Below are 117,581 nucleotides of genomic sequence, written 5' to 3' on the forward strand. Positions count from 1 at the left end.
TACGCTGTTAGAATCACACAGAAGTTTATAAAATACACAACTTTTTTTTCTCACAACTAACACTACAGTCGTGGCCAAAAGTTTTGAGAATTACATAAATATTGGAAATTGGAAAAGTTGCTGCTTAAGTTTTTATAATAGCAGTTTGCATATACTCCAGAATGTTATGAAGAGTGATCAGATGAATTGCATAGTCCTTCTTTGCCATGAAAATTAACTTAATCCCAAAAAAACCTTTCCACTGCATTTCATTGCTGTCATTAAAGGACCTGCGGAGATCATTTCAGTAATCGTCTTGTTAACTTAGGTGAGAATGTTGACCAGCACAAGGCTGGAGATCATTACGTCAGGCTGATTGGGTTAGAATGGCAGACTTGACATGTTAAAAGGAGGGTGATGCTTGAAATCATTGTTCTTCCATTGTTAACCATGGTGACCTGCAAAGTGCAGCCATCATTGCGTTGCATAAAAATGGCTTCACAGGCAAGGATATTGTGGCTACTAAGATTGCACCTAAATCAACAATTTATAGGATCATCAAGAACTTCAAGGAAAGAGGTTAAATTCTTGTAAAGAAGGCTTCAGGGCATCCAAGAAAGTCCAGCAAGCGCCAGGATGGTCTCCTAAAGAGGATTCAGCTGCGGGATCGGAGTGCCACCAGTGCAGAGCTTGCTCAGGAATGGCAGCAGGCAGGTGTGAGCGCATCTGCACGCACAGTGAGGCCAAGACTTCTGGAAGATGGCCTGGTGTCAAGAAGGGCAGCAAAGAAGCCACTTCTCTCCAAAAAAAACATCAGGGACAGATTGATCTTCTCCAGAAAGTATAGTGAATGGACTGCTGAGGACTGGGGCAAAGTCATATTCTCCGATGAAGCCCCTTTCCGATTGTTTGGGGCATCTGGAAAAAGGCTTGTCCGGAGAAGAAAAGGTGAGCGCTACCATCAGTCCTGTGTCATGCCAACAGTAAAGCATCCTGACACCATTCATGTGTGGGGTTGCTTCTCATCCAAGGGAATGGGCTCACTCACAATTCTGCCCAAAAACACAGCCATGAATAAAGAATGGTATCAAAACACCCTCCAACAGCAACTTCTTCCAACAATCCAACAACAGTTTGGTGAAGAACAATGCATTTTCCACCATGATGGAGCACCGTGCCATAAGGCAAAAGTGATAACTAAGTGGCTCGGGGACCAGAATGTTGAAATTTTGGGTCCATGGCCTGGAAACTCCCCAGATCTTAATGCCATTGAGAACTTGTGGTCAATCCTCAAGAGGCAGGTGGACAAACAAAACCCACTAATTCTGACAAACTCCAAGAAGTGATTATGAAAGAATGGGTTGCTATCAGTCAGGATTTGGCCCAGAAGTTGATTGAGAGCATGCCCAGTCGAATTGCAGAGGTCCTTAAAAAGAAGGGCCAATGCTGACTCTTTGCATAAATGTCATGTAATTGTCGATAAAAACCTTTGAAACGTATGAAGTGCTTGTAATTATATTTCAGTACATCACAGAAACAACTGAAACAAAGATCTAAAAGCAGTTTAGCAGCAACTTTTTGAAAACTAATATTTATGTAATTCTCAAAACTTTTGGCCACGACTGTACACAGCATCTTGTAATCCACAAAGGCATCTCTCTATGGTTTTGTTGGAGTAATCCTGTGTCTGCATCTCTCTAGCCTTTCCTCTTCTCTTACTACATGTGCAGTTCAGTGGGTGGATGTAAAGAGGCAATAATATAGAAATAGCCGTTGGTCTTGTTCTGCAGTGGCGATCTTTCCTTGCACTATATGATGTTTCAATAAGAGCTGTTTTTGAACTAATGAGAAAGTTTTAAGTTCTGAAACTTACAGGATGTTTTTATAGTTCATTGGGTTGTGATATATCAAAAGACCAAATGTAAATTAGGTGATAACTTTCATCTTAAGTTCAGCTAAAAATTCCAATGTTTCTCACATATTAAAAAGTATGTAAGCACTATATATAACTATTATGTAAATTTTTATAACTTTGCAATGAAAGCATCATAAAATAAGTAAAAAATCCAACACACAGTTATACAACAGGTTCCTCCCCTGATGTCAAGTCTACTGTGTTCATCTAAAAAGTGTCATATTCATCAGATATTTCCATATAAGTTGAGGTCTGCTGTGTTGGTGTAATCATCATCGTAACTGGGTTCCTTAATGGAGAAGAGAGATACAGAAATCAGATTTAATAGGAAATAACATATTACAGTTAAGAGTAATGAGATTAAATGTATGACCAACAAGAAACCAAGCAGTAAAACAACAGATATTTACAATACTAAAAAGATTAGTAATAGTTATGATAAAGTATGTACTCACAGAATATGATTTGGCCTCACTGCGGTGAATCATGTGAAAAGGAATTTGTAAAAAAAATTAATAAATACATTGATCACAGCAGTTGGCTTGTTTAAAAAAATAAAATGAAAATAAAATGTTGATAAAAATCAATTTAAACAAAATACTGGACTGTTGTAGTAAAGAGAATATTTGAGTACTGAGTACAAATACGAGTCATTCAATGCCATGATTCTTTCCAATCAGTAAGATATGCTTCATACCTCTTTGGTGATGGCATTCGAGTTTTGGAGAAAGGCTTGTTTCCTGACACTGTACATACGTTGTTTGCCCTGTTAAGATTCAGAAACCTCTGTCATACTCCAGTAAAACTTGACAAAAAATACTTGGGTATACTGAAGTATATCCATAACAGAAAAAGAAGGATGTTTATAAATATAAATATGTGTGTTATATGTTTATATACTCATACATTTCCTTTATATACCATTTCATCAGTTCATGTTTTTTTTTTTTTTTTTTTTTGGGGGGGGGGGGGGGGGGGGTGGGTTGTGGCCTAGTGGTTAAAGTGTTTGACTCCTAACCCTAGGGTTGTGGGTTTGAGTCTTTGGCCAGCAATACCATGATTGAGGTGCCCTTGAGCAAGGCACCGAACCCCAAACTGCTCCCCGAGCACCGCAGCATAAATGGCCGCCTACTGCTCCGGGTGTGTGTTCACGGTTTGTGTGTGTTCACTGCTGTGTTTGTGCACTTTGGATGAATTAAATGCAGAGCATTCTTCTCTGAGAAGCGAACCCATTACATTGGCATTGCTAGGGCCATGCTTTACTGTTTTACACTACACTACAATTTTTATTAACAAATAATACTATGATAAATCAAATCTGGTAAATAATTCTTGAAGAATGTATATAATTTACAAATAGTCATCTATAATAAACATGGAGAAACTTACTTGTTGTCAAAATTCCTGTCAATTTGATGCCCTTGAGCTCTCCTTGAAAATAAAGGAAAAAAAATAAATATTAGTCTTTATGATAAGCAAAATATATATTTCAATGACAACTGATTTCAGTTATATACTGTATATATATATATATATATATGTATATATATATATATATATATATATATATATATATATAGGTATGGAAACATTGTGATGCATAGCAAAAAAATAAGATGATGGCCTTAAAAGTTTGATATAAGACAGTATGTGGGTACCTTGAAAATCGACTCCAAATAGACCTCCTAAATCAAAAAGAGGAACAGAAAAATGCAAATGAAGAAAAAAATATGCATTTTTATATTTTATCTAGTCATATCATCATTTACAGATTAATGTTTGACAGCTACCACGCACAGCTACAATAATAGACATCGAAACGTGTTAATTTAACAGCTTGTGAAACAGTAGTGAAACATTTCTATCTCTATTTAAAAACTAATGCTGTATTCTGTGCTGTATATAGACTTCTTTAGAACAGCACTGGGGAGACTTTTTCAATAACTAAAAATACTGTAAGCAACACGGGTAACCGTTTAGAACAGGGAACACATTCACTATTTATTACTACTTTCTCTAAATAAATTCCTAATTTGCTGCTTATTAATAGTTAGTAAGGTAGTTGTTAAGTTTAGGTATTGGGTAGGATTAGGGATGTATAATAAGGCCATGTTGAATAAGGCATAAATATGTGCTTCATAAGGACTAATAAATGGCTAATATTCTAGTTATATGCATGCTTATAAGCAACTAGTTAAGAGACCCTAAAATAAAGTGTCACTGCAACAGCTTTTAACTGTTTGTATGTCAAATTTAATGATAAAACAATCTTTTGCACACAAGACACAAAAAATTACAAACATAAACACTATGTTCATAATAAAATTACATTTACTAGAAATAGATTAATTCAGTTGGAGTAATTAAAAAAATTATCTTTGATCTTTCAAGCTGTTTGATGCCACTCAGCAGGGGTTGCACTGCATTGGTCAATGAGAAGTTTAATAAAAAGCTCATCCATTAAAAGAAAAAAGTATCTTACACAGCTCTGAGGTGTGAATAAAGGCCTCCTGTAGTGAATCGATGAGTTTTTGTAAAAAAAAAAAAAAATAACACATATTCAAAATGAAATAATCACTTGAATTTAGTTTGCGCTCACAGTTGTAAATGAAGCAGTTCCTCGTGAATGACGTATGAGGTCAGCTTTGCACAGAAGTGATGCACACAGAAACTCAGCGGAGAGATCAAAACAAAACAATGGTTACTAATTAGAAGCTCAAAATGAGGATTTGTAAAGAGGAATGTTGGAGCATGACTATATAAGCTAAGAGGAGATTGGTTTTCCTTTGCTAAAGTAAGGAAACTTTGCTTCTTTTGCTCCTGTTAACCAATGTTGGTTTTCACGGGACTCACCTGCGCATGCACAGCGCTGACCTCATCCGCCATTCCCTCAGAACTGCTTCAATTTTACAACAGTGAGGGCAAGCTAGATTAACGTGATTATTATGTTTTGAATAGGGATATTTTTTTTCCAGAAGTACATCAATTCGCTACAGGAGGCCCTTGTCCTTGTTCAGCCCCCCACCCTCCCGGAGCCGTGTTAGACACTTTGGTTTTTAATGGATGTGCTTTCTATTAAACTTTCCATGGACCAATGCAGTGCAACACCCTGAGTGGCATCAAACTGCTTGAAATATCTAAGACAATTATTTTAAATTACTCTGACTGGATTCGCATGAAAGAAGAAAGTCATATACACCTAGGATGACTTCAAGGCATTTTTTTTTTTCATTTTTGGGTGAACTAGCCCTTTAAGTTTTAAGTGCTATTACTTTTGAAAATTACAACATGTCAACTTTAAAAGCAAATAATTGTAATAATATTTGATCAATATTATATTACACATTACATTATCACTCACTCTCTCTAAAGCCACCTGTCATCAGAACAACTCAAAAGTTGTATACACAAATTTGCGGCATCTGAAATTTCTGAACAGATTAATCTCAAATAATTAGTGTGTCCTACACATTCAACTCCTGCTAATAATTTTCAACATAACACATAACTATGTCTTTGTATAAAACAACCATAACTAAAACTCAAAACATGCCATAGATTCAGTATTTTTGATCTTTTGATTTTGAATTTTGAGAGGATCTGTTATAACCTGTTTTTTTTGTAGAAGAACACATTAGACGCTGTTGTGTACTTGCCTCTGCTCTCTGCCACCAGGACCACTGCTGCCGTCACCTGAACGAAACCTGGTGACCACATAGAAGAATGACAAGATCATTCATAACTGATGGAGGCTACTCAATGCAATGCAGTTTAAAAACAATCATATATATACTGATTACCTGCGAGACAGTCTTGATAGTCGACTCCACACTCTAAAAAACATTTAAGACATAGTAAAACAATAATGATGATTTTTACTTTGTCACATTGTAAACGTACAGTGTCTTATTGTCATGTTTTATTGTTGTGTTTTAACTATTCTAATTAGGAACTGTATTATTAGATATTGAAAACAGATCTGTGTGCTTTTATCAGCAGGAAGCATCTTTAAACAATGTACTTCCCCTCTCCACCCCGTTCAAAATAGCACACCACCATAGAACGTAGTTTAATATCTGTCTTTATCTATTTTTATAACAGAAAAATAATATACTAATACATTTTGCTCTATTGTTACGGGTATTAATAAATCAATGAATTCGATATTTCTTTCCTTTGTATCTTCTATTAATTTTCTATAAAAAAAAATATTTAGTTGTGATGATATATACATTTCCTGGTGTATCAAAGTTCACCGACATTGACTCAAAAAAGCCTCATTTTAAAAGAATTTTAAAGTCAGACTGAGGAACAATAATGTTCCGAGGTAAAACCGCTGGTAATGCTCACCCATTGTCATTTCTGGATTCGAGATCTGCAATGCGCTTCCTGGGAATGATTTAAGACATAAAAATAAATAAAAAAACTAATTAATAAATAAAATCACTGAAACATACAAGAATGTCATAATTCATTCTCAAATCCTCACACAAAAGTGCAGTCTTTTAACAGACATGATTCATTTGTACATTGTTTTTATTCACAGTGTAAAACATGTTTAAGAATGTGTTTTTTTTATATACATAAACTGATATTTATGCTATTTATAAGTTAGTTCCAGACTCACTTGTATCTCTTGACAATGAGGAAACACAGTAATCCAACCAAAAGAGCAGCTCCAAGACCAGAGATGGTTGGAATAAGGATGTGACTGAGAGTTGCTTGTTCTGGTAAAAAGAAATAATGATAATAAAAATAATAATAATAAACTAGAAATAATTTTCTACTAGTATAAACATTATTTACACAGTACAGTTTTTGTTATACCTTTCACAAAGATACGGTGAGTCTCTGTCATTTCTCCCTCGACATTCCCGTGGTGTTTGACTGTGCATGCGACAGCGCTGTGATCGTCCTGTTTTTGAGGGGTGAAGGTCAGTACAGACTGTGTTTCCCAGTTTCCATGACCAATGTTCTTGTAGCTCATGATGACTTTTCCAGTGTGGTTCCAGGTGAGAGTGGGCTGGTGGGACGGACAGGTGTGCCGGACAGAGCATGTGAAGACTGCAGGTTCACCCTCCTGCACAGACTGCTCGGCCTGCAGCTCTGGTTTTGATGCTTGCTCTGTAAATGCATTTGGAATGATTCACATTTTGGGCTGTTTTCTTATTTTGTACCATGTTTAGTTGTAGTCACAGGTTGAGAGCTCAAAAGATCACTTACTTACCGATCATTTTAATCGACACACAGTTTTCCACAAAGGAGTACTTGTCTTTTTCAGATGTTTCTAATTCCACTCTGAAACAATAAGGCCCGTTGTCATGGTTTTTGACCTCATCAATCTCCAAGGAGCAGTTGAAACCACCCAGTGAACCAATCAGTTTTGTACGACCCTTGAAACTGTCTTTAACTCTCGTAGAGTCTTTGTGAAAAATAATATCATTCCAGTTGTCCTTCTTGTGCCATATAGCTCTAATACGATCAGAGGGCTGTTCTTGAACGGGGTATTTGAATGAACAGGGCAACACGACACAAGATGAGACCAGAGCCTTCATTTCAGACTCTACAGTTACCTTCCAGACATCAGCAAACACGCCAGCGCAAAAAACTGCAAAATAGTAAGTATAAAATGAATGAAAAATTCTGATTTCTAATAGTTCACCCCCCCAAAAAATTACCTTTTTTCTTTTGATTTACTAATCAACACAACACTTTCTTCATTCAGTACAACAGTAAATATCTTTTTAGTTGAACCCAGTGGTACTTAGTGATTCATAAAATGCAAGTCCAGAGTTACCTTCACTTTGTGTGTCTTATGAAGCAAACAATCAGTTTGTGAAAGAAACAGAACAATATTTTGATTTCTTTTTAAAAAATGTAATATGCAAAACGTACTGTACAGTACATAATGAGCGTGAGCCTGTGGGACTGTTTGCCTGAGGCTGGATTAAGTTCAGTTTCTCATACAAACTGATCCTTTTGCCTCATAAGACCTCAATAAATTGCCAGGAGTTAAGGGGATTCATTTAGTGTTCTTGTATCTGCCTTTTTTTTATTCTAAAGTGATGGTAGCCATGGACTTGCACAATAAATCCTCTTTACTGTTCCACTGAAAAATGTAATATTGAATGGCCTGAGGGTTAATGAGAGTAATTTAACAGTAAATTTCCATTTCTGGGTGAAAAATTCCTTTAATAAACTAAAAAAAAAAGTAAAGGAGATAACATTTTTGTATTGAAATAATAAGAAATAGAAAAAAAATATTTCTAATAACATTCTCAAGTTGTTTAAATAATTTGGAAAGAAAGCTTTAACATACTGTGAAGCCAGTAGAGAAAGATTCCTGCCCGCACATCCATGATGGACTGGACTCTAGAAACTGAAGATGAAAAAAACAATATTGATTTATTTGCACTTACAATCATTTTTGTCTAGGGCACTGGAGAGACAGTAACCATACTGTCAGATAATTATATAGAGTTTATATACTTTAACCTGAGAGTTAAACAGGGATGCTATAGTGAACTAAAACTAATAATAAATAATAGTAATACATAATATACACTTATGAACTATATATAATTATATACATATATTATATATCATATCCTTCCATCCCCTCTGTGGGACGCCAACATTTACTTCACTATATTACAATTAAATCTAATCTAATCTTGACAAACTATATATCGTTGGAAAAGGTCTAAGACTCCCAAATATATATTTTACCAATGTTTTTTGTAAAAAATTATGTAGGAAAAGTAATCGATTAATTTATGACAAGAGTGCACCCTCAAAAATTTACATCATAACAGGAGTTTTGACCTTTGTTTAAAAAAAAGACTCCTTTGCTGCCTTTTTCTCTATCACATTTTAGAAATCATCAGAAATTATATATCAACTGAAAACTTAAAATCTCTAAATTCATCCTTTAAAACTCATTTTAAAATCAGACATTGCATTACTATGTAAATTGGTACATCAATATCATGTTACAAAATGTTTTCATTCATGAATTATAAAAATTTAAGTTTGAATCGTGCATTACGAAGTCTATGTTCAAAAATGTGAGTGACAGTTAAGGGGTTTTAACTTATTTCAGTTAGTTGCTATTTTGCCACTAAACTAAAATGATATTAAAAAAAACTCATAAAACTTCATTAAAACTATGTATTCATAAATTACTATTATCACTGTAACTTTAAAATTATGGAAAATATTTTTTTATTATTATCATTATTTTAAACAAATTCAAAATATGAATAAAAACTACAATAGTGTCTCAATGATACATACAAAAAAAAAAAAAAAAATGACCGGGTTCCCTGGAGATAAAAATTGGAATTGAAGAATTATAATTTATTGATCGTAATGATGCAAGTGGAATCAGTAGATAATAAAATATTTTGACCAGTGATATTTTTGATATGAGAATAACAATAATAGTAATCAGTGATTACTTGAAGTGAATCCAGAGAATACCAATGAGATCTAATAAGTCAGACAGTCTATACAAGTCTAACACCATTCAAGAGTCAAGTTAAAGATAGATATGGGCCTCGCTTGGAGAGCAAGTCTGATTTTGTATTTTTTATTTGTTTTATATCATTATTTTTTTAGTTCTCTAGAAATATGTATGTGAGCAAACAATACTTTTCAAAGAAAAAGCAAGAATGATAAATATGCATCTTATATGAATTACACTACATTATAATTTATTGGTAACACTTTCTGTGAATGTGAAGAGATGCATTAGTAAATGTGTCAATTAACATTAACAAAACATTACTGAATCTTGAAAAGTGGAGTTGATCATTGTTAGTTCATTGTTAGTTCATGTTAACTAATGCATTAACTAGCATTATACTATATCCTTACAATTAGGAAAATTTCAATTTATTTTAGCATGATAATAATTAATACATAAAGTATTAAAAAGAAAGAAAGCCTACCTTACCTGTTAGATTGTGACTATTGTGCCTTGACTGACTGAATGACTGACTGAACTTTAACGCAAACCAGAGATATAAACTGCCTGAAAAAACAACAGGAAGTACGTTTAATACCACAGACCTCTGAGAATTAAGACCCTTATTTCATTTCTCGTATTTGAGGATGCTGTGCTGAAGAGCATCAGAGCTTATAAGTTCAGATAAGAGTCAAGTTATAAGAGTCAATGAATGTGTACTTGACTTGACAAACTTTGAAATGAAGAGAATATGAGAAAAAAATGAAAGAAACAATGTAAATGGAGAACAAGAAGACTGAGTTTGTTAGGTCCCTTGAAGCTGCACACATACAGGCTTGCTATTGAAAACTCAAATTGCATTCTTCATTACCGAGATTTGGTTGTGAAAGAGATCTTTAATTAAGGAATAATTAAACCAAAAATGAAATGTATGTCATAATTTACTCACCCTTATGTCAATCCAACCTTGCCTGACCAGCTGGTTTTACCTGGTTTTTCACAGTTTTTTTTTTTAACCCTCTGGGGACGGATTGGGCGGTACCGCCCAAAATGGCATACTTTTACAAATGTGTAGTTATCAAAACTATTAATGCTAGAGAGATGCGGGTTTTTTTTGCTGTCTTCCTCAGATTCCACTGAAAACACGCTTCCCTTATTGCGCAATACCACTGCGTAAACAGGCCAATGAAAACTATTATGTTAGGCAGATTCAACACGCAACAACCAATGTAAAAACCGCTGGGAGGAATATTTTTCTAACCCAATCAGAGGAAGGTTACCATGATTTATTCTAGCCATTCAGAGGACTCTGTAGCTCTGCTGTAGCCTTGTAAAAGCTGGGCTGGACTATAGTAAAACGACCTCCAGCCAGGTGTAATCAATAACCGATCGGAGAATCAGCATGAGGTGGAGAAAGCAGAAAGCGATCGGAGTGTTACAGAGAACGATCGGAGTATTAGCGAGCACAAAGAGATAAATTCGAGAGAGATATAGCATTATTACAGAATTGTTTTATCAAAATTGCAAGCAGTAAAAGATTTAGGGCAGAACAAGCTCTGGAACAATTACTGGAAAGTGACGAGGGGAAATCTGGAGCAGACAGCTTTTACACAGATGACGAAGTATTTTACCAGGATGGGGAAGATCCATTTGAGGACTGGTATGTAACTTCAAATAACCTCTTTATCATTATAATTTATTATATCATACATCTTGAGTATGTATATGTTTTGGATTTTTAGTCAGATAGCGATTGAGGCATGAAATATTTGTTTTAGTGTACCATACTACTCTTTCCCTGTAAACTCAGTTCAAGAGTGGTGTGCAATTTGTTTCAATAGACTGACTTACTCAACTAAGTAAACTGCTCAGGTCAAGAGAGGTGAAATGTGTTTTTAGTGTACAGTGGAGTTTCATAGGGTTACATGAGTTTATAGGAGTTATTTTTTCTACATTGAATTTTGACACAAAAAAAGCTTCCAATTTGATTGTGTATTTGCTCTGATGCAGGATGCAGACTGGACAACTCGCCGCACACCCCTACCCATTGTCCCTTGGACCCAGCAAACCCTGCACACAAGCCTGCAGATGTCAGAAAGTACTGTGAGCACTGCAAGGCAAGCAAAGTGTACAACAAGACCTCCTGGCCTTGCTTTGCTCACTGGCATGCCTAGGACTGTTTGTAAAAAAAAAAGTTAATTATTTAATTGTTCTTTACACATTTGATTAAACAATAACACATTTCTGTCAAGCAAAGAGTTTGAATTTTTTTTTTTTTTTTTTCAAAAACTGTTCTATATTGTGTTTTTCAGTAATAAATGACAAAAAAAATCTCATTTTCGTTTTTGAAATTCTTTAGTTTATTGTACAATTTTTCACTCATACTTCCTTTATAAACATATTGCATGCATGCTTATGGTAGCTTAGGGTCTTCTGAATCCATCGATACCAAATACATGGTGGTCCATCATCATTACATATGGTTTATAAGCCGAAATGTAAAAATAGAGAAAACGGACCAAAAAGGGCTTAGTCCCCTAAATGGCAGGTTTTGATAGTTTTTTTGGGCTTTAAGTGCTTTTAGCTTTTTTAATAAATCAGCTGGGTTGTTTTATTTTTATTATAAATTAGCAGTTTTTTTTTGCTGTTTTTTTGATTAATCAAGGTTTTTGATTTTGTTGTTGTATATATATAATATATATATATATATATATATAATTATTATTATTGTTATTTTGCTTAACTGGTTTTACCTGTTTTTTGTTTTTGTTTTTTTGTTATCTTTTAAAACTACTAAATTAAAATTTAACTATTTCAAACTGAAAACTTCAAACTTTAAGCTCTTACAACGAGGCTACAGTACTTCAAACTTTCTGGCTAGGCTTTTTCAGAGCCAACTTCAAAGTTTGTCTACAAATTTTTTTATCTAGTTGGAAAACTATTGAAAACATTGGTCAAGTTTAATGCAGAAAACACACAAATATATTTACTGGCAAGTCCTAGCAAAGCAAACATAGTAAGCAATGACCGTAGGAATATGTGTGCTTGTCATTTTTGTCGCAAAGGTAGTGCTTATTTGAGCATAAGCTCTAGCAAACTGGTAGAATCACAACTGTAAACACGAATGTTGTCAAAGATACTAGAAGATACAAGATGCTAGAAAAGGTAGTCTCACACTTACAGCCTATTCCTTCTTAGAGAAAAATGGTATCTGTGAGGATTTTCAGTCAGGATTTAGACCGTATCAGAGACTGCTCTGCTTAGAGTTACAAATTACCTGCACTTATCATCTGATCGTGGTTGTATCTCTCTATTAGTGCTATTGAATATTAGGGCTGTATTCAACACTATTGACCACAACATTCCTTTGCATAGACTAGAAAACATTGTTTGTATTAATGGAAGTGCATTAGCATGGTTTAAATCATACTTACATGACCACCATCAGTTCGTAGCAGGGAATGAAGAGGTATCATATCGATCACAAGTGCAGTATTGAGTAACTCAAGGCTCAGTAATAGGGACGTTACTCTTCATGCTTTACATGTTACCCATGGGAGATATCATCAGGAAACAATGTGTTAGATTACACTGTTATGCTGATGATACTCAGCTCTATATTTCTTTGCAGCCTGGCGAAACATACCAATTTGAAAAACTAATTGAAAGCATAGTCGATATACAAAACTGGATGACAAGTAATTTTCTTACTGCTAAATTCTGAAAAAAAAACAGAGGTGTTAATTATAGGACCTAAAAACTCTATAACCTAGAACACTGTCTAAGACTTGATGGTTGCTCTGTCAATTCTTCGTCATCAGTTAGGAACCTAGGTGTGCTATTTCATAGCAATCTTTCCTTAGAAAGCCACATTTATAGCATTTGTAAAACTGCATTTTTCCATCTCAAAAATATATCTAAATTATGGCCTATGCTCTCATTGTCAAATGCAGAATTGTTAATCCATGTGTTTATGACCTCAAAGTTAGATTATTGTAATGCTTTATTGGGTGGTTGTTCTGCAAGCTTAGTAAACACTACAGCTAGTCCAAAATGCAGCAGCAAGAGTTCTTACTAGAACCAGGAAGTATGACCATATTAACCCAGTTCTGTCAATACTGCACTGGCTCCCAATCCAACATCATATAAATTTATAAATCTTGCTTATTACTTATAAAGCCCTTAATGGTTTAGCACCTCAGTATTTGAATGAACTCTTGTTACATTATAACCCTCCACTTCCGCAGCATTCTCAAAACTCAGAAAATTTGATAATACCTACAACATCAAAATCAACTGCGGGCGACAGATACCTATTCCTATTTAGCGCCTAAACTCTGGAATAACCTACCTAACATTGTTCGGGAGGCAGACACACTCTTGCAGTTTAAATCTCTTTAATCTGGTGTACACATAACACACTAATATGCTTCTAATATCCAAATCCAGTAAAGAATTTTAGGCTGCATTAATTAGGAAAACCGGAACCAGGAACACTTCCCATAACACTCGATGTACTTGCTACATCATTAGAAGAATGGCATCTACGCTAATATGAGTCTGTTTCTCTCTTATTCCTAGGTCACCGTAGCCACCAGATCCAGTCTGTACATATATCCAGACCAGATGGTGGATCAGCACCTAGAGAGGACCTCTACAGCCCTGAAAGACAGCGAAGACCAGGACAACTAGATGAGCCCCAGATAAAGATACCCTGTAAAGACCTTGTCTAAGATTACCACCAGGAAAAGACCACAGGAAACAGATGATTCTTCTGCTAATCTGACTTTCCTGCAGTCTGGAATTGAACTGCTGGTTTCGTCCGGTCAGAGGAGAACTGGTCCCCCAACTTAGCCTGGTTTCTCCCAAGGTTTTTTCTCCATTCTGTCACCGATGGAGTTTTGGTTCCTTGCCGCTGTCGCCTCTGGCTTGCTTAGTTAGGGTCACTTCATTTACTGCGATATTGTTGACTTGATTGCAAATGATTGCACAGATACTATTGAAACTGAACTAAGATGATGACATCACTGAATTCAATGATAAACTGCCTTTAACTATCATTTTGCATAATTGACACATTGTTTTCCTAATTAATGTTGTTCAGTTGCTTTGGCAATCTTTTTTTGTTTAAAGCGCTACTCTACTTAAATAAAGGTGACTTGACAAAGATAACATTTATATATTTTTTTCTAGGGACTGGGCATTTTGATATGTGAAAATGAAGATGTAATATACATTCATCAGTAACATTTGTTTTAGGAGTTGTTTTAAAAGTTTCCACACAGCTCCTTCTGTAGTTCAAAAGCTTTCAGAAATAAGACCTAAACAAATCTGAATGAGCAGCTGTAATAATAATCAAGAATGCTCCCTTTATTGTGATGGTTTATCTATTGATGTCAGTGTACATGGGAATAAAAAAGCGAAACTTAAAGTGAATTTATAGAACATTTCTGTGTCATTTTGAATGTATAAAGGATACTTAAAATGACAAATATATATATAAAATTTTAATTTAAATTAAATTTAAATTAAAATTACATGTATGCATTTAGCAGACGCTTTTATCCAAAGCAATTTACAGTGCATTCAGGCTATCAATTTTTTTTTTACATATCATGTGTTCCCGGGGAATCGAACCCCCAACCAACATTTTACCAATTGAGCTACAGTGTATATATATATATATATATATATATATATATATACAGTACAGACCAAAAGTTTGGACACACCTTCTCATTCAAAGAGTTTTCTTTATTTTCATGACTATGAAAATTGTAGAGTCACACTGAAGGCATCAAGGGCTATTTGACCAAGAAGGAGAGTGATGGGGTGCTGCGCCAGATGACCTGGCCTCCACAGTCACCGGACCTGAACCCAATCGAGATGGTTTAGGGGTGAGCTGGACCGCAGACAGAAGGCAAAAGGGCCAACAAGTGCTAAGCATCTCTCGGGGAACTCCTTCAAGACTGTTGGAAGACCATTTCAGGTGACTACCTCTTGAAGCTCATCAAGAGAATGCCAAGAGTGTGCAAAGCAGTAATCAAAGCTAAAGGTGGCTACTTTGAAGAACCTAGAATAGGCCTATGACATATTTTCAGTTGTTTCACACTTTTTTGTTATGTATATAATTCCACATGTGTTAATTCATAGTTTTGAGGCCTTCAGTGTGAATCTACAATTTTCATAGTCATGAAAATAAAGAAAACTCTTTGAATGAGAAGCTGTGTCTAAACTTTTGGTCTGTACTATATAGATATATAAATGTATGTATGTTTGTGTAAAAATTTTAATATTGTTTAGCAAAAGCAAACATGTACCATAGAGATCATTCATCATTGTAATATAAATTTGTAATGTAATATAAATTTCAGAAAATTTCACTCAAATTTTTTTATCAATCCTGAGAAATTCCTGTTTGTCTTAAAAATGGAACTTCCTCTTTTTCATTGTGCAGTAGCCATGAATCTGATGAACTGCTTTTCTACACACTATGTCTGTCACTATGCTAAAACATTTCACTTGTGCAGTTTCTTCATTAGGACGACAAGGTGACACACCATCCAGGTGCAAAAGAGGTTTTTATTTTTTTTCTATCACATTCAACCATGGTGTTATGCTAGCTATCACTGTTCTGCCTCTGGATCTATAGTTCAATCAGCGTCAAGTCATGTTTTGTGGAGTACCACCCATTTTTGTGTGATTTCACTCTGACCAAGACACACACAGTGAACAACAGCAGGAATGTTTCTAAGATAAATTAAATATACTGTAGAAAAATTTAAAAGAAACTAACTGATCAGGCAAGATTAATATGAAAGTTAGTCATGTTCTGGTGTTCATAATAAGACAGCACAATAAAAAGTGAAGTCTGAACAGGATATAGTTGCAGCTGGGGAAATTATATTCAACATATGATTTTAAAATCTACTTTCATTCAAATTCATGCAAAACCCTGGAAGTTCCATACCAGGGTGGTGATTTACAGTGCATAGGTTAGCCATTACTGACATTTACTTCAGAAAATTTAATTAAGATTAAATTGAGGACTGACCCTTCAAGTATTTTTGCTCTTTGATTTATTTTTCAAGATGGTTATTCTTCAGATACAACATAAAGATATCTATCCAGCTGTAACTGTCCAGCTGGATAGATATCTATATGTTGTATCTGAAGAATAACCATCTTGAAAAATAAATAAGTAAAACATCTTAAATGTATCTTAAATTCTCAAAAATTTGCATTAGATAGCAAATGATGCAATAAATGATGCAATAACTTTTCTCAGAACTAACTTCTCTTTCCTTCACTATCCAGCTGGACAGTTACAGCTGCTAAATCATGCAGTTCTGTATCAATGGGCTTCTTGACACATTATCTATTGGTGTATGATGTGAATGTCCTCAGGATCAGATCGGAAAAGTTCATAAACTTTCATTTTATAAAAATACTGGCCATTTGTTTGTAGACGTAATCCATCCATGTACAGTATACCAGTATCTAACTTTTAATTTGATTAAGGAGACATATTAACCTCATTACTTAAAGCGTTATGATTATGTGTAGCCTATGGTGTAGGTTCAGTTTTCTTAAATGAACACCATTTCTAAATTTAGCATCTCTGTTTTTGCTAACATTATAAGTTCAAAAGGCCTAAGTAGACATAGTTAAAGTTTTTGTGCCAAACGAAAGAACCACAAGACCACTAAACAGTTCTATTTAATTTTTGCAATATATTTTTTATATTTATTGTACAATATATGCAAAGCTAAGTTTAATGGGATATATAAACTTCCTCTATATATTTAATTCATTTATTGTATTAATATAGAATTAATCTAACCCTTCAGGGTACTTTTATGTTGAACGTGTACAGACAGTCTTTCAGAAGCCTTTGAAATAGAAAGTGCACAAATGATCACAAGTGTCACATTCAGCAATATACAAGAGGAAGGAAGCTCTCAAATATTCATAGCATCAGTCATCTTCTGATGAACCGCACTGTTTGAGGATACAACATTAAGTGACAATATTTCACATTTTATCAGTGTCTACAAATCCCTTAATAAGCAACTTATGCATTGCACTTGTTGCACTGTGCTCTATAAACAGTGAGAAATTAAACAAAAATGAAAACAATGGGATTCTGAAACAATACTCAATGCTTATTAGAAATTGTAGTACAGTAGCAACTGAATTGCCATAAATGTCTGTTTTTCTCTGGCTCAGGGGTTAGTTGCTGTAAATGAAACAAGATATTGGTTATTTTTGCATGATCGCTGCTTTAAGTTGTAAATCAAGTTGTACATTTTAGTGAATTACATACAATAAAAACATCGAAATATTAGCAAACATCTATTGTGTTTGCTACTATTCGAAACAACTATTCATAAGAAACAGTTTAGTTTATTAAAAACACTCTTGATCTAAGGTTATCTGAGCAAGAAATAGTTCATCTAGTTCACCTCAGTTGAGGTTAGTAGACACCATGAAATTGCTGAATAAGACCATCTCTGAAAACTCAGATGCAATCACATCAGCCAGTCAATGTTTAGACAGAGGTTGTTAAATCAGTGTCAGTTCAAATTAATGTTACTACAGTATCAATGGTTGTGAGGATAATGCTTCATCACTGACCAATTGATGAAAACGATCAGAAGATCCATTGTGCTCTGTAATACTATTCTTCATTTAATTTTCACAATTCTACCAAAGAGCAGAAACATCTTATCTAACACAAAGCTGTTCAAATCACTCACTGAGTGCTGATACAGGAAGTAAAGAATAAACAGAGGTAGCCTACTCAACACTATATAAATCCAAAACCGACTGCAAACCAAAAGAGACATCAATTCAAAATAAAATCAGGTAAAGTCACTTTTACTTTTTTACTTTTGAATGTATGTATGTTCATGTTTTATAATCACTGTGCAAGAATGAATTTAAATTAACTTTTTAATCCTTTTATTGTGTTCCTTCTCTCTCTCTCAGAACATTACATTTCACAATATATCATGGGCAATGGAAAATCAAGGCCTCTGATGACCCAGGACTCAAGAAAAAATATTAGAAGGAGAAATAAAAAGCTCACTAAGCATGACCCAGATGATGAAGTTCGTTTTGCAGATGCCCTGCGGAAAAACAAACGGACGTCCACGAAAGACAATAGTTTGGTTAAATTAAATTTTCCAAGAAGCAATCGCATCCGTTACTGCCATCTATCATCAGCACGGTCCAACCAGGAACAATTTTCAAAGCAGAGCTGGGAAATGTGCAACCTTGCCTTTGTAGATGAGAAAAATCCACAAAGCTGACAGACCTCGTTCAGTTCACAGTGAATATACTGACGCCTAATGGAAATGTCAGGACCTCGTGGAAACTTAAAAGATTTAGATGGCTATGTGATTTGGAAATATTTTTGGAAATATTCAGAAACGTGTGTTCCCTTTAAACATTTAAATAATTTCTGAGCAGTTTCTGTTTGTCTTTAAAACAGACTTTTCCCTTTGTTATTGACAGCTGAAGCAATAAATTCAGATTAATTGAATTTCTGCAAACCATGTTCAAACCAGCATTAAAAATATGTTGTATCTGAAAAATAACCATCTTGGAAAATAAATAAATAAAAAATCTTAAATGTATCTTAAATTCTCAAAGATGAATTACTGTATGCATTAGATATCAAACAATGCAATAAATGATGCAATAACTTTTCTCAGAACTAACTTCTCTTTCCTGAGGCCAAAGTAATTTTGGTGGAGGTGCAATATTTTGTATATTTTTTTTATTATTATTATAAAATTAATTTGTTTGATATCTCTAATACATACCAAATACCAAATTCAGTCTATTGTTGCAAATACATTTTATGGCCATTGGATAATGCACATCTTAAGAACAAAGGAACATTAAATACCGTCACATGACAAGATATCATTTTTAGTCCACATCCTGTTAAAATGAAGACAAAGGTTAAGTTCAGGCCCACACAGTGGTTAAACTAACAACACTAGTGATGCATATTGAAGAAAGAAAAAAACCTTCAGATTTAACTTCTGTGTTCTCTGAGATACATACCGTTTTAGCCTCAGAATAGGCTACACATCTTGTGTTTGTTCAATGGTGTTTTAATCAATCTCTTTCATCTACATATACACCAAGCAACAAACCAAAACACTTTAGCAACCCCATAGCATGTAGTAAAAACCATTAGGTACACCTAAGCAAACAAATAGCAAAATCTTGGCACCTACTATATGCACACACAATGCCTCATGATTCTGGTAGCAATTACTTTAAATGGAATCCATTGATTGATTGATTGAGCAAATTTATTAATCTACATTTAGCAAATGCATTCACTCAAAAAAAAATATATAATAAAAAATTCTTATATAGAATTTACATAACATATTTTATATATATATATGGCTTACACATACGCACGCACACACACACACACGCACACACACACACCACACACACATTTCAGGACACTTTTATGCTGAATGTGTACAGTCAGTTTTTTAATAGGAACTGAGACCAGAGAAATCCATGCATGTGTCAGAATACAGGGGATACACTTTAAATAAAATATGTTTAAAAGTTACATTTGCATAGAGGCAGGGCTCTACACATATTTTTAAGGAGCTCTTGCATGCATTTACACTGCATTTACACTCAGTCTTGATGTGCACAAGTCATGGTAATAAAAATGTCTGGGGCTTCAGCCGCCTTAGCCCACCTCTAGCACCACCCTGGAAGTGACCAGACTATCACAAGCATCACGTTCAGCCAGATATAGGGAGAAAGAAGCTCTAGGATATTTAGCACATCAGTCTTCTTTTAATGATCTCAGGCACCATTAGAGGACACAACATTAAGTAAGTTACTCATTTATTTATTTTTCTACACAGTGACTGTAAATCCCTTATTAAATAGCTACTTTATTGCAAATGTTGCACTGCACATGCTCGGTAAACAGTGAGAAATGAAACTATGCTCTGTCATTCCAAAACATTACTAAGTGATTACTGGGAACTGAATCGCCATAATAATGACAACATTTATTCCCAGGCGCTGAACTTTGATGCAGAGATGCTTTTCTGGAGCTGTTTACTGTCACTCTTTCTCTGGCTCAGAGGTTAGTAAAATCTTAACTACATAAAATGGTTATGCATGACAGTTTTATGTTGTAAGTAATGTTTAGTCTTTTTATGTAGTGAATTTTACAGTGTCTTGGAAAATAATTAGGGAAAAGAAAATTCATTTAAAAAAGTTTTATTATGATGTTATATCACTGGTATGACATTGAAATTTGTAATATATAAAATAATAATTTAGTGACCAATTATGAAAAAAAAAGAAATAATAAAAATATTTAATATTCATTCTGCTTTTAGTGTCACAGACCGCTGCGGAATGGAGTGCTGAAATGCCAGAATCAGTGGTGGGTTTGTCTGGATCATGCGTGGTGATTCCCTGTACTTTCAGCTACCCCGCAGATGGAAAAACATACACAGAATTTACAGGGGTTTGGTACAAAGGATATTATGAATTAACAGTATACCATACAGACACCTCAAAAATCAGTGCCGCATTTCAAGGTCGCACTAGTCTCACTGGTGATTTGCGTCAAAATGACTGTTCTTTAAAAATCAGCTCTCTGAGCAGCAGTGACGCTGGATCATTCATGTTCCGGATTGAGATTAAAGATCTGGACAAGTACACCTATGGCAAGAATATAACATCTGTAACAGTTAACGGTAAGAGAAATTGTTTGCCAGAATGTTTTCTTTCAATTAGAACAGGTTTTGCATTTCTTTTTTGGAACTTAGTTTGTGCATCTGCAGTTTTTACATTCATGGATTTGGCAGATGTTGTTATCCAAAGAAACTTACATTGCTTTCAATGCTATCCTTTTTATGTATTTGTTTTATTTTCATTTTTTTTTCAGTTTATGCATTGCCTACAAATCAAACCCACAACCTAGCTAATGCTAGTGCCATGCTCTACTGTAAGAACTACAGGAAGGAAAAATTAGGTCTATGATTAGTCAGTTCAAAAAAGGAATATAAAACCTGTGCTTACTTTAAGAAAAAAATTTGATAAGATTAAATGGTAATGGTAAATGGTAATAATATACTGTAGCATAATGTGTCATTTATAAATAATTTGTTTAGAGGCCCGTCATAACATTAACTAGAATTTTTTGGAAGAACAAAGTCCTCTCCGGATCAAAATGACTGGATCACAACATGAGGGTTAATCACAATGATTTGTTGTGTAATATCCAAATTAATATTTCAATGAATGTGTCAGGTATGAGAACTGGTGGAAAAACTGTTGCATCAACAATTTGTGTGTCTTCACCAGAGACAACAGAGATCCCTATCTCTGTGGAAGAGGAAGTGACATCAGTGAAACCAGTTACTGCCACCTGTGCCGTGTATCATTCCTGTCCCTCGAACCTGCCCCGTGTCACCTGGAACCACAACGGCACACACTCGAGTCGATCACAGCCACAAATTCCAGGGCAGTTGAGGCTTACATTTTACACCCTGACCTTCACCCCTTCTAGAGAAGACCATAATAAAGATCTCAGCTGCTCTGCGGCGTTTAAAGGGAAGACTGTGACAAACTACACAACACTCAATGTTAAATGTAAGTCGACTATGTGAGTTAAAGACAAATAAATTATCAGATGCTTACTTGTATCTTTTGATATATTAATATCAATGCTTTTAAATGATCCTGTGACCAAGTTATGCAAAGCCTGCATAGGCCTCCTGGTTAAAAACCACAGTCTTATGAAATGAAATAAATGTTTGGCACAGGGTAATCCTGATGAGACCATTGTTGAAGTAATAAATAGCATTTTATCAACATTTTGTCTCAATCAGATCCTCCATATGATGTAAAAGTGGTTTCTAAACCCTCAGTGAAGGAGAATGACTCTGTTGAACTGACCTGCTCCAGTGACAGCAACCCTCTTCCAAACAGCTACCAGTGGTTCAGCTCAAATGGGATTTTGTTGGGAAACGAACATACTCACAGACTGGAGAGAGTATCACGACATGCTGAGGCCATTTCCTGTACAGTCATTAACACAGTGGGAAAAAACAGTTCTGGTCCACAGAAAATTAATGTGCTGTGTAAGTAGAGAGAGAGAGAGAGAGAGAGAGAGAGAGAGAGAGAGAGTGTGTGTATGTGTGTGTGTTTGGCAATTTATTGATTTGAGAAAATATTTTTTACATGGAAGAAGATACAAGTCAGATTTAAAGAAATATTTCAGACTCAGCTGATTAGTTAAGTCAAAGTTCAACTTGATTTAATCTGTAAATCTGTTTTAGTGGTCTGCGTTCCCACTGGACCCACAAGTGCACAGGAAGTGGTAGAAAGAACTGAAAAATAGAAGTTACTCAAATATGTGACCCTGGACCACAACACTGGGGTAAACTTAAGTCTCTAGGGTATATTTGTAGCAATAGCAATAGAAAAAAAACAAATAAATAAATAAATAAATTGTATGGGTCAAAATTATCGATTTTTGTTTTATGCTAAAAATCAAAAGAATATTAAGTAAAGATCATGTTCCATGAAGATATTTTGTAAATTTCCTACCGTAAATATATTCTAACTTAATTTTTGATAAGTAATATGCATTGCTAAGAACTTCATTTGGACAACTTTAAAGGTGATTTTCTCAGTATTTTGATTTTCTTGTACCCCAGATTTTCAATCTCGGTTAAATAGTGTCATGTGTAATGAAAGCTTATTTAGTCAGATTTCAGATGCTGTATAAATCTCAATTTCGAAAAATTTCCATCTAAGACTGGTTTTGTGTCCAGGGTCACATTTTATGTTTTTAATGTATGTAATGTTGTCAGTGATTTGTCTACTGTGCAACAAAATAAACAGTTGACATACGCAGTTATGGATATTTTCAATGTTTTTCGATTGAACATAGCAGCATGGAAAAAGCCTGCTGCAACAAAGTGAGGTGAATGTTGAAATTGTGAGTGGGAGCTGGACCAAAAGTAAAAAAAAAAAAAAAAAAATTCTTCCAATTTTTTTACTTTATTTACTGCTTTTAAGTCTTTCGAAAAATGTTTAAAGTCAACCTGGAATATTACTTTAAGGTGTGTTCATTGCAGCATTTGAATCAGTAAAAGGCTGCTACATTTGTAAAATAAATAAATAAATACAAGTTCTTCATTGGCATTTATGGGCACAAACAACTAATACATACTAACTTAAATGGCTTTTAGTAAAAACACATATTAAATGGACTGAATGTTTGACATTTTATCAAACTTTTATGCCAATCAGATCCTCCATATAATGTAAACGTGGTCACTAAACCTTCAGTGAAGGAGAATGACTCTGTTGAACTGACCTGCTCTAGTAACAGCAACCCTCCTGCGAACAGCTACCAGTGGTTCAGCTCAAATGGAACAACATTAGCAAAGAGCCCCTTTTACAAACTGGAGAGAGTATCCCGACATACTGAGGCCATTTCCTGTACCGCCATTAACACAGAGGGAAAAAACAGTTCTGGTTTACAGAAACTTAATATACTGTGTAAGTATAAGTGAAAGGCCTCGGTTTAACCATTTAGATTGGCACTGTTAGTGAAAGAAGATCATCATGATTTATGATAGCTAATACTCTATCTATCTATCTAGATCCTCCTGAGATTAAAGGTGAATCTTCTTGCCAGACTAAGATTTTGACTGTCTGTGACTGTATTGTGGACTCCAACCCCCCCAGTGAACTCAAGTGGTTTGGTCCAGATTCCTTGGAAACCTTCTCCAGCACCAGCATTAAACAAACTGAGTCTTTTACCATATTCACCCTCCAGGGTTGGCTGGGTTTCCCTGAGACTGTCCAGTGCTTTGCCAATAACACTTTGGGAAATTCTTACATAACTTTAGAAGCTCCTCAAAATGGTGAGAATTCACATTCAGTCTTTTTTTAAAACACTTTATCATTGTTTTATTGCAAAATTATTCATTTTAAATATGTGTTTGTTTCGCAGGCATAATGATACACATTTCTGTTGCATCTGTTGCAGTTGTTTTAGTCTGCATTTTAGTGTATGTTGTGAGAAAACGCTGGCAACGATCTCGCTCTTTCGGTCACTCTCTCATAAGCTACACATCATAGTTTTACTCAAAAAAGTAAGTTACCTGATTGCCTTAAAATGTAGAGTTCATTGAAACTAAAAATGTGAGTTATTACAACGAGTGATTTTGTTGATATTTTGTTCTAAGAATTAAAGATATTTTTTTAACAATGTTATTTTGTATTGTATCAATTTAAGCAAAGATATTAAAGTAATTAACAAAATGTTTAAATTCACTCATCTTAAATTAAACATATTATAATATTAAATTGAGTGATTTTAATTTGTAAATCAACGTAATCCCTTTGATTGCTTGAATAAATTGATGCAATATGTAATCCCAAATTATATGAACCAACGATTTTAACTTGTGCACCAGCTACATATAGTTTCTTGTAACAATTAACTATAAGAAGTTTACACGGTTGCCTTAAAACTATGAGTTAAACTTGGCTCTTGTGTGCGAGATGTGGCTTCAACACTGGCTGACAAAAACATTAAAATGCAATGACACTTAACGTTATATCGCCATCACATCTCGTGCGCCACTTATAAGGCTTCCTCCTTAACGCACACCTAAAATTCAAAAGCAACGTTTTTGCATTCAAAAGTGGAGTTTTATTTTAAATTGGATGAATATTCAAAATTTGATTATTTATTTTTTTTGGACACCCCTAACCTGTACTGTGTTTTGGGTAGTCAAATTTAATGATGTAAAGAAGACCCATCAGGATGCCAAATGCTTTCAGGACATTATAGATATCGGTAAGGACAAGATGCTCTTCCAAAATGATAGCAATGTCAATGGCTTCTTTTGGAATCACTTCCCATTGCTCTTCCTCAGTCACAATCAAGATGCCCATGTCAATCCCCTTCACTAAGCCTCCAATTTCATGAGAGAGCTGAAAAAACTACAACAAAAAAAGAAATTATTTACATACAATTATAACAATTTAATCAGTATAGAATACTACTGTACATTAATTCAACTACAGTAATAGATTCTGCTAAAATATTTAATAATAAAAACAACAACATGCAGCAATAAAGAAGAACAGTAAAAAAAAAACTAATAAAAAAACACAAACTGCAACAAGTACTGTGTCACGTTTATGAACTTGTTTCCTTATTTGGTCCTCTTCCTTTTCTTGTTTTAGTTAATTGATTGATCCTCACCTGTCTCCTGTTTCCTCAGTGCCTTATGTGTGTATAAATACCCGTTCTGTTCAGTTCCTCCTGGTCTGTGATTGTTGAATGTTGATATCGTTGTTGATGTATCGTTGTTGAATGTATGCTAAATGTAATCTTGTTAATATAGTCTGTACCCCCTTTGTCATTAGTAAACTTCCTTATTTATTCCAGATCCTCTTCTCTCCCTTTGTTTTACGTTTAGCACTACCTCATCTGTAACAGAATCACGGACCCACAATAGTGTAGTTTATTTAGCGGCGTTTTTTCTTTCATTTATTTTTTGCTTTTTTTTTCTCCTCTCCCGGAATGGCCATCCCAGCAGTCTGTCTCCTATGCCTGGAGCAACTGGACCGTTCGCTGGAGGACCACACCAGGGACTTTTTAGATCTGGCGTGCCTTACTAACTTCCCCGACCAACACAGCTCTGAATTTTCTGTGTCCCTGCTGGTTCCGCCCAGCTCTGAATTTCCTGTGTCTCCGCTGGTTCCGCCCAGCTCTGGATTTTCTGTGTCCCCGCTGGTTCCGCCCAGCTCTGGATTTTCTGTGTCCCCGCTGGTTCCGCCCAGCTCTGAATTTTCTGTGTCTCCTGTACTCCCTCCCAGCCTCTCTCTCCCACCTCCTACTAGACCTGCCAGTTCCCCTGCTCCACTTCCGCTGGTTCCATCGAGCCCTGATTCTCCTGTGTTTCCTCCCTCCTTTCCTCTCTCTCCTCCTACTAGACCAGCCCATTCATCGACCTCATCTCCGCTGGTGCCAGTCAGTCCCGCAGCTCACCCTCAGTCCGCGCCATCTGGGCGCGATGGTTCGCCGCTGGACTGCCAGTCTCCAGCTCCGCCTTGGCGTGTTAAGGCCCTGTCTCCGCCTCCAGCCTCCGAGCCCTGGACTCCTCCTCGGTCCTTCGACCCAGCGGCTCCGCCTTGGCTCTTAGCTCCCTCGTCTCCACCGTGGCCTGTCATCCCACCTGCTCCACCGGGCTCCCTCGTCCCTCCGGCTCCACCTTGGTCAGTCGTCGACCATCCGCTGCCTCGGGACTCCACTCCTCTGGTTCCACCTTGTCACTCCATCCCTCCGGCTCTGTCAGGCTCCTCCTTCCCTCTGGTTCCATCGTCATCCTCAGTCACTCCGGCTCCACAGCGGCCTTTGGTCGCCAGAGCATTCTGCTCCACCTAGGCCCTCCGGATCCTCGACGTCACCCTGGCTCTGCGGCTGTGCTGCTCCATCTTGGGCTCCTCACCCACCGGTGCAGTCTCCGCCTGTCGGCCCCCTGGTGTCGTCGGCTCCTTCACCATGGCTCCTCCCGCCATCGACTCAACCATGGATCTCTGTCCTGGCTGGTCTCTGGTGGACCATCTGGCTCCTCCTGCTCCGGGGTCCTCCCTGGCTCCTCCCTCCATCCACTCCGCCCTGGTCCCTACCTCCATACTCCCTCGTCACCTGCTCCTGGCCTGCTCCTCGCCCGCCTCCAGAACCCTGGTATTCCTCTTGCGGTGCGAGGACGCACCGTTCCGGGATGGGGCGAACTGTCACATTATGAACTTGTTTCCTTATTTGGTCCTCTTCCTTTTCTTGTTTTAGTTAATTGATTGATCCTCACCTGTCTCCTGTTCCCTCATTACCTTCTGTGTGTATAAATACCCGTTCTGTTCAGTTCCTCCTGGTCCGTGATTGTTGAATTTTGATATCGTTGTTAATGTATCGTTGTTGAATGCATGTTAAATGTAATCTTGTTAATATAGTCTGTACCCCCCTTGTCATCAGTAAACTCCTTATTTGTTCCAGATCCTCTTCTCTCCCTTTGTTTTACGTTTAGCACTACCTCATCTGTAACATACTGTTACTTCACGAATGTAATGGTGCTTTAACACTAGCACTTTTGGTGTGCACCAGATTCGGTTGATGTCAGAGTTTGGTTCATTTGGATTTTGTGAATTGATGTCACATGGACTATTTTAACTATATCTTTACTACCTTTATGGGCCTTGAAGTAGAGGTACTTCACAGGTCCAAAAATTTGTGCCTGAACCCGAAAGAGACCCGTAATGTACTACACCGAACCGACCCGGACCCGTCTGTTATTTCAATAGCTGGAACTGGAACCATGTAGATCCGAGAAATGCCTACCCGGACCCGACCCGTCTATTATTTGAAAGCTGGAACCGAACCCGCCGGGAAGACACCGACCCGACTGGACCCGACTGTCACATACTGTACCTTAAATTGCTATTACAAGTCAACTTTTTTGCTTACCTAATTTAAGGCGCCATAGTCTCTCTTCCTTGTACCTGACTGCCTGTGATGCATTACAATCCTCCGACAAGAAAGTTATCCATGTTATTCTTCTCGTTATTCCAAGTCCAAGCTGAATCCACTCATTATTTCAGCTTCAAAAGTCCACTTGATGTCACGGTGACGGATGACAAATGCAACTGTGCACATTCTGACTAGAGTTAACTCTCATAATAACTTTGACTGTTTGCCCTTTTGAACTATAATAACGATTGCTCGTTCAGTTCCATGGCCGCTCTGTCTATCATCTCTGTGCTCTCTACTCTGCGTCGAGTCTGAATCTGACCACTAAAACTTTAAGATTAAACGGTTCATTTATATTATTAGGAAAATGGGAGAAAATGTAAAGCGCGGTTTGGCAGTCATTGTGTCTCTCACTGGTTGCCATAGAAACATGACATGCGCTTGAGACTGCACATGCGTGCTAGCTTGATCAACCTAAAATATGCTTTTAATGCAATTTGAGTGTCATATAAAACATTCCCGTGACAGTTCACCTCAGAACACAAGCAGTGTCTAAACACGGCCGAGTGTTCTCCGAGTCCGATGACTCCGATCGCACGGGTATTACACACAATGTTAAACAGACTAAGCTAGACTGGGACCCGAAGTAATAGATTCAGACCCGACCCAGACCCGGTTGATCATTTAAAATATAGACCCGTACGGGTCCCGGGTGTTGGGTCTCAGGTGCAATGTGAAGACCTCTACCTTGAAGATGTCATGGGTTTGGAACAACATGAGGACGAGTAACTGAACTATCAGTTTAACTGTGAAATAACTTTTAAACATGAATCATTAAAATGATTTTTAATGAATCACCAAGTACCACAATTTCAGGCAAAAAAAATCACTTACACTTTGCAAATTTTTATTTTAGGGTGGACTATCCTTTTCACACTATTTTGGTTTTATTTAAGTATTGTGAATGTAATGTGTATCATGACATACAGTAAGTCCTATGTACTATATTGAATACTAATGTGTTACAACCACAGATAACCAAGATTTCTTCTTCTGTTACCAGGACCACATCACTGCAGATTGATGGTACTCACTTTGGTCACCCACTACTATAATGCCAGCGGTCATGTCCTTGATGAATTCCTCTTCAGAACCTGTGTGCTTTGATCAAAACAACGGGAAGCGTTAAAATATGCCTTACAGTATTAACGGTCATCTTAAATAAATGTGCACTTATAAAGTAAATAAATTCAATTACAATTTGTCCAAGCTCTACAATGTTACAGCCATTCCCATTATGCCTGCATAGCACTTTGATGGAAACAACCGCAAAAGAACTTGCTGAGGTACATCCAAAAGTATTCTGTGCTGATCTTCTGTCGATCCAGAATATCAATAAAATGGAAAATACAGAAACATGTTAAAACAACACTATAACTAAAAATAAATAAATCTTGATAGAAAAACCCAAATGTCATTGCAAGTTTACATAACAATTACCAAAACCATATTTTACAACCCAGAAAAGGCTTTTAAAGGGCACAACACAGGAAATTAGAAAAAACAGCTAATTTCACACATTGTGACAAACCTTATTGCAGCGCTGTTTATACAAGATATATGTCATCATTGCTATTCAGACCTTTGATTTGATAACTGACCGTATATTCACGCAGCGTTGTGATGGGTTCCAGTGAGGCACTTCAATAACCTGGATATACTTCAATATACCTGGAACCTTTCACACATCAGCTAGCTGTTAAAACTGATAACAACACACTGGAGACTGCATGTGCCTTAACACTTACAATTAAAAGAAAATATTTCACCAATAAAATGTACAATGTTTAAGATGTCTGTAACAGACTATGCTTTTTTTTTAAGCAGTGTGATGTGAGACCATTCTCATCTCACAACGCCTTGGAAAATAAAGCAGCCAATGCTAACATGTGAAGAAAAGAACACGTGTCATGCAATAATAGATTAAACATCAAAGAGTAAATTAAATGTTTGTTGACTTTAGATTTAATGCACTGAAATTGTTCAAATTGTAAATATGACTTTAATTACTTAAAATCTCTCAGGGTCTGAGGACTAAAATTTACATGAATATATGGAGAACAAACAAGTTTTACATTAAATGAATTGTTTACCCGAAAATGGAAATTTCTTGAACATTTACTCCCCCTCAGATGAAAAGCTGTGTGTTCACAAGATTTTTTTTTTTTTTTTTGTAAGAATGTCATTTTTGGGTGGACTATTCCTTTAATGTAAATTCATGTTATGTGGTTTTGGTTAGCTTAGGTGTGGAGGAAAATAAAACACAATATTAAACCAACACCCCCTTGCATGTAATCTGCATCACACTTGTTAAAGACTTGCTATTAGGTTCAATTATATGCAATCTTCTATGCAATAATTCAATGTAATCCAATATTACAAGGCAGTTTCGAGTGTTTCCTGGGGACTCAATTCTGAACCAGAATGTCATGTAATTCCAAATTAACATTTCTGTTTCTAAATAAATTAACAGTTTCATTTTCTATTCTTTTTTGTATATATTTCCATTTTAAAAAACAGCTTAACTAGCACAATCACACAGTATAATGGTCTTTAAATGTCAATTTTTACCTAAAGCTCTATACTTACTAAAATCTATTAAAGTATTTTGTCTGTGCATTTATTGTTGCTTAACTCAAGATTGTGACTCAAGTGCCTGCAAGATTCTAAAAAACATATCTTTTCTCCAGAAATTAAAGTGAAAGTTAATTTTACATTGTCTCCAGTCAACTGAGGTAAATTCAGTTTCATGGTGAAGTTCTGTGACTAAATCAGCACTTCCATAATATAAGAAGCACATAAAGCATGAGTCATAAATTCCTGAGCCTTCCTTGTAATTACTAAAACTAACAAAAGTAAAAAAACAAAAAACAACAAAACAAAAAAAACACTCATGGCACATATCTATGCAAACTAAAAATAAAATAAAATTCTACAAGATTGCATTATTCAAACTATCAACACATTTACATTTTCAGAAAGTATACTCTCAGAAAAACAGTCACTGGGGAAGTATCTTTTCATAAGCTATATGTACTTTTAAAGTACATTTAGGGGTTTTAGTATAGTATACTATACCTTTTAGTATAGTAACTTAGGGTACTGCCCAAGTGAAGGCTTTTTTCTGAGATTGTATGATAAAAAAGAAAAGAAAAAACCTTTGCAATCAATTAGCCACGAAAAATATATATTTACTGTGTGTATATATATATATATATATATATTCCCTTTTCTTCTTCTTAAACAGGAGATTGCTGGCTCTAATTTTGTGCATTGTGTATTTCTTGGTTCCCCTGGGGAAATCAGGAAATGGCCTTATATTAACTTGGGTGTTCTGATTGGTATATTTAAATTCTCTGCAAATATGGTGCACTGTAAATGACTCTTGACTTTTTTTACTCGAGGGCATATACTCAGGTAACACAGAACGCAGTATGCAGTATGGGATTGGCTGATGAACGTTCAGATGCAAAACAGGAAACCGTCAAAGACATTAAAAGTCTGCCTTGGTCATTTGGTGCTTCATCAGTGTATTGTTAGAGGAAGGGTTTTAGTGTTACTTGAGTATACTGTATGCACTAGAGGAAAATGTCAAAATAGTATTTAACAGTGTACAATATATGCAGAGCATTTAAATATTAAATAGATATTAAATCATAAATAAACTGAATTAAAAGAATAAAAAAACTCTAAATACATTTTAGTTAAAATGCTAAATCTTGGTATGTATTTGATCATGGTATAAGGCATCATGCCCATTCAAACTGAGCGGACACTATGAAAAGCCAAAAGGGCCAAAAACAGGTGAATTTTAACAAGTCAACAACACGTTAAATATGTGTATTTCACACGTTTAAATAAATGTTTTTGCGTGTGAAAAATCAGCTTAACATTTTAAATACACATGAAATATGCGTTAAAAACCGTGCAGGTTTAAGATACATACCTTTGTTGTCAAAATCTGTCATTGGAAAACAAAATTAGCTTTTATTGGAGAATCTGACTAGTACACAGGCACCTTACCTTCTTCAATGTCAGCCACGCTGCACTGATGCACTGCTTTATTCAATCCAAACTGTAAATATACCTAGAAAGTGTATTCTTGTGGCACGGCTGACACAGAAGAGCGTATTCTGCCTGTGTACAGCTTAGATTCTCCAAAATGGCTCTACGCTGGTGTGGAGTGTTTTATGGCAAAATTTTCACTTTGGGGTGGACTATTCCTTTAAATATTTAAATATGGTATTTAAGACTTTATATAAAAATTTCAGGAATAAAATGAGAGCTTGTACTTAGGTCAGGACAGGAATAAGAACTTGATTTGGCTTTCCTGACAACAGACGTATTCTACTGTACTAAAGTCCTAGGCTACCCTGAAAACTGGTATTAAAACAATTTATCTGTGAAATGATGAGGTAATTTGTTAACGCACGTCATAACATTTCAGTTTTAAAAATTATCATAAAAATAATAAGTAGCTCTGTTTAAAAAAAAATAACATATATAGTTCATACATTATCTGTAGGTAATCTGGATTGTTATTGAGAAGCCTATTGAATACTTTATAACAGCTAGAATTAAATTTATGGATCCTTTTATGACCGTTTATATGCTGGTTTAGCAATGGGACAGATTGGTATTTTTTTTTAAGTATTAAAATGCTAGGAAAGAAGACTAATTGTACTGCTGAACTGCTGAATGACCTATACCAAGAAGGTAACTGAACAAACTAAGGGTTACAGGAATAGTTTTGATTTGACAAAACCAAACCAATGCAATCAGGCTTTGTTGATGCCAAGAAGCAGCTCATGAACTTTCTCTGTCAACTTTGACCTTTGAAAGCTATAAACCAAACCCCTGAAACAACTCTGTGTTATTGGCAGCAGATCAAGAGAAAATATAATTCAAACCCCTGCAACAGCTCAGTGTTGGCTTTGTTTCAAACCTAAACAGAAGTTTACTCAAATGAGAGTGCTATTTATGCTCACTCATTTTTTTTCAGTTCCCCACTTACTTTTCCTTCCACAAGCACTGACAGATCAAAGACTTTGACTGAGCCAGGCCAGTTGAGATCCAAGCTTGTGATCGTACATTCATACAAATCATCTGCATGATGAACTGTACATTAGGTCAGTGTGTTAACATATTAATTACTAATTTAAATCAGAATGCATGTCACTGAAAGCTGACATGTACAACAGACCTACACGACAACAGACCTTCTACACACAAAACCAGCCTCATGTTGTTTTAGAGCTGTGAATGATTGCAAAGTAAAGTACAGTACAGTATGTGCAGTACACTCCTGAACAAAATCTTAAGACCATGGGATGCATCGCAAGTTTTACACATTTTGCACTAGTGGATCATAACCGGGTTGTAAGTGCTGCTTCAAAATGCCAAAAGAAAAACAGGATCAAGAGACAAAAACTAGAGAGTAGGCAATTTATTGAAAACTGCATTTAAAGTCAAACAGGCTGTTCATCAGCTGATCAAAAATTTAAGACCATAGCCCAAAAATAAACTCACAATAGAACTAAAAGTGTCAAAAAAGGACTCAGTAGTGAGTACCCCCACCGTTCTTGTTGATCACTTCAAACACTCATTTCGGCATGCTTGATGCGACTGTTTCCAGGAGGCTGGTGGGAACGTTGCTCCATGTGGTGAAGATGGCTTCACAAAGGGCATCCACGGTCTGGAACTGATGTCCGTTTTTGTAAACTTCCCTTGCCATCCATCCCCAAATGTTCTCAATGGGATTTAGATCAGGGGAACACGCAGGATGGTCCAAAAGAGCAACGTTATTCTCCTGGAAGAAGTCCTTCGTCAGGCAGGCATTGTGAATTGCAGCGTTGTCCTGTTGAAAGACCCAGTCATTACCACACAGACGGGGCCCCTCGGTCAAGAGGGATGCCCGCTGCAACAGATCCACATAGCCAGTCGCCATTTGACGCCCCTGCACAACCTGAAGCTCCATTTTCCCATTGAAGGAAAAAGCACCCCAGATCATGATGGAGCCTCCTCCACTGTGCCACGTAGAAAACATCTCAGGTGGGATCTCCTTGTCATGCCAGTAACGTTGGAAGCCATCAGGACCATCCAGGTTACATTTTTTCTCGTCAGAGAATAAAACTTTCTTCCACCTTTCAATGTCCCATGTTTGGTGCTCCCTTGCAAATTCCAAACGGGCAAGTTTGTGTCGTGGGAGGAGACGTGGCCTTTGAAGACGTTTTTTGTTCTTGAAGCCCTTCTCTAGCAGATGACGTCTTATGGTTATTGGGCTGCAGTCAGCATCAGTAAGGGCCTTAATTTGGGTCGAGGATCGACCTGTGTCTTCACGGACAACCCGTCGGATCCTGCGGCTCAGTGCAGGTGAAATCTTTTTGGGTCTACCACTTGACTTTTTTGTCCCATAACTCTCAGGATTTTTTAAGAAATGTAAAATGACTGTCTTACTGCGTCCAACCTCGGCAGCGATGGCGCGTTGTGTGAGACCTTGCTTGTGCAGCTCAACAATCCTGCCACGTTCAAAAAGAGAAAGCCTTTTTGTCTTTGCCATCAGGAGATCTTGACAGTATGACTGCTTGAAAAACAATGACATGAAAATATTTTTGTGCAGATTTGACCTTTTTATGGCTATGTTCTTAAACTTTTGATCAGGTGATGAACAGCCTGTTTGACTTTAAATGCAGTTTTCAATAAATTGCCTACTCTCTATTTTTTATCTCTTGCTTCTGTTTCTTCTTTTGGCATTTTGAAGCAGCACCTACAACCCGGTTATGATCCACTAGTGCGAAATGTGTAAAATTTGCAAGCATCCCCTGGTCTTAAGATTTTTTTCTTAAGAGTGTATTGTTCTTATGACTTTATAGGGCAGGGGTGTCAAACTCAGTTCCTGGATGGCCACTGTCCTGAAGAGCTTGATAAGCTGGATCAGGTGTGTTGGAGCTGGTCCAAATTTGTATTTTAAAGGGATCATATGATGTGATTTAAATTTGTATCTTCTCTTTGGAGTGTTCTTGGTGCATAAAGAAGATCTGTAAAACTGCAAAGAGTCTCAAATGCAAAGAGATATTCTTTATAAAAGTTAAGACGTCCACACCCTCCTAAAATGCCTTGTTTAATCACACCCCTACATGTCTATGTCACTGTGTGGGAAGATTTGCATAACACCAAACAAATTTTCTCACAAAGAAGGCATAACTTTTATTCTTGCTGTAGTATTGTTGTTGCGGCTGCCACCATGTTGCGGAGATGCTGCGTGTTTTCATTGTGAAAGCAAAACTTCTTTTATTGGCCTTCCAAAAGAGGTAGATATCCGCTTTGTCATGCCTAGAGCTGATCTGTGCTAGCTGCTGAGGAAATACATCAACTTTGCACTGTGGATCGCCGAATCGGCTTTCACCATGGACGAAGCGGAGTCCAGCCTGGGGTAGTCACATTTTGTTGCCGCAAGCCTGCGGGCCGTGCCGTACTATAGCCCGCCGGCCATTCCTCACTTGAGCCTGCAGTGTGTGACGCTGTGTGACAAATTTTAAGGAGGACTGTTTCCTGACCCTGCAGAGTAGCCTACAATGGGTCTGTGCTTGAAGACTGTTTTATAAAGTGGGGCAGTTCCAACTTTGCAAGGACAGTCTGGCACTTCTGACTCACAGACTGTAAGTAAATTTTATATTTTTAAATCATTTTTAAATGATTCAAACGGGAATTTTTAGCAGTGTAGGGTAGCACTTGTTTGTTGTTTCTTCAATCACATACTGTATGCAGACATGGTTTTATATTTTCATGGCGCGATATGCAATGCAACATGTAAAAACACAGTATAGGTCATTATAATCAGTAATTATGTCCCCACTGGATGTAACAAATGCCTCTTAACATTTTTTGTCACACGCTTGAGGTATTCGCACAATCAAAACACACTGGATAGCTGGCCAATCAGTGTATACATCGCTTTTCAGAAAGATGAGCTTTGTAAAAATCAGTGCACTTCAGAGAGTCAGGGCATACAGGAGCAACAATAGTTTACAATATGTGGAAAATAATGTGTTATTTTAAACTTAAACCACATAAAAACATTGTATTACACACAATACACAACATAATGTTCTTTTTAGCAACATCATATGGCCCCCTTTAACTATATAACCATTTTTGCTTACCTACACTGTAACTGATTTCTCCACGAAAATGTTAATGCTTTGATGTTAACTTTAATGCATAACACTAATGTTAGGCATACGGACGTGTCAAGGAATACAGACGTACAGACACATGGCATACAGACATGTCAAGGAATTTGGCTACAGTTGTCGTATTCCTCTTGTTCAGCCACTCCTCAACCACAGACGAGGTGTTAACCTCAGAGGTGTCTTACCTGGTCTAAGGAGAAGAAGAACTGGACTGTTGCCCAGTGGCCCAAAGTCCTCTTTTCAGATGAGAGCAAGTTTTGTATTTCATTTGCAAAGCATCGTCTGTGATGATTTGGGGTACAATGCCATCTGCTGGTGTTGGTCCATTGTGCTTTTTGAACTGCACCGGTTTAGCAAGAAATTTTAGAGCATTTCATGCTTTGTTCTGCTGACCAGCTTTTTTAAGATGCTGATTTCATTTTCCAGCAGGATTTGGCTCCTGTCCACACTGCCAAAAGAACCAAAAGTTGTCTCGCTGAATTGAGGCAGTAATTAAAGCCAAAGGAGACCCAACCAAGTACTGAGTACATTTACAGTAAATGAACATACTTTCCAGAAGGCCAACAATTGAACTGAAATGTATTAGATTCACATTAAAAGACAAAGTCATATATATATATATATATATATATATATATATATATATATATATATATATATATATATTTACTTGATACCCATATCTGGTAGGCCTACTTATGTGTGTGTATATAGTATATATTATTATTATTATTATTATTATTATTATTATCATTTTGCATAGTTAATAGATTTCACTAATAATTGATTACTTAATATCCTGGGCATATTTGCAAAATACTTTAAGGAAATAAAGTCAGCTCTTTTTTCCTTTACTGTAGAAAGAAATCACATTTAGCCTACTGTTAACCATCACTATTTCCAAATACATCAAAAGCAGAAGATACTTACGAGAGAACATTCTTATATAACACCCTGCAAAAGCAAAATCTCCCTAAACTAACCTTTTGTCACATTTCCACTTCAAATTGTCATACTAGTAGGAAAATAAATGGGAGCCATCTAGTGACCAATTGCAAAAAAACAAAAACAAAAAAAAAAAAAACTTCTAATCCATTTAAAAAACGCCTATTCATTATTTGAATCCTTTTTCAATCATTAATAAAGAACAATACAGGAAAAAGCACAAAAAAATATTAAAATATATATTTTTGTAATCAAATTATAATGAAGGTAATATTTTTAATAAAGATTTTTATAATAATGAAAGCATTACTTTTATTAAAAATAACCTCAACCTCTTCATGTAACCTAATGAGACATGAGACAAATTAAATTCTCAAATTAAACGTAAAAAAAAAAAAAAAAAAAAAAAAAAAAAAATTCTAAAGGTTGTTTACATAATTTTAGGTAGTTCTTATCATGTTTGTACTGTATGTTCAAGGGTGCTTTTTTCTAATATGTTTCTTTTAATCAGTTATTTGATGTTATAAAAACGGGGTGTGATGTCATGATTGTGATCTTGCAATTGGGTCTGCAGAAGTTTGACACTTGCGGCTCCACCTCACAATCACTACTGCGCGGACTCTGGCTACAAATATGTGATTAGCCATATTGAGACCCTGTCCCAAATTGCACACTTCATGTGTAATTGCGGTCTTGAGGACATAATGGTCGCTGTTTGTGTGTATCTGTAAAGTCTATGAGACCGTAGGGTGTCCCCTTCCTCATTTTAGCTTTTCGCATTCATTTAATTCATTTTCGCAGCCAACTTCTACCTTCAAGTCAAAGTGGCATTATGTCATGAAAGGTGGTGTTGGAGCAGTGGATAAGACACATGCCTTTGGTGTGAGAGACCCGGGTTCGAATCCACTGTGAGACACCAATGTGTCCCTGAGCAAGACACTTAACCCCTAGTTGCTCCAGAGGCGTGCGACCTCTGACATATATAGCAATTGTAAGTCGCTTTGGATAAAAGCGTCAGCTAAATGTAAATGTAAATGAAAGTGTGGACTCAGAGGAAGACTGCAAGGGATTAGGGTGCAATTTGGGACAGGGCCTGAGAATGTTTTGGCTTCAGTTTTATAGTGGAAGAAATATATTGCACTTGCGCCCATCTGTTCTGAAAATGAGGTTCGTTCAGGTGAATTGTTGGCAAGCTGCTAGGCAACTGAAAATTATTGTGCCATTAACCAACTAAAAAGGGCAAGGGCAAAAGGCTTTTAAAGGGAGATGAGACTCTTATTGGATTATTGCACATTACGCTCATCCAATTAGCAGCCACACTCAGGAAATTAAGAAAAAAGAAAGAGCGAGAGAGCAGGGGCTGGTAACACAGGACATTTCTTTATATAACTCAAATTGTATTAATCTAATCTAATCTAATTTATATGTGATTAGAGATTTTATACACAATTAAAGGAATAGTTACCCTTAAGTAAGAAAAATGAAAAATCTCTCATCATGTCATCATTTACTCAGCCTCATGCTGTTCCAAAGTTGTATGACTTTCATTCTTCTGTGAAACACAAAAGAATATATTAATAGATATTTTTGAGACAATGGCTGCATTTGGCAAAACGAAATAACATTATCCATAACATCCAGGTAAATTGATAGAATGGTGCTCTGGCTGTTGTTAAAGAACTGACTTAAAGAAGGAAATGCAAAAAAAAAAAAATTAATAATAATAATAACATCATAAACAACATCTCACGAATAAGACCACATTTAGTATAGCTTTACTGTTTCATGTAAAACAGGCATATCATCACATCATTGATCTGCCTGCATTAACATGCAAAGAAGGTTTTTTTTAAGCATTAACCTTGGCCAACACACAAAATTTGCATGGAAAATAATAAAAAATAAACTGATTGAAGTCTTGCAGGTGAGATTTTCACCGTTTCTAAATATGTACGGCACAGGAAGTGAGACGGTAACAGATGTGTGAAAGTCTGTTTCTGACACGTGAACAGATTCATATTCTAATATTAACAACAAAACTGTAGGAAGCCCCTGATTAGCAGCTCAGAGGTAAGTCACACGAGACCAAGCAAAATGATTTAGCATTTATTTCAAACGTTTTCAGTGATCTTACCCACCCAAAATGGCAAAACTGGACTGACAATACTTTTATGTATATCATTTTGCAAAATATTATGTTTTCATGTTCATTAGCTTATCTGGGGATTCTTCACATTCTTCACATTAAATTAACACTCTTTAACATTCTTCACATTAAATTATCTGTTTTGTTGCTTGCATTGAGTGTAACTTGTAACTTGTCATGAATAAGGACAGACAAGTTTTCAGATAAGTGTGTATTAAATGACATTGTATCTAATAAGGCATTTGATTCTCATTTGATTCGTTGCTCATGTAAAAGATCACTGTTTTTAACATTTCAATTTCATATTTGCTGCTGTCTTTGCTATTTACTCAGGTAACACATTTACTCTCATTTTCAGCCTTGTGTTTCTATTTTTTATTATTTTTAATAATTAAATTTATTTTAAATTTATTAATTTAATTATTAATAATTTTCTTATTCAGCTAAAGACCACTAGTTAAAAATAAATACATGAGGCCAAAATCCATACATTTACCCCTATATTTCTCAAAAATATTCTCTGATGATATTTTATAATGTTTCAGTGATGTTTTCGATATTTTTGAAATAAAAATGCTATTCTGATGGGTATAATTTTGTAGCATTAATACATTTTATTTATTTATTTATTTTTATGTCCATTTCCATCTGTTATATGTTAAGCATCATGATATTGTCTGAATTTACAAAAAAAAATTCACTGAAACTATTATGCTGAAAATTTACTTTCTAATAAAAAAAATCTCAGTAGTTTCAGTAGTGGTTTCACATCTTTGGAGGCCAGTAATTGCCAAGCAGTCTAAATTATTTTTAAAGACAAAACAAGTCAAATTATAAACAATTTGCATTTGTTTCCATATGTGCATTCAAAGTGAAAATGTGTCATGTGTCAGCATTCATGCAGTGAACAATGTTGTGTACCAGTTGTGACAAAATGTGCAGTTTCATTATCATTATTAATATGAGCTTGCATGATTGCTGAAACTTTGCTTGAGAAGATTAAATAACTTAAAATATCTTTTGAAAGTTTCCTCATCAGTAGAATAAATTTTTGTTCTTTGTCACAGGAAAGGCTCACACTCAAAACTGGGTAAAGCAGGGGCCAGGTGAAGTGTACAGCACACCCGGTGAAAACATCACCAGACACTGCCAGACTCATGGAGACTTTCAGGAGGCCAAATGTTTAGTACACTGGTACATCAAGAACAGATGTGGGACATACACAGACACAGCATTGGCGATCAGTTGTGAGATGTTGATATGTACTATTATATTATAAATATTATTATTATCATTATAATACTTGTTATCAACCTAATCCAACACTGTGTGGGTACAATTTATAATTGATAAGTTTTGGTTAAACAAAATGAAAGTGATACAAGTGTGTTTAATTTAATGCATATTGGAATAGTTTACTCAAAAAGGAAAATTAGCTGAAGATTTACTCACACTCTTGCCATCCCCAGTTTGTTTCTTCAATTTATCATTACATCACTTGTGATCCAGTGGATCCTCTACAGTGAATGGGTGCCATCAGAATGAGAGTCCAAACAGCTCTACATAGTTCTAAATAAACATGTAGGTGGATTTTGATGTGAGAGGACAACAGAGGATGGTCTACTATGGTCTTTGTCCCTGGAGAAAGCATTATTATTAATTATGTACTATTTTGTCCTTAAGTGATGCTTTAAAGTTGAAACAGTTTGATAATAAATTAGTTTTTCACAAAAACCCAACTTAAACCTTTTGCTGAAGTCTTTAGGCTAAAGAGTGAAAGTGCAAAAGCCACTCACCACATGGGGGAGCTGCTGACCTTTATGGCCACAGCTGTTGCATCTCCAGGGCCTTGAGAGATAAGCTTTGAGAGAGAGAGAGAGAGAGAGAGAGAGAGAGAGAGAGAGAGAGAGAGAGAGAGAGAAAGAGAGAGAGAGAGAGAGAGAGAGAGAGAGAGGTTTAAGTCATATGACAAGGGAGGAGCGGTGTGCTAACTATCAAAACATTTTCTCGTTCGACTAAAATGAGCTTTCGAAAACATTAGCGAGAACTTTTTACCTGACGCTTTTATCGCCTCACGACAACTTCAATGCCTGAGAGAGAGAGAGTCTTTAAAGTATTTGACAACATGATTGAATCTTGTGATGAATCACATGTAGAAGGGAAAGGTCAAAACCATCTGGACAGTGATGAACCCTCTGGGAAGTTGAAGGGAATACAGTGCAGCGTCCGTCGGTCCGTCGCACCTGTGACCTCACCTGAGTCCGCCTGCGCGAGCATGTCGCTTCCAGGCGTGATGGACGCAGAGGGGCGAGTGGACGAATCCAGGCTCAGGATGCATATTTTTAAAAACGGTAATACCCACAGAGCCGGTATCATGACATAATCTGGTCAAGCCATTAGAAATGAATGACTATTAAACACGACCACCAGCCTCATGATTTGATAGTAGTATTGCATCTAATATAACACGTATATTTGAATCACAATGTATACATTCTGGAGAAAAAATATATATATATGTATATATATAAATTATGTATAAATGTATACATTTAAAAAAAAAAAAAAACCTAGTATATCCAGTAGAATCTTGATTTTTTTTTAATGCCTGTAGGGTTGATTATTTCAACTTATGAAGATATGATTTCCTTTTTTATTTTTATTTTTTGGCAAATTTTGTTAAATGGCTTAAATTGACAAATTACATATGTTTTAATGAAAATGTAAAAATGCAGAAGGGCTTGTGTGAGTGTTATGTTATGAGGTAGAGAATAATAATAATTAAAAAAATTGATACAATACAATAACTAGGTCAAAATAAAAACAACAGATGTCCATGAAAGTCTTTACTATTGTAAAAAAACAAATGTGTGCATTTTCTGATACTGTTATCTCTAGCAATCAATTTCAATAGCATATTATTGTATTCAAAGGGAAGCAATTAACATATATAACAGCTGGATGACTGGCTTGCTCAAAGGTCCTCCTCTTGTCAAGTGACAGTCAAGTGATTTGCTTTCCTACACTCAGATGAAGAATGGCTTTTTTAGTGGGGATCTCGCGAGACCAGCCGGAACGTGACGATGTCCTCGCAAAACAATTTGCAGTTTACATTAGAGCTGCACAATTAATAGTGCAAAGATTGCAATCTCAATTCAAACACACGCAATCTTATTCTTGAAAGACAAAGATTCCACTGTCTATTACGACTATTTCACATCGTGAGTGTCAGTGGAGGGTAAGAAGCAAGTTTTGTCGCCAGCCTTGAACTAAATTGAGACACTTACTCCCTCATTTTTTTATTTTTATTTATTTTTTTACATCTTGTTCAAATTTATATATATTTGTTAAAGACTTAAGCAATTAACAATTCGTTTCCTAATCTTTTCTTTTCTTCATAATTGTCAGATAATCGTGATTTCCACTTATATAGATATATAGCCTAATAGATGTTTAATTTCACAAAGCACAAGTTGATTTTAAAATGCTCCTACATTTTTTGCATTTTGTTTATCAGTAGAATAAAGTAATTTTTCTCTATATATTTCATCATTGAGGATTTCTTAAAAAAAAAAAAAATCTTGTCTCGTTCTCATGAATCCAGTCTCATGTCTCGTCTCGTGGGATAAGTGTCTCTCGTCATACCCCTACTTTTTAGTAATCATGAGAGCTATAGAATCTGCTGTGTAGAATGATATGATTGCTGCTAACAGGATTAGTCATACAGATGTGACAACAGACAGTATGGTTGCTAGCTGAATTCAGTGCTTTTTTTTGGGTCAAACAAGTCTACAGTACAGTAGGCCTAAAATGTACGATAAAGAAACAAACTCATCTATGGGTGACCTCAGGCAGTTGATGAGTTTGTTTCTTTATCGGTACAAAAAAATTAGCATTACATCACTTGCTCACTAATTTATCCTCTAATGGGTGCCGTCAGAATGAGAGTCCAAACATCAGTGCTTGATCTTTGTATGTTTCTCTCCTGATTCAGACAAGATGACATTTTTACTAGACATTTCAGATAGAGGGCTTGTATTTTAGCTGGAAGCAATGATTTGAAGATAAAAACATCTTAATGATGGATTTGTTTCTTAAAAACATGAATATTTTCACTTCATGTGACGTTAATTGATGGACAGGAGTCGTGTGGGTTACTTGTGATGATCCTGACGGCACCCATTCACTGCTTTCACTGGATTCATTTACGAGCTAGTGATATAATGCTAAATTTCTCCAAGTCTGTTCTGATGAAGAAACAAACTTGTCTACATCTTGGATGGGTTGAGCTTAAGTCAATTTAAATTTCCGTGTTTTTTTTAATTTTATTTATGAATATAATTTCAATGGAAAAAATGTGGCTATTTCAATTAATCGTGTTTAATCGGCTTATTTTATTTTGAGTAAGTGATGTGATTTTTCTTGATGGCCTTGTAGTAATCTATTCAGTAAAGTAAGATCTGCACCTATTAGCATTCATTAGAACCAGTCACATTTTAAGCTTAATATTCACACTCTAATCTTACTACACAAGCAAGTTGCACAAGAGTGTGATGCAAATGTGACCACATCAGCAATTTTTTTACGCATACAACATGATTAAAAGTCGGACCAGCTTTTCAGCAGACCTTCAGAAAACGTGCTTCAGTATATCTTCTGCTGTGTGTGTGAAGGCCTCTCATTTACAAAACACATTCCTCTTATTCGATGGCATTAGAATTTGCAGTGAACATATTACATAAACAGCTCTGTAAGAAGGATAAAGCTGATCTAGAAGGGGATTAGAAGTTATTTTGCTCTGTGTGGACCCTCAAACTCTCTCTTGGCCGACTGTTCCAGCTCATTGTGAAATGCTGAATTGCTAATGCGATGCGGATGCTGAAGTTAACCGTGTAACCCATTTCTTTAAAGTGATGCAATTAAAAGTTGGTATCTTAAAAGTGCTGATGCACTGTTTGTTTAGTCAGTACTTTTGTTTGAACTGTGTATTCGTTTAATACTAATCTATTGGCTTTCCAATCAGTTGCATTTAAGAACACTGACAATATCAGCTGACATTCCTTTTTAAGCAAGTTATCAGTTTGCAACTTTAAATGGATATGCAAAAAAATAATAATTAAAATATATAGACTTACTTTCAGCATTATTAATATTTTGATTACCGGTAAGCTTTTGTAGTTGTTATTTTTATTTTAGTTACGATTTCACTTTAATAGAAAAATGGCATTTTCAATTTTATTTTATTATGAATATTTTTCTCTCTTTGTGTTATACATATACATAAACTTCTATAGTAGTGAAAACTACATCAAATATAATTGCGTTTGCATTTGCTCAAATAGCAAAAGGAAAAACATCCACAATAGTGTTTCTCTGTCTTATGTTGGTCAGAAATGAGAACGATGTCAAACTTACAGTCACTCCCACCTATTAGAAACATTAGTGCAGCAGCGTTAACCAGTTTTCTGTAAGCTATAAAGTTTAGTTATAAAATAAAAAACTAGATTTATGATGTTTATTATAACTGTAACATGTCATCACTGTCATTTTGAAACACTGCGCATTTCCCAAGACATAGTTCACAGTATATCATCTTCTGCTGAAGTTGATTTGTGTCCTGTTTGTGTGATTCAGGTGGCATGTCGCCTGATGAACGTGGTCTGGTTTGGCGTTTTCTGTTTGGCATGTACCCCTGCAGCTCTACGGCTCTGGAGCGCCCCCTGCTGCTGGAGCAGATGGCGGTGCGCTATCAGGTCATGAAGAGGAAGTGGCAACAGCTGCTTCCTGGAGCCGTTCATCTGCGTCTTAATGGCACTGATGGTAAATTATATTTTCGAGCAGAACAAACACTTATAATATGTAACGGTTTGCCTTTATCAACTCAATATAATTCAATGTTGATAATGAAAACTTCTGGTATATACATAACTGACATAACTGATGTTGAACTAATAATAAATAAAAATCCTTTGTTCTCGCTATTTCTTCCTGTTTTTCCATTTTTTTTCCCCGTTTTTTTTTTTTCAGCTGAACTGCTGACAGCAGTGAAGTATTTTGAGCAGAGGCAGGACAGAGAGCAGAATAAACAGCAGTTTGAGTCTGAAGAGGCTGGAGAGAAGATGTCCTTCTTGCAACTGCAGGCTCAGGTAGAAGTCCCTGCTTAAAATGATAGTTCAGCCAAAAATGCAAATTCTGTAATTATTTACTCCCCCTCGTGTTGTTCCAAACGTGTATGAGTGTATGACTTTCTGCCTTCTGTGGAACACCAAAGAAGATATATTGAAGAATGTTGGTAACCAAACAGTTTTGTTTTCAATCGACTTCCATAGTATGAACCAAAAAAAAAAATACTATAAAAGTCAATGAGGACCAAAACTGTTTGGCAGAATATCTTGTTATGTGTTCCACAGAAGAAAGAAATACATACAGTTATGAAATCACATGACGTTGGTTAGAGGAACTAAAAAATAAAAGGACTTTTGATTACTTTGTATTTTTTTACAAAGAGTTATTACAAAGAGAAAAATTCACAGTAAGACAAAGAAAGTGTAATAAGAAGCTGGATCCATGTTGATTTCATGCTGACTTTAATTTGCAGGTGTTATTTAAACGGGTAACCTTTGACCTGGAAGAGCTTCAGGAGGCCGTACGCATCATTGACAAAGATGTTCCCCGAACAGACAGAGATCTTCCATACTACCGGTGAGAACTTGTTTCATTTGTGCAGTTTAATAAAGAAAATCCAAGTCATGGAAATAGTGGAAAAGCACTTATGGTCACAATCCTTTTAGAACTTCTAAAAAAATCTATTTTTTAAAGTTGTATATTGACAAATGGTAAATGGCAAGAGTATAAAAATATAATTTGTTGGTTCTTATTGTTAACATATTGTTATGAATTTCTATCAGGCTCATTATCCACCCTGCAGTCCTCATTTATGACGGTTTAATTTATTTCCTTTTAGGAAAGATTTCCTTGTTCCTTGTTCAGATTTCCGTGTTTAATTATTAATCTCTATGGCTACATAAATCATTTCTATAGTTATCTACAACCCATTTTGTTTTTCTTTCAAATTTTCTTTTGTTAAAAAGCTGAGATCCTCAGTATTCTTCATTTCTGCTGAAGAAAGTAGACAGTCAATATTGGTTCTCATGTTTGTTTATACAAACCACAGAGTTGCCTCATTTTTTGCATCAGTAATGTGAGTTGCCAGCTCAAAGTAAACATGTCATTGCCACACCAATTTATCAGACAACCTTGGAGCTCGACGTAAATAACACGCAGGAGTCTGTCTCATCATTTTACTGTGGTTAAACAGTAACTCGATTTGAGTACGGTCAGCTCGGCTCGCTTTGAAAATATACTTCAGTGGCCAAATACATAGAGACTCCACAGAAAGAGCAGAAAAGTATAATTACATAAACTGCAATTATAGGCATGCAGAATAATTATTCATAAAAGATAAAGACATTTAAAATTATAAATGATGTTGTAGAAGGAATATGGTATTTTTTTAAAAACAAAAAACAAATGATAATTATATAAACTAATATAACATTAGCCTGTTTTGCTGCAGCAACATCAAACACAAACTTTCTACATACCAGTCATCTTTTTCTTGATAACAATAGACCACATTTTTAAATACCAGCAGACATAAAATGATAAAGGACTAGATTAATTTAATTTAGTATGAGTGTTTTGACAGAGTAAAAGCAGATTTGATTCAATCATACAGTGCATACATTTATGATTGTATCAAAGTTGTTTTTACTTTGTTAAAATGCTTCTAATAAATGAAATCAGTCCTTTGAAGAATAAAGTATTGCCTGTAGAAAGACTTTCTAATCACTTGTTTCCTCACAGGAATGAAGGTTTGGGTAACCTGCTTGTCTTGAGAGATATTCTAATCACATATGCTGCTTTTCACCCAGGTATGTGGTTGTAAATACACTTTTTGGTCAGTATTTTATTTTATTTTTTTAAGAAATGTATATTTTAATTGAGCAAAGAGACATTTTACAATTAACAATAAAGATAAATGCTGTTATTGATTATTATGATATTGTTATTGTAAACATTATAGATAATAATAATAAGAAATGTTTCTTGAGCAGCATATTAGAATGATTTCTGAAGGATCAAATGACGCTGAAGACTAAAGTAATGGCTGCTGAAAATTATGCTTTAGCATCCCAAGAATAAATTAAAATTTACAATACATTAAAATAGAAAAATATATTTTTTTAATATTTTTTTCATAATATTGCTGTTTACTGTATTTTTTTAGCAAATAAATGCAGACATATTATGAAATCTTGCTGACCCCTAACTTTTTAACTGTAGTGTTTATTTGAACTCTTTTATTTTAAAGTTTATGATCTGATTTTTGGGCGACATCTAGTGGTTAAACTGTGAAGCATTGTCTTTGTAAATACTCGGGCCTAAAATGAAAGTTTTGTCATTAATCACTTACCCCATTTCGTTCCAAACCCATAAAAGCTTTATTCGCCTTCAGAATACAATTTAATATATTTTGGATGAAAACCGGGAGGATTGTGGCTGTCTCATAGACTGCCAAGTAAAATACACTGTCAAATTTTCATTTTGGTGTGGAGTAACCTTTTAATCATCAGTTTGTTTCTCTGGTCTCTGCAGAAGTAAGTTACGCTCAGGGTATGAATGATCTGTGCAGTCGTTTTCTGGAGGTGCTGGACTCAGAAGTGGACACTTACTGGAGCTTCTCCCACTACATGGAGAAATTTTCCAAAGACTTCTGTGCTGATGGACTGTATCGCAAAATGGGTGAGTTTCCTTTGTGTTGCCAAACCATTTAGATCTGTTATTAGCAGTAATAATTGTACAATTTCTAACTGGATCTATTAGTAACGATGGCCCAATGCTGTGTCTGTTGTGGCGTTTATCAGAGTTGGAAGCTGCTTTACTAAAAGAGCTTGATCCTCAACTATACTCCCATCTGGTCACAGACAACATGGAAAAAATCACTTTTTGTCACAGGTGGGTTTGATTTTTCTTTTTCTTTTCTCTTCTCTTTCTGTCACTTCATAAGTCTTTCTCTTGTCTTCCATTCAGGTGGCTTTTGTTGGGTTTCCAGCGCGAGTTTGAGCACAGCGATGCTCTGCGTCTGTTTGAGATTTTCAGCTGTGATCATCTGGAGCTCATCTCACAGCAGGTGGATCGGGCTCGATATCAGGAGAGACTGGCACGCAAATACAGCCTGGGTAAAAGTTTTTTCAAATAGCTTTTTAAGAAACCTGAATGTTTATTGTCTTTCAAACACTGTTTATCAAGCCTAAATGGTGAAACATAAAGACTAATATATTTCAAATGATTTTGATTTATGACTGTGATCTCCAGAGGATGAACCTGTGAAGGAGCTCCAAGCCGTTAACAGAGATTTCACCTTTGAACTCTTCATGTGTGCCACCATCTTGCTGGAGAACCGAGAAGCTTTACTCAGCTGCAGGAACGATGCTCAGCTCATACAGTTTACCAGCAGGTGTGTGTGTGTGTGTGTGTGTGTGTGTGTGTGTGTGTGTGTGTGTGTGTGTGTGTGTGTGTGTGTGTGTGGTGGAGAGTAGTTAGTAGATTAGGATGGTTCATTGTAATGTACACTGCATTGATCTCTACAAGCATGGTTATTATTGTTAACTAAAACTTGAACCATAATCATTTCAGTACTTGAAATAAACATGGACTGAAATAAAATATTGAAAATTATTGCTGGTTGCTAAGGCAATATTTCTTATTTTGTTTAGTTTAGGTTATCTAAATTAAATGCTAAAACTTAAAAACGGTTTGGGGCTACTATATAATACACTGTTTTCATTCATGGAGCACAATCATCTAATCATGCTGTCCATGGTCAGTCTGCAGGGCAAGCTGGACCTGAACAGCACCCTGAAAAAAACTGAGGAACATTTTTACAACTACTGCAAACACTCAGCCTGGGACTATCTGAGAGGCCACTGTCACTTGCGCAAGAGCAAAGAGGACCACTTTTTATATCAACTCCGTAACCTTTTCTCCTGAGACCAAAAGGCCTTATATGGAATTTTCCAGAAAACAGTTTTGTTGACAGAAACTCCTGAAAAAAAATGTGATGTTATGTCCCACTGGGACTATCATTTTATTCTAAAGAATGATGCTATTTTTAACCAGGGTTTTGTGGGAACCAGATGGACTTCTTCCATACAGTCCCTACAGTATTTGATCTTAATTTCTAAGGCTTTTATTATGGTGCCAGAATTTATGTGAGAACAGTTCAAAATACTAATTTATTCACTCTAAGATCATCACATAAGTATTTTATATCACTTTTACCCTGATCATGCTTGAACAGATATTTAATAGTACTGAAGACTTGATTAAAGGAATATTTCACCCAAAAATGGAAACTTGCTGAAAATGTACTCACCCTCAGGCCATCTGAGTTTTAGATGAGTTTGTTTCTTCATCAGAACAGATGTGGAGGAGTATAGCATCACATCACTTGTTCAGCATTGGATGCTCTGCAGTGAATGGGTGCCGTGAGAATGAGAGTACAAACAGCTGATAAAAACATCACAATAATCCACAAGTAATCCACACTACATGTAAAGTGAAAAAAATACCTGTTTATAATAAACAAAGCCGTCATTGATGCATTTTAACTTTAAATCATTAGTAAGTGATACTAAATTTCTTAAAATCTGTTCCCACAAAGAAACAAACATTGTGGATGGCCTGAGGATGGGTACATTTTCAGCAAATATTTATCATTAGGTGAACTATTCCTTTAAGCCTACTGACTGCGGAGATGCATTGCATGTTAAGGTGCAGCATGTAATGTCAAAATTCACTTCATTTAAACAGGATTTTTACAGCTGTGCAAAACAGAAAGAAGAAATCCCTATTGGTGATCTAAGCAAGATCTGACTTGAGTATAATCAAGTCTCAGAAACATCCTGTGTCTGCATATTAATCACATTAGAGCACAATATAATAGAAACATAGTCTCAGTTCTGAGAAGCTCTAGAAGACCCTCAGTGGTGTTGTCTTACTAATTGAACCGCGCTCAAGTATGTACTGATCACTAATAGTACTCCGAGACCACACTGCATTATTTATTATGTAAGAGGCATATGAGTATGGAATATTGCACATTTGGCTATTATTTGTCAGAAACTGACATGATTAGTGAGGGAATGCTGTTGAAGTTGTTTTCTAGGAATATGAAATCACTTACAAACACGCTTTGGGGAATGGGTACTGTAATTTTAATGCTGTTCACTGAAATTTTGCACATGTTCATTGTGTTTTAATTAATGTAGCAATAATGAAAATGATCTGTGTGTGTGTTTGTGTGTGTGTGTGTGTGTGTGTGTGTGTGTGTGTGTGTGTGTGTGTGTGTGTGTGTGTGTGTTGTGTGTGTGTGTGTGTGTTTTGTGAAATAAAGTATGGTGATTTGAATAGGTATATACGACTTTTTTTTATTTATTTTTTTATCTAAAATACTTTTACTGTTGAAGCTGATCATCATCTATGATTCATGGCTCTTTCCTCTAATTACATTAAAAAAAATCTAGTATTAGCCATGCAACCACATAATATATTCATTTATTCATAATTAGTTTTTTCCTATAAATTCTGACACACAGTGACCGACATCCTATGGGCCTTTCCATAAGCATGATGGGAAGACAAGTAGATAGTCTCATTCCATTTCTCATTTTTTTAATCCTTCATTTGATTTGCTTCGCAAAGTTAGGTAGGAGTGAAACATTCTGTTCTCTTTGTATACCAACCTGGTTGATTTAGCATTTCACAATATTTGATTACAAGATAATATAAGACAATGTTCGATCTTTATAATGAATTACAATAATGAATTAAGAATTAAGTAAGCAGTGTGCAGTGACAGAGCACAGTTGTTACTCACAGTCATGGCATGGAGCCAAGCAGGCAATCTACTGCTTTCTAAAGCAGCTGACCGCTCAGAGTGGCATGATTGCAGAACAAACGTGGATGTAGCTGGAAACATGCCCCATTCACTCTACACCTATTTTATTTAGAGACTAACACAAATTATTACTGATACCGATTATTTTTGTCCAAATTGAATATGCAATATCTTTCATTCTTAAAAAAAAAGAATAAATAAATAAAATAAGAAAAATTGTGGGACTGTCTGTGAAATCCAGGCTAAAGTCTCAAAATATAATTATGAGATAACAAGCATCAAAGTTTGATTTCAACCATTAATTTCACTATGATTTCAATCTTTGACATGGCCTTACTGAGTGAGTATTAAAGATATCAAGGTTACATTTTCACAGAATATTATTTACATTATGATGATTTTATGAAAAACAGTAAATCTCTCTCTCTCACACACACACACACACACACACACACAAAAAACAGGCAGTCACAATTTTCTTTTAAGTATAAAATATTACCTACTAAAAATTACCAAATTTAAACATACCTACAGTGGGTATTGATTTGGGCAACACCTACTCCTTTGTAGGAATCTAGCATGGAAAGGTGGAAATCATCGCCAATGACCAGGGGAACAGAGAAACCTTCACATTTCTTGCTTTCACAGACACCAAAGTCTGATAGGAGATGCCGCCAAGAACCAAGTAGCCATGAACCCCAACAACACAATGTGTTCGGTAAGACAGCTCATAATTTTACTTTAAGGTAATCAATGATGGTAGTAAACCCAAGGTGGAAGTGGAGTACAAAGGCAAGATAAAGACCTTCTACCCTGAAGAGGTTTCCTCTACGGTCCTCACTAAGATAAAGGAGATCTCTGTGGCTTACCTGGGCAAGGTGAATAAAACTAAGCAAAAGCACTGTAGATAAGCACTTTTAAATATTTTACATTTAGTTTTAGGACCCTTCCTAGCCCATTTGTTTCACATATAATATGCATTCAAGCATGCCGGGAAAAGGTGGCAAAGCTAAAGAGAGCACATCTTCCTTGAGATCACATCATTATTAACTTTGTGAGAAAATGTGTTGTGTTTTTCATTCAGAATCAACAATTTGTGGCTTCTGGAATACTGGAAAATATTGTGTTCTCTGTTAATTTAGTAACATCCTTTGTTTTGAAATGTTACATATTTTTATACTTCCGTATTTTGTTTGTACAACATATGAAGTGTTTCCATGAACTTTGAAACACTGCAAACCGAGGAGAGTTGTGCATGATTTATAATGGATATAAAGCCTTTATCACATACTGTAGTAGGAAATGTCAAACCAAAACAGAGAAACACGCATACTGTGGTAAACAGTAACATTTCTCTGCAGCACAACTTCAGAGTTCTGCAAACACCGCTTAACACATCTTATCTTAGTGATGCCTGCAGTTAAAGTGGTTTTGAAAAATTCATCACAGATAATATCTGATTCTGCAGCACGCATTCCATGTATTCAAATATCTAGTACATACTGAAGTTTGTTTTGTGCATGTGCAGAATTATACCCTCACTTTGTAGGAGAGATATTTGGAGATAACACTGGTTACAGGAAGTATGTGAACTTGATTGCAATCGTTAGTGTCAGCAAGGCTCTTTTTCATTTAACTGCACTGCTTCCAATTTTGCTAAAAATGTTCCTCAATGTGTGTATTGTTACTTTATGAGCAAAACTAATTTTGAACAAAGAACAGTAATAAGACTCTTTCGTTAACCCGTTTAATCCCAAATTTAAAAAAATACATATGTCCAAATGATTTGTCAAGTGTGTGAAAAATGGTGTTGTTTGTTCGGTCATAACTGTGATGGATGGGGTAATGTGTATATTGAAATAACATATTTCTGCAGTCATAAAAATGGTTAGATATCTTAGCCCAGCTATTTTAAACTATTTGATCACATTCTAGGGTTACTATTATGCATAAAAAAAACTTTATGCAACATTGATAGGAACACGGTGCTAAAAAAAAGAAAAATAAATAAATAAAAAAATTAAACCATCACAGCATTTGAAAAATGTTTATTTTTTGTAACATTTGAATTTTTTATTAAGTGCAATATTTTCTCATTGCAACATTTTATTGTTATTTTCACTAGCAACTGCAACTGGATTTATATTTTATACCTACGTTCACTGTTATCCCACCGGTCACTATTGTGACCATCAACATGTTTACTCATTCTGTGACCACACTCAACAAAACTAAATATATGTGAATGCATATATTAACACTAGACACCCTACAGATCATGTGTACCAAAAATCATTGTCATATATTTATGTTAACATACTTTACTAGCCTTTAGTTTTGGAGCTTTGATGCAGCCATCATCTTCTCATTGTGCAAACAGGAAATAAGCTGATCTGGTCATGTGACAATATGCACTATTCATGTGAAACTGCACATATTTAAATGAGACCCTTTTATTTTTTTCCATATTTGCAGGAAGTGCACTATAAAGCTGTATAAATGAGGTTATATCTGATGGTAGTAAACTTGCTTAACTGGCTTGTAATGATTGTTGCATCTAGTTTTTGCTGTCCAGCATCTTCAACTGAACTTTTAGCACAGTAAGTTTAAAGGGTTAGTAGAGTTAAACTGCTGCTTTATGGTCACAATTCACTACAGGTTGGTGGTGAGCGCAATGTCCTCATCTTTGATTTGGGAGGTGGGACCTTTGATGTGTCCATACTAACAATTGAGGATGGTATTTTTAAAGTCAAGGCTACTGCCGATGACACCTATCTGGGTGGTGAAGACTTCAACAACCTAAATGGTCAACCACTTCATTGCAGAGTTCGAGCGCAAGTTCAAGAAAGACATAAATGACAATAAGTGTGCAGTCCGTCACCTGCGGACAGCATGTGAGCATGTCAAGCACACCCTGTCCTCCAGTACACAAGCCAGCATTGAGATTGACTCTCTGTATGAAGGTGCTGACTTCTACACCTCTATCACCAGAGTGAGTTTTAAGGAGCTCAATGCTGACCTTTTCCATGGTACACTGGAGCCAGTGGAAAAGTCTCTGCGGGATGCCAAGATGGACAAGACGCAGAGCCATGACTTTGTGCTGGTTGGTGGCTCCACTAGCATTCCCAAGATCCAAAAGCTGCTTCAGGACTTCTTTAACAGCCGGGATCTTAACAAAAGCATCAACCCTGATGAAGCAGTAGCTTATGGAGATGGTAAGAGTTTTCATTTGGTCTCTAGATGGATTATTAATTACTTTTGCTTTATGATATGGGGAAGTTGTGGCCCAATGGTTAGAGAGTCGGACTCGTAATCTGAAGGTTGCGGGTTCGAGGCTCGTACCAGCAGAGATTGTAGGTGGGTGGAGTGAAGTTACTGTGCCCACTCCCAGCTTCAATAGCATGACTGAGGTGCCCTTGAGCAAGGTAGGAAGTAAATGAGCCAGGAAAAGTCAGAAGGAAAAGTCACTGCCAAGAACACTGTGGAGTCCCTGGCCTTTAACATGAAGAGCATTGTGGAGGATGACAATCTGAAGGACAAGATCAGAGCAGAGAACAAAAAAAGAAAAATTATTATTGACAAATGCAATGAGGTCATAGCCTGGCTGGACAGGAACCAGGTAGCTAACAATTGTAAATTGCACGCCAATCTATAGGTTACATTTGTTTACAGAATTAAGGCTATCCCTTTCAGTTATGATTATGTCACTGATGGAACTTTATTTGATATTCTAGCCTGAAGAAGTCAAACCCGTTTATGTAGCCACACAAAGGTTTCACCCAATAAAAAAGGGATAATTGAGACAGTGTTTTCTTTAAACCTGTTCCTGGAGGCATACCAACAGAACACATTTGGCATATCTCTTATCTGATGCATCAATTTTCTGGTCTTGGAGTCTCTTCTTATGAGCTGAGTTGAATAAGACGTGTTTGATTAAGAAAAGTTAAAAAATATGTACTGTTGCTGTGGCTCTAGGAAAAGGGTTGAGAAACACTGTAAGCAATGAGGCACCTCACAGAACAAAGAGCATCTTCCAAGACACTTCTTCTTACAGTATGTCTTGTACCACAGAAAAGGATGAGTATGAGCACCAACAGAAGGAGCTGGAAAAAGTGTGCAACCTATCATCATCATCAGGCTCTATCAGGGTGCTGGTGGCATGCCGGGTGGGATGCCTGAGGGATTTCCTGGAGGGGTAGGAAGTAGTTCCTCCTCTGGCCCTACCGTTGAGGAGTTGGACTAATCTTGACACCAGAACTTCTAGGTTCAGACAGACAAACCAATGCAAAATTTGATTTACGTCAACATGCTGCATCTCAAACAGGTTTCTTACCAACTCACATTGGTCAGATATGCCAGATGAGACCAATTTATAGCTAGAGACCAAAGTAATATGGAACTTACAAAAAAAAAAAAAAAAACAGGATTAGCATATTAACTTATCTAAGCATCACTTTTCTGAACCTGTAATTCCATCTGTAAGCTATCATTTAATGGTTACAAGGTTATAATTACAACAAAATACCCAGTTGAGGTGAGGCCTGGTAACTTGTTCAGTTAGCTGTTATACTCATTATTGATAATTATTCTACAGGGAGGGTTGTTTACACCTATGCTACAGCTAGTTAATTCATTCATTCATTCAGTGTTTCCTGTATAACCCAATTAAAAAAGAAAGCATTTTGCAACATTCTCAATTATGCAACTGGATGCATTCATGGAGAAAGAAAGGTAGTTTGAAAGAAAAAGAGTTTGTTTTCACAAATGTAGCTTAGGTGGTTTTTATTTTATCATTATTATTCTTTTTAATTTTTTTTTGGCTGACCCACCTATTTCAGTCAGTAATATGAAGAAAAGAATAATTACATTTTTTTAAATTGCTTTCCTCATATGACAAATACAGACATTCCTAAGCTCCTCCTAACTATATGGTAACACCTGAATTGCGAAATTTAACAGGTGCTAGAGAGAATATAAAACAGGAGAGAGACCTAAAGGGAAGAACAGCAGCATATTAGGTGCTTGTGTACAACATGATCTGGATCATTAGCTTCTTAGCTTTGGTGCCTTTCACTCTGGGTGAGTTTTTGTGAGGATAAAAAATTACAAATTTCAGACATCTACAGTATATATATGCATACTTTTCTAATTTGTTTCTTTATGAACTATGATGATAGGATGTGGTGTGCGTCAATTGATGGTGGGTAACCCGGTCGGTGAAATTGCCAAAAGATCTATAAGCATTAAGGATCAGCCAAGTGTTGTTGGGGGACATGATGCAGGTATTATTCGTGGAAATGAAGCACACCCTTGGCCCTGGCAGGTCTCTATCCAGGTAGTGTTATACGTTTTAATGACACAATATTTGTTTATACTAGTGGATCCATTTCTCAAACTATCCTAGTGGTGGTGGGTTTCATTCTCTGCATAATGATGTACTTGTGAAATTCTTTATATTTGATACAGACATCCAGAGGTGAGCACTTCTGTGGAGGTTCCCTGATAAGCACAAACTGGGTCCTCACTGCTGCCCACTGTTCAGTTCGGTAAGAACCCATCCACCCATCCAGGTGTTTTTATACAAATGATTTTAAGATTTTTATGCCTTTCCCTGTCACTGTCTTTTTAGGTCTGGATATCACTATGTAGTCCTTGGATTGTATGACCGAGGCTCTAATGAACTTGTTAAAGTCAAGAAAATTGCAAAGGTATCATCTTTAATGTGCATTTAAAACAAAGGTTCCAAGCTTTAAATTATACTCCTGTTAAAAAGGCTGCATTTCTTTGACAAATGTAAAAGCAGTAATATTGTGATTTATTTTTTCATTTGAATATACTTGTACGTAATTTATTTCTGTGATAAATCACTGATTTTCAACATCATTACTCTAGTCTTCAATGTCACATGATCCTTCAGAAATCATTCTAATATGCTGATTTGCACTTAAGAAACATTATTATCTTTGTGATCGTTTCTAAGTTAGATGTTTATATGTCTTTACTTTCACTTTTGATCAGTTAAATGCTGAATAAATGTTTAAATTTTTTCCTACATAGGTCATCACACATCCTAACTACAACAAACAGACTGAGCACAACGATATCACACTACTGAAACTGTCCAGTGCAGTAGAGATGACTCCCCGTATCTCTCCTATATGTCTGCCTAGCTCCTTAACTAACATCCTTCCTAGGACTCCTTGTGTCACCACTGGCTGGGGCGTAACTGAAAATGACCGTAAGTCCATTCTTATCACCTGTGTCAAATATAACAGAAAATTTTCAGTTGTGCCTTTGTCTCCCGGATTTACTCAAAACACACACACAGGAAAAAAACAGCAGTTGGTCCTTGCTCAACCATTCAGATACATAATTTCTCATGTTATTCTTTTGCATTTAGCGAATCCTCGATTCCTGCAGCAGGCCACTCTGCCGATAGTGAGTCAGGCTCAGTGTAGGCAGTTCTGGGGTAAGAACACAATCACAGACGCCATGATCTGTGCTGGAGCCTCCGGAGCCTCGTCTTGCGAGGTATATATAAAGACATATGCATGAACATATTTTACACACAAACTATTAATAAAAAAAATCTAATTTAATTAAAATATGTGAAATAGCAGCTCACTGACAGTACAAAAGGGTCCAAACTTGACATGTTAATCACCGATGTCTGTGTGTCCACTGCAGGGTGATTCTGGTGGTCCTCTGATGTGTGAGAGTTCAGGTGTTTGGTACCAAGTGGGCATCGTTTCCTGGGGCCACAAATCCTGCAGCACTGACAGTCCAGTCGCATACACCCGGGTCTCTTACTTTCGAAAATGGATCGATGAAATCATTCGAATGAACTAAAGCACCAGCATGTCTCAGTTTCCCAGGATCTCCGGTGTCTGAACATTTAATCATCTGTCAAGTGATTAAACTGTGTCTTCATAACACTGTTAGACTGCTGCTTTGAATACTGGAAATACATTTAGGTTTTACATTTAAATTATATAGTGTGTTAAACGAATTTCTCAGGAACAAATCCAGCTAAACCAGAAAAGTTTGTTAAGTCATGTCTGTTCATGCAGTTCTGTACTTTGCCTATATTGTTTCAAAAGCTATACGTCATACGATTGCATTGATTGAGAAAATACATTTTACACTTGTCTACTAGTCTGTGTAGTCCTTGAGCATGATCATGGTTCCAATACAAAACCTGTGCAGACTATGAGCATTCCCAGGGTGTCAGCAGGGTATCTTTTGCTGAAAGATTATATGGGGTCAACTTCAGGTTATATATTTACTAGGAATTTCAGTTGATTATTTTTTTTTAAATCTAATTACATGATGTTTCGATTAATTCATCTAATTAATCACAATCGCACAATATATATTTTTTAAAATAAGATTATTTAAAGCAATTTATGTGTTAAATGTGAAATTTATCAAGTAAACATTACAAATTATAGCTTTAGAAATATTTCAATTTGTTCAATATCAAATTGATTGCACATAAACATTTAGGCTACAAAGGCCTAACAGGCTACTGAACATAAAAGAAGATAATTTGAGAAACATCTCTGTATTATTTGTTCTTACAATTAAAGTCATTGGTAACCTAAACAGCTTTGTTACCAACAAAATACCTTTTTTATGTTAGACAAAGAAAGTAGGCTATGTCATTCAGGTTTGACTAAATGATGACAGAATTTTTCAGGTGAACTATCCATTTAAAGTTTAATATATATATATATATATATATATATATATATATTCATTCCCTGTGTGATATCGCTTATCATATCATGATATAAATATGAGACAAAACACATAGAGTGCTATTTTTGTACCAATATCTTGAATTTTAGGGAATAAATGCATTTATGGAGTTATTGATCTACATCATATTTGTAAACAGTCAACTGTATAGACTGTAAGATGACATACAGGTTTGGGGGCGGGGCCAGTGCCTTAACTGCGCTTAAATATTTTAATTGCGTTATTTTTTCATAACTATTTAAGTTAACACGTTAAGTGAAAGCCCTACTATTTACAGGTGAAAGAATAACATCTCAGGTGCCTCATTGCTGAAACTGAAAGCACTCAGTAAAAAAAAATTAACATGTTTCAAAAAAGGTGGAAAGCTGACCTTTTCTTTTTCCTTTTTTTTTTAGTCGGCCCATACGTTTTTGTCAATATTTCAACATACAGTTTTTTCACATGACTGTACTAAATAAGATATGAACGTTCCTGAGCTCTGGGATCTTGCCAGCTGCATGAAAGCACCTTGAAGAATTCCCAGGTTTATCAGACGATGAAGAGAATATAAACCATGGGAGACACAGCAGCAGAACTTAAAGTGCTTGTCTCCACAATGTTCTGGATCATCAGCTGTTTTGCTTTGGTGGCCTCCACTCTGGGTGAGTTTTTACAATATATATATATATATATATATATATGTATGTATGTGTATATATATAACTAAATTTTGATATTATATATTCTTTAGACCAGCAGTTGCAGGTTGTTTATTATTATTATTATTATAAATATCCTTCACTATTTATATTAAAACTATATAGTTTAAATATAAATAGTGAAGCAAATGTATAATACACTACAATATAACAATAAAAAACTAAAATAATAAACATATTAATAACTTACTAATAACTCATAATTCTATGTTTTTGCATGTGTTTATTTTCCTAACCATAGGCTGTGGAGTGCCTGCCATTAAGCCAGTAATCAGCGGCTACAGCAAAATTGTTAATGGACAGAATGCAGTGTCTGGTTCCTGGCCCTGGCAGGTCTCTCTCCAGGTAACTTTTACTAGTCATAAATACACTTTATAATATAAGCTGAGATGCATGGTAAATTTAATATTAACAATGATTTACTCACCACACCCAATGTTCTATCATTTATATTTGATAATGTATGAACCAGCAATCCAATGGCTTCCATTTTTGCGGAGGATCCCTGCTCAACCAGTACTGGGTGGTCACTGCTGCCCACTGCCGTGTCCAGTAAGAACCTCTGACTCGGTTTTCCTTTGTAAACATACCCTGCCTGATTCCTTTCCATGCTTAAATTTCCAACGTTTCCTGTTTCTTCCTCCTATCCTAGGGCTGGATATCACTATGTTATTCTTGGAGAGCATGACCGTGGCTCCAGCGCTGAGTCGGTTCAAGTCAAAAGCATTGCCAAGGTATCAGCTTTAATGATATGAGTTGAGCATCCCTTTAATTTGAGTCACGGTCTGCTGATAACATTGCAGTGGTTCTATGATATCTATGGCAATACCTCAAGAGCCACAGGGTTTTGCCACAGTCAAAAATGTTGGTTGCTTACTACTCAGAACCAGACTACATGACAAATGCTTGCGTCAAACAGACTCTTTTAGCAACTGCATCATGTCTTACTCTTTTTTTCCAGTTTGTAACTAGATTTCTATTGTTTCTGTAAACGTTTCTTAAGCGACATATCATTTAAGTCTATGAAAAACCCTAGTTTTTAGTTTGTTTTATATTTTGTGTTTGAGTTCATTAATATGTTGGGTTTAATAGTTTTCTATAAGAATTACAGTACCATTCAAAAGTTTGGGGTCAGTAGAAAGTTGTTAATATTTTTATTCAGTAGAAGTAACAGTAAGGATATTTATAATATTTCAGTTTCAAATTAATAAATTATTTTGAACGGTCTATTCATTAATGAATCTAAAAGTATTAAAAGTATTAAGCAGCACAATTGTTTCTAATGCTATATAAACTTTTAATTGTCAAATTAAACAGACCATCTACTCTACTCTACATCTAAATCTATAAAGACATCTCATACAGTAAATCAATATTCCTTCCACTTTAGGCCATCACCCATCCTTACTACAACAGTAATACCTTCAACAATGACATCACCCTGCTGAAACTGTCCTCTCCAGCCCAGCTGACATCCCGTGTCTCTCCTGTGTGTCTGGCTTCCTCCTCCACCAGCATCCCCTCTGGCACTCGCTGTGTCACCACTGGATGGGGCAAAACAGGATCTACCTGTAAATTTATCATTATCATTACATTCAAATGACTTCTGCAAGGACAAAAGTGGTTTGATTTTCTTCAATTTGCTTTGTTTTTACAGCAAGTCCTCGTATCCTGCAGCAGACCGCGCTTCCCCTATTGAGTCCTGCTCAGTGCAAGCAATACTGGGGCCAGAACAGAATAACAGACGCCATGATCTGCGCTGGAGCCTCTGGTGTCTCCTCTTGCCAGGTATATGAAGACAGAAGCCTAAATATTTGTATGCATTTATAGAGTGCTTTAGTCCTGATGTGTCTATATGCTTGTCTGTCTACTACAGGGTGATTCTGGTGGTCCTCTGGTGTGTGAGAGCTCAGGTGTTTGGTATCAGGTGGGCATCGTGTCCTGGGGCACCAGCGACTGCAATGTTCGCACCCCAGCCGTCTACGCTCGCGTCTCTTACCTCCGCCAATGGATTGACCAGATTGTCGCCTCCAACTAGAGTTCTGAATCTCTGAACATAATACCAATAAAAGTACTTAAAAAACAAACACATTCCAAACATGGTGCTTAATGAGTCAATCAATTCAAATAAAATCCTTTAAAGGTGCTATAACCAATATACTGCATGTATGAGTTCATGTAAAAAAAAAAAGTGGTTATGGTGATGTAAGGCCGTTTCAGGGAACCATGACCTAAACAAAATCTGTTTGTTAATAACAGAAAACAATATAAGGGTAATAAACACTAAAAATAGCATTGAATAAATGACAGAAAATGCACGCAACTGATAACCATATACATTACTCTTCAAAAGTTGGTTGGTGAGGTTTTCATGTTTTTGAAAGAAGTATTTTATGCTTATCAAGGCTACATTTATTTTGATAAAAAAACTGTTATAACAGTAAAATTTGAAATATTATGATATTATAAAATAACTGTTTTTATCATTATCAGTGTTGAAAATATTTGTGCTGCTCCATATTTTTGTGTATATGAATCATTGTGCCACGATTGGGGTTCCAGTTCTGAATTATTACCATGGTATCAGTCCTAAAGTTATTATAACAAGTAGGCGTTTAAATTCTTTAACGTTTTAGAATTTACTGTCTGCCAACTAGGTTTCTGCCAACTGCTGTTTCATGATTTCTTAAGCTCTGAGACCACGTGACTCTGTGGAAAACATATGTCACACTGAAAAGAGGAACAGACTTTTAAGACATAGACATTTAAGTTGTTTTTCTCCAGACAAGTTCCCTTCTGATGAAGCAGTTTCACTCCCTTCAAATATAGCAAGATGCTTCATGCCAGGTTTGATGTTTGCTGTGACAAATAGAGAAGAACCAATCATATTTTACACCACTGCAGTCAGGCCTGGCATGATGCATATCAAAAGTTTTATATATACCTGTTCAACTGTGTATATAAAAGTAAGGAAGTCGGATGTCCGAGCTAGGAATGATGTCACACCACACAAATTGTACCATGTTCCAGTAGAGAAGCCAGAAAACCAAGACAGACACATCCATTGTTAGCACTACCAGTTGAAAAAAAAACACTTAAAAAGCTGTATTTTGCACAGATAATGCCATAGTATTATGTGCACAAATAAAGGTTGGATTTATTTGAGTTTATTGAGACACAGACAAACATGCTAATAAACAATATACTACTACTGTTTCTCTTCTGCTGATACACTGAGAAGATATATTGGAGTTGTTCAGATTCCCCCGAGATTCTGAGTCTGAACTCTGACTTGGGAGGACATTCCAGTTAAAAGTTCCTTCTGGGAACTAGGAATTTCCAACTTATGAGTACAAATGTAATTCTAAAAATTGGTGTGTACCAATAGTCAAGATGATCTGCTGAAGGTCAAACTGAGCATTAGCACTGGGAAGAAAGGTGATTTCAGGAAACCTGAAATTGGACAAAAGAAAATTGGAAAAAAGGTTGCCTGGCCTGCTAAGTCTTGATATCTGCTCCAATTTTTAGGTAGTGCACTATAGAAAAAGCTGGGTTGAGAACAACCCAAGTTAAATATGGATGTAATGAATTAAAGCTTCCTATTCATCCGGAAGAAGGAGGCGGGAACCGGCGGACAATCAAATCACATTTTAATAATACAAAATAAACACAAAACAGCGCACCAGCCCCTCACGGACAACTGGTGTGCTCAAATAAAAACCAAAACACAACTAAAATCCCAGGCCTGGTCCTCTCTCGTCCTTCACTGTCGTCGCTCCAGTTTTATATCCTTCCATCTCCTTTGTGGGACTCAAGACCGGTGGTGGGTCGCAGGTGTAGCGGATTTCCCAATCACTCCACCGGCCTCACTCGTGTTCCCACATCCCTCGGCCCCACCCCACTCGTCACATACCCCCATCGCCCCTCGCAGGCCGGGGGGTACCCTCGAGACTGCGCTCTACTCCCCCCCCCGGAGACCATAAGAGACTCCCTTACTGAAGAGACACAGTCTTCTCAGGCATGTGCTGGATCTTCGTAATGTTATTGACCATACTACAGTGGAATGCAAGGAGTCTAATTGCAAATGGCCAGGAGCTTAAGAAATACATCGATATGTTAACAGAGAAACCTAATGTAATATGTATTCAGGAAACATGGTTAAAACCACAGTTGGATTTTATAATAAATGGTTATAATATAATTAGAAGAGATCGAGAATATGGCAGAGGAGGAGGAATAGCAACATTTATACAAAATGGGATGAAATATAAGGTAGAACACATAAATAAAGAATATGAATCAATAATAATTAAGGTATGGACTAAAAGAGGGAGTATAGATAATATTAATTATTATAATCCATGTGAAAAATTAAGTCAAATTATTTTAGAAGCTGTTGTAAGTTCTTTGCATGACAAAGTAGTGTGGTGTGGTGATTTTAATTCCTATAATACATTATGGGGAAGTAATAATACTGATGTGAATGGACAGCTAATTGAAGAATTCATTGATGATAATAACTTGGTGTGCATTAATAATGGAGAGGGAACACGATATAACAGTATAAAAAATACAGAGACTGCACTTGACCTAACATTTGTGTCTTCTGTAATGGCAGGGATCACTACATGGAATGTAAACAATGATACTACAATAGGGAGTGATCATTATCCGGTAGTGATTACGGTTGGTACAGAAATATGCTATGAAAAAGAAAAGAGAAGTCCTAGATGGAAGTTGGAAAAGGCAGATCTGGAAGTATTTCGAGTAATTTGTGAAAATAGATGTATGACTCTGCAAGAAGAATCCCAGATGCATGTAAATATATTCAACAGTAAACTAGTTAATGAAATAATTCAGTCGGCTGGACAAACTATACCTAAAACGACAGGAAAAAGACAGGTAAAGAATGTACCTTGGTGGAATGATGGTTGTAAAGCAGCTATAAAAGTAAGGAATAAAGCATTAAAGAAACTTAAAAAGCAGCATTCTATGGATGCTATGATTCAGTATAAAAGAGCCCAGGCAGTAGTAAGGAAAACAATAAAAACACAAAAACGTATTTTTTGGAAGCAGTACTGTGATAGTATTGGAAGAACAGTACATCTGTCAGATGTATGGAATATGATAAGGAAAATGGGGGGGATTAGAAGGAATTATGAGTTACCAGTGATTATAGGGACAGATAAAATGGCTGTCACCAATTTAGATAAGGCTGAACTTTTGGTAGAAACATTTAAAAAAATTCATAGTTCAGATAATCTTTCAAAAGAAGCAAAGCAGTGTAGGAGTAGCACATTAAAGAATTATCTTAATTTGGTGAAGGAAGATGAGATGTCAGATAGTTTATTAGACTTACCTATAAACATGCTTGAATTAAAAAGAGCAATCAAAACTGCTCGGCAGACTACTCCAGGAAGAGACGGAGTGTGTTACAAAATGCTGGCAAACATGACAGATAATACGCTGGAAAAAGTATTAAAATTTTTTAACCTAGTATGGGAAACATGACAACTCCCTTCAATATGGAAACAAGCTATAATAGTACCTATTCTTAAACCTGGGAAAAACCCATCAGATCCTTCTAGTTATAGGCCTATTGCACTAACTTCTCAATTATGTAAAACAATGGAAAGAATAATTACAGAAAGAATAACGTATTTTTTAGAGAGTAAAAATCTGCTGTCCCCTTATCAGAGTGGATTCCGTAAGGGACGGAATACAATGGCCTCTATATTATGTCTAGAATCAGACATTAGAAAAGCACAGGCAAACAAAGAAGTAGTGGTAGCTATCTTCTTTGATGTGGAAAAGGCATACGATATGCTCTGGAAAGAAGGATTATTAATTAAGTTAAAGTCTTTAGGAATTGGTGGTAGAGCATGTAACTGGGTTCAGAACTTTTTATTTGACAGAAAAATACAAGTTAAAGTAGGTGAAGAATATTCTAGAATGTATACAGTAGAGAATGGAACACCACAGGGTAGTGTATGCAGCCCATTATTATTCAACATAATGATTAATGGCATATTTTCACAAGTTGAACATAACATTGGAAAATCTTTATATGCAGATGATGGGGCTTTGTGGATAAGAGGTCGCAATATAAAATATGTTCATAAAAAAATGCAAAATGCGATAGAGGAAGTTGAAAAGTGGGCTAATAAATGGGGGTTTAAATTATCTGTATCAAAAACACAGGTCATTTGTTTTTCAAGGTGGCTCAAAAGCATACCCCTCTCTTTGAAATTATATGGGAATCCTCTGGAGCAAGTAAAATTTATAAGGTTTCTTGGAGTTTGGTTCGATGAAAAACTCACATGGAAAATTCATTTGGATAAAATTAAGAATAAGTGCAAAAATATTATTAATATTCTTCTGTGTTTATCAGGACAGGAGTGGGGAGCTAGTAGGGCATCCCTACTAAGTATATACTGGGCACTCATGAGATCTGTGTTTGATTATGGATGCATTGCCTATATGTCAGCAGCAGAAACAAACCTCAAACAATTAGATGTATTGCAAGCACAAGCCCAAAGAATCTGCAGTGGATCATTTAAATCATCACCGGTATCAGCTATGCAGGTGGAGATGGGAGAAATACCGTTAGGTATAAGACGAATGAAGTTAATGTTGCATATTGGGTCAATATCCAGGGACAAAGTGTTTCACATCCTGTAAAAAGTGTACTGACAGATTGTTGGGAACATAATGAAACTAATTTTATGAGTTTTGGGTGGATAGGTGATGCAAAGGCGAGGAATATAGGATTAAATCAATTACAGTATAGCAACACGGTCTCAATATCCTCCATCCCTCCTTGGTTATTCCCCTTGCCAACTGTTGACCTCAGTATACAACAGGAAATAAAGGATCAATCCAAGCAAACTCCAGTGTGGTATATAGTGCGGAATTATTTTGAGAGGCATTTCCAAGATTCAGTGTTTTTGTTTACGGATGGATCAAAAGACCCGAAGACAGGATATGCAGGTGCAGCCGTGTATATTCCAATGAATGATTCTTACATTAAGAAAAGAGTTTCTAACCATTTATCAGTTTATGCTACAGAACTATTGGCAATTTTAATGGCCCTGCAGTGGACAGAAGAAAAGCGAATGAATAACATAGTTATTGCATTTGATAGCTACTCGGCACTGGAAAGCATAAAATCTGGCAGATCGTCTTTTAGGATGGATATAATCAATGAAATATTCCATAAATTGTATAACATAAAGCTTATGGGTATATCAATTCAATTTATTTGGGTTCCTGCTCATGTTGGTGTAGTGGGTAATGAGAAGGTAGATATTTTGGCTAAACAATCTTTAAAGTTAAAGCAGATAGATTTACAAGTTCCATTAAGTAAAGCAGAAGCTAAAGTGTTCATTAGGAAATATGTACAATCGATATGGCAGGTACACTGGGATGGTATTGAAACAGGAAGACACTTATATAATATTCAACAACAAGTTGGTGCTGGGAGGAGAGAGAGCAGGAACAGAATTGAAGAGAATATTATAACCCGTCTGAGAATAGGTCACACAGGATTGAATAGCACATTGTTTAAAATTGGCAAGCACCCTACAGGGGAATGTAATCACTGTAGTCAGCAAGAGACAGTTGAACATGTAATACTTCACTGCAGGAAATACAACAATGAAAGACGTCATTTTATTCAGTCACTAATTAAAGCTGAGCATAAAGATTTTTCTATAATAGGTATACTAAAGGAAAAAGCTATATATGATAGTATTATTAAGTTTATTAAAGAAACGAAATTAAGTAAAATAATTTAGGTTTTTTTTTTTTTTTATGTGTTGTTTTGTTTTGTTTCCTCATGTCGCATTATGTCAATCCTATAAGCATGTATCCTGTCCACACTCCAGTCCAGTCGGTGGCGGTAATGCACCTTTAAGTTGGTTTCCCAACTGCCAATAAACAACAAAGAAGAAGAAGAAGAAGAAGAAGTACCTCCCCCCCCTCCCTCCGGGGGGGACCCCTCACGGAGACCTGCGGGAACCTGGGGGTAGGACAGACGAGGCGAGAGAAATGGAGATGGAAGGAGGAGCGACAGAGACGAGAGAGGGGAGAGAGGAAAAAAAAAAAAAAAAAATTCCGGTTCCCCGACGCACTGCTGCTCGGCCCTCCACCGGCTGGGTGATCTCCTCCGCGGTGCCTGGCGGTGGCACTGGACGGCCCTCGGCGAACGGCACGACACTCCTCCGCCACCCGGTGGACGGCGACGGCTCCTCCGGTTTTGGGCAGCCGACAGGAGTCCCCCGTTCCCTGCTCCTCCGGATTCCTTCACGGAGGCAGCAGGCTCCGGCCCCCTGGCGAACGGCGCCGACTCCTCCGCTCCCTCACGGACGGCAGCCGTCCCTCCATATCGTGGGCGGTCGGCAGCGAGCTCGCCCGTCCCCGGCAACTCACTCCAGTTTACCGCCTCGAGCGTCCATGGCGGCATCCTCCTCGCCAGCTCTGTGGCACCGCGGATTCACCACAGCGGCGAGGGATCTTCAGCAGCGCGTCCCTCCTTCTCCCGGGCTTCGGCACCACTGTAATGATAAAAACCTTCCTAGTCATTGGGAAGAAGGAGGCGGGAACCAGCGAACAATCAAATAACATTTTAATAACTCCAAAATAAACACAAAACAGCGCACCAGCCCCTCACGGACGACTGGTGCGCGCAAATAAAAACCACAACACAACTAAAAGCCCAGGCCTGGTCCTCTCTCGTCCTTCACTGTCGTCGCTCCAGTTTTATATCCTTCCATCTCCTCTGTGGGACTCAAGACCGGTGGCGGGTCGCAGGTGTAGTGGATTTCCCAATCACTCCACCGGCCTCACTCATGTTCCCCGATCCCTCGGCCCCGCCCCACTCGTCACAATGGACAAATCCAGCGATGAGGTTGTTGTGACCAACCTGCTGGGCAGTTTTATTTAACTCAGCTATTGTTTAAAAATTACTTTATGGCTGGCTTACAATGAACCCAAAATCAGACATATAATTAGTAGAGGCATCAGCAATAATCAAAAGGTGAATATTTATGAATAAGCTAGTTAATAAATGTTAATTATTTAATTATTATTTGTTAACCGTATTAATAAATATTAATTTCCAACATATTATGGGTTAATTTTAAACCAGCCATATATTATTTTTTAAACAACAGTTGAGCTAAGACTACACAGCAGGTTGGGTTAAACATTTAACCCTATCACTGGGTTTGTCCAAAATTAACTCAACTTAACCCAGCATTTTTTAGAGTGTAAGGTCAGAATTTGGAATAAACAACATGAAAGCATGGATCCATTGTGCCCTGTATCAATGGTTCAGGCTGCTGGTGGCAGGGACGTGCACAGATATTTTGAGGGACAGGGGCTCAACTGGAAAAAAGGACACTTATTAACATTTTTTAAACAAAATGTTAAATGTATTAGGGGTTTCAAGTTTCATTTATTGCAGGAATATATGGCCTCTCGGCCCATAGTTCCACAGATGTCATGACATGGCAGATAGTCTCTTGTTTCCATTCCTTGATATATATACAGTGCTAATCGCCATGCATTCTCAGAATCACAAATCACAAAAGTGCTTCTCATCTTCGATCACAGAAATATTTGTTAAATTACAATAATGACAGATTCTTTCTGCAACTGGTGTATTACTCCATCCGCCCGTTTCTATAGCTAGCTGATGGCTTGAATATCTGAACAAGAATAATGATCGTACCAGTTGCGTGTTATACACAGACGTAATGTACCTCTCTTGTATTAACAAAGACTTGCATTGTGACGATATGTTTAGTTTGTTATTTTCTAAAACTGATGCATACCGTATATATAAAAGAACAGATACTTTAAATGTGAAATTGAAACTGTCAGTAGCTGGCAGCAAGTCACTGTTAATAAGTGAGTCATTGCGAATAATTTAAATGGTTGATTCCCATGGGAAAAGGGGTGTGAACAGGCCTTTGAAAGAAAGAGCGCCAAATACCAAGACCTGCTGCACGACTGTAGGGGGAAAGGATGGCAGGCTTGACTGTTCCCAATCAAGGTCGGCTGTAGAGGATTCCCTGCTCAGTCGGTGTGGAGAATGCTCACAGCCATTGGAATAACAGGGAAGTAGAGGAAGGCAGCAGCTCGCAGGATGGGGGAGGCAGCGGAAGGAGCCTCTTGCTGGTTATGGAGCAGGAGGGAGGAGTTGAGCTGGAAGCCAGGAGGGGAAGATGGGCAGTGACTTGGCCACCACTGCTGACCCATCAATCAGAAAGGTGTTGCAGATAAGGTTCGAAACACCCAATGAACGATGGGTACCACCTGATGACATCAACCCCTCCTGGCCAAGACTATATTCACTTAAGGTGAATGAAAGGGAGAAGCATTTTCGGATGTATTTGTAATTCAGGAACATAACACCATAATGTTACTCAGAGACACAAATTGGAATTATATTTGTTGGCGAAATAGAGCAAAAAACGTCAATATTGTGTCTAAAACGTAAGAACTGCCGTATAAAATGAATAGACCTATCACATTTGTAATCATGCTGCTTTTTGGTAGAAAAAAACATCAGTCTTGTTGTGATGCTGATTAACTATATGAAATGATATACATAATATATATATATTTCTGCCCCCATATCATGAATTTTCTGATCATTCTAAATGCATTTTAAAAAACTAAATCATGCTGTGAAAGAACGTGCACTGGTCTAACCTTACTTCCTATTGCCTTAAACTTTGGCTAACTTGCATGGTAGCTAGGTTGCAAGACAAATTGACTAAATTTGCCTTTTGTTTTTTGGATAATTAGCTGGAATTTTGAGGCACATGCAGGTTGGTCTTTTGTTCATCACTCACTTCCACAACACGACAAACACAACTGGAAAGGAACATTTAAAAAGTGACATATATACTGAAAGAAAAAAGGAAGGTGCTAGAGCCCTCTTTGATGTCTATGCGTGCATTTGTCTAGCTGGTGTTTATGGTGTGGGGGATATTTTTTTGTCAATCTATGCAGTTTTTCTTAGTAGATCAACCACAACATGCCCACAAAGTTCACAAAGTTCACATACAACCTCCTCATTCCACCCACGCGATTTTCATGTAAGTAGAGGAGATCTTGTTTCCAGCTGTTAATTGTTTGACCAAGTTGTAAGCATTCACAATAAAAACCAAGATACAGAAAATAGGTAAGAGTCTTATCTGTGCAGTATGGTTTAATATGGTTATTTTTATTATTATTAATAATAATAATATAGCAAAATTAATTACTCTTTTAGACACATTCAGTAACCTTTTTTGCAACCTTAAATTTAGGTCAGTGTATAAAACCATATAAATGGTTATGGTAAAGACTAACCCTAAATTACTAAAATAGACACTTAAATGATAACCATTGCCACAATTAAAAGAAATGCTGGGTTGTTTCAACCTAACTTTGGGTCAAATATGGACTAACCCAACCTTTGGGTAAAAAAATTATGGTAAAAATTTTACTGTTGGGTTAGTCCATATTTGACCCAATGTTGGATTTAAACAACCTAGCATTTTTTAAAATACAGCTATTAGGTCACCGAGGTCCGGACCTCATGTAAAAATTTAATTTGCTCTTTCGGTGAATAATTGGCTGTTTAAAACTCCTCTTATGTGTGTCTCCATGTATAAGTCGGTTTGCAAGAATGATTAGCATCCATGATATAAAAATGATTGCTGAGAGAAGCTGGCGGAGTGAACTAGGTTTGAGAGTTGTGAGGACGTGGGCACCAGATCCAGCTATTATAGGTGTCTTTGGATTTGTCTTTTCCACTTAATTTGGCATTTTATAAAGTTAATAAAGTGAGAATGTACAGTGTGGTTTAGCGATTAACTTTATCTTATTTTATTTACAAAAGTTTAACTAATGTCGGTTTATTTTTTTTAATTTTTTTTAGTTGTTGTTGTTGTTTAGCAATATCTGGCAACACTGCATCACCTGCAAACTGACAGTAATAAAAAAAAAACAAAAAAAAAAAAAACACACAGATAGATTATAGGTGACAGGATACCACATTTGGTAAGGCAGATGAAAAAAAACAACATGATATTATCTGTCAGAAACGTTATCAACGTTATCAAAAACAGCAGCATAACACTAGCAGCTACACAGATCAGTAGAACAAGTAGGTTACAGAAGGAAAGGAACTATGCAAAGACAAACCATGAAGAAGTCTATGCTGTTTCATTTAGTATAGTAGTTACATTTTCACAAAGTCATGCAAAAAACATTCATAAGAGCAATAGACAAAGTTATCATCTTGCAATGGTTATTCATGAAAACTATAACAGTAACAAATATTACAGTTCCTTTTTTTACTACAGTTAAAAGGGAAATAAATGCAAATGTTTGTTTGTTTGTTTTCTTGTAAGGGGTTTAAATATTGCTGACCCACTTTGGCCATTCAGGTGGGATTCAGCTAAAGTCGGTCGACCTTTAAGATTCAGTAATTCTACTCAAATTCATTCAATAAATTAACATTCACTGGTTATTCTATAGTTGACATGTATAATTAACTTTTTAGAAAACAATGACACTCCGGTCAGGAAATTCAAGTTAGAGATGGAAGAAAGGTAGAATAAAAAGGAAGACATTTGAAGGGAATGTGAACGACTCTTTGTCTCCGAGCATGGTGTTTTGCATATGTAACTGGATTGGGTCTTCATGATTAGAAACACTATTAGAACACTAAGATGTTGCATAGGTATCAACATACAGTATAATATACACTCTCATTTAGTAGATTCCAAACATGCTGTGGGGTCATATTAAATATGCATTCTATAATAAGCTTGCATAAAACAGCATACAATACAAAAGACAGTATACAAGACCTGGGGATATGCATGATATAGGAAGGTCATAAAAAGGTTTGTCTATGAATTAATTGTAGAGAGTCCATTTTTATGGGAATTATGTGTTTTTCTATGGGGAAATGTAGTGAGAGTTGCTCTGCCTGCAATTCTTTGAACAATAAAACTAGCGTTATCACTATCAGATGATTTTTCTTTGGTTGAAATGGAACCTGAGGCCTATATCCTTTTTGAGGTGTTAGTTGCATTTTGGGGAAAAGGTCCAAAGATCCTCATAGTTGGCTTATTGGTTGGGTGAGGGGTGTTATGTCTCTGATCTCTTGTCAGGTGCTCTAACCTCATCATTATAGGAGAAAATTTAGACCTGTTGAACTGGCAAATGGAGGTTTCAAAAAGTATTGAATAAAAGGGTGCCATTAATTGTGGCCAATGTGTATTAGAGAAAAACATTTTATTTCATAATGATATTTCCCCCCATTTTAAATTCTTATTATCCAATGAAAGGATACATTTTTGTGAATTTTTAAATAAAAGTTCAAAAGGATTAACAATGCAGATGAATTTTCAAAGCCTTCTTTGATCATATTTACCAAGGGTGCCGATATTTTTGGCCACGACTGTATATATGCACGATGAAACTAGAAAATACACTACTATTTATGCTCTAGTGGACTGTGGACCTGAACTCTTTTGTGAGCATTCAAGAATGAGTCATTGATTCAACAAACTTTGTGTTCCAGAGTTCAAAGTTAGAACACTTAGAACACTTTAAACAATAACAAAATTTAATTCTTGAAAGCAACTTATTAAAGATATGTATGATGTTTAATGATATTAAACCTCGCTCTGGCCATCAATCACCTCACCTGTCCTCAGGTCTTAGGCAGGGGCATATAACTTTTTTTCTGAATACAAACCAGGTTTTTACTTGTATTATCATAATACAAATACTTGTATCCATACCATGCGACTTACTATGACTATTAGTGAACCATATGGAGCCATTAAGGTGTTTTTAGTCCATTTTGAATATGATTAGATGAAAAACTGGCCTGAACGACTTAAAAGCTCACCCCTTTCATAGGTCCACATTTATTAATTTAACAGATGCTTTTATCCAAATTGAGTTACAAACAAGGAGAAAGAAAAAGGCATCTAGATGGCGCTATCTGTGCTGCTTTTAAATATTCAAAAAGAAAGATAAAACTACTGAATATTATAAATAAATGTGGTCAGTCAAATTTGCATTTCAGGCTCAAAACACCAGTGCCAAAATGCAGAATGAATTATCTACTGTCCCTTTCGTTTTTGTTTGCTGTTGTTATAAGTATTTTTTATTTATTCATTCATTTTTGTATTATTGTGTTAATAAACAGTTATAATCATGTTTGTGTTCTGGATTCCCTTTGAAGACTTTTTCCTTTGAAAGCTGATATTAAAAATTGCTTTCTACAGAAGCATAGTTCCCTTGTTGCATCATCACTCCTCCCCGCTCTCTCTTTCAATAAGTAAAGGGGAACTAACCACCAATTGTTCATGCAAAGACGCTGTTGGGAGCTTTGATAACACACTTGAAGGAAGAACAGACGGGAAGGGTACCCAACTAAAAATGGGTAAGAACCTTTATCTATGCAATATTCCTGTTTGATACACTTTTTAAACCTATAAAGCAGGCAAATTTAGGTTTTACTGAGACAGATGTGATGCTCTTTAAAAAAAGAACCGGCCGATGTGGGCATTTTATGTTTGTTTTAATGCTGTGTTTTTTTTTTTTTGCATGAATCTTTTGATCCCTCCAACCCTTTGGTTGGGTTTCTTTATCTCAAATACTTCTGAATGGTTGATTTGATCAAGATTAAGCAGCATTCAGACTTCAATGGAGTTGAAAGCTTAGACTCTAATCCAACCGACATCTAAAAACCACCTCATCATCTTTACCTGTTGTTGTTCCTTAATGTAAAACCCTATTTTAAGATGAAATGACAAACAAAATATTTAAAATGATAGTTTCTGAAAATTTTGTAACATGCAGTGTGTGCCATGCAAGGCAGTAGCGGTTAAAAAGTTAAATGTCATACAGGATGCAACATTTGGCAACTGTATTAATGCAAAAACGATTTGCTTACATGCAAAACTGGCTGCAAGCAGTATTGCACTCAGAACATCAATAAAATATTGTTTATAAGTTAGAGTCTTGCCTGTTCTATACTGGCTAGTGTTTTGTGGTCTTACAGTTAATGTAAATTGTGCAGCAAGATTTTGCTGACAGTCTTTTTAATCTAACATCTGTAATTTAAACTGTAGACAGCAAAATTATTAAAATAATAATAATAATAATACTTATGTTGGGTTAAAAGTGGAAGATTTAAGAAAAAGTATAATTTTGTTTTAGAACAAAATAATTTACAAAATAAACTATGTATTTTACCTGTAATATAATAAAATAGGACATGATGCCCCCTGGTGTAAGAATGAGTATCTCCTCGTATTATAACCTCTCAATTTGCAAACATTTGTTCCCCATCATTTTGACAAATAGATGATTTTATCTTGAGCATGGTTTACAGTGACTGGAAATGTGTAAAATTTCTGAACAATAATAAAGTGTTAAACTGAACAATAATAAGATTCATACAAAAAATCAAAGCTGTAATAATAATAATAATAATAAAATGAAAACATATTTTGAAGACATACAACAGCTTTATGCAGAAATTAAAATCATTACTAACATTTTATTTCCTTCCAGTGAGCTGTTGACAATGGTAGCTTGTTTCTGCCACAGGATAAAAAAAAAAAAAAAAGAAAAAAGAAATGAAAAAGGGAATTGCAACTTTATCGCACATTTCTGGCTTTTGTACTTCGGAATATTGAGAACAAAATACAAAATTGTGAGATATAAACTGAGAATTGTAAAATCACAATTCTATGAAAAAAAAAAGTTAGAATTGCGAGACGTCAACAAATTCAGAGAAAAAAGGTCAGTTTTGTAAAATAAGAAGATCTTTTTTTTTTAGATAATATATTAGATTGCAATTGCATTATTTTTCAGTCCGCGGCAGAAAAATTACAAGATGTAATCTCACAATTTTGTTTTTATACCATTCAGTCCTGAGTTTATATCTCACAATTATATATCTTGAAAATTCTGATTTCTTTCTCAGAATTGCAAGAAAAACAAGTCAACAAACAAATTGTGAGATTAAAAAGTAGCAATTATTTTTATTTTATTTGTTGGCAGTAATGGGCCTCCATAGTTAACCACTAACAGGATGACTGAGTGAGCTCAATGAGTTGAACTTGAAAACTATATCAGTTGAATTTGTCAACAAATCATTCTAGTAGACTACATTTTTAGTTCAAAACTCAAAGGAAAGAATCAGAAATGTTACTTCTCTCATAAACCATTGTCTTTCTCTTGTCTCTGTGTAGCGAACAACAGTTCAGGATGTGAAAATATCACTGGTCCACAGTTGAACAACTCAGAGTTTTCAAGCATGGAAATCTTCAATATATTCATATACTTTGTCGTCTTTGCTCTGGGTTTTGTTGGAAATGGGCTTGTCATATATGTGACTGGCTACAAAATGAAGACGACCGTCAACTCCATTTGGTTTCTCAGCTTGGCTATTGCAGACTTCATCTTCATCTTAATCCTCATCCTCTACATTGTTCATGCCTTTAACAAGAAGTTTTGGCCCTTTGGTGACTTCATGTGCAAGTTTGCTAACTTTGTGACGGTGCTAAACATGTTTGCAAGCATTTTTTTGCTCACTGCCATCAGTCTGGACCGATGCCTGTCCACCTGGGTGATTGTTTGGGCTCAAAACAAACGAACTCTGGTCAAAGCCAGGATCATTTGTACTCTCATGTGGGTTTTAGCCATTTGCTGCAGCATCCCATTTGTCATGTGCCGCTCAGGAGAGAATAACAAATGTGCCTATGTTTGCGATATAAGCATCACAAAGTCTCTGTTCATATACAGGTTTATAGTGGGCTTCCTCATCCCCTTTCTGATCATTGCATCTTCATACATTGCTATCGGAGTGCGGGCCAAACGTCTCAAAAGAGGAAAGAAGCTAAAGCCTTTCCGGGTCATTATATCTGTGATCCTGGCCTTTTTCATATGCTGGTTTCCTTTTCATGTTCAACAACTGTCTCTCGTAATTGCAAACGAAAATGGGTGGAAGGACACTGAAAAAGTAATCAGTCAAATAGCTCCATTTGTTAGCTGCCTGGTTCATCTCAACAGCTGTCTGAACCCCATTCTCTATGTGTTCATGTGCGAGGAGTTTAAAATGAAGCTTAAACAGTCTCTGCTGCTGGTGCTGGAGACGGCTTTTGCTGAAGATCATCTGTCTTTCCGAACATCTCGCGCTTCCACATGTTCACGCCTCTCAGAATCACAAGGTCTCAAGCAGAATAATGACACAACCATCTCATCATGCAGCAGCGGCCAGGACAGCAAGACTTGCTGTTAGAAAAGCAGTCTCAGAGATATTCATTCCCCATGTTAGACTGAAGTGATCTGAGAAAGTGTATTAGCAAGCTCTTGCCGCATGACGTTGATGGTTGTTGATGCCTGCCATCTCATTCCAGAGGTTCAAAACCATATTGTTTCAAAGACAGTCTGAAGGTTTAAATGTTGCAATTTATGTGCCATCATTGTCATCAAACTAAAAACAATGACTTTTCATTGTTGACCCTGACATGCCCCCATTTTCCACTGGCTGGAAAAACTGATAGCCACGCCCCAAACTCACACCATTGGTCAGGACAGTGTTGCTGCTTCTAGTTTGGTTGAAAATTGTTTGTGTTGTTTATGCTTTTAATGGAAAGCCTACAAATGATTTATTTTATACTTGACTTTGACTTATTAAAGTGGCTTTGTAGAAATATTTTAACATTATAAAATATGGGGAAGTCGTGGCCTGGTGGTTAGAGAATCGGACTCCCAATCGAAGGGTTGCGGGTTCGAGTCCCGGGCCGGGAGGAATTGTGGGTGGGGGGAGTGCATGTACAGTTCTCTCACCACCCTCAATACCACGACTGAGGTGCCCTTGAGCAAGGCACCGAACCCCCAACTGCTCCCCGGGCGCCGCAGCATAAAAAATGGCTGCCCACTGCTCCGGGTGTGTGCTCACAGTGTGTGTGTGTGCACTTCGGATGGGTTAAATGCAGAGCACAAATTCTGAGTATGGGTCACCATACTTGGCCGAATGTCACTTCACTTCACTCACTCAAGATATCTCAGTTTTACATAATCTTGTCACTGACTTGTTTTACAGAAATGTTTAGCCACATTGTAATACTGTTAATAAAAAGCTCTAATATATTTTGCTAACGTGTATTTAATAAACAAAACTGAATATATTCTGTCTGAAACATTCGGTCTTACTCAGTTTTTTATGAATACAATTTGTATGCTAATTCTGCCTGACCTTTATTAGACATAAAACACAGTCACAACATTAAACCTATACCGTATATACATATATATCTGTCTTTCTGTCACTGTCTATACCAGCCCTGCGCCAAAAGCACTATTACAGAGGCTGACGTGTGTGTGTGTAATCAAATCAATAATGCATTGAGCAGATGACATTAATAAAATACTTTTCCTTTTATGGCGAGTGCAGCTAAAGCAGGCGTTGAAAGCAATGTGTGGAGGAAAATAGAAACTAAATAGAGGATGCTATCTTACAATTGATTAAGGGGACATATATATCTTAATTGGAGGGCAGCTAACATGAAGAACTCATATTGAAATGTGAGATATTCATTATAATTAAATCCATAATAAGTCACGACAACACGTGGTATAAAATGGCGTGATTTACTGAGAATGAGCTGAACATCTAAATGCCCCACTAATGCATTTTTGGATAAATGGATTTTTTCATTACAAAGTGACCTTGGACAGACTCCAGAAAGCATCACTTCTCCAAATTATTTCTATGTTTCCTGTCAATATGAATAAGTCATAATCTCTTACCGTTAAGAAGATATTTAACCAAATGTTAGGAACCAGTAGTGACTAGTCCAATCAACTCACAGTACTATCCAGAAAACCGGTAAGGTTAATGACCTTTTATTTAAAGCTCTTTTTAATTTAAATATTTCGCAGGTTTAACATTTCTTGCAATATCTTTTTATTAATTTATCAACTTTTTATTATTTTGGTTTTGTTAAAGAGTTTGTTTTGTTTCTAAGCTTCTTTAGTTTTCAAACATTTATTTCCTTGATGCTTTGCAAATTAATTAAATTGGTTATAATTTATGCCTTTAACAGCCCTTAACCATCACTTGAAGCACCTTATGTTGAAAATTAATCAGATTTAAGCTGAAATTTTGATTATGTTTAGTTACAGAAAGAGATTTTGGTTAATAATTTTTGTGTATATTCTTTCAGCCTCTTCAACAAATAAAGAGCGAAATGAGTAAGTGACAGTTTTTCTGACTACAATGACATAGCAGTTGCATTAAACAACATTGTGAAAGCTTCTTTAGCAATCTTTCAAATTTTCTCAGAAATATCTAGATAAACAATGAATATGCATACTGGATTTTTTTTTTTTTTTTTTGTCTAGGCCGTCCACACAAGAAGTTTTTTTCCTTCTTGCCTTTTAAACAAATCTCTATCCACTTGAAAGCGCAACAGCATGCTATAAAGCTCTGTCAAGAGCAAGCCAACAGGTGGTGATATTAATCTCAACCTTAAAGCCATGTTGGCCAATCAGAAGCCTGAAAAAGTTTCCAGTAGATGGTGCATGCTCTGACATCACAAGCCAAAATGTCCAGTTTCATTGTCCACACAATAACACTGCAACCAGAGTTTGTGAAAATCTTTACCCTTGCAGGAGTTTAAAAAAATGTTGGGTTTCAGTGAACTGGTGCTGTGTTTATGCCAAACCGCATAGAATAGGCTGCGGTTTTGAAAATACCCGCATTCATGTGGACAGGGCCTTAGCTTCTGTTTTCATGGACTTCTAATTTGTTTTTATTTGTTTTTATTAGTTCCTATTGTCTTGATTGTATTTTTAACCAGCTTTCGTCTTTGGTCTGACCATAACAGTTTCTAGCTATTAATTTTATTATTTGTTTTTTTTCTTTAGACCAAACCTTACCCCCATCAACCAACAGCACAGCTGCCACAGTGAAATACTTGAAGAACATCAATATTTTCCTCCACTGTATAATATGTGTTCTTGGTGTTGCTGGCAATGGAATGGTAATCTACATCGCAGGCCTCAAAATGAAAAGGACGGTCAATACCATCTGGTTTCTGAACCTGGCAGTAGCTGATTTCCTGTTTTCATTTTTCTTGATCTTTAATATAATTTACGAATATCATGATTTGGATTGGCCTTTTGGTGACTTTGGGTGCAAGTTGAGTAGCCTGGTGACTGTGCTGAATATGTTTGCCAGCACATTCCTGCTGACAGTCAGTGTTGTGCCAGTTCATACTTAAAAAGAACTAGCTCTAGTTCAGTTCACACAGATGATAATGAACTAGTTCATGTTCATAGTTCATTTTTTTTTAAAAATGAACTAAGTTCACATATCTAAAAACTAACTAGTTCACGTTCATTTGTTAAATTCTTTTTCGGCCACTATCTTACTCAATAGAACCTTTACCATCCATTACCAGCTGCAAATCACTGCCACTCCAAAACTAATCAAAATTATTGTACCAATAAACAAGAGACAATTATTATAGCCAGGAGAAAAATAATGTTGAGATAGAGAATATATTTACCCCTTAAATAATGTGTAATCATGATATGTAGAAATTGGAAAATACAAGGTGCAGTCAAGGTATACTGTATGTTCAGTGAAACTTTTATTTAGCCAGCATGAACCAAATTACCCAGGACTTTCTAAACAACTTCAACGGTCAAAATCATGTCTGACCCGCTCCATGTCTCATATTGCGCATCCTATCTTACTCGGTCGTGCTGTTCACTTTTCATAAATCAACATAAATGGAAAAAAAAATAACATTATAATATTTTAACAAATATGAAACGCGCTTTTTTTAATGGCTACAACAGTATAGTATGCCTACATAGCCTACTCTCTATTTGTACACATTTCTGCACATTAATTTAATTCTGAATTTTGCACACACAAGTTGAAAGGCATTTGTTCAAATCAAGTTCACGGATAATTGTGCGTGCATTTATTAGCCTAATAATTATGATACTAAAATCCTAACAAATAGGCTATGCTATGTACAAAATATCAGATGAGCCCATAATATGAACGGTTAAGTATTTTCCTCCCATAGAAAACCATTATAAGAACGCTTAATGTGGCTTAATGCAGATTAGAATGTCCCCTTATTATGTCGAAATAACGAGATATCGATACTAGGCTACTGTGTCCACCGTGGTCTCCTTTTTGATCAGCGGAAACGATTTTTGCTTGTTTGGGATCTGACTGTCCAGCGTATTTGAAAAAGTTAAGCAAACTTTCCTGTCTTTTTGACATTTTTCCCCTGCGTGAAACGATCGAGGCTAACAGCAATCTCAACTAGTACAACAAGCGAGCAAGTCATGTGTCACAAACATTGAACACTACACAAACAGTAATTTTTTTTTTAATTTACGCAATTAATTTTAGTGACACAGGAGGTGCCGAATCCAATGTCGGAGGTGACGGAACATGTTCCGGCTCAAATTAAGCCCTGGTAAAACCTGACTTTTCAAATGAGCTTGAACGTGAACTGCGCGTTCTGTTCATTCCTGCCAGAGTGAGCGCCGCTCTCGTTCACGTTCATTGTAGTGATGGGAAGTTCGGATCATTTTACCGACTCGGACTTTTGAGTCTCGTTCAGCAAAATGAACGAATCTTTTTTCGAGTCATTTCGTTCATTTCGTTCATTTTAGTAAAATGTAATGAAAATGTTATGTGTTACTTCCCCAACACATCTAGTACGTACGCAAACGTTGATCCCACTAAAAACAATACAAAACTAAAATGCTATAAGATACAGAAAAAAAAATTCCTTCTTTACCTGGGTCTTCAGTCTGTGATTAGCTCACTTCACCTCTTATCTGACAAGAGTCCTCGGGTTTAAGTCATTCCTTAATCACGTGACAGCCACATACGCAAAACTAACGCAGTCTTGAGCCGGAAAGAGAATTGATTAGTTCATCTCATGAGTCTTTCGGGTCTCGGGTCGAGTTTGACTCGTTCCTTAATCACGGGACAGACCCATACGCTATTTCTGTCACTGTGTTTTTGTTACTGTTTGTTGAGGATCTGTGGTTTGTTATTATTTTATAAATAAATAAAACCCTGTTATAAATAAAATATTGATTAATTTGTCTTTTTGACTGTCTATCGGTAAATAAACACTAGGCTATATAATAATATAATAATTCAAGCTTACAATAAAAAGTATTTATACTAGTTTGTTCATTTTTACTCCAATTTTGAGTTTGCTAGTATAATAATTGCTTTTCCTAGGCAGACTTGACATATTGGTGTAATATATGTATAAGAAGATTGCTCAAAAAAGGACATAATGACATATACATTAAAAGCAAATAAAATTTTGAATTTGAATTATTAATGTTAGTTTAAAACATTAAGGTTATGATAACTTCAGCTTTAACAGTTTTAACCCAGCTCAGAGTGAGGAGGATACTTCAGATCCTGGTGCTACTGCCAGTGCAGGGGCCATGTTTTGGGAAGACTTTGACGAGAGGGTAGCAAGCTTGAGGCCTTCTGCTACCTCTTCTAAAACCTCAGATGCAATAAAGGTGCAGGCCTACCTTGCAGAGCCACTCTTACCCCGCACATCAGACCCTCTGGCCTGGTGGAGGAGATGTTCACCAGTATACAAAAGCCTTTCTGAAGTCACAAAGACAAGACTTTGCATTGTGGCCACATCTGTGCCATCTGAAAGAAATTTTTCTAAAACTGGGCAGATTATCTCAGATAGAAGAAACAGACTCAGCCCATCCAAGGTCAGGGAGCTTGTTTTTTTTAATGCAAACATGCCTTAAAGCAAGTCCTAAAAATATAGCCACAGTGTGTTATTTATTTTAAAGCTTATTTATTTTTATTTATTTAGAAAAAGACTAGCTTGTTGTGCAATATTTTTGTTGTTGTTGTGATTTTAAAGGTAATTTGTTATTGTTATAAGGCTCCGTAGCTTTAGTATCTCTTCATTTTCATTTATTTTTATTTAAATGGTTTAAAATTATTTGGGGAATAGTTATACTCTTTGATATAAAGTTTTTATTTTGGCACAAAAGTGTTATTTATTTTAAAATGTATTCATTTTAAATTATTATATAAAAAAAGCAAAGCTTGTTGTGCAATATTTAGTTTTTCTTTTTTTTCTTTTTTTATATTGTACTTTTAAAGTTCATTTGTTAAGGTTATTAGACCCTGTGGCTTTATTATCTTTTAGTTTTATCTTTATTATACTTTTTTATTATTTTGATTTATTTTGGAATAGTTGTCCTCTTTGTTACAAAGCTTTAATGGCACAAAAATAAACAATAAACAACAATTCAAAAGTATGTACACAGTGTTTTAATGTTTATAAAGTGTCATATGTTACAAAAGTATGGTTTATACAGACAATCTGATTTAATAATTACTCTAGCCAATGTTGTCACATCACGGGACAAAAGAACGAACAACCCGAAGAACCGAAAGATTAACTAATCAATTCTCTCTCCGACTCAATACTGCATTCTTTTACTGTCTATGGTTTTAGCGTACGGGGCTGTCACGTGATTAAGGAATGACTCGACCCGACCCGAAGACTCATGAGATGAACTAATCAATTCTCTTTCCGGCTCATATTGCATTGGTTTTAGCGTATGTGGCTGTCACGTGATTAAGGAACGAGTCAAAAACCCGATAGACCCGAACTATGAACTAATCAATTCTCTCTCCGACTCAATACTGCATTCTTTTACTGTCTATGGTTTTAGCGTACGGGGCTGTCACGTGATTAAGGAATGACTCGACCCGACCCGAAGACTCATGAGATGAACTAATCAATTCTCTTTCCGACTCATATTGCATTGGTTTTAGCGTATGTGGCTGTCACGTGATTAAGGAACGAGTCAAAAACCCGATAGACCCGAACTATGAACTAATCTATTCTCTTTCCGGCTCATATTGCATTGGTTTTAGCGTATGTGGCTGTCACGTGATTAAGGAACGAGTCAAAAACCCGAAAGACCCGAACTATGAACTAATCAATTCTCTTTCCGGCTCAGACTGCATTGGGTTAGCGTATGGGGCTGTCACGTGATTAAGGAACAAGTCAAAAACCCGATAGACCCGAACTATGAACTAATCAATTCTCTTTCCGGCTCAAGACTCCATTGACTGACAGGTGAATCCATAGACATGTATGGTGAATCACTACTACTAGAACAGAACCTATAGAATAATGCGCATGCGCGACTGAACGAATCACTCCCCGAGACGACTCGTTCTTCCCGAGTCACATTAAAGATTCGTTCAAAATGAACGAATCGTTCAAGAACGACACATCACTAGTTCATTGTATGAAAAGTGATTCGTTCAGTTCAGCGTTCTGCGAAAATATGAACGCGTTCAGTGAACGTCGTTCATTGAACGTCGTTCATTGAACGCATTCATGCACAACACTGCTGACAGTGATCAGTCTGGACAGCTGCCTGTCCATCTGGGTGGTGGTGTGGGCTCGGACTAAACGAACCGTCCTGAAAGCGAGGATAATCTGCCTGCTTATTTGGTTAGCACCAGTTGCTTGCACCATGCCTTGTGTCATCTTTCGGAAAACATTTCACATTTCTCCACAACAAATAGTGTGCATCCATGATTTTTCATGACTGAAAGCCTACAGGAGGGAGGTTGTGTTCCATTTTGTAGTGGGTTTCCTCATCCCATTTGTCATAATTTTAGCTTCTTATGTGGCGATCGGGGTACGAATTAATCGCCTCCGGAAAGACAATAAACTAAAACTCTTTCGTATTATCCTATCTGTAATCCTGGCCTTCTTCTTCTGCTGGCTTCCATTTTATGTTTACCGGTTCCTCGAAGTGTGGTTGCATGAAAAGAATGAGACGAACCCATCAGATGAGCTGACCAGCTTCAAGAATGTTTTTGACCAGATAGGGCTCTTCATAGTCAATCTTGCTTACTTGAACAGCTGCCTGAATCCTTTCTTGTATATATTCATGTGTGAAGATTTTCAGAAAAAGCTCAAGCGGTCTTTGGTGATGGTGTTCGAGAGCGCCTTCGCAGAGGAACATCTGGGTATCCTCTCGCAACATTCCCAATCCCAACACAAATCTCATTCCCAGAGTGGAACTGGACCTAGTCTGACCCAGTCTGTGACACTTGAGGCTTAAATTAAACATTCACAGCACCACATGGTTATTTAAATTAAATAACATACAAAAAGGAAAAGCACATGCAATTCATCAAAATATTAATAGTATGTTCTTCATTTGTTTTAGTTTTTTTATGTTGTAAGATGGAAGCTTTACAACAATGTTTGAATAAATCTCATAAATGTGAAAAATTACACTTTCAATCAGTGTTGTCCTAGTTACTAATGTGGCAGTTTGAGACTTTAGGTGAATTCCGACTACGCCACCCAAATGTAATCCGGGAACCCAGAAATAGTTTGAGTACATAAAGCACACAGGTACGCAATGGCTGAGTCAGATACCAGACAATGGTGAAAGTACAAACAGTTTATTGAAAAAAGCATAATTTACTTAACACACTTTTTAATAAAGAATCTTAAAACCAGACACGTCACACATTACACACACACACACACACACACACACACACACACACACACACACACCACTTCAGAACCTGGGGAATTTGTCCTGGCTATCAGATCAACACTGCAACCACTCGTGCTCTCTCACAACACTACACTCACTGTGAACACTGCAGACTGTCAATCAAACCACCACCACACCCAGAAGACTTCAGGAACCACGGATGGCCCCAGATTCTGAAGGGAAAAGACAAAGAATATTCAATACAAAAAAACGATACACGAAACATGCACTCTCACATCAAGGTTGTCAAAGAAGCATATAAAAATCGCACGCACTGCCAAACAGGCCAGTTTCTCTATAATGACAGTGCTCAGCACGTTAGCGGGAGATTCTAGACCACCCCACAAACTCCCTGACAGAGAAATGAACGACAATGTCACAAACAGTAAATCAGTTCATCACACAATAATGAATGCAGAATTCGGATTAAACACCAGTGTTGGGGAGTAACTAGTTACATGTAACGGCGTTACGTAATTTAATTACAAAATTATTGTAACTGTAATTAGTTACAGTTACTAAGAAAAAATGAGTAATTAAATTACAGTTACTTATGAAATTTTTTACGATTACAAAGGGGATTACATTTGAATATTTACACACATTCACATACAGATTTAACTGATTTATTTCCCAAATTGCACTGACTTTTCTGAGACATACCGCCCTAATAATTTCCGGGATGCGGAAATACAGTCTAATTCGTAGAATCCAGTCATAAAAACGGAATGCCTAACGCGGACGGAATATGCCACATTTTGGATGACTAAATCAAAAGTAGGTCAGTACACTTGAATCAAAACATGACATGGACTAGTGTCTGTGAATATAAAGCCCCAAAAATGCAATATATGACTTGCACATTCTGCGTGTCTGTGGAAATCAGGCGTGGACTGGACACCGGGAGAACCGGGACAATTCCCGGTGGCCTGGCAGACGATTTTGCCCCACTATTTAATATCATTATTGTATAATTGCCTGCCGAATGTACTAAAGCGATCATTTGCGAATCCGTCATTTGATAATTAAATCTCTAATAAGTCATGAAGTTTTAGTTGTGACTCGCGCGCTCTCCGCGCCTCCGCCAAACGGTTTGGATCAGAGGTAGCCCTAATCAATGCGAGAGAGTGGAGTGTGGACGCGCACAGCTGGAGCAGAGAAGCAGAACTCCTGTTCAGGGTTTCAGGTCAGTTTCATCTGTAAAGATGCTTTTTTGTCTTTGTTTTTTTATTTATTTAATCAAGCAGCAGCACGTTGCTCATCAGTCATCACTAAAAATACTATATAAAGGACATCATTATTATCTGTTGTAATGTTACTGTCACAGTGTCTGGGTTGTGTCCCTGGGTTTCCACTAGATGTCCCCCTTTCTCACGGTGTCTGTCACCTTATCACTTCCTGTTCCCTTATTTGGTCACCTTCCTCCTTGTTAGTAATTGATTGTTCCCCACCTGTCTCCTGATCCCTCATTATCCTTCTGTGTATTTATACCCGGTCTGTCTGAGTCTGTGTTACGGAGTCCTTGTTTAATGTCCTATAGTTATTCATGTCCGTCGCTTCTTGCCTTGCCTTGCTTTGCCTTGTCTTCGTGTCTTGTTTATGTTCGATATTCTGGTTTTGACCCTGCCTGGACTGTTTACCCCTTTGGTTTACCCTTTAATAAATGACTTACCCGCACTTGGATCTCTCCGTGTTTCTTGTATCACCACACGTGACAGAAGGACTCCGTCACACTAGGAACCAGCGGTATGTCTTTTTTCCGTTCCCCAGCCAAGATGGCGGAGCGGCGAACCAAGTACCTTCGGTTGATCGCCCTCCGCCAAGAGGGCAATGAAGTGGGTGCCCTGGCTCAGGTGTTCTGGTCCCTGGCCGAGGGCATGGGCTACAACGATGCGGCCCTCAAGGACTATTTCAATGGCGGGCTGGATGATCCAGTGTCTCATGAGGAGATGGCGCAGTTAGAGACACTGGAATTCTGGGAATTCGTGCGCTACCTGCAGCATCGGCTTCGGTGGGATGCCCCAGCCACTTCGGTCTCTTCCGGCGGGGTGGTCGTCAGCCCAGCACCACTGCCCAGGATGGCAACCAGCCAAGCGCCACAACCCAAGATGGCCACCAGTCCAGCACCACTGCCCAGGATGGCTAACAGCCAAGCGCCACAGCACAAGATGGCCGCTAACCCAGCGCCAATGCCCAAATTGGCCACTTTTCCAGCGCCACAGCCCAAGATGGCCGCCAGCCCAGCGCCAATGCCCAAATTGGCCACCGGTTCAGCGCCACAGCCCAAATTGGCCACCGGTCCAGCACCACAGCACAAGGTGGCCGCTAACCCAGCGCCAATGCCCAAATTGGCCACCGTTCCAGCACCACAGCCCAAGATGGCCGCCAGCCCAGCGCCAATGCCCAAATTGGCCACCGGTTCAGCTCCACAACCCAAGATGGCCGTCAGCCTAGCGCCACAGCACCAGATGGCCGTCAGCCTAGCGCCACAGCACAAGATGGCCGTCAGCCAAGCGCCACAGCACAAGATGGCCGCTAACCCAGCGCCAATGCCCAGATTGGCCACCGGTCCAGCGCCACAGTACAGGATGGCCGCCAGCCCAGCGCCAATGCCCAAATTGGCCACCGGTTCAGCGCCACAGTACAAGATGGCCGCCAGCCCAGCACCACAGTACAAGAGGGCCGCCTGTCCAGAGTCATGGCCCAAGATGGCTGCTTGCCCAGCGCCGTTGCACAGGATGAGAGTCTCAGTTGACCCTCCGGAGTCTAGTCAGGTTCCAGTTGACCCTCCGGAGTCGAGTCAGGTGCCAGTTGACCCTCCGGAGTCGAGTCAGGTGCCAGTTGACCCTCCGGAGTCGAGTCAGGTGCCAATTGACCCTCCGGAATCGAGTCAGGTGCCAGTGAACTCTCCAGAGTCGAGTCAGGTGCCAGTGAACTCTCCAGAGTCGAGTCAGGTGCCAGTGAACTCTCCAGAGTCGAGTCAGGTGCCAGTGAACTCTCCAGAGTCAGGGCTAGTCACCGCTGATCCTCCAGAGTCAGTGCTAGTCACCGCTGATCCTCCAGAGTCAGGGCTAGTCACCGCTGATCCTCCAGAGTCAGGGCTAGTCACCGCTGATCCTCCAGAGTCAGGGCTAGTCACCGCTGATCCTCCAGAGTCAGGGCTAGTCACCGCTGATCCTCCAGAGTCAGGGCTAGTCACCGCTGATCCTCCAGAGTCAGGGCTAGTCACCGCTGATCCTCCAGAGTCAGGGCTAGTCACCGCTGATCCTCCAGAGTCAGGGCTAGTCACCGCTGATCCTCCAGAGTCAGGGCTAGTCACCGCTGATCCTCCAGAGTCAGGGCTAGTCACCGCTGATCCTCCAGAGTCGGGGCTAGTCACCGCTGATCCTCCAGAGTCGGGGCTAGTCACCGCTGATCCTCCAGAGTCGGGGCTAGTCACCGCTGATCCTCCAGAGTCGGGGCTAGTCACCGCTGATCCTCCAGAGTCGGGGCTAGTCACCGCTGATCCTCCAGAGTCAGGGCTGGTCACCGCGGATCCTCCAGAGACTAGGCTGGTCACCGTTGACCTTTCAGAGTCAAGTCAAGTCACCGGTGATCTTCAAGGACTGAGTCAAGTCACCGGTGGTCTTCAAGGACTGAGTCAAGTCACCGGTGGTCTTCAAGGACTGAGTCAAGTCACCGGTGGTCTTCAAGGACTGAGTCAAGTCACCGGTGGTCTTCAAGGACTGAGTCAAGTCACCTCTGATCTTCATGAACAAAGGCAAGTCACCATTGATCTTCATGAGCAAATGCAAGTCACCAATGATCTTCATGAGCAGTGTCAGGCCAGCACCAATCTTCTGGAGTCCAGTAAGGACACCAGGGGATTACCAGAGTTTTGTTGTCCCATTGATCCAGCCGCACGGAGGTCTGCTCCGCCTTGGGGGGCTCTGGTCCTGACCACATGGCTGTGGTGGTCTTCTGCTCCGCCCTGGGGGCCTTCCGCCCTGACCACACGGTTGTGGGGGTCTTCCGCTCCGCCCTGGAGGACTCTGGCTTCATCCACAAGGACGTGGTGGTCTTCTGCTCCACCCTGGGGGGCTTCCGTCCTGACCACACGGTTGAGGTGGTCTTCTGCTCCGCCCTGGGAGGCTTCCGCCCTGACCACAAGGTTGTGGTGGTCCTCTGCTCCGCCCTGGGGGACTCCAGTCTCCACCACATGGACGGTGTGGTCTTCTGCCCCGCCCTGGAGGGGCTTCATGTTGTTTTTTGTTTTTGTGTTCACTCCTGTCCCTGTTCCTCTCTGTGAGCCTGGCCCTCCGTCCCTCCCCCTGAACCTCCTCCGGTCCTCCTCCCTCCTGGTCTCTCTGTTTTGTGTCTACACTTCTGGTATCTGTTCCCCATGATTTTTTTTTTTCTGGCCCTCCGTCCCTCCCCCTGAGCCTCCACCTGTCCGCCTCCCTCCTGGTCTCTGTTTTATGTCTGTCGTGGAGCGTTTGCGAGCCGCTCCGTAGAGGGGGGGTACTGTCACAGTGTCTGGGTTGTGTCCCTGGGTTTCCACTAGATGTCCCCCTTTCTCACGGTGTCTGTCACCTTATCACTTCCTGTTCCCTTATTTGGTCACCTTCCTCCTTGTTAGTAATTGATTGTTCCCCACCTGTCTCCTGTTCCCTCATTATCCTTCTGTGTATTTATACCCGGTCTGTCTGAGTCTGTGTTACGGAGTCCTTGTTTAATGTCCTATAGTTATTCATGTCCGTCGCTTCTTGCCTTGCTTTGCCTTGTCTTCGTGTCTTGTTTATGTTCGATATTCTGGTTTTTACCCTGCCTGGACTGTTTACCCCTTTGGTTTACCCTTTAATAAATGACTTACCTGCAATTGGTTCTATCTCCGTGCCTCATTGGATCCCTGCCGTGACAGTTACAGTAGTAATTCAGCTGAAAAAAAATCAAATTTTTTTTATAGGTTTAGGGGGAGCTACAACAGACAACAACACAACCCTTACGAAAATTAACATTTTAATATTTAACTATAAATCCAGAGAAAATGGTTACTATTGTTTAACTGTGATAACCAAAATGTAAAATTATTTTACAAATGTATTTATTTAAAAATAAATACAAATCCATTTGCAAAAAAAAAAAAAAAAAAAAAAAACAAGGTTATTTTACTTTTATATAGACTAATAAAAGCATGGTAATTTTTTGTAAGGGAAAAACATGACTCGTGTACAGTATTAGGATTTTTCTATAAAGATATTGTAGTATTGTAGAGTATTGCATTGTAAAGTATAGTTTTGTTCAATCTTGAGTATTAAAGTCATGAGAGAGATGGATATCAGGGCAAAATAAAAAGACTGAAGAGAAAAATGGAAGTGAAAGTGCAGTTCAGGAGAGAACTTTTAATTATTTTGCATGTCCCCAAATTAAAGATTTAAACCTTTTTTATGTCAGGTCCATACAAAAAATAGTTTTGTCCATGAATTTGTTTGTATGAGTTTGAATTTTCCAGTCTGAATTTTTTTCCCAGTCCGCCCCTCTTGTAAATTAATGGCAAAGACATGGTTTCATTTACTATAGGCCTACTGAAGCTCGCAGTGTTTTCAACCTCTGCTGCCTCAATATAGGAGTACACGAGCACATAAACATAATTTCTAGAACTGCTCTGTGTCACTTCATATGCATTTTACTTATTTTGAGAAAACTATCATCATATACAGAGACAGCAGTTCAAAAAACACCAATGTTTCAGGAGTTTATTACACAGAATACGTCACATGCTTATTAGATAACTGTATTTAAGTTGATGTATATGCTTTTATTTATTATTCTTTAATTTTCACAAATTTAGAAAAGTAATCAAAAAGTACTCAAAAGTAATTAGTTACATTACTTTAATAAAGTAATTGAAAAAGTTACACTACTATTACTTTTTAAACAGGGTAACTTGTAATCTGTAACCTATTACATTTCCAAAGTAACCTTCCCAACACTGTTAAACACCCATATATAAACTAAATAAATACAAGGGTGACGTAGAGAATTTGTCAGTGTGCAATTATTTCCCCCCAACCTCAGTTCAACAGTCGAGGAATACTGTCACATTAAGGATCGATTTTAGAAATATCCGACGCGTGCTTCGATCGGCTTGAATACAGTCCACAACCGGATGGAAGCAGTCACACTGTTGAAATAAAATACAGTGTCTCAGATAGTAGTAGACAGTTGGAGCAAGAGACAGAAATGAGGGCGAACACGGTAATTTATACGTGAAACGCCACCCCATCCACTTCAGGGTCATTTAGTATCACACATAGATAAACAGTCAGTCAGTAGCGAGCCGACAGCGTCTGCCAGTCTTCAAGGTCTGCCAAGCCTGCTGCAACACCTCCACGCTTGTATCGCTGTTAAAATATAACATTAAGTTAAGGAGATGATCCTCCCACTTTAATCGTTAGCTTAGGCATAAGAGAATATCACATACCTGTGGTAAATGACTCGCGGTGCTCGATGCACTCAATAACGTGCTAATAAAGAAAAACTCGTAGTGATATCTGTTTGCCTCTCGTGTCTGCTAGTCTCCTCTGCCGCACTGCAAGGTAAACGAGTCCCAAAATCACCCTTCCTGATCCGAACATTCAAGATGCGTTAGATGCAAAAAGCCCTTACCTCCTGAACCGAAACCGGCGCCCCGAAAGTGACGTCACTTCCCAGAAACGGAATAAACGCTCACCCAGATGTCCGTCGCATCTCCTTTTATCCTCGCGGAAACGCCATATTTGGGAATTAACCCCGTGATGGCTGATAACATCACCACAATCTACCCCCCCATTAGTCATCGTAGTCCCGACGATGAGAAAAAAAACTACTGGTCCCACGGTCTGAACCAGGCCAGGTCCAAACCAGAACTGGCAGAAATCTGATGGACTTCACTTCCTGCCGCTCGCGGCAAGTGGTGCCTATTGGAGTGCTGACCTGCCCCAACACGGCCCGTTCTTCTTGGGGCTTCCCCTAATAAAGCGGACGGCCCGAAGCTATAAGCTCCAACTCTAACCGAGGGACAGCGCCATGTCCTCCCACTAAAGGCTGGCCAGTGGATTCTTCCACTTCCGGAGCTAGACTGACCCTGGCCTCCAAGCGGGCTCTACCCCCCTCTACACCTCCTTGAGTACCCGACGGGGCCTCTACCACCACACGGGCCAAGTCCCCGTCATCCAGCTCGTCTTCTATCTCCAGGGGGGATGATGGTTCGACCTGCCCTACTAAGGGCTCAATACAGGCTGGATTGTTCTGATTACGAGGTTTCAAGGACGCCCGGTGAACATGACGAACCTTCTCAAGGTCCTGTACCGGTGCAATTGTATACACTGACCCGCCATCTCGTGGAGTCTTGACTACCTGGTATACCGTCGAGCTCCAAAGGTCCTGGATTTTATGACGTCCCACGAACCCATGCTCGCGCAGATAGACCAGTTGACCCTTGGATAATGGCTGTTCCCTTACTTGGCGATCGTGCTTAGCCTTACGATGTTGGGCTGCCGCTTGCAACCGCTCCCGGGCGCCATCAAAAGCTACTTGAAGCCGGGATTGATGCTCTTCCACCCAATGATGGACCGTACCAGCCACCGGCTCCTGCACCCGACCCAGCAGGAAATCCACCGGAAATCTAGGTTCCTGCCCAAACATCAAATAGTAAGGGGCTTCTCCAGTGGCTTGGTGGGGAGTGGTGTTATAGCAAAACAATACCTGGGGCAAACAAGATGCCCAGTCCCGCTTTCTTCCGGTGGGCAAAGTCCGCAACAAATTATGCAAGGTACGGTTAAACCGTTCGCACTGGCCATTGCCGGCTGGATGGTATGGTGTTGTGCGGGACTTGTCCACCTGGTAGAGGTTACACAGCTGCTGAATAAGACGAGACTCAAAATTTCGGCCCTGATCCGAATGGATTCGGCCAGGGACCCCAAACTTATAAAACCACTCACCCACCAAGACACGGGCCACGGTCTCTGCCTGTTGATCCCGAGTAGGGACTGCCATCGTAAACTTGCTAAAAACGTCTGTCATCACAAGTACGTTTTCTTGCCCAGAATGAGAGGGTTCCAAGACTGTGAAGTCAAGGGCCACGATCTCATTTGGACGAGAGGCCAACAAGTGTGCCATATAACTCCGAGCAACTGGTGCAGCCCCCTTGGCCTGTTGACACCGCTCACACTGCTGTACCCATTGGGTTACGTCAGCAGACATCCCTGGCCAGTAGCATCGTTGTCGCACTAACTCCAGGGTGCGTTCGATGCCCTGGTGCCCATGGCCCTGATGTAATTGGGTCAGTACCTCCGCTTGTAACACAGCGGGCAGCACCAGTTGGAGCACCTCCTCACCACCATCGGGACGACGGACCCTTCGATATACCAGACCTTCCTGTTCTTGTAGACGGTCCCACTGCCGAAGTAATATTAGCACCAGATTAGGTAAAAATCGTCTCTCCTGAGGCCCTGGGCCTTGCCCTTGACGCCAATACCTAAGGGCTACACTAATAACCGGGTCCTCCTCCTGTAGGGCCACCAATTCTGGCCTGGATCGAGCTGGCATAGCCTGCACAGCTCTCACCGCAGTGGATCCAATTGGGCCTACACCCGCTGCGCGCCGCAGCAGCTCAGGAACCAGCATACCTGACTGGCTATTATCCCCAGTGGACTGTTCCACGGAAGGTAACCGTGATAATGCGTCCGCATTTTGATTAGACCTACCCGATCGATACTGCACTACAAAATCAAAAGCCGCTAATTCGGCTGCCCATCGCTGTTCGGTGGCGCCCAATTTTGTAGTGGCTAGGTGGCTCAGTGGATTGTTGTCGGTCCAGACAATACATCGATGACCCAGCAAGTATTCGCGAAATTTTTCCCCCATAGCCCATTTTAAGGCCAAAAACTCAAGCCGCATCGAACTGTATGTGGCAGAATTACGCTCTGCTGGTCGAAGACTTCGGCTAGCATAAGCCACTGGCCTCACCTTACCATCAACCTCTTGTGAAAGCACTGCCCCCAGCCCTACATGGCTGGCGTCAATCTCTAAGATAAACGGAAGTTTAAAATCCGCATAAGCAAGAACCGGCGCGGTAGTGAGTTTCTGCTTCAAAGTGTGGAAAGCTTGATAGCATTGTTCTGACCACCATGGCGCTAATTCCTGCCCCTTCCCTTTATTTGCCTCAGTTACCAGCCGATGTAACGGAGCTGCTACCTGAGCAAACCCTTCTACAAACCGCCTATAGTAGCTAACAAACCCCAGAAAGGTCTGCAGCTCTGACACAGTCTTAGGACAAGGCCACTGTACTACGGCCTCCATCTTTCCTGGGTCCGTAGCTACTCCCTGGGACGATATGACATGTCCCAAGTACTGCACCTTTTCCTTAAAGAACGCGCATTTTTCCAGCTTCACTTTGAGGCCAGCGGCTCTCAGGCGAGCCAGCACCATCCTCAACCTCTGCAGATGGGATTGGACCGATGAGGAGTACACGATAATGTCGTCAAGATACAATAAGACAGACTGATGACGCTGGTCGCCAAAGAGCCGCTCCATCAAACGCTGGAAGGTACCGGGTGCATTGCACAGGCCAAAGGGCATACGATTCCATTCGTATAACCCAAAGGGTGTGCAAAAGGCGGTCTTATAGCGATCGGATTCAGTAACAGGGACCTGATTGTACCCGCTGGCCAGATCTAATGTAGTGAACCAGCGGGCCCCTGTTAAAGAATCCAATGTTTCCTCGATTCGGGGCAACGGAAACGAGTCTCTTCGAGTCTTAGAATTGAGTTGACGGTAGTCTACGCATAAGCGCAGGCTACCGTCCTTCTTCTTTACCAATACTACCGGGGAGGCATATGGACTGCAACTCTCCTTGATCACTTGTGCATCCAAAAGCTGACCAATATGGGTCTTAACCAACTCATATTCAGATGGGGGGATTCGTCTATAGCGTTGTCGGACTGCAGTTTCATCCAATAGAGGGATGTCGTGAGACAACAGGTTAGTGCAACCAAGGTCTCCCTCGCCAGTGGAGAACACACTCTGGAACTCCCAAAGGAGAGCCCTCACCTGTTCCTGCTCTTCGTCCGACAACCCTTGCAGTTCTACCTTGTCAACGCATCCCGCCTCTGACACAGCAATCCCATCACAGGTTACGAGCCTAGCAGTATCAGTCGAAACCTTCAACCCTACCGGAGGATCCACAAAATACACCTCCTGCAGCTTACCTAGGATTGTTGTAGGATATAAAACCGCGTCAATTAGACCGACATTAACCACGGGTACCAAAACTGTACCCCCGCTCACGCACACTAAAGACGGAGAGGCTAATAAGCCCACGGGTAACCCGGTCTCAAGGGGCTCAAATAACACGGTCTTACCACTAAACACGGACGAGCACGTAGCAGCTACAAATTTCAGAGTGCCACCGGGAACCCGACACACTCGACGGCCACGGATTTTGGTATTACCTCCGCATGGAAGAACGCCATCCACCTTTTGACAGGCTTGGAAGGCCTGGGATAATCCCACATCCCGCGCTACTAATGGTAGATCGAATAAGGCTGCTCCGTGTTGTCCGAAGAGCTCACTATAGCAACGACTAAGAACATTCATCCCCAGAATACCCGGAGTACTCGGATTAGTGCCTGGGGGGTCGCGAACTACCAGTATTCCACAACCGGATACGGTGCGACCACACAGTCCAATGTCTAATTCCATATACCCAATGTATGGAATTTCCAGTCCATTGGCGGCTCTGAGGCGCAACCAGTGGCATGACTGCAACCGATCCTGGCCCCATGGTTCAAAACACGACCTAAAACAACTCTCTGTAATGGTTGATACCATGGAGCCAGTATCTATCAGGCAGGGCACTGAGACACCCCCGATCGTAACAACAAGGTGTGGGCAAGAGGAGACTAGACGCGACGTGGAGAGACCATCAGAAAAGATACGAGAGCCATTCGTAAACCCAACCGGACTGTGGCTCTGCAACCCGGTGGGGACTAGTTTTCCGACGGGTTGGAGAAGCCAGATCTCATGCCGCTGGATAACGAGTCAACGGGGGGATGAGTTGGAGGGCCAGGAGGGTGAAATTGCCGAGTACAATCTCGAGCAAAATGACCAGGCTGCTGACACCGTCGGCAAACCAGGGATGCAAAACGTGGTGAACGACCGCGAAACTGGGGGCTTTGGCTACGGGCTAGAACCTGAGTAAGTTGATCAATTTGCTTTTGCTGCTGCTGCAACATTTCCCGTAATTCACCTAATTCTGATGAACGCCTCCCATGTTCGGAATTTATCCCCATATCGCATTGAACCCCAAATTGATTCCCGTACACCAAAGGTGCCGATTGACTCCGGCCCCTAGCACCGCCTGGCATCCCCTCTCGTTCCCAGCGAATGGCTTCCTTTCGAACCTCCAAAAGGGTTGCAGCAGGCTGACGCCGCACTAGCTGTTTTAATTCTCGGCGTAACGCATTATCCAACACACATTCAATGAATTGATCCCTCACTATGACATCTGCATTCAAAATAGCATGCGGTGACTGTTGTTTAAGTTTATCGAACAGACCCAAAAGTACCAGGGAAAATTCTTGTAACGTTTCTCCCTCCAATTGTCGCCGCGAGTAAAAAGCCTCTTGAAGTGCAACATACGATACTGCACAACCATACAGCTCGCGCAGTGCTGAAATTATTTTTATTGGGTCATCTCTATCCCTACTTGGTCGATATTTAATTTCGTCTCTAGCCTCTCCTTCGAGATGATCGAACAAAAAGAAAGCTTTTTCAACAACAGTCATGGTCCGTATGCGCATACACGCCTCTGCTTCTTCGATCCATTCTTCAACACCTATACCAGATCTACCGTTGAATTTTGGACAACGGCGTTCTCGCGGAACAAACACGAAGCGTTCGACGGTACCAACATTTGAGTCGACGGAACTAGGTGTTACCGGTCGCAAAGCACTACCATAGGCTGCGCTAGGATCAAGCAACTCAACCGGTGCCCGCTCCTGTCGCAGTCTCTCATTGTCAGCCTTTAACTGAATCACAAGCTCTCTCATTTCCTGTAATTCAGCCTCCATAATTAAATACTATAGGGGGGGGGCACTTACCAGACAAATCCACTGTATTGTCACCACTCGTACAAAACACACACAAAAACAAACGAAAAAAACAATCACCGTGTCTGAATCTGTCCGACAGCCACAACACCCTGCCGACTATACGCCAAATGTGGCAGTTTGAGACTTTAGGTGAATTCTGACTACGCCACCCAGATGTAATCCGGGAACCCAGAAATAGTTTGAGTACATAAAGCACACAGGTACGCAATGGCTGAGTCAGATACCAGACAATGGTGAAAGTACAAACAGTTTATTGAAAAAAAGCATAATTTACTTAACACACTTTTTAATAAAGAATCTTAAAACCAGACACGTCACACATTACACACACACACACACACACACACACACACACACACACACAAACACACACACACACACACACCACTTCAGAACCTGGGGAATTTGTCCTGGCTATCAGATCAACACTGCAACCACTCGTGCTCTCTCACAACACTACACTCACTGTGAACACTGCAGACTGTCAATCAAACCACCACCACACCCAGAAGACTTCAGGAACCACGGATGGCCCCAGATTCTGAAGGGAAAAGACAAAGAATATTCAATACAAAAAAACGATACACGAAACATGCACTCTCACATCAAGGTTGTCAAAGAAGCATATAAAAATCGCACGCACGGCCAAACAGGCCAGTTTCTCTATAATGACAGTGCTCAGCACGTTAGCGGGAGATTCTAGACCACCCCACAAACTCCCTGACAGAGAAATGAACGACAATGTCACAAACAGTAAATCAGTTCATCACACAATAATGAATGCAGAATTCGGATTAAACACCCATATATAAACTAAATAAATACAAGGGTGACGTAGAGAATTTGTCAGTGTGCAATTATTTCCCCCCAACCTCAGTTCAACAGTCGAGGAATACTGTCACATTAAGGATCGATTTTAGAAATATCCGACGCGTGCTTCGATCGGGTTGAATACAGTCCACAACCGGATGGAAGCAGTCACACTGTTGAAATAAAATACAGCGTCTCAGATAGTAGTAGACAGTTGGAGCAAGAGACGGAAATGAGGGCGAACACGGTAATTTATACGTGAAACGCCACCCCATCCACTTCAGGGTCATTTAGTATCACACATAGATAAACAGTCAGTCAGTAGCGAGCCGACAGCGTCTGCCAGTCTTCAAGGTCTGCCAAGCCTGCTGCAACACCTCCACGCTTGTATCGCTGTTAAAATATAACATTAAGTTAAGGAGATGATCCTCCCACTTTAATCGTTAGCTTAGGCATAAGAGAATATCACATACCTGTGGTAAATGACTCGCGGTGCTCGATGCACTCAATAACGTGCTAATAAAGAAAAACTCGTAGTGATATCTGTTTGCCTCTCGTGTCTGCTAGTCTCCTCTGCCGCACTGCAAGGTAAACGAGTCCCAAAATCACCCTTCCTGATCCGAACATTCAAGATGCGTTAGATGCAAAAAGCCCTTACCTCCTGAACCGAAACCGGCGCCCCGAAAGTGACGTCACTTCCCAGAAACGGAATAAACGCTCACCCAGATGTCCGTCGCATCTCCTTTTATCCTCGCGGAAACGCCATATTTGGGAATTAACCCCGTGATGGCTGATAACATCACCACAATCGCTTTTTTCAATAAACTGTTTGTACTTTCACCATTGTCTGGTATCTGACTCAGCCATTGCGTACCTGTGTGCTTTATGTACTCAAACTATTTCTGGGTTCCCGGATTACATCTGGGTGGCGTAGTCGGAATTCACCTAAAGTCTCAAACTGCCACATTAAGGATCGATTTTAGAAATATCCGACGCGTGCTTCGATCGGGTTGAATACAGTCCACAACCGGATGGAAGCAGTCACACTGTTGAAATAAAATACAGCGTCTCAGATAGTAGTAGACAGTTGGAGCAAGAGACGGAAATGAGGGCGAACACGGTAATTTATACGTGAAACGCCACCCCATCCACTTCAGGGTCATTTAGTATCACACATAGATAAACAGTCAGTCAGTAGCGAGCCGATAGCGTCTGCCAGTTTTCAAGGTCTGCCAAGCCTGCTGCAACACCTCCACGCTTGTATCGCTGTTAAAATATAACATTAAGTTAAGGAGATGATCCTCCCACTTTAATCGTTAGCTTAGGCATAAGAGAATATCACATACCTGTGGTAAATGACTCGCGGTGCTCGATGCACTCAATAACGTGCTAATAAAGAAAAACTCGTAGTGATATCTGTTTGCCTCTCGTGTCTGCTAGTCTCCTCTGCCGCACTGCAAGGTAAACGAGTCCCAAAATCACCCTTCCTGATCCGAACATTCAAGATGCGTTAGATGCAAAAAGCCCTTACCTCCTGAACCGAAACCGGCGCCCCGAAAGTGACGTCACTTCCCAGAAACGGAATAAACGCTCACCCAGATGTCCGTCGCATCTCCTTTTATCCTCGCGGAAACGCCATATTTGGGAATTAACCCCGTGATGGCTGATAACATCACCACACTAAGAAATAGTAACTAGTTACAGTTGCTAGTTACTTCATTAAAAAAGTAACTCAATTTCTTTGTTGATTACTTATGCTAGGTAGACACCAAAAGATAATCGGGCTGATTCTGGGCCAATTTCCCCCCTTCCGACAATCCTAGCTATGTCCCGATTATCTTCATGGTTCTACAGATTTAAACTAATTTAAAAAAGTAACGGACAATGCACTTGTCAACGGACAATACTTGTCTTTGTGCTTCTAGCCATTGACGCTTATTTTTTACATCATAGTCCAGCCAAGACAGCATCAAACAGCAAGAACATTCTAGTGTGTCAGGAAAGACTGTAGTATACAGCTGTGACCATTTCAGTCAGTATGTTTATAGTCTTTAACTAGCAACTTTTAAAAAACATCAGTGTGCTGATGCTGCCACATTTTAGGCCCTTATCAGTAATAATGACACCAGGCTTTGCTGTCTGGTGTAAAACCACCAGTCTGTCAACAGGACAGAGAAGACAGAAACAGATCAAGACTTGTCCCAACATATCAACAGCTTTAAAAAATGCGTATGTGTATTATTCGTATTACAATTTTTTTTCTCTCTCAGAGTGTAGTAAATGCAAAAGAAAAAAAAAAAAATTCAGTCTGGGCTACTGCACACAACAATTATGCACATGAGAAAAAAACATAAGCTGGTGCTCATCAGTCGTTACAAGTTTTCTCTCTCTTTCTTTTTTGTGTAGAAAACACAAGTTCTGAAGCCGAAAACATGACGGCAGACACAACACATAACACCACTATGCAGCAAGAGGATTTAACGAGCATTAATATCTTTCAAATATTTTTCTTTGCTACCAATGTAGTTGGGTCTCATTCAGTGTTGGGAAGGTTACTTTGAAAATGTAATAGATTACAGATTACAAGTTACCCTATTTAAAACGTAACAGTAGTGTAACTTTTTTAATTACTTTAATAAAGTAATGTAACTAATTACTTTTGGATTACTTTTATAAATTTCTAATGAATGTTTATTTGCAACTGTTAATCATCTTCAATCAATTACACCATGCAGGTTTAACCTTAAAGTAGTGCTCAATACTGTCAATACTGACTTTCACCATCCTTCATCACTTGAATTAAAATGATCACATTTAAAGTAATAATAATAAAAATTCATTACATTTATATAGCGCTTTTCTAGGCACTCAAAGCGCTTTACATAGTCAGGGGGTATCTCCTCATCCACCACCAGTGTGCAGCATCCACCTGGATGATGCGACGGCAGCCATAGTGCGCCAGAACGCCCACCAAACACCAGCTTACTGGTGGAGAGGAGACAAGAGTGATGAAGCCAATCAGTAGATATGGGGAATGTTAGGAGGCCATGATGGTCAGAGGCCAATGGGCGAATTTAGCCAGGATGCTGAGGTCACACCTCTACTCTTTTCGTAAGACTTCCTGGGATTTTTAATGACCACAGAGAGTCAGGACCTCGGTTTAACGTCTCATCCGAAGGACGGTGCTTGTTGACAGTATAGTGTCCCCATCACTACACAGTTCTAGAGATTAATTTCCATGAGGGGCGGACTGGGAAAAAAAAATAGGCTGGGAAATCTCCCACTCATACACCCACAACCCATTCTCAAACATGGACAACCCTATTTTTTTATGGACCTGACATGAAAAAGATTTGAATCCTTGGGTTGGGGGACTTGCAACGTAATTAAGAGTTCTCTCCTGAACTGCACCTTCACTTCCATTATCCATCCATCTCTCTTATGACTTTAATACTGACGATTTTTATTTGACTTTTACCATGTTTTGTAAGTGCAATTTTTTTTTTTGCAAATTAATTACCACTTGTATTTATTTTTACTACAAATTCCATGGTTAAACTACAGTTAGTGCCATACCATAGGCTACAATAATTTTCCTAAAGGTTGTTTTTTTGTATGCACTAGCTCCCCCTAAACAAAATATGATGATTTGTCTGCTAAATTACTACTGTAATATTACAATAGATAATAATGACGTCGTTCATACAGTATTTTGAGTGAGTGTGAGCAATGTGCTGCTGCTGCTTGACTAAGTAAACAAAGACAAAACTACATTAGCATATTTACAGATGTAACTGACCTGCACCTGAAACCCTGAACAGTAGTTCTGCTTCTCTGCTTTAGCTGTGCGCTTACACAGTTCACTCCGGTCTCTCTCTCTCGCATTGATTACTCGGAGTCTGATCCAAACCGTTTGGCGGAGGCGCAGAGAGCGCGCGAGCCCAACCATTGCTAGTCACGACTAACCGATTCATGATTTATTCAGAGGTGGGTAGAGTACCCAAAAACTGTACTCAAGTAAAAGTAAAAGTACTTCTAGAAATATTTACTCAAGTAAAAGTAAAAGTAATAGTCTTGAATAGTTACTTGAGTAAGAGTAAAGAGCCTTTACTCCAATTTATGTAATTTATTATAAAACCCTGTCTGTTTACTTAAGTAACAGATATAGGTGTCATGCCATAACATATTTTTAATACGACTGACTTTATATTAAATGTGAATTTAACATTGAAAGTTAATGTGATATAAATATTGCTACTAATCTTTCATTGTTCAGAAAGAGAGCAATTAACATTTACATTATTAAAGATCATTTTCACTGACAGTCTAGATTTCAATCACTCTCAGAAACTCCCATTAAAATCACTGAAACTGTTAACACTGTGAAATCAATATCTTATTTACAGATTCGTACACACATCTGCACTTTGTTGTTTCTGACGAGAGAATTCGCCAGAAAGAGGTCTCCAGTCAGCGAGCGAGTGAAGGACGCACCGGCATTTTAGCGATGACTCATCTGAACACCTCTGATTGGCCAATGCTTTAATAAGCTCAAAAGAATCATGTGTGATTTGTTATAATGCGCAGTGCTTTAAAAACACATCTATCTCTGGCTCAGCACCAGCAAGCGATCACAGATCTGAATTTAGCAGCTGATGATATGACTTGCTGAACGTACTCACACCGGTGTGATTGTATTAAAATTAATAAAATCTTAATCGGCTATTTTTTGTCTTTTGGAAGCTGCATTCAACTTGACTCCCCTCTGTTATAAGCCACACACGTACAACAAACTAATGTCACAGTGGTATCGTGTACTGTAATCGAATGTAGCCCAAGTTATTAGCCTTCCTGTTAAACAGTAGACAGCACACGCGGTGTTCATCTAATAAGGATCTCCATCGCAAGCAAATAATAGCCTTTGCAGATTTGCTTTCATCTCAGTGCAGTTCCATAGCCACTTTTTCAACGCTGCTGATGTTCTTAAACGTTACAACTCTGAGTGAACCACTTCAGACGCTCAGCGCGTGCGGCAGGGAACTGAGCGACTCATTCAAACTGATTCATGAACCAATTCACTCGTTTGCCAATTGGTTTGATCAAGCCTTTGAACAGAATTGACTCAAAAGAATGAATCATTCGCGAATGGGCATCGCTCATTGCCCAGAGAAAAGTAGACGGCGCGTTTGGAATAAACTGAAGCATTTATAACATTTATTGCATTAAGATAAAGTAACGAGAGGAGCGTCGCCCACAGTAACGAAGTAAAAGTACAGATTTTTCCCAAAAAATTTACTCAAGTAAGAGTATAAAGTACCCATCTTTAAATATACTCCGAAAAGTATTAGTTACCCCAAAAAATTACTCAAGTAAATGTAACGAAGTAAATGTAACTCGTTACTACCCACCTCTGGATTTATTAGAGATTTAATTATCGAATGGCGGATTCGGAAATAATCGCTTTAGTATATTCGGTCTGCAATTATACAATGATAATATTAAAGTAGATGGCCAAATCTTCTGCCAGGCCACCGGGAATAGACCCGGTTCTCCCGATGTCCAGTCAGCGCCTGATTTCCACAGACACGCAGAACGTGCAGGATTCATATTCAGTCTTTTTGCGGCTTAATATTCACAGACACCAGTCCATATCGCATTTTTATTCAAGTGTACTGACCTACTTTTGATTTATTCATCCAAAATGTGGTATATTTCGTCCGCGTTATAGTCTGAATTCCATTGACTGGATTCTACGAATGTGTTTTCTGCGTCGCGGAGATTATGGGCCATATGTCTTAGTGCTATTTGGGAAAGAAATAAACTGTATGTGGATGTGTGTAAATATTCAAATGTAATCCTCTTTGTAATCGTTACAATTTTCATAAGTAACTGTAATTTAATTACTAATTTTTTCTTAGTAACTATAACTGATTACTGTTACATTTATTTTGTAATTAAATTACGTAACGCCGTTAAATGTAACTAGTTACTCCCCAACACTGGTCTCATTGGAAATGGGCTTGTAATATTTCTGACAGGCTGCAGAATGAAGACAACCATCAATTTAAATTTGGTTTCTCAACTTGGCGATTGCAGACTTCCTCTTCATGTTGTCTTCTATCACAGATCTTTCGGTTTTGGGCCAATGGCACCTTTACTTCTCAAGACACATTCTCCAGATAATGTTAACACTAAATCTGTTTGTTAGTTTTTGGGGTTTTTTTTGTTTTTTTTGCAGTTATCGGTCTAGACCAATGCCTGTGCACATGGATGGCTGTTTGGGCTAAAAATAAACAAAATTCACTTAAAGCCAAGATCATCTGCATAATTGTGTGGGTTTCATCCATTGGCTGCAGCATTCCTTTCTATGCACTTTATATGTTTACTTTTACATTTCTGACAACATATGAATTTACAGTGGGCTTTCTCATCCCCTTTCTGATCATTGCATCTTCATACACAGCGATTGGAGAACGAATCAAACACCTCAAAAGGGTGGCTCTTTCAGAGTCATAACTGTAATTCTGTCTTTTTTCACATGTTGGTTTCCATACCATGTTTACCAGATTTGTTTTAAAAGCATAGTAAATGGCAGGAGTACCAAAGTATACAAGATGGCAATGATTGTCAGTATGTGCCTGGTTCTGTCACAGATAATAAGAGGCAAAGACTCAAGTGCAGGCAGAGGAGGAGTCTTTATAACTCACCAAAATAAACAAAAACACAACTGAAACCACCCCAAAGAGGGAAAATACCACAGTAACCTCAACAATGAAACAAAACTGAGCACAGTGCATACAGCCATCAAAGGCACAAAAATACACACGTGAAACATATGAGCCCAGAAAAGAAAACGCAGGGAGTTTATAAAGAAGAGGCAATCAGGTGAACAGCTGGGACAAAGTAATTAATGAATTAGGTAACGAGAGAACAAGTGAGTGGAGTTAGGAGAATGGATTCCAGAAGAAAGGGAGAAACACAGATGGAGCAACTACAGTAAAACAATAATGAGGTAACAAGATGGGCAGGGTCAGACAACAGACAGGAGCGAGCACATGACACCAAACAAACACAACACAAGCCATTGTGCTCACAGAAAGACAGTGTCATTTGGTGGCCATCCTGGGCACACCAGCTGAAGACTGTGGCAGCTGTCTGAACCCCATTATCTATGTGTTCATGTGTGATAAAAATAAGAAGAAGCTTAAACAGGTGCTGGAGATGGCTTCCCTTGTCAAAAAATCCTAAAGGATTCCAATAAGAAAACTGTACAGGATTCTAATTGGAATTTCTATCATATTTTGGAACCATTCCTATAGGATTCTGATAGGAATAGTCTTGTAGGACAAGACATAAATATCCTGTAGGATCAGTCCTATAGGATTTAATTGGATCCAGTTGGGTGACTGTTTTAATGGGATTTCTATTTTTTTATTATTATTATTATTCTAAAGGTACACTTTTCCATTGTATTTGTTTTATGAACAAATAGTACTTGCAGTTTGCTTAAACTCACCCTGATGTAGACATTGTTTATTGTATGTTGCACAACCTTTAGTAACATTGTAAACAACATGAGAGGTGATTTGTGCAGCACACAGCATTAGTGCAAAAATTTCTAAGGCACTGATAATGGATTGATCATACACATACACAACCACACACACACAATGTAGCACTTGTGTCCTCCAATGTAAATATCCACTGGACCAGTTCTAGACTCGAAAGGAGTGAGGAAAACCATATAACGTGTACACAGGAAACCAAAAGTTGTATATAAAAATAACACTTTACTGTAACAATAATAATAGCAAATACAATCACAACACAGAACAATAAAACATCAAACAATATGTAGAATTTGATATCGTAACAATTAATTAAAGAGAGAAAAAAACTGGAAAAATATTGTATCAAATATATTCCAGAGCAATCAATAATGCTCTATCAATTGAACATATGCACAATTACTTCCTGGTTTTAGATAAGCCAGCTCAGTCATTTCCGGTCAATTGTACTGTGCTTTAAGGGGAGTTACCTTTGCTCAGTTTCTCTACAAAATATATTCACAATTTAAAGAAAATCTTTTTTTATCTAAGAGGACCAAATGTCCACATTTACCATATCAGGAATGACAAACACGGGTGTTAAATTTTAAGCAGGTAAATCTCATAAATTGTTCTGGACTCATTGCTACGATTGACAGTAATAACGGACAAGCCAATGTCAAAATAGAGCGGTCCATTAAGTGATTCAGACTAAATTCACAGTAGCAAAACTACAACAGTAACAAGTCTGTGTTGACAATATATTTAGCAGCTTTTACAGTTAAAGATAAAACTTTAAAAATGTAGTTACTAAATTAAATCTAAAAAGATAAAAAAAATGTGTAATGCATTATTTAATTGTTAAACCATTAATATTTAAATTTCATTTGTAGTTAACTAGTTAAGTATTTAAATAATTCTCCCTTATACACTGTTGGTGTTGGGACATATTTTTGTTCTTATTAAATTTCATGAGACTTTGTGATTCTAGCACTTTTTTTTTTTAAATTCTGACAAGAACTAGGCAGGAGAGGTTTCTGTACCTATGTAAACCACCACAATCAGCTTTAACGGAAGTTATAAAGATCTCCGTGCAAATTGTTTACCAGGCAACGTAACAGGTCCTCGCTGACAAAGGCCCGTCATCTTATTCTCTTGTCATGCATGTCTTCTCCATGTAACTTAGACACACACACACACACACACACACTCACACATCATGGGAGAATTGCTGTCCCATGTGTCAAACTTTTTAACTGGAACATAAAACCTGACCTGGACAACAGCCCATAAGAACATATTACTCCATAAATACAAAACCGCAAAGCACAATTCAAAACAGCTCAAAGTGGCAGAACAGGCATTTTGTACTCACTGCTCCAGTGTTTTATTCTCGAGGTCGGACATCTGGGACTTTTACTCCCATAATGCACTGCGCGCGCATAGCAACCGCGGCGAAGGGTAAAACAAACAAGCGCTCGCCATTAAGCAACACGAAGCGGAAGACAAACGAGCGCAGAGCTGTCGAGAAAACTGCCGAGAATCATGCCTAAAAAATTAGCAATGATTCGGCAAATCAAAGAATAACAAAATAATACCACTGCAGAGATGGCCACTCAATTTTCTGTTGCTATGTTATGACATTGCTATTCATAATGGTCGGCAGCTCTACACTGATAAGCAACAATGAAATGCACTAGTTGTGTGGGGAATAAGATACGTTTCTGCAGTTAGTCTATTTTTGCTTTTTTGAAAAAACTGTGTCCCTCACTGACACTGTACAAGCTGTTCCACTGACAGATTGAGCCCAATACAGCCATTGTGTAACACAGTGCTTTTGAATAAACATCTTTTTTTTTTTTTTTTTCTAAATGAACATAGTTAATGTAATCGATGCTTGATGGGTATTTAAACATGACTGCAAGTGTAGGACACATGGTATGTACACATGGTGTTCATACCAGGGGATTTGATGAGGTAATTGTATATGTCTGGATACTCGAGCCTGGGCCATGCCTTTGGGTTGTTCTCCCAGGACTCAGCTGGATGTCGATAGGGACAAGATTGTAACGTTAAACCTACAAGTGACAGCTTTCTGTGGTACCTGGTCAATGCAGGCGCAAGTAGACTTTCTATATATTGATAGGACATTCTGTAATAGAAGAAAGAAGATCTGTATTTGTATAGCTGCTAGCGCCTTTCACATACATGTAACGTTAGCTAACGTTAGTCGCAAAGCGCTTTACATGAGTGAGTGTTTTATTACATTCACTTCACTTCTCACCACCGACATACATTCGCATACACAGATATCATTCATCATTAATACAAAGTAGTCCGTTAGTATCCATAACTGACATAATCCACAACAAAACTTCTGTGAATAGATACCTTTTTGATTTTCCTCGGGCTTTGCCTTGATTGCCTTCGGTTTGTTTTACCCTTCAAACACGGCGGCGGCTTGTTGCTATGCAGGTCACATGATTTGTGACGTAACGCCGACCAAGAGAATACAATTAAATGTTATTATAAACTGCATACAATAATATTTCATTAATATCAGTTGTAAAACAATTTAGCTTTTGCTATGTAATGGCAGACTCCTGTACTAATCAGAAAACGAGATCAACAACTCACCAACAGATATAGTTAATTAACTAAAAAATGTTTGTTTGGGATGCAGCCCAGATAAGTATCGTTATTTCTTCCCTTTAAGCGTCTTTAAATAAACTTTTAACAAGTTTAACAACGTTAATACTTGATTTATCAGCGTCCTCTTCTCTTTGACCGTTACTGTTTAAAGTATGCGCGCTACAGTTGCACGCGCACTACATTCGGATTTCTTAAAGGGGAAGCGTCACGACAATACCATTATAGATGTTTGTGTTTCTATGAATTTTTAGTCACATGCAAGACATTTTAACTTATTCGGATATTATGAAATACCATATTTTTGCCTTACTGTATAATGAATTTCAGTTTTTATATTTGTGTATATTCATGTAGGCTGCATTTTTATTGGTTACAAGTACACACACACACACACACACACACACACACACACACACACACACACACACAGTGTTACTCTAAAAATTTAAAGTTACTCTTAAAAGTAATTAACATAATCAAATAAGATCCTACAAGACAAAGTGAATTTCCATTTAAAAATCACAATGTCCAATATGATACAAATCAATAAAAGATCCTACATGAAAATTTTAAATCCCATTAAATAAAACACAATGTCCAATAGGATTCTAAGCATTAAATAAAATCCTACAGGACACAGTTAAATTCCATTAAAATCAATCAGAATGTCCAATAGGATTCTAAAAATCTAATAAAATCCAATAGGACAAAGTGAAAATCCATTAAAATCAATCAGAATGTCCAATAGGATTCTAAGAATCCAGTAAGACCCAATAGGACAAAGTGAAATTCCATTAAAATCAATCAGAATGTCCAATAGGATTCTAAGAATCCAGTAAGATCCAATAGGACAAAGTGAAATTCCATTAAAATCTATCAGAATGTCCAATAGGATTCTAAGAATCCAGTAAGATCCAATAGGACAAAGTGAAATTCCATTAAAATCTATCAGAATGTCCAATAGGATTTTAAGAATCCAGTAAGATCCAATAGGACGAAGTGAAATTCCATTAAAATCTATCAGAAAATCCAATAGGATTCTAAGAATCCAGTAAGATCCAATAAGACAAAGTGAAATTCCAATAGGATTTTTTGACAAGGGTTTTGCTAAAGATCATCTGGACATCTGAAGGCAGACGCAAAAGAACGATCAGGACATGAAAACTCAACAGAGTTGTTAGATATGTAGAAAACTGGTCCTCGAGTGATGAACCTGTATCTTATACAGTATGTTTATACTTTATAGTCCTTATATAGCAACTTGTAAAAAACAGCAACTGCTAAATTATGTTTCCCACAAACAGACTTGGCCCACATGTGGCCTCAAGGTGGCACTGCTGGCCTCCTGTCGGCAATGTCATGTACCCTTTCAGCCAGAGCTGGGCCATGTGTGGCTATGATGGCACGGTGGGGATCTTGCAAACAACATGAGGGCTGATTGTTGATGGGAGGAGTGTGGCCCAGATCAGTCCAGTGATATGTGGCCCAAATCAGGCTAAGATCTGGCAGCATATTATGTGACCCCTGATAAACAAGATAAATACAATATTGAATGAGAAGGGTTAAATGATCACATACATTTTAATGAAGTGTAGTATTGTTAAAATGTAGTCTTTGAAATGGCAAGTCAAAACAGAATGAAACATACCATTTAAAAATTAAGCAAATTATTCAAATGCATTAAACTGCACTTAATTATAATTTTATTAAATGTTATATTATTATTCTTGGTACAAATAATCTTAGAATCCTTACATGAAAAGAAAGAGGAACAGAGAGAATATTTAACCGTTGTCATGTAATATTTATTTGGTTGACACACACTGATCTATAATGGAGTGGGGGCACATCATTTTTATTAGAATGCTGTCATACACAAGCATTAAATAAAATGATCATGAAAGTATTTTATTTTTATTTAAATCCTGTATCCATTTTACACTTGGTGTGAGGAACAGATCCAAATTCAAACCGCATTCATTGGCGATATGTATCTCCTTCCTCTGTAGCTATAGTAACTATTTAAAAATGTGCCGTTAAGAAGTTTTACAACAAGTTTTACGGCAGCGATATCAAACGCTCATTGGCTCTCGTCGGTTTCGTCAGAGATTGAGACATGCCGTGTTTCCGGTGATGCGTGTTTTGAATGAGCAACGTGCGCCTTCAGGGAGTGGATAGGGATAATATTTTCAGCGTTTAACAACTTAAATTATGCCCTGCTCCTTATACTAATATTATATTCTGCCAGAGTGGACTGCAACTGCAATGCATCGTCATTTGGACTACTGTGGTACTGCTCTTTGTCACAAAACAAAAAATCTGTAATAAATTATTACAAAAATCTGTAATAAATTATTATGATTAAGTTAAATGTGTCTAATGTTATCTGTTAAGTTTCTCTTATAGACTGTATACTTTATACACTCACTCTTTATTGGTTGATTTGTTCTTTATAAAAATAAATAGAAAAACCAATGCAATACGTTTTTTTTTACTGCACAGTTACATGATGTGTGGGTTTTAAGTCTGATTTTCTATTCAGTTTAATGTACTTTATTGGCATAGTTTGTGTCTACATTAAAGCATGTCACAAAATGAATAATTGCGATCATAGTAATATACAAAGTAATAATATGAAATTCCAAAAATTCCAAGACAGCAATATAATGTTGGCCCAGATCCGGCCCACATCTGGCCCGTGTGAAATCCATTCAGACTGGATCTGGGCCAACACTGCTTTCTGTCTGGGTTGGGTCTGGGCTATATAAGGCTCAAGTATGGTTCAGATTTGGGAATTCTGGTTTACTTAAGGCTGAGAATCAGTGGCGGTTCTACACGGAGGCCTAGGGAGGCCTGTGCCTCTGTAGACATGTCCCTGGCCACCCCTGTGGCCACCCCCGTGCTGAAAAAAAAAAGTAATGATTTTACACACGAGCGCCAAAAGCGGAACTAAGGTGTTTCTCAATACCAAGTTCGCAGAGTCTGGACTTCCGTCCTTCCGAGTTTAGACTTGCCAAGTTCGACTCAGAAGAACGAACTCTTGAGGATGGGAGGATGCGAGTCCAGTCATTCTACAAATGGAACGGCAGCATACTTGATAGCGTCACTCAGCATGCAATAGGCCTGCATGCTTTACTTGAATTAACTTCTTATTTATTTTCAATATATTAAATATATTAGTATTAAAAAAACTAATATGTACCTACTCTGATTATTTTCACTTTATATTTATAATGAAATTTAATATAATATTAAACAACTGCCTCTTTTTTATTTTAAAAACTATTAAACATATTAATATGTGGTTCAGGTAACATTACTACTGTGATTATATTTACGTAGTTTAAAATAAAATAAAATAAAATATGTGGAAACAACTGCCTCTTTTCATTAAAAACAATCTAGTAATAAACCCACAAATTAAATAAAAGAGCAGGAAAAACGGTTGAAAGGTGTAAATCAATAGTAAATCAGTGTAAATCAAAATGGAAGACCTCACGTTGAATTTCGTGCATAATAGTAATTTTGAAATGTATTACTTAAAGTTGTGAGTTTTCTCCTTCGCCATTGATGCGAACCTGGTTCGAACTGAATTCTGGGTTGTGGGCCGTATCAAGGCCGCACAAGTCACCTCTCCATGCATCCTCGGTAAAAGCATAGACAGTAAAAGAAATGGACACAGCGACCCCATTGAAACTCAATTGAGACAAGTGAAGCCCATTGTTAGCTATTTTTAGCACTTCCGTTTCTGACGCGCAGACTTAAACTAAGCTTGATGACGTCAGCAACCTGTCTGACAGATGTAAATCTTCTAGTAGCTGTGCGTGCAAACTGCCATCGTTAATCTTGCAGAGACGGCGAGCTTGAGCGGGGAGTTCTTTGGTGTGAGTGAGCAGGAGTAAGTATTCTGATTAATTATTTTGTATAGTATTTTAAAATGTAACGCCAGTACGCCATATTAAATTAATTGCCTGCGAGCTTCTCCTCCTGTCTGTACGGTAATGCGACAGAGAGTCGAGTGGTTATGACGCAATCGTTAGCCTATTTTTACAATAGTTTATTCACTGTTAGAATAACTAAGTTATTCACTGTCAAAGTGATGCCAAAATGAATGGGGGGTCAATGGGATGCTAACGCAAGTGAAGTTCTGCTACAAGATGGCAGCACCCGGCCGACTTCAACTTCCGGTCGGCTTCCTTGCCGCCTGGGTAAAAGGGGCGGATTAAGAACACATCCGGGGATTTGAACTTGGCTAGATGTGAACTTTGAATTGGAACAGTACTTGGGCAGCGACTGATGACGTTTTACAAGTCCACAAGTACAGACAAGTACGCATAATGAGAAACGGCTTTAATCATATTCAGGGATGCAAACGTCATGCTTTTCGGCGCCTCCCGTTTTTTTCACATCAGTTTGGGTGACTTGGGTCTGATTATAATTTCTGAAAAGTCATCTGAAGCAATTCCATAGCTTAATGTTATGGACAGAAGACTATTTACATCATTAAATTAAAGTTTACGGAAACCTTGTTTTCCCTCCTCTGCGGCTGCCAATCATTCTCCATTCAGTATTCAAATAGAGCGCACCTCGTCCATTTACAGCAGGAGGCACGGTAAAACTTGTCCAATATGATATACTCACATTATAATGCTTGATCTGTAGATAAAAATGCTGTGGATTTGCATAAAATGACTTTATTTTGTGTATTTGTATTTTATGTTTGTTGCTGTTTTTAAAAGACTCGCTTGTGCCTGTTAGAACACACACGTTTTAAAAGCCGTAAACTTTTAAAATCACTTTGTGAGCTCAGTTTTGAAGCGTTTCATATTATCATGGTTTTGCGCACTGAAAGATTATTAAAAGCTTATTATATTTTTAGCCTGCAAAATACATTTAAAATAAGCATAATTTAATTGTATATTATTTCTGTGTAGTGTAGTGTAAGCATTATAAATATATACACTTCTGAATTCTTGACATTCATATATAAATATTAAATTGTGAAATGTATGATTGCCTGATTGAATTTTATAAGAGTACTAATAGTAATTTGTTTTTATTAACATGTTTAGATTGTGTAAAATTACTGTGTAGATTTTTTCAAGAATTACTTTTTGTATTTATTTGCATTACATTTAAAAAAAATATGTTGCCATTTTTAATGTGCCCCTCTGGTTAAACACTGGCCCCTCCTTGGCCCCCCTAGTAAAATGTGTCTAGAGCTGCCACTGCTGAGAATTGGCACCAAATAATAAAACCTGTTTTGGCCCAGATCAGGGCCAGCTAAGGCTGAGAATTCAGGCTGGTTATGGCCCATGTGTGGCCCGAGTCTTTAACCCAGTTCTGGACCACTTCCGGGAAATTGGTGGCTGGTACCCTAAATTACACTCAAACGGAGAAAGGCCCGTGGTGGGAAGTCGTGGCCTAATGGTTAGAGAGTCGGACTCCCAATCGAAAGGTTGTGAGTTCGAGTCCCGGGCCGGCAGGAATTGTGCATGTACAGTTCTCTCTCCACCTTCAATACCATGACTTAGGTGCCCTTGAGCAAGGCATCGAACCCCCAACTGCTCCCCGGGCGCCGCAGCATAAATGGCTGCCCACTGCTCCGGGTGTGTGCTCACAGTGTGTGTGTGTGTGTTCACTGCTCTGTGTGTGTGCATTTCGGATGGGTTAAATGCAGAGCACAAATTCTGAGTATGGGTCACCATACTTGGCTGAATGTCACTTCACTCACTCACTGGATGACACTGGTAATGAGTTATGCGCATACTCAACCCATGAGATATGCTGACTCCAAGAGGACGGATTCTGTGATACTAAACATCGCAACCCTCGTTCCAAATCTTGGTTGGCCCGCTCCGTCTGACCGTTGCTCTGGGGATGAAACCCAGAAGAAAGGCTGACATTCGCCCCCAGCAACCGACAAAACTCTCTCCAAAATTTGGATATAAACTGGGGACCCCTGTCAGAGACCACATCTGTCGGGAGGCCATGGATATGAAACACGTGGTCTATGACAGCAACTGCTGTCTCTCTGGCTGATGGTAATTTGGGCAGAGGGATAAAATGCGCAGCCATCGAGAACCTGTCCACCACAGTTAAAACCACTGTGTTACCCTGTGAGGCAGGGAGACCGGTAACGAAATCTAGGGCAATATGTGACCAGAGTCTCGACGGTTGAAGGAGCCCAGCAGGAAGGTGAGTGGAAGACTTACAACTGGCACAGACCGAGCAGGCCAATACAAAACGACGAGTGTCACGAGCCATAGTTTGCCACCAGAACCGTTGCTTAGTGAGAAAAATGGTACGATTGACTCCTGGATGACACGCCAGCTTGGAACAATGACCCCACCGAATGACGTTGGACCTCAATTTCTCTGGCACAAATAAACGACCCGGTGGACGTCTGGGCGGAGGCACTACCCCATCTAAGGCCATGCGGACCTTCGACTCGATCTCCCAGGTCAACATTGAAACCACATAATTATGTGGAACGATGGACTCGGGAGAAACCGGGCGTTCAGATTGGTCAAAAATGTGGGACAATGCATCAGGTTTGATGTTCTTTGAACCTGGATGATAGGAAATGAAAACCGCCAGAAAGAAAAGTGCCCACCGAGCCTGCCTAGAGTTAAGTCGTTTGGCGGATCTGATGTATTCAAGGTTCTTGTGGTCGGTCCAAACAATTGAAAGGTACCCCCGAACAATATAATAAGAATAATAAGCACACGGATGAACCTTGCCGTCCACAGAGGAGTGCTAGGAGAGAACCGCACCTACCCACACCTCTGACGCGTCGACCTCCACCACAAACTGACGAGAGGAATCTGGAGCAACAAGAATGGGGGCTGAAACAAAGCAGATCTTGAGTTTAGAGAATGCAACATCAGCTGCACTAGACCACCTGAAAGTCGTCATGGTGGAGGTCAAGGCTGTCAGAGGTGCGGCTAGTTGGCTATAGTTGCAAATAAAACGCCGGTAAAAATTGGCAAAGCCCAGAAACCTCTGCAGGGCCTTGTGGGAATCTGGAGTTGGCCAATTAACCACTGCCTGAATCTTATCGGGATCCATGCGCACCCCCTCAGACGACACGATATATCCTAAAAAAGGAACAGACTGTGCATGAAAAGCGCATTTCTCCGCCTTGACAAAAAACCCATTCTCAAACAGCCTCTGAAGCACTCGTCTGACGTGCTGAACGTGTTCCTGGAGAGACGAAGAAAAAAATCAATATGTTTCCAGGTAAACATATATGAACTGATCAACCATGTCTCTCAGCACATCGTTAACGAGTGCCTGGAAAACCGCGGGGGAGTTGGAAAGACTCAAAGGCATAACCAAGTATTCAAAGTGCCCCCTGGGGGTATTAAACGTGGTTTTCCACTCATCCCCCTTCCTGATGCGGACCAAATGATAGGCGTTAAGTAGATCTAACTTGGTGAACCAAGAAGCACCCTGCAGCCTCTCGAAAGCTGAAGACATCAGCGGCAAAGGATAAGTATTCTTTACTGTGATGCTGTTCAACCCTTGGTAATCAATACAATGACGCAGGGAACCATCCTTCTTGCCCACAAAGAAGAATTCTGCCCCTGCAGGAGAAGAGGAAGGATGGATGAGTTTGGCTGCCAGAGAATCAGAAATATATTTCTCCATGGCCTCCCTCTCTGGAGTGAAAAGAGAGTATAATCTGCCCTTAGGCGGAGACGTAACTGGCAATAAGTCTATAGCACAGTCATAAGGACGGTGCGGAGGAAGAGAAGCAGCTCGGGACTTACTGAACACTTCCTTCAGGTCGAGGTACTCCCCGGGCACGTTAGACAGATCCGCCTGCTCATCCTGCAACACAGAACAAGACACAGAAGAACACACAGACACCAAACAAGACGCATGACAGTTCTCACTCCAAGACATGACAAAGTTCTGATGCCAGTTTATGTGAGGGTTGTGCAGTGTGAGCCAGGGGTGTCCTAACACCACAGGAGCCAATGCGGAGTCAATGATGAGAAGGTGAATCCACCCAGTGCGTTAATTGAGATGGAGTGAGTGACAGGAATTATAGATACTCCCAGACGAAGTGCCAGGTCATGGTCCATAAAACTCCCCTCAGCACTGGAGTCCACCAGAGCCTCACATCGATGATAAGAGGAGGCCCACTGCAGTCTTACTGGAAGGAGCGTCACTTCACGAGAGGATTCATCCCAGGATATGCCACCCGTCAGTAACCTTTGTTCTACTAACGGTTGTTGGCTTTTACCAGGCACTTAGACGCAAAGTGACCCCCGGCTCTGTAGTATAGGCACAGTCCTTGCGCTCTTCTGCACTCCTTCTCCTCCCAGGAGAGACGAGCTCTGCCCACCTGCATGGGTTCTGGATTGAATGAGTCACCAACCGCATCACCTGAAGGAAAGACCGGATGGACCTCCATGTCTGGAACTCGACCTCGCTGCATGGATCCATAACGAGGTCAGATCGTTATGTCAGGAATCATACGACCAAATCCAGTAGCGAGTAGTAAAGGTTTAATGAAACAGTCAGTAGACCAAACAGAATTGCTGGCAGACAACGGGCACCAAGCAGGTCCTAGGAAACACGACAACTGCAGTGTAGACTCCAAGCAGGGCAGACCAGAAATGTGATGTGCTGCGACGATCCTCAAACATAGGCAGACCACAGTTCAAGCAGACATATAAGCTGGATCTCTGATCTCCGAGCAAATCCAACGATCTGACACTGAACCCTATGTTTACATAATTATAAAATGGAATGTTTTATTTAAGGTCTCAAAAAAAAACTAATTTATTTCAAAAGATTAAAAAAAAAACAATGTTTTGAATATTCAGAGAACATTCAGAAGTAATAATCGGAACTTCATGGTAATACTAGCAAAATGTCACTTTACTGTTACTGAGTTTTCATCATAAAATGCAGCAAGACAAATAACAAATAAATTACAAATAAAAAAGTTTGTTGTGTTGTGTATCTCCCCCAGATAAGTCAGAATAACTCGCTGATCAGTCATGTCTTTCTGTGGTTATTCTCTTTGTGCAGCAATGTTGTTTCACTGCATGAGAAA

At 38.3% G+C, this 117,581-nt stretch overlaps 6 protein-coding genes, 2 long non-coding RNA genes and 3 pseudogenes across 9 annotated transcripts; 10 read left to right on the forward strand and 1 right to left on the reverse strand.

Annotated features, from left to right (window-relative positions):
- Window positions 1-1,724: 1,724 nt before the first annotated feature.
- LOC132123473 (sialic acid-binding Ig-like lectin 14) lies at window positions 1,725-9,931 on the reverse strand. 2 transcript variants are annotated; one of them, XM_059534102.1, is made up of 13 exons: window positions 9,847-9,931; window positions 8,214-8,273; window positions 7,122-7,502; window positions 6,722-7,018; window positions 6,522-6,621; window positions 6,245-6,283; window positions 5,695-5,727; window positions 5,551-5,598; window positions 3,553-3,579; window positions 3,284-3,325; window positions 2,592-2,660; window positions 2,350-2,368; window positions 1,725-2,183 (listed from the first exon to the last, which is right to left on the reverse strand). In XM_059534102.1, exons 2-13 carry the CDS (start codon window positions 8,251-8,253, stop codon window positions 2,121-2,123), a joined length of 1,158 nt encoding a protein of 385 aa, XP_059390085.1. In that variant the 5' UTR covers window positions 8,254-8,273; window positions 9,847-9,931; the 3' UTR covers window positions 1,725-2,120. The 2 variants fall into 2 exon arrangements, with proteins under 2 accessions (XP_059390085.1, XP_059390084.1); XM_059534101.1 differs by having other exon boundaries at window positions 9,852-9,928.
- An 8,269-nt stretch (window positions 9,932-18,200) lies between these two features.
- Window positions 18,201-19,003, forward strand: LOC132123217 (uncharacterized). The gene is made up of 2 exons (XR_009426470.1): window positions 18,201-18,230; window positions 18,354-19,003. It is a non-coding gene; the product is annotated as an uncharacterized LOC132123217 (long non-coding RNA).
- Window positions 19,004-20,143: 1,140 nt separating this feature from the next.
- On the forward strand, window positions 20,144-29,636 carry LOC132123170 (myelin-associated glycoprotein-like). Its single transcript, XM_059533731.1, has 9 exons — window positions 20,144-20,245; window positions 20,439-20,505; window positions 20,765-21,127; window positions 21,738-22,025; window positions 22,265-22,516; window positions 23,694-23,945; window positions 24,050-24,313; window positions 24,403-24,544; window positions 28,994-29,636. The coding sequence occupies exons 2-8, from the start codon at window positions 20,460-20,462 to the stop codon at window positions 24,528-24,530; spliced, it is 1,593 nt and encodes a 530-aa protein (XP_059389714.1). The 5' UTR covers window positions 20,144-20,245; window positions 20,439-20,459; the 3' UTR covers window positions 24,531-24,544; window positions 28,994-29,636.
- Window positions 29,637-41,227: 11,591 nt separating this feature from the next.
- Window positions 41,228-49,336, forward strand: LOC132123482 (TBC1 domain family member 15-like). Its single transcript, XM_059534111.1, has 10 exons — window positions 41,228-41,624; window positions 44,908-45,093; window positions 45,301-45,419; window positions 45,872-45,975; window positions 47,140-47,207; window positions 47,932-48,078; window positions 48,201-48,291; window positions 48,367-48,515; window positions 48,652-48,793; window positions 49,164-49,336. Exons 1-10 carry the CDS (start codon window positions 41,360-41,362, stop codon window positions 49,324-49,326), a joined length of 1,434 nt encoding a protein of 477 aa, XP_059390094.1. The 5' UTR covers window positions 41,228-41,359; the 3' UTR covers window positions 49,327-49,336.
- A 2,226-nt stretch (window positions 49,337-51,562) lies between these two features.
- Window positions 51,563-55,626, forward strand: LOC132123014 (heat shock cognate 70 kDa protein-like; annotated as a pseudogene).
- Window positions 55,627-56,065: 439 nt separating this feature from the next.
- Window positions 56,066-58,185, forward strand: LOC132123483 (chymotrypsin B-like). Its single transcript, XM_059534112.1, has 7 exons — window positions 56,066-56,314; window positions 56,413-56,570; window positions 56,702-56,781; window positions 56,865-56,943; window positions 57,293-57,473; window positions 57,636-57,766; window positions 57,923-58,185. Exons 1-7 carry the CDS (start codon window positions 56,269-56,271, stop codon window positions 58,082-58,084), a joined length of 837 nt encoding a protein of 278 aa, XP_059390095.1. The 5' UTR covers window positions 56,066-56,268; the 3' UTR covers window positions 58,085-58,185.
- A 1,351-nt stretch (window positions 58,186-59,536) lies between these two features.
- LOC132123484 (chymotrypsin-like protease CTRL-1) lies at window positions 59,537-61,783 on the forward strand. The gene is made up of 7 exons (XM_059534113.1): window positions 59,537-59,637; window positions 59,936-60,039; window positions 60,167-60,246; window positions 60,347-60,428; window positions 61,085-61,265; window positions 61,352-61,482; window positions 61,571-61,783. The coding sequence occupies exons 1-7, from the start codon at window positions 59,550-59,552 to the stop codon at window positions 61,730-61,732; spliced, it is 828 nt and encodes a 275-aa protein (XP_059390096.1). The 5' UTR covers window positions 59,537-59,549; the 3' UTR covers window positions 61,733-61,783.
- A 14,097-nt stretch (window positions 61,784-75,880) lies between these two features.
- On the forward strand, window positions 75,881-77,456 carry LOC132123171 (C3a anaphylatoxin chemotactic receptor-like; the record flags this gene model as incomplete). Its single annotated transcript, XM_059533733.1, has 1 exon — window positions 75,881-77,456. A coding segment is annotated over one exon (1,146 nt), but the record flags the coding sequence as incomplete, so codon positions are not given.
- A 371-nt stretch (window positions 77,457-77,827) lies between these two features.
- On the forward strand, window positions 77,828-79,984 carry LOC132123172 (uncharacterized). The gene is made up of 3 exons (XR_009426465.1): window positions 77,828-78,619; window positions 78,957-78,984; window positions 79,660-79,984. It is a non-coding gene; the product is annotated as an uncharacterized LOC132123172 (long non-coding RNA).
- Window positions 79,985-80,400: 416 nt separating this feature from the next.
- Window positions 80,401-85,029, forward strand: LOC132123015 (C3a anaphylatoxin chemotactic receptor-like; annotated as a pseudogene).
- Window positions 85,030-103,816: 18,787 nt separating this feature from the next.
- Window positions 103,817-105,090, forward strand: LOC132123016 (C3a anaphylatoxin chemotactic receptor-like; annotated as a pseudogene).
- The last annotated feature ends 12,491 nt before the right edge of the window (window positions 105,091-117,581 follow it).

This window comes from Carassius carassius, chromosome 41 (genome assembly GCF_963082965.1).
Source record: "Carassius carassius chromosome 41, fCarCar2.1, whole genome shotgun sequence".
NCBI classification, from domain to species: Eukaryota; Metazoa; Chordata; class Actinopteri; order Cypriniformes; family Cyprinidae; genus Carassius; species Carassius carassius.

Coding starts and splice junctions, on each gene's coding strand:
- LOC132123473 (XM_059534102.1), bottom strand. CDS start 8,253: ATGGATGTGCGGGCAGGAATCTTTCTCTACTGGCTTCACA. Junction 3,326..3,552: donor ATTTGGAGTCGATTTTCAAG/GTACCCACATAC, acceptor TTTATTTTCAAG/GAGAGCTCAAGGGCATCAAA. Junction 2,661..3,283: donor GACAGGAATTTTGACAACAA/GTAAGTTTCTCC, acceptor GAATCTTAACAG/GGCAAACAACGTATGTACAG.
- LOC132123170 (XM_059533731.1), top strand. CDS start 20,460: ATGCTTTTCTGGAGCTGTTTACTGTCACTCTTTCTCTGGCTCAGAG. Junction 20,506..20,764: donor ACTCTTTCTCTGGCTCAGAG/GTTAGTAAAATC, acceptor TTCTGCTTTTAG/TGTCACAGACCGCTGCGGAA. Junction 22,517..23,693: donor ACAGAAAATTAATGTGCTGT/GTAAGTAGAGAG, acceptor TATGCCAATCAG/ATCCTCCATATAATGTAAAC.
- LOC132123482 (XM_059534111.1), top strand. CDS start 41,360: ATGCCTGAGAGAGAGAGAGTCTTTAAAGTATTTGACAACATGATTGAA. Junction 48,292..48,366: donor AAAATCACTTTTTGTCACAG/GTGGGTTTGATT, acceptor TCTTCCATTCAG/GTGGCTTTTGTTGGGTTTCC. Junction 48,516..48,651: donor GGCACGCAAATACAGCCTGG/GTAAAAGTTTTT, acceptor TGTGATCTCCAG/AGGATGAACCTGTGAAGGAG.
- LOC132123483 (XM_059534112.1), top strand. CDS start 56,269: ATGATCTGGATCATTAGCTTCTTAGCTTTGGTGCCTTTCACTCTGG. Junction 56,571..56,701: donor CCTGGCAGGTCTCTATCCAG/GTAGTGTTATAC, acceptor TATTTGATACAG/ACATCCAGAGGTGAGCACTT. Junction 56,782..56,864: donor GCTGCCCACTGTTCAGTTCG/GTAAGAACCCAT, acceptor CTGTCTTTTTAG/GTCTGGATATCACTATGTAG.
- LOC132123484 (XM_059534113.1), top strand. CDS start 59,550: ATGGGAGACACAGCAGCAGAACTTAAAGTGCTTGTCTCCACAATGTTC. Junction 60,429..61,084: donor AAGTCAAAAGCATTGCCAAG/GTATCAGCTTTA, acceptor CTTCCACTTTAG/GCCATCACCCATCCTTACTA. Junction 61,266..61,351: donor GGGCAAAACAGGATCTACCT/GTAAATTTATCA, acceptor TTGTTTTTACAG/CAAGTCCTCGTATCCTGCAG.